Source organism: Aedes albopictus, chromosome 3, assembly GCF_035046485.1.
Source record: "Aedes albopictus strain Foshan chromosome 3, AalbF5, whole genome shotgun sequence".
Taxonomy (NCBI): Eukaryota; Metazoa; Arthropoda; class Insecta; order Diptera; family Culicidae; genus Aedes; species Aedes albopictus.
Genome location: NC_085138.1, coordinates 91,556,486 through 91,700,664, shown reverse-complemented (window position 1 = coordinate 91,700,664; position 144,179 = coordinate 91,556,486). Strand labels below are relative to the sequence as shown.

Genomic DNA, 144,179 nt, shown 5'->3' with positions numbered 1-144,179 from the left:
ATTATCCATCATAAACTAATGCTATATGCTTCATTGTTCCTGAAAAACTGCACTGCGAATCACGTGCGAGTGCTTGCACCTTCGTTTACTCACGAATAAAGAAGTGCGAGTATTCTCGGGCCCCTGTTGTTCAAGAGTAGGTTTGTTTGCTCAGCTGCAATCTTCATCATTTTCCATGACTGGCGGTCACGCATTGTGCGAAAACGCGGGCACATGAACAAAACGTGTTCCACCGTTTTTTTTCCAAATCATGACCGAAACAATGCACAATGGTCGTAAAAAGATAAAGTTCGGCCAAAACTCTTTTTATGTGTTTAATCGAAGTTATAGGTTGTCTAGATATGTTATATAGTATTTTTAGTGTTTAAAAAGGGTTATTCAAAAATTATGTAACTTCAATAATATCAAAAACGGTAAAAATCAGTAAGCCCCACATTTTTTGCGTTTTTTGTTAGAAAATCAATTAGAATTTAATTAAATGATCATCTTTCGATCAAATCCAATCAAGTTTGTTCAAAACGTGTGAAAAATGTGGGAAAATAAATTTTATTTTAGTAAAAAATGGGAAAAAAAACGTAAAATATATGATAAAATATGACTTTTTTAAATAGCTCTAATTTAAAAAACTGCAAATTTCTGCAAAACATTTAAACGTTTTTATGCAGCCCCAAGCATGATGTTTAAGATGTACTATTCGAAATTGCGGCGACACGTGACGACACGAACCGTTTTTTAACTTAAAAATTACCAAAATTGCTAAGGTACAATATATGAAAATTTGAAAAGTTTTGTGACATATTAACTTTGCACCATACGTGCATTCAGACAGTCCAATAACAAGCTTCCATATGCTGGATAACATTAAACATATATTCCATTCTCATAATATTATTATTTCATTTTTTTTCGAAATATCATTTTTCAATTTTATGACTTAGGCCACTTTGGCAGTGAAAATGTCATTGAAATACAAAAGCTGGTATACTTTTAATTAAGAATCATAAAACCACAATACATTATCTTTGTTATAAGGTGAAATAAAGTTTAAAAATATCAATTTCGTTTTTTGAGTTTTGGCCGCCCCTTTGTATGGAGCCCGACCAATGTGCAATGTCGGAAGCATCCATGGCCCTGGAAGGACCTGAGTCAGGTGGAATATTACTTACCCAAGGCGCCTGTTAACCTAACTATCTACCCTCGGGATCAACCTATGAGTCCACCTTCCTTTGGTGGATATAGATACCAATAGGCACCATTACCAGTTATGATAAAGAGCGCATCGTGTGACACGGTACGGTAAGCCTATCGGCCAGGCTCTGCCGCTTCCAATACTCTGGGAAAACTCCCTCGTCCAAGCATTTCTCCATAGCAGACCTGAACATCTCGGGAGCCTCTACAAAAGCTACTTTTAGGGCCAGGTTCGGAGCTCCGTCCGTACCTGGGGCCTACCTATGCTAAGGGACTTGCTATCCCCGCAAGTTCCACATCGATGTACCTCTTCTCAGCACCAGCCCCAGTCCTCAGCTGTCCCAAAAAAGTACGGAAAAAGCTCCTCAATAACCCCGTTCGAAATGTCTGGAGATTGCTCTGTAGGAGCCATTAGGTATACCTCTCGTCTTGGCTATTACGAACCTGTAGGCATTATTCCACGGATTCGTATTGGCACTCTGACGGAGACCCTCAAAGCAGGCCTTTTTGTTTGTTTTTATCTCGATCTTCAGTGCGACTTTGGCAGCGGTAAACGTCACCCACCGTTCATTTCGCTCTTCCTCAGTTCGTGCTCGCTGTATTCGCCGCCTAGTCCGTAGGCAGGCGCGGTCTAGGTCCGCAATCGCTAGAGTTCACCAAGTAGGTTCGCTCACGGCGGAGTGCCTCCCTCAATACCCCTTCTTCGAAGTATGATGCCCAAGTAACCACGAAGCACTTTAATTCACCTGGAGGCGAATATAATGCTATTCAGGAGCTGACATGCTTAATATTGGCCGCTTAATAGCCCTGTGAGCCAAAAGTGGCGAAATATAGTGCTAATGGTTACTAGGGTGTCTTCCACCTGCGAGGGCTTGGCCTAGCCGCCTCTTTCTCTGCCCGCTGCCTATCGTTGTTGTTGTAGTCGCTCCATACTGTAGCGAATCGCCAGGTGATCGCTGTGAGTGTACCGTCTACCCCCGTTGGTTTGACCACATCTAATCGGAACACTTTTTAATTTGACCCCCGCTGATCTGCACATCGTTCAAGCTAAAAATGGTTCAAACGTCATTCTGGTCATGGAACGGGGTGAAACGGAACGCAGAATCAAAACAAAACAGAAAAAAGGGTTACCATCAGTGTTTTTCGATGCCAACAGAGTTACTAGAAGTTCAAATTAACCCCGGTAGTTTGCATAAGGTGTCGTTCAAACTAACGGGGGTAGACGGTAGATATCGTCTTCTCTCAAGTTCGAACTACTCGTTACGCAAGGACTACAAAAAGTAACGTCAATTATCGACTCCGCATCCGCACCGTTTCAACTAAAGGTACTCTCGGTACCAACATTAGCCAGGCCGACATCTAGCATGGCCAGTGTCTCTAGCAGGATCTGACCCTGCTGATTGGTGAAACGGTTCCCCCATTCCATGGCCCAGGCATTGAAGTCACCTGCTATTACAACCGGCCTTCGCCCAGTCAGCACGGTCGTCATACAGTCCAGCATCTGCGTGAACTGCTCGATCGGCTACCGTGGATGCGCATAACGGCTACAGAAGAAAGCCCGATTACTTTGACGACCACGAAGCCCTCATAGGTAGTAGACACCAACTCCTGGACGCGGTATTTACCCGTAGTCCCATCGCCCATCGCCCGCCATGAAAATACCCAATAGAAAACTACAAGAGTTCAAAAACATGTTTGAAATACTCAAATCCCTTTGAAGAAAAATAGGACAAATTTCCATTTGCTCCTAGAGATTTGAAGTAGGAAGAGCTTTTTAGGGCCCACTAAGTCGATTATATAGCTCTAATTCTCGGGTGGAAGCTAGAGATTCGTAAATATACAACCACAAAGAACAAACATTCAGGCTAGAACAAATTTCAAGAATTTGTGCAAAGTTGTGCAAGAATTTGAATCTTTACTTGAGTAAGGTTGCAAACCAATACACGATGACAACAGTAACGCCACCAAACAGCATATTGCCACAGTCAGTGGTGAATTGAAACATTTGAATTGGCGAATTAAACTATAGTATGGGAAATTAACCGTTTGCAGCGCCACGCTATTGCCACTTGTGTTGCCGATTTCAAATGGCTGTTAAATTCCTTACACAGTTTCGGAACTGGACTCTGTGATACAACAGAATGGTTTATCCGAAGATATTTTGACCTAACAGATCAGAGTTCCATTCAGGAATACCTCTTGTGATCCGCACAGACCGCAGAGGACAAGCTTCTTTGAAAGCAATAGTTATGGCATACCACAATGGAGGGCGTTGTAATAACAAAACCACAATGAAACTCTCTTGGAGTAGCAATGGAAGCGAATTATCCATAAAATGTAATCGCAACCAATTAGTACAGGTTCCTCTATTTTTGAGCAGGGACGCCTTAATACGCAAAGTTTACGAATGGACACTCAAAAGTGCAAAGAAGATCAAATGGAGACTCCTCATCTGACACATGCCAATCAGTCAACTCATGACAAATTTTGCTCATGCAGGGTTGGGTTAGGTGCTATTTAATGTAAAGTTATCCATGAACTGTACTACCTAAGTAATCCATCAAACTGAAGCATCTCAAATTAATGTTTGAGCTACTTCAGATGATGTAATCATCGTAGCAATACTGCCAAAATATCAGCGAAAAGATGCTGAACACAAGAGCTTGCTTGAAGGCATCCATAAGGAAAGGTTGGAACATACTGTTAACGTAATTCTAAAATATAGTATGCTCGAGGCACGACACTTCATTTATAATGAAAGAAGCAAAACTGGGTTCACAAGGTAAACTATACAGAAGTTACCCTACGAAAATGAACCTTTTGAAGTAGAGCCGCTTGGGCTACGCACGCTTTTTACGCTGAAAATTGATCTGAGGTTTCCTAGCCGTAGCCACTACCCAAACTAGGCAGGATTACACTCTTCACAATCACAGCACAAAAAGGAAACATCAACGACAAACCAATTCGGTCTCAATGAAAAACGCCAATGGCGAAAACGCTATTTATCAATGAAAACAGTGAAAGTTTGAAGAATGGCATCTTACCCCACTTTCCCCTACATAGTTTAGTTAACTGCCCAGTTTGAGCTCGATAAGAAGAAACTGATAAAATCCAAAGCATGATTTTGGTGATCACAACAGGCATACACTTGGTAGTCATGAAATGCAAAATGTAAAATATCAAAAATGAATACTGTTCAGTCCGCAACGCTGCGAACTGAAGATGGAGCACGTATCGTTCACGTGAAGAAAGAGCAAGCAAACCAAGGTAGAAGCACGCAATCTTCGCATGAAGGAAACCCCCCAAAAAGGAGCCAATCGCCACGCTGAGAAGGAGGAAAAAACCATCGTCGTCGTCGACGACGGCCGTCGAGGACGAGAGCCAAAGAAGTGCTACTTGGTGGCGCGAGCATCAGTTTCAATACGCATCTCGAAGTGATTGGATCGCAGCAACCGAAGCAAAAGAGAAGCCAAGCCGGCGAGGAAAAGTGTGGGCCGATGACGGCCATAGTAAAAGTTATGTACATAGTGTAATTAGGAAATTAAAATGAATTAGAACAAATTCAGTGTGTGTGTCGTTTGTCTCTGAGCCGGAAATTCCCTTGGTCCGCCAGTCGCCTGCGTGTGCGGTTGAGTCCTTTTCAGGGCTAGAGTTATTTGGAGATAGTTTTCCCACCCTATGGAGTTCGCCGCTGGTCCGTCGGTCGCTGCATGGCAGTTTCCATACACCGAATCCACTTTGGGAATCGGTGAGACCAGCGGGCGCGCTGCAATCAAGGCAGCCTGGAGAAGAAAAGCAGTTTTACAGTCCACTGCAACACGCCGCAACATGTTTTGGTCCGATCGAACCGGATGGTTTGGTTCATCATCGCTGCTGGCTGGAACGCATCGCGACTGGGCGTGATTGAGTGGAGTGGCTGGCTTGGAGACAAAAACACACACCGCACAAAAGTTGGAAAAAGTTAAGCAAAGCGAAGACTGGACAATCGAATAAGAGTGAAGTGATTAACTGCTAATGAACATTGGACAAAAGTGCTAGTGCAAGTGATTAATTAAGAATCATGCCGCCGAAGCGTACACCTGTGAAGAATATGGAAGGTGGTGGTAGCAATTCCGCCGCCGGCAGCTACGACGACGCAGTGGAAGAGTTCGACGCGCTGGTGCACATGCGTGGCTCAGCAAAGGCAAAGCTGACACGCGTCAAGCACATGATGGATCAAATCGTAGAGGAGGAGATCACGCTGCCGCAGGTCAAGGTGCACCAGAAGAAAGTGGAAGCTGCCTACAAGGAGTATTCGGACTACCATGAACGCATCATGGTGATCTGCCCACCGAGTAAGAGACAGGATCAAGACTGTAAGTACGTTGAATTTGAAACATTGTACGACGAAATTTCCCTCGCTCTCGAAACATGGATCGAGATGCTGAGTCAAACGAATCGTAACCAACAACCGATTGTGGTTCAACCGTCGCTTCCTCGTGCCATTCCGCATTTCGATGGCAAATACGAGCAGTGGGAAAAATTCAAAGTCATGTTTAGGGACGTGGTCGACAGATCGAATGATCCGCCACGGATTAAGCTCTACCATTTGGAAAAGGCTCTAATTGGGGACGCAGCTGGCATAATTGATGCAAAAACCATCGCTGATGGCAATTATGACCATGCATGGGAAATTTTAGCAGAAAGGTTTGAAGACAAGCGACGAATGGTTGATCATCACATCTCTGGGCTACTCAACATGAGAAAAATGTCACAAGAAAGCCACTCTGAGTTGAGAGAGTTGGTCGATTCATGTGTTGGTCATGTCGAAAATTTGAAACATTTGGGTCTAGATTTTACTGGGGTATCAGATACAATCGTAACGCACATCCTATCCAATGCGTTGGACGATGAGACAAAGAAGTTGTGGGAATCCTCGGTCGCCCATGGGGAATTGCCTGAATACGGGGACACTGTCAAATTTCTGAAAGGTCGCATTTCCGTACTTGAACGTTGTCAAAAGTCCACTAGTGATAGTAAGGTCAAACAATCCGCGCGTGGTGCAACCAAAGGACACGTGTCCGGCAAGCAGTCGTCGAAGGTGAAGGTGAACGTGGTGTCATCAAGCAGCTGTGAGTTCTGTGCAGGAGATCATCTGGCGTTCAAGTGCTCTACGTTCAACGGATTGTCGGCGGAGGATCGATTGAGGATGGTGCGTGATAAACAGGTGTGCTTCAATTGCTTGCGACGTGGTCACCGAAGTGGAGAATGTAAATCGAACAAGACGTGTTCGAAGTGCAAGCGGAAGCATCACACGTTGCTCCATGTTGAAGGTGGTTCAGAGCAAAGTTCAGGTTCCAGCAATGCCAGTACAACGGATCAGCAACAGTCTCCGAAGCAAGCGGCGCAGCCGGACAACGCAAATGTTCCTGGTAGCAGTACGCCCAACACCGTGGCTTCGAATGTGGTCGAGAAGCCAATTTCGCAAGTGCTGTTGCTGACTGCAATGGTCAACGTTTTGGACAAACATGGAAAACCGCAATCATGTCGCGCTCTTTTGGATAGTGGGTCCCAGGTCAACTTCATCTCGGAGGCGATGTTGGAAAAGCTGCAAGTGGATCGAGAAGAAATCGACATTCCCATCACCGGAATCAACAGCGTCAGATCCAGCGTTCGACAACGTGCGAGGGTGGAGGTTTGTTCGAAGCAGAATGGTTTCAAGATGGAGTTGGATTGCTTGGTCTCGCCGAAGGTAACAGGAAACCTGCCGACCTTCAAGGTTGACGCAGCTACATGGAACATTCCCGCTGGAATCCAGTTGGCAGACCCTACGTTCTTCCGTCCAGGACAAGTGGATTTGCTGATTGGAATGGAATGGTACGACGATATACTCAAGGCCGGTCGTCTAAAGCTATCAGAAGATCTGCCTACGCTCCGAGATTCGCAATTTGGCTGGTTGGTTGGTGGAAAATATGCTAGTGCTTTTTGTGGAACAATTGTGAACTCTAATGTGGCAACACCATCAAGTGACTCTTTAAACGAACTGATGCAAAAGTTTTGGGAAGTTGAAAGTGTTTCCAGTGAGAAGTGCGTGATGACTGAAGCTGAACAGTGTGAGCAGCATTTCCAGTCTACGGTTCGTCGAAATGAAGATGGTCGATACGTAGTACAGTTTCCACTTCGGGAATCAATCAGCCAGCTTGGAGATTCGAGACCAATGGCGCTGAGGAGATTCTACGCACTGGAGGCAAAATTGCAGAAGAACCCGGACATTAAGAAGCAGTACGACGAATTCGTGGATGAATACGAGCAGCTTGAACATTGCAAGGAAGTGCATGAAGTGGAAGATCCTGTTGGTTTGCAGAGATGGTATCTAGCGCACCACGCGGTACTCAAGCCGTCGAATACGACTACCAAGTGTCGTGTCGTGTTTGACGCATCGGCAAAGGTTGGTGGAATGGCATTGAATGATGTGATGATGGTTGGCCCTACAATTCAACCTGATTTTCTGACGATCATTTTGAAGTTTCGTATGTATCGGTATGTGCTAAGCGCTGACATCGCTAAGATGTATCGGCAAGTGTTGAAGGACAATTGTCATACTCCGCTACAACGCATTTTCTACAGGAAGAAGCCCATCGAGCCACTGCGAGTCTGGGAGCTTCAAACTGTGACGTACGGTACAGCTGCAGCACCATTTCTGGCCATTCGTGCGCTGTATCAATTGGCAATCGACGAGGAAGCAGAATATCCTTTGGCAGCGGAGCTGGTGAAGAAGATGTTCTACGTGGACAACGTACTTTTTGGTGGAAACAATTTGGTAGAAGTGAGAGGCCTCCAACGAGAGTTGATTTCGCTACTGCAACGCGGAGGTTTTCATCTACACAAGTGGGCCGCAAACGATGAACGACTCCTGGACTCTATTCCTGAGGAGGATCGAGATAAACTGGTGAAGATTGAAGACTCTAGTGCCAATGAGGTAATTAAGACCCTTGGGCTTATGTGGGATCCGGTCGGAGATGATTTTCTGTTCCGGGCACAATCTGACTGCAACAATCCAGCACCGACAAAACGGCAAGTTCTGTCAGTTATAGCAAGGCTTTTCGATCCCCTCGGCCTGTTGTCACCAGTAATCGTTCTCGCAAAGGTTTTGATGCAGAAGCTGTGGAAGAACAAAATGGATTGGGACGATCGGCTGGATGAAGAGCTACTCGACGACTGGAGATATTTTTTGAACGCGCTGCCACTTGCAGAGGACTTCCGAGTTCCTCGGCGGGTAATTTCTGAGGAAGTGGCAAGGATTGACATCCATGGATTTGCAGACGCGTCAAATACAGCCTACGGAGCATGCGTGTACCTTCGGTCGGTACATTCCGATGGTACTACGAGTTCGAGCTTAGTTACAAGCAAATCAAAAGTCTGTTCCATAACGCCTATGTCCATCCCGCGCAAGGAATTGATGGCAGCTCTACTCCTGCATCGATTGGTTAAGAAAGTGGTTGACGCAATGGAATTGGAACACGTTCCGGTTACTCTCTGGTCCGACAGCCAGGTGGTTATTGCGTGGCTAAACAAGCCGTTGGACTGCCTGCAAGTATTCGTGAGGAATCGTGTAGCCGAGATTACAAGCGAAAGTGAACATGTTTGGAAGTATGTCCGCTCTGCAGACAACCCAGCAGACATTGTATCACGAGGCATGCCATCGAAAGCGCTCGCGACGAGCAACCTATGGTGGAATGGACCGTTTTTCCTGTGCAGTGCAGCATATGACGAAGTGGTTCCTGCAGCTCTGGAAGATGGAGAGATTCCTGAACTGAAGCCGGCTGTATCTGTCAACGTAGCAGCTGTATACGAGGAGCTTCCGATATTGACAAAGTTTGAATCATTTCGGAAGACACAAAGGATTATCGCCTACGTTTTAAGGTTCATCAACAACTGCCGTAAGATTGGTGAACGAAGCACTGCAACGACGCCCACGATTTCTGAACTGAAGGAGGCAAACAAGCGGATCATCCAAGCGATCCAGAGGAGCGAACTTCAGGATGAAATCGATCGCCTGCAAGCGGGGGAGCCATGCAAGAGAATCGGCAATCTGAACCCTTTCTTGGACGACGGATTACTACGAGTTGGAGGTAGAATTCGTCACAGCAAACTAGCATACGAGGTAAAGCATCAATGGATCGTTCCGGACAAGCACCCCGTAACGAGAAGACTCATCGCAGCGGTACATAGAGAAAACTTGCATGCTGGTCCGAGTAGCGTGATCACAGCCCTAAGAGAGCGCTACTGGATACTGAACACCAGATCGACGGTACGAAGGGTGACGAGAAGTTGCATCACTTGCTTCAAATCAAGCCCGAAGCTTGCTGAGCAGTTCATGGGAGACTTGCCGTCGTATCGCATCACCGTTGCACCTACGTTTTTGAAAGTTGGAGTAGACTTCGCTGGACCTATCTACATAAAGCAAACCGCCAGGAAAGCAGCTCCAGTGAAAGGCTACATATGCGTATTTGTCTGTATGGTTTCGAAGGCAATGCACTTGGAAGTGGTGGAGAACCTATCCACTGAAGCGTTTTTGGCAGCACTACAAAGATTCGTATCCAGAAGAGGAGTACCCGAGGAAGTGTATAGCGACAACGGAACGAATTTCATCGGCGCGCGATCAGAGCTTCGTGAGTTGTACGAGCTCTTCAAGTCCGACCTAACCAACGGTAAGCTATCACAGTTCTGTCAAGTCAAGGAGATTAAGTGGACCACGATTCCCCCAAATGCGCCTCATTTTGGAGGGCTATGGGAGGCGGGCGTTAAAAGCGTGAAGTCTGTTCTGAAGAAAGTCTATCAGTCCGCCTCTCTGACAATAATGGAATTTGCGACCTTGCTGTGTCAAATCGAGGCTATTCTAAACTCTAGACCTCTTTTTGCACATTCCTCTGACCCTAATGACCCAACCGTTTTGACTCCTGGCCATTTAATGATCAATAGACCTTTAACTGCTATCCCTGAGCCAAGTCTTGATGACATTCCCCTCAACCGCCTGTCAAAATGGCAGCACATTCAGCTTCTTCGACAGCATTTTTGGCAACGCTGGTCGAAAGAATATTTGGTAGAGCTTCAATGTCGTTCAAAGTGGACGAAGAAGCACGTCAATGTAGTCCCTAACATGATCGTCCTGTTGAAGGAAGATAACGTACCACCTCAACAGTGGAAAATGGGTAGAATCGTCAAAACCTATCCAGGTCCCGATAATCTCACTCGTGTCGTCGACGTTCGTGTGGGCACCAGCGTTTTCAAGCGGCCAATCCACAAGTTGGCACCCCTGCCCATCCTCGAAGAAGAACCAGTACGTTCCACACATCAGGATGAAGATTCCAAGGAGCCACCAGTGTCACTCTTTTCCCGGGTGCAGCATGTTCAGTCCGCAACGCTGCGAACTGAAGATGGAGCACGTATCGTTCACGTGAAGAAAGAGCAAGCAAACCAAGGTAGAAGCACGCAATCTTCGCATGAAGGAAACCCCCCAAAAAGGAGCCAATCGCCACGCTGAGAAGGAGGAAAAAACCATCGTCGTCGTCGACGACGGCCGTCGAGGACGAGAGCCAAAGAAGCGCTACTTGGTGGCGCGAGCATCAGTTTCAATACGCATCTCGAAGTGATTGGATCGCAGCAACCGAAGCAAAAGAGAAGCCAAGCCGGCGAGGAAAAGTGTGGGCCGATGACGGCCATAGTAAAAGTTATGTACATAGTGTAATTAGGAAATTAAAATGAATTAGAACAAATTCAGTGTGTGTGTCGTTTGTCTCTGAGCCGGAAATTCCCTTGGTCCGCCAGTCGCCTGCGTGTGCGGTTGAGTCCTTTTCAGGGCTAGAGTTATTTGGAGATAGTTTTCCCACCCTATGGAGTTCGCCGCTGGTCCGTCGGTCGCTGCATGGCAGTTTCCATACACCGAATCCACTTGGGGAATCGGTGAGACCGGCGGGCGCGCTGCAATCAAGGCAGCCTGGAGAAGAAAAGCAGTTTTACAGTCCACTGCAACACGCCGCAACAAATACCAACAATGTATTTGACAAATTTTCAACTCAAAGCAAATCCGATAGCTTCGATACCGAAGCAATTACAAACTTGATGTTAACTGAACTATTGAATATGCTTTTGTCCAGGTGTCCACCTCAGATCGTAATCATAATAGGGTCGGCTTCATAAACAAGCAGAAGCTTCCAATCTGCATTCTAATCCTTGAATGTAAGACTAGTTCACATTACTTCAATTATTGCACCTGCTCTCAGGAAAACTCTTCAATAATATTATTATGTATAACATGCACATATACAGCACATCAACAGTGGCCCACTGATAGCGAATAACCAAGAAACTCGACTGGTAGTGGGTATTCCATTTTTGGATACAACTCCGACCGAACCTGCACCATCTCAATCACAATAAGACTCTTTCACCTCAACCGGCAACATGACATGATGGCAGTTCGGCAAACCAGTATAGTGAACAGTGCTTCTAGGCACTTGTTCCATCTCTTTACCTGCTGAACTACCTATGTTGTAGGAATGATAAACACTGTGGCGACCACACACACACATCAGTGCAGTGGCAAAAGTACTTGTCTCCATCACCGGTAATAACAGGACAATTTCGCTGCAAACTGTTTAACTATTTTATGGCCGAGTTGGATCATGTTGTACCAGGTGGTACCTACATAAACGATGCAACGCCGCCACCACCGGTCGGCCGAGCTGAGAAATGACCGGATACCTATCAGCAAAAGGGCATCTCTAATTAGAGTTGTGCTTGATGAGCGAGCGGCTTACAGTACAATATGGCTTTTGTGGGGTACACAGGAGGGCATGCGACTATAATGCTGTACATTGAGAGAGTCGATGATTTGGTGATGTGTCCAGTAGATAAAGTTTAAATGCGAACAATGTACCTTCGTAAAATCATCGCTCGCTGCCCAAAGTAAAATGAGTTTAGCGAAGCACAATCTGGTTGTGAATTCTACTACACTCCACTATCCACGTTACATCTACCGTAATTTCTCGATCGAGTTTTAACCAAGTAAAAAGATTTTATGCAATTAACTAGCCAAAGTAACGTACTAACGACAACAACAAAAATCAATTAGATCAAAAGAAAACCAAGAAATTGTGGTGGACGCTATGTGAAATTAGCACGTACCTAAGCTCTAAATATTACATAGCTTATGGTTCAAACTACCATGCGTCTCCATTCTTCCACTTGAAGAGAGTTTATGCTCGTGAAGTGACGAACCTGAAACGGGGAACCAAATGCCAGTAAAACAAATCAATCAAATTACGTACAGTTGTGTGCATCGTCCATTGCTGCAAAAAAATACTTCTTATTTTCTTCGATAATGATTTTTTTTATTCCTGTTCGGGTTTGTCACTGCGACCAGTTTTTAGATCTATTGTGACATTACCCGTATCCTTAGTGTAGTGCATGTCGCATTACTCAATTGCCATTGAGGGGCAATAAAGTATCGATTTTGATACAGTTTTTGTTTTGTTTTCTTAGAAAACAAAACAAGAGTACTGGTATTGGCCATGCATCGGAAACCTAGCATCACCCTTGTTTTACTGCTAAATTCTCCCCAGTAGGAAGTTTAGGACCCGGGTTTTAACATTAGCAGCAATATCATTCCAATAAAGGAACATGTGTTCAGTGATAAGGATTCTAGTATGTTCCTTGCGTACTAGCACTTTCCAGTCTTCGAAGAGTTAGTATATACATGGATCCCTAACCCAATTTGATTTTGTTTGCATTGAGTTTTGGTGAGGTTTTTAACTATAAGCAAAGTAAAGTTGGTAAACTCAGTTTTGTTCAAAAACTGGAAGCCGCCAAAACACCAGTAGTAAGGACTAAATACTATAATTCCTTGAATTACCAGAACACATATTCCAAAATTGAAAAATAGGACGACGCTAGATTTCGTTTTGGTAGATCTATCACCGCAACGCAACCCAAAAAGGCGATCTACCCACGCTACGGGTTCCGTTAAAGATCGAGCATATTTTAAACCCCCTCAACCATTCATCCCTCAGCACGGGTTACCTGACACCTTGGATTGGGGTTACCTGTTTGGTGGACTTTTACCCCCGGAACAGGTGGTCCGTAGTGCTATTCTAAGCCGGCATCTACACGGGCAATAATGAAAATTACTTTACTACTTAATTTAATATTGATCATACAAAAGGCTAAATTACTAGATCTATTGTACGTGTGCATTGACAGTGGTTGGACATTTCTACAACTTCCTAAATACACTGGAACCTCTTTTTGTGTCATTGACTGGGAGTATATAAACTTAAGCCCAAAAAAGGGGATTTCCGAAGCGTTCCAATATTGCGCAATAAGCACTAAATTGGTGTCGGATGTAACTTCATTTACTTGCGCTGCCTTTTCTATGCGTTGGAAGTAGTGCACTTAAACATACGTAAATGTGATGCTCTAGACGTTATGTTTAATGAATAGGAAAGGCAGCGGAAGTCAATGAATTTACTTCCGACACCAGCTTATTGCGACATCCACAATATTATTAAGGGCCTTCAGGAATGTGTCTTGAGACTTTAAGAGCAATCAGGAGAGTGACAGGAGGAGGACGTTACAAAGAGTTTCAAGGGCATTTCAAAGCATTCCAGATGCATTTCAGAAAGTTTCAGTGGGTTTCAGATACGTTTTAAGGACAATCCTAGAGTATTTAGGAACGTTTGATAGCATTTCAAGGGGGTTTTCGTGAGCCTCATGTGTAGCCCTTTAAAGGCGTTTCAAGGGGTTTTCGGGGAATTTCATATAGATTATGATAATTTCAAGGGCGTTTCAATGGGATTACAGAGGTTTCAGGGGCGTTTCGAGGCATTTCAGGTCAATGTCACATCAGGGGGTTTCAGGAACATCCTTATCCCTAGTGAGCTGTTGGGGTAAATAATAAGGCCCTCTTTCCAATGTACATGCAAATTAGGGTAGTCCATATTTTCAAAGAAATTCGAACCCAAACTTTTTTATTTGCAAGAATTTTTATATACATTCTTAGGAAAAGTTGTAGATCTATCAATTTTGAGCAAGTTTGCTGAAGACAGTTTTTATGTAGCTTTAGAATTGACCGAGCTAGAGATATTTTTCTGAATCAGCTTAGGGTGGCTCAATAACAGGGTTGTTACGAGAAGCGTGGAAAAAAATCCGCGCCAAATCCGCGCAAGAAAAAATTGAATCCGCGCCAAATCCGCGAGTGCTAAAGTAAAGTTTCATTACGTATATATTAAACATAGAATTTTAACAATCTACAATGCTACAATAGTGTATGAAGAAAAGGCACTTTCAACTTGAATAGACTATTTGAGTGCTGGATGGGAGCTGAACTGTTGATTCGTAAATTAACGCAGCTCATCTTAAATGTTCTAAGCTTTCCACAGTTTGAAGGCGTTTTGCCACAACTCTATTGCATTTTTTTTTCAGCAATATTCCTTCAAGAATTTTTAGTAAAATCGCTGTAGCAATCTACAGTGCATTCTTGGAGAAATCTGTCAGAATCCGTCATTCAGGAAATATACCACCAGATTTGTGAAAAAATTGTGTGAAATTGTGTGGCAAAGAAAACATTGGAAAATTAAGAAAAATCTTGGAGGTATTTATAAAAAATCCTTAAAAAACTCTGAATGAAATGGAAAGAATTTCTGAAGTTTTCGTTTGCAGAACCTTATTCAAATTTTTCCAAGAATTCTTAAAATAATGAGCTTGAATTTGGGTAGGATATTGTGAGGGTAATGCTTAGAAATTAACTCTAAGATTTTTTAGTAATGTGTGGAGAATCCCAGTGGGACTTCCTAGAAAGAAACTTAAACTTTACAAAAAAAAAATAAATAAATAAAAGACAAAAAAATTTCTCCAGTTATTTATCCATGAATTCCTTCAAAAATTCCCCTTGGATATTTTCAAACTTTTCAACATTAATTCTCACAGGGATTTATATTCATTTTTTTTTAATTTATGGTGCCTTGACAGTTTTTTTTTTCTAAAATGATCTAACAATTTCTACTAGAAATGGCTCTAGAAATATGCGGTGGATCACTCTGAAAATTTCAACGTTAAATCTATTCTAGTGGCTTCTGATGGAAGGATTACTCCAGCCATGGATTCCTAATATTTGTAATGAATTTTCTAGAATCAAATTTTAATTTTTAATTGAGAAACCTGTATTAAAAAGATTAATCGTACCATATCCATGCGCGTAACTACAGCGCGGTCCTCTCAGTTCCAATGCCATGTGCGCTTGTTATACACTACAGCCAGCGTCCACGACTTTGGAACTAAAAATTATTATAGTTTTGTCGGAAACTCTTTCGAGAATTTTCTTTTTCTTTCGATATTTTTGCAGTATGTTTTTATAGAAAATTTCCAGGCATTACAAAACAAATCAAGAGAACTTTTTAGATGAAAGCATTCTCCAAAAAAAGAAAACAAGATAATAGTTCATTCACAAAGATCTTAAGAACAATATCAGAAAAGATCCTTAGAGGAATTCCGGAGATACACCCTGAAGAAGATCCTTGATGATTTCCTGGATTTTGTTATAGAATTTCTAAGAAGTATTCAGGGTAGAGCTCGGAGTTTAGTTCATCCCTGTAAATCCAATAGATATCACAGCGTAACAAAAATTAGCTTTTGGTCTGTCTCAAGAGCAAACTTATGTGTCTCTGACTGATTTTGAGCCGCTGAATCTGAATCCGGACTCAGATTTGCCCCAGCACGTCACAATTATGATCAATACCTCAATTTATAGGGCAAAATATGCGATTTTGGAAACATCGTTTTGAGCAATCAAAATGTAAATTGGTCAATTAACATCTTAATTAACGGCTAATGCAAAATATTTCGTTTTGCCAAATCGAATTTGATAGTTTTAACCCTCTACTGCCCATGGTTGCTCTAGAGCACCATCGATTTTCGACGAATTCGAGACAAACGGAATTAGATGAATATGATGCAATAGTTTTTAGAATATGATTGTAATCTCATTAGGTAAACCCAACTGCCAACTACTTGTTTCAATAGTGGAACTATTGATAAACAATCAAAATACTATTGATTTACAACTAATTTTTTTTTTCGTTGATTTCGAAGAATCTGACCAATATGCAATAACTTTTTTCGGAAACGCTTTCTTGGCATAGAAATAGTCGTTCAAAGTCGTGGGAAGCAAAGGGTTAAGTAATTTATTTTAGGTACGATATTTCTCATACAAATCACCCTCCAAAAGTTGCATGCAAGTTTACATACTAACATAAAATGCTTAAATTTATCAATTTTAATTTGGTAAAACGAAATGTTTCGCGCGAGTCGTTAATTTAGATGTTAATTGACCAATTTACCTTTTGATTGCTTCAAAACAATATTTCCATGCTTAATGACTTGCAGTCAAAGAAGACCCAAAATCACATATTTTGCCCTATAAATTGAGGTATTGCTCAAAACTGTAACGTGCTGGGGCAAATCTGAGCCCGGATTCAGATTCAGCGGCCCAAAATCTGTCAAAGACACATAAGTTCGCTCTTGAGACAAAAAATGTTGCGCTGTGTATTATATGTTATTGTAATATGATCATTTATAAAGGTAAGAAAGTGCTAGCGCGTTTTTTTGTAAAAACTAAGTATGAAAAATAATGTTTATTGCTACGACAATAAACTACATAGACGTTATGTAACTAAGCTGGTTCAGTTCAAAGCTTTCTAGATCAAGTTTGTATTAAATTATTAAGGGAACATATTTCCTCTAGGTTCTAGGATTCATATCAACGGGAATAAAAGTTATTTCAAGCACCAACATGGCTGAACTCTTAGTATTTTCATATGTCAAACGCTGGTTGGTCGATAAAAAGAAGGCAATCTCATACGAAAAATCTATGATGCAAATCAGATTAAAATCATGTTCAAAATTCAACCAAATTTGCACAACGGAACAGCAAAACCAATTCCGCGCCAAATCCGCGCGAGGGCCGAATTCTAGGGGTAAATCCGCGCCAAATCCGCGAAATTCGCAAAATCCACGTTGTTGTAACAACCCTGCAATAAAAACCGGTTTTCTGGCTTTAACTTTTCAGTTTCAATTTCTCATCAAAGTCGTTTAAACACCACTTTCTGAGCTTCCAACAACGCACATTTTCGTGCGCTGAAAATGTTGCTACGTCATTCCATTCAAAAGATATTGATAATTTTCTAGAAAAAAATAGGCAGTTTCCACTATTTTTTTCTCGAGTTACAAAAATAACACACCTCTAATTTTTTGATATGTTTTACAACTATATTTCATCATTTGAATTCTGGCGAAGTATATTTTTTATGTTTGCCCCAACCCGTAATAAAAGCCTTTCAAAAAACTATGATTTAAAAAAAAAACGTCTGTAACTATTGAACCAAAAGAGATAATTACCGTCTCCGCGCACGAAACGACGCGTTTTCAAATACTCTACAAATGTTTCTTGGGCGCACAGAAAAAAATATTCATGTAAAATTCAGCGAGAAATAATGCACATAAAGGGAATGCTAGAGTTAGTGCATATTTACATGAGATATCATGTAAAATTACGTTACAATAGTGTAAATTTCCGCTAATAGTCACGTAACCGGTTGGAGTCCATGATGGTTTACGTGATGGTTGGCGGAAATTTACACGATAGTAATGTAATTTTACATTATATCTCATGTAAAAATGCGCTAACTCTAGCATTCCCTTTATGTGCATGATTTCTAGCTGAATTTTAATTACATATTTTTTTCTGTGCGGCTTTGATAAGAAATTGAAACTGAAAAAGTTAAAGCCAGAAAACCGGATTTTCTTGAACCACCCTGAGCTAATTCAGAAAAATATCTCTAGCTCGGTCAATTTTAAAGCTACATAAAAACTGTGTACAGCAAACTTGCTCAAAATTGATAGATCTACAACTTTTCCAAAGAATGTATATTGTTATTCTTGCAAATAAAAAAGTTTGGGTTCGAATTTATTTGAAAATATGGGCCACCCTAATTTGCATGTACATTGGAAGGAGGGCCTTATTATTAGGAATAACTATGTAGAAGGCAAATCATTACAAAAACCATACACCAATTGTACCTATTCAAAATAGGTATAACTGGTGCATGACATTGACGCGTCCCGAACAAACCCTATAGCTTGTGTAAATATGCTTTCGGGAGTTACTGTTACAAGTTGCAACCGAATTCAAGCTGAAAGCTTTACATGAGTCCTACATGGTGTTTATGTTACCCAATTCGAACCGGCTTGAATGAGCTGCATGTTTCATTTCCAAAATAAGAACATGCGCAGTTGAGAAAGTGCTGACAGCAAGTTAGTAGCAGACAGTAAGTATTCCCATGTAGCAGCAGAATGAAACTTTTCGATGTTTTCGAAATCAGTATGAAATTGATACGACCGTTGTGTTTTCAGATATATGCTGTCCTACTTTTTCATAACTTAACTAAACAACTACGCCCTAGAAGTTTCATATCGTTTGATTTGAGGGCCTTTGATAGTACTACTGGAAACAATACACTGCATTTTTTGCTGGGAATCACCTCACTATGCTGATTTTATTTTGTGCTGAATGCATTCACCAATACGGATTGTTGAGTATCATTTTTATTTTCAGTTTGTTGAACAATTAAGGAGAAAAAGAATCCCTGGAGGAATTCATCCGGAATCCATGGATGGATGTTTACGGAATCCTTGGAGGTATTCGTCCAAAATCCCTGGAGGGATTCGTCCGGAATTCCTGGAGAGATTCGTCCGGAATCCCTGAACATATTCGTCTGGAATCCCTGAATAGATTCGCCCGGAATCCCTGGATAGATACGTCTGGAATTCCGGAAGGAATTCGTCCGGACTCCGTAAAGGGATTTGTGCGAAATTCCTGGAGGGATTCGTCCGGAATCCCTGGAGAAATTCGTCCGGAATCCGTAAAGAGATTTGTGCGGAATTCCTGTTTGGGTTCTTTCGGAGTCCCTGGAGGGATTCGTCCGGAATCCTTGAACAGATTCGATCGGTAACCCTGGAGGGATTCTTCCAGAATCCCTGGAGAGATTAGTCCGGAATTCCTGGAGAAATTCGCCCGGAATCCCTGAAAAGTTTCGTCCAGCGTCCCTGAACGGATTCGTCCGGAATCCCTGATGAGATTCGAGTGGAACCCCTGAACATATTCGTTCGAAATCCCTGGAGGGTTTCGTGCGGAATCCCTAGAGGGAGTCGTCCGGAATCCCTCGAAGGATTCGTTCGGAATTTCTGGAGGAATTCAACTGGAATCCGTAAAGGGATTTGTGCGAAATTCCTGTATGGGTTCGTTCAGAATTCCTGGAGGAATTCGTCCGGATCCTTGAATGGATTCGATCGGAAACCCTGGAGGGATTCGTCCGGAATCCCTGGAGGGATTCGTCTGGGATCCCTGAAGGAATTCGTCCGAAATCCGTAAAGGGATTTGTGCGGAATTCCTATATGGGTTCGTTCGGAATCCCTAGAGGGATTCGTCCGGAACCCTTAAAGGGATTCAACCGATAACCCTGGAGGGATTCTTCCGGAATCCCTGGAGAGAGTAGTCCGGAATCCATGGCGAGATTCGTTTGGAATCCCTGTAAAGTTTCATTCGGAGTCCCTGAACGGATTCGTCCGGAATCCCTGATGAGATTCGAGCGGAATCCCTGAGCATATTCGTCAGAAATCCCTGGATGGATTTGTGCGGAATCCCTGGAGGGTTTCGTGCGGAATCCCTGGAGGATTCGTTAGGAATTCCTGCAGGAAATCGTCCGGAATGACTGGAAGGATTCGTCCGGAATCCCTGGACGGATTCGACCGGAAAGCCTGGAGGGATTCGTCCGGAATCCCTGGAGAGATTAGTCCGGAATCCCTGGAGTAATTTGTCCGGAATCCCTGAAAAGTTTCGTCCGGAGTCCCTGGACGGATTCGTCCGAAATCCCTGAAGAGATTCGTGCGGAATCCTTGAACAGATTCATCAAACATCCCTGAACGGATTCGCCTGGAATCTCTGAAGAAATTCGTCCGAAACCCGAAAAGGGATTTGTGTGGAATTCCTGAAGAGATTCATCCGGAATACCTGAAGGGACTCGTCCGGAATACCTGAAGGGGTTTCATCCGAAGTCCCTGGACGGATTCGTCCAGAATCCCTGGAGAGATTCGTGCGGAATCCCTGAAGAAATTCGTCCGAAATCCCTGGAGGGATTCGTCTGGAGTCTCTGAAGTAATTCATCCGGAATCCCTGGAGGGATTCGTCCGGAATCCCTGGAGGGACTCGTGCGGAATCCCTGGACTATACGTTCAGTATCACTGCAGGGATTCGTCCGGAATCACTGGAAGGATTCGTCCGGAATCCCTGGAGAGATTGTTTGTTAGGTTTTCATGAGATTTGTGCATTTTAAATCGTGAGTTGGCCATTGTAGCGATCATCTAGGGATTCTAACGAGCCTTTCCTTAAACGTGGCCCATCTAGCTTCGTGCCAAAAATCCGAGGCAGAAATTATCGCTTTTGAAATTTGAACGACTTTAAGGCACTTTATTTTGCACGTTTTTGACGGAACTCAGAATGTGCACATGTGCATCTGGGACGACCTAGGAATGGGCAAAAATTGTATAGTATTACTATTTATATGGTATAAGTTCACAATTTTCACCACAAATTCTGCGTCACGGCTTTATATTTCTCAATGAATTGAGTGCAAAAATTCCTAATTTCCCGAGAGCATCATTGACGTTGAATCGTCGCAGTCTGGTTGTGCGGTTGTGACTTGTGGTTGTTATTTTCTCCTATACTTTAAATGATGAAGTCACGTCTGAGCTGAATGAATGGGGAGCTTCCCAATATGGCGTACCGTTTTTCGACAATTTGTGACACCATCCTCCACGGCATAAACTATGTTAGAATATCTTTTTAGTACATGTGGACTGTCGGCGAATCCTCCTCCATCATTTATGGATGGTCTTCTACTAGAAAAAAAAAACTATTGCAAAACTGTAGGTATGTACAAGTATCCCCATGAGAGGCCCTGGCATAAAAACAAACTCAATGCCGCAGTACACGACAGTTGATAACTTTTCATTTTCGGTAAACTGCGATATAGGTGCCAACCACGAGCTATGTTTTCTCCTTTCCGCGCTGTAATTCCCCAGGAGCAAAACCAAACATTTGTCAAGTTGTCACGGTGAATGATGTTTTATCCATTATACGAATTTGGAATTCTTCTTTCCCATGCTGGACATTTGCGCACAACGGCTATTTGTCAAACCGGCGGTGACACTCGGAAGAGCCAGCACAGTCACTACAGGTTTGAGCTTCGAATGGCTATAGGCTATTTTACCTTGCCATTGAAAAAATAACTCAACGCATGCAAGGTAGAGTTGAGGTAGGACTACCACTTGTCCACAGATAGCTTTTCTTTTCTTACCATTGTTGTATTAGTATATCGAAGGTTGTGGAACGGACCTGGTGTGATGGTTAGAACACTTGACTATCACGCCGAGGACCTGGGAGCGAATCCCACTCCCGACAAACTCGCAAAATGTGAGTTCTTCCTTCGGAAGGGAAGTAAAGCGTGGGTCCCGAGATGAAGTAGCCTACACGCAGAAAAATGGCGCTTGTTTAAAACAATAAAACGCATGGTTGATTTTCAAACTGAGAATTTACTTATTCCAAAGTTATATTTAATTGTTTTCATTTAGAGTTTATCGATAAAAACAACCGGTTACCATAATTTCATATAATGTCAAAAATTTGTTTCAACAAAATATAAACCATAAACATGGTCCGAAAGCACTCACACATCTAAAAAATGCTTACCCCAACATCGCCACAACGAAGAAGGTGCAGCAAATCCATCACGCCAACTTCCAAGTGCAGCTTTGGCCGTGATGTATAACGCGCAGGTACTCACGACAGCATCCACAAAAAGTTGATCGGTTTCGCCTTTTTTGTCTTTTTTAGTCGTTCTCCCCATCCGCGATCAGAATCGCGCTACAATATTCGTTGGTCAGTCGGTTTTCTCGGTAGGGCGATGGAAGTGCGAGTGAAAAATCCGGGTTCAGAATCGCGCGACAATATTCGTTGGTCAGTCGGTTTTCTCGATAGGGCGATGGAAGTGCGAGTGAAAAATCCGGGTTCAGAATCGCGCTACAATATTCGTTGGTCAGTCGGTTTTCTCGGTAGAGCCATGCAAGCGCGAGTGTGGAATGCGGAATCATATTAGCTTGAGAATTTTCGAATGGCAGACAATTTTCAGGTAAGAGTGATGGGGGTGCGAGTGAAAAATCCGGGATCAGAATCGCGCTACAATATTCGTTGGTCAGTCGGTTTTCTCGATAGGGCAATGGAAGTGCGAGTGAAAAATCCGGGTTCAGAATCGCGCTACAATAATCGTAGATCAGTCGGTTTCCACGGTAGGGCGATGGAAACGCGAGCACGAAATCCGGGATCAGTGGTCATCGTGATCAAATAAATCATAATCGTGATGAAGACCGCGACGTGTATTTCCATATAACTAGTGGATCATATCACCTAACAGAGGTGGCTCCTAGATCCACACCTTACCCTACCCTACTTGTCGGGTCGAGCCTAACTCCGACCCTGGTAGAGATAAGAATAAATATGTGGGATAGTTGGCTGCCCTGACATGTAAGATGACAGCTCGGGGATTTCCGGGAACAGAAGAGTAGAGAATTACACGCGGGCAAGAGTAGTGCGTTCGAGGGAGAATAAATACCTTTTATATCGGAATACGTGCGTAGTGAGTTAATGTTTTATTTCCGAAATACGACATAATTGGCGACGCAGGATTAAATAAAAGTAACGGCCGGTTTGTTCGGTTAATTTTTGCTGCGAAGGTGGAAGTTTTTGCGTTGTGGAAGGAAGAAATAGCGGAGCGTTTTTTCGAAGCTGGACAGTGAGGTTGGGTGCTGCAAAGTGTGACGTAAGTAGCGATATAAAAAAGTGAGAGCTCTGTGACGTGTCTGAAAAAAATAAACGCATTCCTACACCGCTTTCCCAAAATTTGATGAGCTGTTTGAAAAAAGAAAGAAACTTAGTGAAAAGTGATGGTCGAGAAGAAATCAAGAGAGAAAAAAATGGCGAAGCGCGGGGAAAAAACGAAGTGTATATGTATTGGTTGGATGACTGAGATGTGCCATCCAAGATAGTGGTAATCGCGTTCAAATGGTCGCTGTTGGTTAGTGGTCGCTGTGTATACGTGGGTATGTGTGCACCAAACATCACTCATCTCTAAGGGCGAAATCGATGACGATGATCGATGATGATTGGAGTCAAATGTTGTAGTGGTGATTATCCGAGAGTGAAGACAAAACGGAAAGTGCAAAGGAAACGTTTTGCAGTTTATCGGGGTATGTACTTTTGACGAAGAGATTTTTCGAAGACGGTGAATAACAATAATGATGAAGAAAATATGTCTGTGTGCCACCGAGAGAATATTTATGTAGCGAAGCAAAACAAGAAAAGAAAAAGATAAAACGTATATTTTGAAGGTGTTGGTTATGTACCAAGTGGTCGGTTATGCTGAACGGATAGTGTATGTAAACATGAATGCATTGGATGTTGGTTTTGGGGTGAGATAGTGCAATTATTTGGTTAGGTACCAAGTTTTCAAGCATGTGACGGATCGAAAAAGGAGCAAAGAATGGTTACGTACCACAATGCGGAAAAATTTTATAAGGAGAAGAGGAAAGTTTCGGATGTGTCCCACAGTAGAGAAAAAAACCTTTATTTTACTAACAGGCGTAAGGTAGGTGGGGTTGTGTACCCAAGTATGCATGTGTTAATAAATTGAAGAACGATTGATCAACCGACGTGTAAAGTGAAGAAGGGTTGTGTGCTTGGTTGTGTACCAATATCAAACGGCAGCGCAGGGGTTTCGAAGGAAGAATAGGGTTGTGTACCCATATAAGCAAAAAAAAAAAAAAAATTGAGAAAGGTTGTGTACCCATACAAGCAGAGTCTTAAATTTGTGTGTATAATTTAAACATTTCAAGTACGGTGAAGGTGAGTTTTCGATCATAGACGTCGACTAAGGTAAGTGAATATTTTTTAAATTTCTGAAAGGATATGGGATGCACGAAGAACAATCGGGAATTTTGAAGGACTGATAGTGAACAAGAAAATATATGTATTTTGTTTGAGCATATGCAGACACGTCAACAAAGTTCTTTCTTTGTAATTGAAGTTTTGGTAAAACAGTAAAATCACAGTATTTGTTTTGTTCTTGATTCTTACTTTTTAAATAGAATGAACAGCTCAAGTCGAATCAAACCTTTTGACGTGACGATTGACGCAAGCCTTCTACCAACTGAATGGGAAACATGGAAATATGATCTGGAGTCGTTTTTTGTGGCTCAAAGGATCGAAAAACAATTTGAAAAGCGTGCCCAATTGGCCTATCTTGGTGGCCCTGGGCTCCAAGGTCTACTGAGACACCTTCCTGGAGTAGATAATGTACCACACGTTACTGTTGACCCTCCATATTACGACGTGGCAGTTAAGTGCCTCGATGATTATTTTGAACCGTTTCGTCGTAAGACGTTCGAGCGCCATTTGTTCCACCAAATCAAACAAAGTCCAGGAGAAAGATTCACTGATTTTGTGATGCGCCTTAGGAAACAGATCTCTAGGTGTTGTTATGACCCCTCGGTGGTAGAAGAGCTCATTACTGATCGTATCACACAAGGATGTACCTCTGAGGAATTACGTCTGAAACTTCTTCAGAAGGACAGAACCTTGGAAGAAGCTATTGCACTGGGAACAAGCTTGGCAGAGTCCTCGCAGAGAGCCACGGACCTGAGCAAACAACCATCATGGAAGAAAGACCACCAAGAGATCAACGCAATACGGCAATCTCGTCCAGGAAGATATACAGAAGGACAACGGAACATTCGGTCTGATGCGCGATTCAAAAGTGGATCTGAACAACGTTTCCAACGAGGTCCACCAAATGACCGATTCATCTGCTACAGTTGTGGCAAACGTGGCCATATCCAAGGAAGTAATGAATGTCCAGCTAGGAATACGAAATGCGCTTGCTGCGGCAGAGTTGGACACTGGGCTAAACGATGCTACAGTCGAGGACAAACAAGCGGGGGCATGAAGTGGTTTCAACGGTAGATGAGCCCAAACCCAAACGTATCCGTGCAGTTGTCGAACAATCGGAAAATGATCAGGAGCAGTACATCTTTTACGCAATGGGGCGCAACGTATTCGTATTCAAGGTCGGTGGAGTGGAGGTACCGATGACCATCGACTCGGGCGCGGACGCCAATATCATTAATCGTGAGGTATGGGACCAGATGAAGGAAGCCGGCGTGCGTGTGGAAAACATGTCCACGAAGATTGATCGAAGCCTGGTTGCGTACGCAACAGCAGAGCCCATGAATGTTGCGGGAATGTTTATGGCAGAAATCGAGGCAGGGGGCAACAAGGATTTCGCAAAGTTCTACATCGTTGAAAACGGTCAGCAGTGCCTACTCGGTGACAACACGGCCAAAAGCCTTAAGGTTTTGAAAGTTGGGTTCGACGTGGGATCCGTGCAGGATCAACAGCTGACGCCTTTCCCGAAGTTTCGGAATGTAGTGGTTGAAATACCCATCGACGTAGATGTGCAACCTGTCCAGCAGCCGTATAGGCGGCCCCCGATCGCTCTGGAACAACAAATCGAAGATAAGCTGCGCTGTCTTCTCCAACAGGACATAATTGAACGCGTTAATGGCCCATCTCCTTGGGTTTCTCCAATGGTCCCAGTTACCAAAGATTCTGGGGAGATTCGACTCTGCATCGATATGCGTCAGGCGAACAGGGCGGTTTTGAGGGAGACTCACCCGTTTCCACTAGTTGATGAATTATTAAGCTCGATGACTGGTGCGGTACGTTTTTCGAAGATCGACGTAAAGGATGCTTACCACCAAGTGGAAATCTCCGAAAAGTCACGGCCGATTACTACTTTCATTACGAAGCGTGGCCTATTCAGGTAGATTCAGTTGAGATGATTCATTATTAACCACAAATAAACTTGCTCATTTCTTATAAATAAATTAACAACATTTATTGTATTTTCGCTTCCTTTCTACTTTGGCTTGTGTACAAAACTATAAAACAGGTACAAACGGTTAATGTTTGGTGTAAGTTGTGCACCTGAATTGTTTCAGAAGGTGATGGAATCGGTACTTGCTGGACTGGACGGTGTGATTGTCTACCTTGACGACGCTGTTGTTCATGGAAAAACCCAGAAGGAACATGATGAGAGGTTGAATGCGGTTTTACAAAGGTTGTCTGAATATGGAGTACTCCTGAACGACCAGAAAAGTGTGTATAACGTTAGCTCTCTGGAATTCCTTGGTCATGTAATTTCCGTCGATGGTGTCCGCCCAACGGAAAGCAGAATTGACGCAATCCAGAGATTTAGAGAGCCACAAAATGTGACCGAATTAAGAAGCTTTCTGGGTCTAGTTTGTTACGTTGGGCGTTTCATCCCTGATCTTGCAACCAGGACAGATTCTTTAAGGCAGCTTCTTCGAACGGGAGTTCGATTCAAATGGACAGAGAAAGAAATGATGGACTTCGAAACAATCAAAACCGCTATTTGTAATATTGAGTACCTGGGATTCTTCAACCCTCAAGACTGCACAAAACTCATCGCCGATGCCAGCCCAACTGGAGTTGGTGCCGTTCTTCTGCAGGAGGATTGTAACGGAAAAACCAGAGTGATTTCCTACGCCAGCAAGGCCCTCACGGAGGTAGAAAAGAAATATTTTCAAACGGAGAGGGAGGCTCTGTCACTGGTATGGAGCGTGGAGAAATTCAAACTGTACCTTCAGGGGATAAAGTTTAAATTGCTGACTGATTGTAAGGCACTTGAGTTTTTGTTCAGTCCAAGATCACGTCCATGCGCTCGTATAGAACGATGGGTCTTACGTTTGCAAGCGTACAACTACGAAATTGAACACATACCTGGATCGGCGAACATCGCGGATGCTCTTTCTCGGCTAACCACATTCCCCGCAGAACAGTTCGATACAGCCACTCAGGAATATGTTCGCAGTGTAGTGGAACAGGCTGTACCAGTTGCACTGACTTTTGAAGAAATCGTGAAGGAGACTGAGACGGACGAAACTATCCAAGCAGTGATTGAGGCGCTGGATGTAGGACAGTATGAAGCATATCCAAAGGAATATAAGCCCTACGAGACTGAACTATGTAGTATCGACGGAATACTTCTCAGAGGAACACGTATAGTCATTCCAACGAAATTGAGAGATCGCGTTTTAAAGCTGGCCCACGAAGCACATCCAGGAATTTCAGCAATGAAGCGTCGCTTACGGCAAAAGGTATGGTGGCCGCAAATAGATAAAGCCGTGGAAAACTTGGTGAAACGATGTAAAGAGTGCATAATGGTTTCTGCGTTGGGAGTTCCAGAACCACTACAACGAACTAAAATGCCAGCACATCCGTGGGTCGACATTGCTGTAGACTTCATGGGCCCGTTGCCGTCTGGTCACAATCTTCTGGTCATTGTCGACTATTTTAGCAGGTTCACTGAAGTTGTAGTGATGAAGCAAATTACTGCTAAATACACTATCCAGGCTCTCCATGAAACTTTCTGTAGGTTCGGTGTACCTGAAACAATGAGGGCAGACAACGGTCCACAATTTGTCAGCGAAGAACTTGCAGCCTACTGCAAGGAATATGGCATCAAGCTTCGTCGAACAACGCCGTATTGGCCCCAGGCAAATGGGGAAGTCGAACGAGCTAATAAAACGATTCTCAAACACCTGAAGATAAGTCAGGAATCAGGTAGCGCGGACTGGGTTTGGGATCTACGAACGTTTCTACTAATGTACAACTCTACTCCGCATTCTACAACTGGTGTCGCACCATCCGTTCTTATGTTTGGACGAGTCTTACGCGATAAGCTACCAAGTATCGATCACAGACGAACTCGAATGGATGAGGAGGAGATTCGGGATAAAGATTGGACGAACAAAATCAAGGATGCAGAGTACAGCGATGGCCGTCGTCGTGCAAAACCATCAATACTCAAAGAAGGCGACATCGTGGTTGCTAAGCGAATGTCTAAGACGAATAAGCTGTCAACGACATTTTCTCCGGAAGAGTTTGAGATCACCAAATTGACCGGCTCGGACGCAACGTTACGCTCTACAGATTCAGATCGCACGATTCACCGCAACGTTGCTCACCTGAAGCCCCTGATGAAGAACGCGGAAGTTGAGGAACAAAACACAAATACAACAGAAGCTGAAGATGGTACGGAGACGTCACAGCAACCTAGGGATATTGATCTTTCAGAACCATCCCGAGCCGGGCTCTCAGAACAACGTCCAACAAGATCGCTACGGGTACCTGCATATTTAAATGATTATCAAACTAACGCTGTATACGACGATTGTGTAGAGGAGGGATGTCGGGTCGAGCCTAACTCCGACCCTGGTAGAGATAAGAATAAATATGTGGGATAGTTGGCTGCCCTGACATGTAAGATGACAGCTCGGGGATTTCCGGGAACAGAAGAGTAGAGAATTACACGCGGGCAAGAGTAGTGCGTTCGAGGGAGAATAAATACCTTTTATATCGGAATACGTGCGTAGTGAGTTAATGTTTTATTTCCGAAATACGACACTACTAACCACCATTCCTTCCCGTGACAACTGTGGGGATGCTGTGGATTCCACGGTTTCTAGTAGCAACGGTTGTCGAACTAACATTCCTTCCCTTTCCTGATGACCGTAAGGACGTGGCCAGCGCCGTTATTGACTTTAAATAGCTGAACTCTCGAATTGTGCACATTGAGAATGGTTAGCTAGTCCCAAGCTTTCACATTCATTGGCTCTCTGTGCAACTTCGATTGTTCTGGTCAATCACGGAGTAGCAACTACGATGTGTACGGTTATCTTTGCTTTGCTTTGCTTTGCTTTGCTTTTTAGTCGTTCTCCCCATCCGCTTACCGACGGTCTAAAAATAGATTTCCGAGCTGCCGCAGCTGCTGCCGCCACCAACACAATCACATTCCGAGTTTGTTAGTGGCAAAAGTGCAGTCGTTTGAATCAATCCATTATTTCATGTTGAAAATACCATATCTCTGTTTGTTTCAACAAACTGTCAAAAATTTCGACAAATGAATCAATTTGTCGCTATAGTAAGCTGAAAAATCGGTTGATTTGAACTAGAATTTAATTGTGTTTACAATTTATTTTTCTGCGTGTAGGGCTAAAAATCTCGTTAATACAGATAAAAAAAAGTATACCGTGAATGTTGGAGTTGCAGTAACATAAAATAATTAATGCACCTCAAAATGGTGGATAATACACTAAATTAAACAGTTTGTTCTTATAAAACAGTTTCAAAATGATTTAAATTCATGTTTTGCCCAATATTATCGTTAAGTACTCTAACTGTTCTGAGCACAATCAAGTTCTATTTAGGTAACGTTACCTAAATGAAGGTACCAGTGTACTATATGGATATAGGCTTTCTCGGTCTAGGGTCAATTTTAACGGCTAATCGCTATCCAAACCTAACCCTAGACCGAGAAGGCCAATATTCATACAATTCTAGTTGATGATCCAAGGTTGCCTTGACATATGGATACCATACAAATCAACACGTAGTCCTACGTCAACAGTACGGACAAAAAATCTAGGAGTTTATGTCCAGAAAATTGAAAAGCGGAACTCAAATCGAACGTGAATGGGAATGCGTTTGTCCTTTGCCATTGCCGTCACTTGATACCCGACATACCCACAGTTTTTTTTGCGAGCCATTGATACGTGATTGTGATCGTCCCAGTGTTGGTTGGGACGTTAAACAGAACTGGCACGATGGCCCTCCGGCAAGACAGGAGTGTTGGCGTAGGCCCAATAAGCCACCCGTAAAAATCCCCATTGCGAATAACATAGGAGAAAATACGACTCGATACAATCGGCAAAGACCCAGGCGACGAAATAAGGACTACAATTGGAAACTTGGAACATGGAATTGCAAGTCACTAGGTTTCGCAGGATGTGACAGGATAATCTACGACGAACTACATCCCCGCAACTTCGACATCGTGGCGTTGCAGGAACTTTGTTGGACTGGACAGAAAGTGTGGAAAAGCGGGCATCGAGCGGCTACCTTCTACCAAAGCTGTGGCACCACTAATGAACTGGGAACAGGATTTATAGTGTTGGGCAAGATGCGACAACGTGTGATCGGGTGGCAGCCGATCAACGCAAGGATGTGCATGTTGAGAGTTAAGGGCCGTTTCTTCAACTACAGCATCATCAACGTCCACTGCCCACACGAAGGGAGACCCGATGACGAGAAAGAAGTGTTCTACGCGCAGTTAGAGCAAACATACGATGGTTGCTCGCCGCGTGACGTGAAAATCGTTGTCGGCGACATGAACGCGCAGGTAGGAAGGGAGGAAATGTACAGACCGGTAATCGGGCGAAACAGCCTGCACGCCGTATCGAATGATAACGGCCAGCGATGCGTAAACTTTGCAGCCTCCCGTGGGATGGTAGTCCGAAGCACCTTCTTCCCCCGCAAAGATATCCACAAAGCCACCTGGAGATCACCCGACCATCAAACAGAAAACCAAATCGACCACGTTCTAATCGACGGTAAATTCTTCTCAGATATAACCAACGTCCGCACATACCGCAGTGCGAATATAGATTCGGATCACTACTTAAAGCATTGTCCAGTTAGAATCCGGACGCAAAGGACAATTTATTGTGACGCTCTCAATGATCATAATCATATTTTTTTACAGCAGTCTGATCATAAACAAGTCCTCTATTGATGGTGAAAATTTTATCGATTTTCTTGCTACGAGTGAAAAGTTATTTCAGATTGAAGATAAGTGAAGGAAAAAAATCTTGCACAAACACGCTGAAAATTAAGCGTGGTCAGGTACGACAGTCGCGAAAAATGTTAATGTCTCCATAACCATTATGTGTGATGTGCACAGATGTTGTTAACCATGCCATGAGGAAGAGCCCAAGGAACATTGAAGTTTATGTTCATAAATAAATCTGCTTGGAATTCCAAGATTTGCCAGGAAGTTCGAGCTCTGGACATCGTTTTCTCACATCACGATTTTGACACCAAATGTGTACAAAGATGATAACCTCAGGAATCGCGTGCTGCTTTTCAAAAATGCACACAAGGGGTCTGTAGAGGTTTGAGCTAATTTGGTGAGCTATCACGACAGCCTGAGATGTGTAGTGGTGTCATCACTGTTGGATAGTGTTTATTAACGAAAAAACACTCAAATTTCGCCTCTTTGGAATTCATTGAATAGCCCTTAATTTCGCAAAAAGAGAAATATTTGGCAAAGTTTCTTTGGAATCCTGATCAGATTGGTAGAGGGTCTCAGGACACTACAGAGATGACCTGATTGTTAAACAAATCCGCCGAAGGGGTTGATGTTAAAATTTACTACCATTGTGCAGATTTTTAAGGAAGTAATCACGGAAAAAATGAGAAAATGTATTAAAAATTGAATTAAATAATTTTAATGATATTTTTCCATGAAACTACAGTAAATTATCTTTGTTTTGAGGGCTTCACCTTTTCTGTTTGTTATTCCGACTCTGAGATATAAGTGATTATCTGCGTCCGGATTCTAACTGGACAATGCTTTAGTTGCTGTATGCATGCGCTCAAAACTTTCGACAGTTATCACCACGCGTCGAAGTCGAACGCCGCGGCTCAACATCGAGCAACTTCGTAACGTAGAAGTGGCTCAAGACTACGCGCAGCAGTTAGCAGTGGCCCTACCAACGGAAGAGCAGCTTGGCGCAGCTACACTTGAAGATGGCTGGAGGGACATCCGATCCGCCATAGGTAGTACCTCGGCTACAGCACTAGGCTTCGCGACTCCGAATCACAGAAACGACTGGTACGACGGCGAATGTGAACAGTTGAAAAACGAGAAGAATGCAGCATGGGCGAGAATGCTGCAACACCGTACGAGAGCGAATGAGGCACGTTACAAACAGGCGTGGAACAGGCAGAACTCAGTCTTCCGGATGAAGAAGCGCCAGCAGGAAGAACGAGATCGCGAAGCGATGGAAGAGCTGTACCGCGCTAGGGACACACGAAAGTTCTACGAGAAGCTGAACCGCTCGCGCAGAGGCTTTGTGCCACAAGCCGACATGTGCCGAGATAATCACGGGAATATTCTCACGAGCGGGCGTGAGGTGGTCGAGAGGTGGCGGCAGCATTACGATGAGCACCTCAATGGCGACGTTGCAAGTACCGAAGGTGGCGTGGTAACAGATCTAGGAGTATGTGCACAGGACGAAAGACTTCCGGCCCCTGACCTTCAAGAGACTGAGGAGGAGGTTGGCCGGTTGAAAAACAACAAAGCCGCTGGAGCAGATCAACTACCAAGCGAGCTTCTAAAATACGGTGGAGAAGCACTGGTGAGAGCACTACACTGGGTCATTACCAAGATTTGGGAGGAGGAAGTATTACCGGAGGAATGGATGGAAGGTATCGTTTGTCCTATCTACAAAAAGGGCGACAAGTTGGATTGCGGGAACTACCGCGCGATCACACTACTGAGCGCTGCCTACAAGATACTCTCTCAAATTTTATGCCGCCGTCTATCACCGATTGCAAGAGAGTTCGTGGGGCAATATTATCGTCGCACCACCAAATCGAAGTCGTCGCTAGAAGCACATGCGAAGTTGCAGCTGCGAAGTTAATTTGAATCTATTTTTTCTGTTGCGCATCATTAAGCTAATTAAGAGCAACAATATGCACTAATCCAAATTGAGTTGCGACATTTCTAAGTAGGTTAAAAATCAATTTTCGCACGTTCGATCACTTTGTATTTCGACCAAAAGCATAATATCAGGCTGGATTCATGGGTGAACGCGCTACAACGGACCAGATGTTCGCCATCCGCCAGGTGTTGCAGAAATGCCGCGAATACAACGTGCCCACACATCACTTGTTCATCGATTTCAAATCGGCGTATGATACAATCGATCGAGAACAGCTATGGCAGATTATGCACGAATACGGATTCCCGGATAAACTGATACGGTTGATCAAGGCGACGATGGATCGAGTGATGTGCGTAGTTCGAGTATCAGGGACACTCTCGAGTCCCTTCGAATCTCGCAGAGGGCTACGGCAAGGTGATGGTCTTTCGTGCTTGCTGTTCAACATTGCTTTGGAGGGTGTAATAAGAAGAGCGGGGATAAACACAAGTGGGACGATTTTCACGAAGTCCGTTCAGCTGCTTGGTTTCGCCGATGATATTGATATTATTGCTCGTAAATTTGAGACGATGGCGGAAACGTACATCCGACTAAAAAGTGAAGCCAGGCGAATCGGATTAGTCATTAATGTGTCGAAGACAAAGTACATGATGGCAAAGGGCTCCAGGGAGGAATCACCGCGCCCGCCCCCCCGAATTCATATCGACGGTGATGAAATCGAGGCGGTTGAAGAATTCGTGTACTTGGGCTCACTGGTGACCGACGACAACGACACCAGCAGAGAAATTCAGAGGCGCATTGTGGCAGGAAATCGTGCCTACTTTGGACTCCGCAGAACTCTACGATCGAATAAAGTTCGCCGTAACACGAAGTTAACCATCTACAAAACGTTGATTAGACCGGTCGTCCTCTATGGGCACGAAACATGGACCCTACGTGCAGAGGACCAACGCGCCCTTGGAGTTTTCGAACGGAAGGTGTTGCGTACCATCTACGGCGGAGTGCAGATGGAAGACGGGACTTAGAGAAGGCGAATGAACCACGAGCTGCATCAGCTGCTGGGAGAACCAACCATCGTCCATACCGCGAAAATCGGGAGGCTACGGTGGGCGGGTCACGTCATCAGGATGTCGGATAGCAACCCGACTAAAATGGTTCTCGAGAGTCATCCGACCGGTACAAGAAGACGTGGAGCGCAGCGAGCTAGGTGGGTCGACCAAGTAGAGGACGATCTGCGGACCCTACGCAGAGTGCGGAACTGGAGACAAACAGCCATGGACCGAGTGGCATGGAGGCGGCTACTATGTACAGCAGAGGCCACCCCGGCCTTAGCCTGACCGGTAAGGTAAGTATGATACGTGATTGAATTCGAGCTGACGGTGTGACACCGGTGTTTGTCGGACAAACTACGAACACCACAGGTTGGGTGACACAATATTACAAAGCAAGATAGACATTTGCTTTGATGATCGAATCAATTGAAATCCTTTGGCAATTTCTGGTCTAAAATCATGCACTTGAATCTGGAAGGATAAGACAGATTTGCAAGACGCTGCAAGATATTGTCTCTTCGCATATACTCTATGAGCTTGGCCGAATTATTGATTGTATGTCAAAGTCCTCAAAACGTACGAGATTCACATATAATACAAGTTTTCTAGACCTCAAACCCTCTGTGCTCAAACTATGGTTTTCAATTCACGTATTTCAAAGTGAATTGGTCCGGAAACGCTTACATGAACTTTTAAATTATAGAATTTTATCACAAACTGGTATAATTCATTTACGATTAACTGATAGGAATTACCCAAAGAAAAATTTGAAACAAATCTCTGAAAAAAGGAGGGGAAACTTCTGCAGTTGCGTGTCCGAATTAAAAAAGGAACCAATTGACAAAAAAATCTCTTGGTTAGTAACTGTAGAAATGCTAACACTAAACACTAACCTGAGGAACCAGCTTTGTCTCAGTTGAAAAAAAAATACGCCATGAAGACATCGTTTGTAGCAACCTACGAACGGAAGCATATTTGAGCACATAGATTAATTCATAACCTGCAACTGTCACTATAATTCATATTGCATATTCATTTTGCTGCTGCAATTTGCACAACACTGTCACACACCTGATGCATATTTGAACAATATTTTACCGTCCAAAAATCCAACCAACGAACAGCAGGGTTTGTTCTGATGGTCATCCATCCCCTCTTGGAGCATAGATCCATTTCTGGTGGGAGTGAGATACTCGGCAGATCCTGCAATGTTCCAACGACGAATGTCGAGACAAAGTTGAACAAACAAGCTTTTGGAGCGGGGTTTGAAAAGTATAAATTCCAAAGTCATAAACATGCACCACTGCACTCGCAGGGACCAACCGGTACAATTGTGGGAAACGAAGCAGTACAGAAATAAGCATGGTCCCCGTTTACACGTGGCAGTAGCTGTAGCAACAGTAGCCCATCGTAAGCGTAGCTAAACGTATGGATTAAGCTACACAGATAAAAATAATAAGGGGATTCACTAAACAGTTTAAATGGCTGCGTAAGCCATGATTTCCTGTTATTTGAAATGTTTCATGGAATTGCGAATGAAATAATCAAAGATTGCCTTGGGGATCGCGACGTTTAATCAGAATAAACTTCAATAAGCAGTTTACGCTGTTAAGTGAATCCCCTTAATGAGATTTAAACGTCTTGTAAAGTTCATTTTAGACATGTAAACTTATTGTTATGATGGTTTACATGATATATCATGTAAATTTGTGTTATATGTCATGTAAATACTCAGAGTCATGCTGAATTACATGACATATAAATGGAAGTTTACATGATATTTTATGACTTTTACACGATATGTCATGTAAACTTTTGTGATATCCCACGCTCCAATCATGTGCATCATATGTCACATAATATTACTCTTTTTTCGATCTGTGTACAAAGAGAGAACCGAATTTGGGATGCTGGTAAGGCAACGGATGTTTGTCAAATATGCCAAATACAATATGATAAAAAAGTGTAATCGTGTCGTTATCAATGCTGTCCAATAGGGTAAGGGTGTATTTTGGACCGCTTTAGGAAGTGGATGAACATTTCAGTGAAAAAAAGAAGGTTCCTACTTCTAAATATGGAAAATTTCAGTAGGCATTACGTAGAGCAACATGTTTTCTGACGAAAAAGGCCAAACAGAACACAAAATTGTTGTAGTAAATACAAGAAATATCAAAACTCCTGTAGGATCTCGGGCTTCTATTTTGGACCACCTGACTTTATTTTGGACCACCAAGTGCACATATTGTGGCCCACCAAACCAAATTAAACTTCATTGATTGATGAAATGAAAGCCACCTCAGCAAAAATTTAAACATAATTAAAACTACGTGAAGTTTACATCTTTTCTATTCATTTTTGAGGCAGGGAACGTTTAAAAATTACGTAACGGTAAAAAAAGATGAAATTTGGTTGCTATTGCCAGTTTTTACGCATTGTAGTATGATGTTTCATAAAAAAAATGTTACGCAAAACGAGTATTTATTAACTATTGCATGACGTAAGTCACCATGTACAAATTACGTAACGCTTCATAGGAAGTGTGAAAGTCTAGTGATTTTGCTAAATATAAGGCGTTCCACACATATTGTAATGAGTGGAAAGGCCATCAAAAATAAAGTAATTTGAATGATACGTAATTTGTCAAACATACATTAAATAACACATTATCTCAGTCATCAACTAATTGCCGAGAAGGACAACTTTTCTAAACTGGATGACTGAACACCTGAAAACTTCAACTTGTCGAAAAATTGTTAGGGCACAAATCGAATCGAAACGAAATAACTTGGCGAAAAGTTGTTAGAACAAATCAAACCCACAACAATCTTATTGTGAAATAAACGTATAACAACCCAGATCACGGGAGGTCCCAACTTGTCCTATTTATTTGTTTTCAGAGTACATTACATTGACATGAATGTTTTCTCCCTTTAGAAGGAACTGCAGAGATGGATCTGACAGGTGGTCCAAAATATGTCCACATCTGATTATGTTGAACATATTTTGGCCATAACTCAAACGCCCATTTTAGTAAATATTATCGCTCCACCGAGGTTAAGAACAGTTTATTTTGAGTTTTTACAAGGCCCTAACTACATTCACATGAAATAAATATTTATTTGTAAAATTTAATACCTCTTCGAAGCCGACTACAAATTTGTCACCTTCTTTGTTTCTGGTGCTTTTCCGTGCGTTTCATTAGAAGTAAAAATTGTTTTCTCTATTTTTGATACTGAACATCATGTTTAACTGACATCCAAAATAAAGGTCATCACATAGTTGAATACTTTTCGTGTTCCAATAAAAATTTACCAAGATTTAGAAGAGATTATGTGATAAATATCATAAAACTCCCTAGGTGGGCCAAAATACCTGCCCGGTCCAAAATAACCTCCCTTACCCTAGTTCACCAGATGACCAAAATATATTTACAGTAGAAAACTAGTAATGTATTTTGGACACCACCTATTTTAGTCGTTCTAGATAAATATTAAGAGATTGGCTGGCCAATGCTTCTTTATTGAACAGTTTTCATTGCAATAAGGCTTTTAAATTTCTTACAATTATCAATTCAACTATTTTGAGGTGAATATTGTATGTGGCCGTGAAGTGTGTGTCGTCTTGCATACCTGTGCATTTGTGGGGTTTTAGCGAAACATTTTACATTTTCGATATTTTTGAAGTGTATTCTTAATTGTTAAGCGTATTTTCAACGTAAGTCATCAGAATAGGGTCTGTTTGATCTAATAATCGTTATTCAGAAGTATCTACTTTTATTAGCTCTCCGGAACAAGACATACATCGCAGTGCATGTCCAAATTATATTGTTTACCCTAAGTGGAGCGTAACCTGACGAGCGTTGGGCGTGACCGACGTTGGGGAGCTGCAGCCAGGGTGCAAAATGTTCATAGTCATTGACTGAAAACAGCACGAATTTGAATGATTCTGCACTGAATATTCAAACCAAACAAATTCATTTCCGCTCTCCCTCTTCACACCGTCAGTCAGTTCGTAGTCACTGAATATGAAGCCGATCGAGAAACATCTTCCTAATTACCTACGTTTATGGCTACGATTCCTTCCAAAAACACTCCACAACAATCAAATGGGAAAAGATCTGTGTAAAGCACCGTTAAATGTAATCGAAACGTCTATATTTTATCAGCAATTTAACACTTTGTAAGATGTTTACAAATATTCATTTACTTTCATTCAGTTGACAAACGAGTATCGAGCAGCTGAATATGAATATGCAGGCAAGTGAATGAAAATTGCCGCACGGTGAACTTCAGCTCGCCTGCTCAAAAATTTTGCGCCCTGGCTGCAGCTGCATATCGAGTATTATGGCGGCAAGTTTTTGATTCAGTGTATCATGAATTTTATGTTGAGGGACCATTCATAAACCACGTAGACTTTTTGGGGGGAGGGGGGGTCTGGCCAAAGTCTACGCTGCATACAAATTTCAAAATTTTTGTATGGACGAAAGTCTACGAGGGGGGAGGGGGTTGGCCAAAATTTGGTCTACGTGGTTTATGAACAGCCCCTGAACTGAATAAACAAATTACCACTTTTAGTACCACATGTTCGTCATAGGCAAATATGATATGAAAAATTATGAAATTATGAGGATAGAAACGTTGCATGCCTAGTTTTGGCGCTATGGTCAAATCGTTCTCAAAGCAGGCTTCTCCAGGGCACATTCTAGTGGCCATGGGTTGACCAGGGAGGCCATTTGACCTTTTTACGGTAACCAAGATGATGGATATGAAAAATCATGAAGATAGGACCGTTGCATGCCTAGTTTTGGCACTATGGCCTCTGAATGTCCTCGAAACAGGTTTTTGCAGGTCACATCCGACAGACCGTCGCATGCCTGGTTTTGGCGTTTCCAAGGAAGGCACTTTCAGAACACATTCCGATTGCCGTTATGTTCATCTGGCTAACGTACCTCTTCATGTGAACCAACATGGCTACCAATCTAGTAAATCCACTGTGACTTTTTTACACAAGATTGTTTACGATCAAGTTTACGATATTCAGAAAGTATTGACTCAAAAGCAATCTTATTTGAGTGTTTTCTTAGGTATCGAGGGTGGTTTTGACAACCTTTCGATAAATCAGAGTAAAACACACACCCCTGGATCCAGGGTATACTTATGAACGCTTCAGCTGATACCGTATTACCCCGCTAATACGACACCGACTGTTGTCGTATAACCGGGGTAAACTTTCAATTCGACAAACTGGTCACTCTACACCACCATGCTCATTGAAATTTGGCAACTCTATTTTTGTTTTTGTTTTGATTTCCGGATTTGTTATGAAACATAATTTTATCAAATATTGCGGTGGCGCGAATGAAAAGCTCGTTCTTTCTACGATTGTTGCCATCCTCAGTTCATTCCGGTTGGTCTCCAGGTGGTTTGGGTGTTGAATAGCACCAACTCAGAACTTCCGAAATTTGCGGCTGCAAGAGGAGTTGCTGTGGGTGCGAGTATAAGCGCAATATCAAACTGTTTTGCATTTACAGTGTACATCGCTGTGACATTTGAACACTTTTTAATTCGACATGTGTCGTATAAGCGGGGTACGAATTAAAAAGTGTCGTATTAAAACGAGTCGAACCAGAGGGGTAAGACGGTACCGTGTTCACGTGGATCCCTGGACACTGCGGTGTTCCGGGAAATGAAAAAGCCGATCATCTCGCTGGCTCCGGTCACGTCCGTGAACGACACACTGACAGCATCCCGCTCATGGATCTTAAACGATGGATCAAATCCAGCTGCCGTCAGTACATGGGTAACCTATGAAGCCAATCAAGAACTGCTTTCCTGCGGAAAATAAAAGACACGGTTGAACCATGGACTGATTACATAGTGAGTACAACTTACCAAAGTTTCGTCAAGTGTCGTCGGTGCTTAACAAATTCCTTTGTGTTCAACTGTCACCCCAATCATCGTATGTCAAAAATACATGGTAAACAAAAGAAATCAGCTGATCTCATCTGTCTCATGGATAGCCTTATTGCGAACCGGGTACACACTTCTATCACACAACATGGGAGGTGGTCCGTTCCGCAAGGAGTGTGAAGTATGCCACATCCCAGCCACAGTAGAACATGTCCTTTGCGTGTGTCCCATCTACGAAGGCCAACGTCGACTCCACAACATCGCTGGTAATATTGGAGAAGTTCTACGGGACGATCCGGATACCATCACAACACTGTTCAAGTTTCTCCACGATTGTAACCTGTATGAATTAATTTAACAGCTCTCTCATTCGTTCATTAATTTAGTGTGTCGAACTAACATTAAGTTAAAAAACACAATAATAAAGAATAAAAAAAAAAGTGAAACATCTATTGTTCTTTTCATGGAAAGACGATACCGTGATGGGGTTCAACCTTTGCGTCTCTTTGATTCTGCAATCAATGTTACTGATCAGGTAAAGTACGTTGGAGTTATTCTTGATTCCAAGCTTTCCTAGGCACCTCACATTGAATTCAGAATCAAGAAAGCTTGCATGGCCTTCGGGGCAATGCCGACGAACCTTTGGTAATATTTGGGGTCTAATACCCAAGTACATATATCAAATGGATTATCGCTTTATGCGTTATCACAGTGCCCTTTTCAGAGCGCTGTTTGAACCCATTGCATTGTGGTACGCTTATGCGTGTATGACGTTCCTATTCCTTTACCTGTCCCATCTTTTTTTTCCTTTCCTTCCCAAATGGATGAGAACGTGCCTCTGGAGCCGACCTACTGATACCTGATACCAGAAACATTGCACGAATAAGCAGGGCTTTGAATTGGGTTATTGACCTGCAATCAGTGATGGAATTGTTCTCATCGTGATACATTTCGCGAGTGAAAAGCCAACACAAGGTTTACTCATGATTCCGAGAGTAAACAGTGTGTGAGTTTATTCGCACTCGCCTGCTTCGTGAGTAAGAAGCAAAACGAAAACAACAACACTCATGAGTTTTTATTCGTGTAGATTTAGTGGAGGTACGGGAAGTGCATTTTAATGTGGTTATAATAGCAAATCCAGTAATTATCCATCATAAACTAAAGCTTTATGCTACATTGTTCCTGAAAAGCAGCACTGCCAGTCGTAAAAATGCATTTATCATCAAAATAAATGCAAAAAAAAAAACTCAGAGAAGCTTCACGAATCACAGGCGAGTGCTTGCCAGCTTCGTTTACTCACGAGTAAAAGAACGCGAGTATTCTCGGATCCCTGTTGTTCACGAATAGGTTTGATTTGGTTTGTGTCTGCTCAGCTGCAATCCAGCAATCTTCATAATTTTCCATCCCCGCCTGCAATCTGACGTGACTGGCGTTTATCGCATAACAATAGAAAGAATATCACCAACACTCACACGCTGAAGATGGCTGACCCATACAAAAGATTGAACCAGTCTGATTGATTCCTTGTTTCAGTGTCGCTGACGCTGACCTAGCGATACTTGAATAGTAAATTATGGGTCAATCATGCTTTAGAAGGATGTCTTCAAAACCATCAGAGAAGAAAAATTAAAACCCTTCACGTTATAATCAATATGCCTTTTATTAGTTTTTTTTGTTTGCTTCAACTCTTTCATCATTAGATTTTCGTCGTTTTCTTCATGTTTAATTATGTTTCTTACCCTATGTACACATCCTTTTTTTTTTCTCAGCAATCAACACGTCTTGCTCATCTTAGTTTAGGTTCAGCTTTCCCATTCTGTCTACAAATCTTTGCAATCGATTAGCATAACTTTCATTACTTTTCATTGTTTTTTTTTTTTATAATTGTCAATCATCTCTCGTACTTTGCAGTTTCGTTTTGCTTTCTTGCTTCATGTCATCAGTTTTATTTGTTTGTTTCAATCATCACGTGTAGTTAATATTACTTGAAAACGATAATAATAATAAGGATCAAACATTGTGTGATAAACTTTTACTTTTCTTTCATTCGAATCTTTTCCCACGCTTCGCAACAAATCCTAGCTTAGTCATCTTCGTTTTTTTATCATTTTTGGATCTATGCTTAATTAGAGCTGAGCCACCGGGGGCGCAAATTCATTACCGTATAGTTCCTTTTCGGGGGCAGACTTATTACTTTGTTATCAGTTCTAGAGCTAGAAAATTTGATTTTATCTTTATCATCATCAATAGAAACGATAAAAGAGAATCGTTCGTTATCGAAGGGAATTGAACGGTAAAGTAAATGAATTGTTTTATTTATGTTTTATCAAAAATGATCAATGCATTGATGATAGTGGAACAAATCCTTTTATGCTATGTAATAATTAAGATTTGTGTAGGTGTGTTTGTGTGGTGTTGCTTCTTTTCTTCACTAAAAAACATTATTTTTTCAGCAATATTTGATTTATCAGTTTCTATTTGATTCCCTAAACTCGTTATGTCTAACATTGATAGTTAATGTTGATGCATTTTGTATCTATTTTTTTTTTTGTTGCACGAATAATGATTTTTGTTTTGTTTCATTTTTGCTAGATTAAGATCTAAATCTTGCGTGTTCTCAATTTGTTACCGTAAGTTTTGTTCACACTGCTCTAGACACAGTTTATTTTTTAGATGCATTTGTAGGGTTGTTTTTTGTTTTAAGTTATTTTGAACTTAGAGTCTCACTTTTTATACTACGCATTCCATAATGTTTCCGTTAATCTTAATATTATATGCGAGAAAAAAAAACATTAGAAATGTTTTTCCTAAAACAGCTTTGAACCGATGCATTTGAACAGTGATTTCCTTGGTTAAATGTCAATTTTAGTTGAAATTATGCGCACTCGAAATCCAGAACTGGAAATTTTGTGTATTCAAACTGCTGAATCATATTTTGACAAACAAGAAATTGCAGTTTTTCAATGGCAATATCATTTGCTTAGAGTTTTTGTAGTTTTAGTTATTTTAAATTCGAAATATCAAAAGATCATCATCATCCAAGACGACCATGTTCATTAAATGGAGATAAATGTAAACACAAATAATGATGAAAATGTTAAATTCAAGCAAAAATAAATAAATGAAAGGATAACAACTGTTTGAATATTCAAAATGTCCAGGAACAGACCCAAGGTGCGCAAAGTTTAATTTAAGTTTGTTTTCGTTAGTTATATCATTAAGTTGTAGGATATTTGAGAATTCATAGCACAATTTTTGCTTACTCTTGACTTTTTTCGTTATCGAGGAAAAAAACTAGAGAAAAAAAAATGAAACATAAAACACCATCATGTACGTCACCTGCGCTGGCATCCATTCACATACAGGCTCCAAGTTCCCCGCTGATGGCCGCAGACTCGGATCGATGATGGGGCACTGAGTTTTCTCGTATGTCTTCGTCTTCTTCTTCATCTTCTGCTATCCACCTGTTTTCGCCACGTGTACTCGCACTTTCGATATTTCGGATTTCTCACGCTCTAACACTCGCACAGTAAACTAGTAATCAACATGTGTATCACAAATAGGTTTCCACTTGTTAAAAAGTGTCCATTTTTTTCGTTTCGTAGAAAACTTGTCCATTAAACTGTTTTTTGGATCGCTTGACGGAATTCTATTAAGTGTCCATTTTTGTTGCACGCACATTTCGCTTCAACGGGAAACCGGGGTTCCCTTGTTTATTTATTCTCTACACGAGCCAGCTTGTTCAGAAAAAATGAACTAAACTGTCGTTTGACTATACCTTGCAATTACGATGAATTTTTCAACTGTTTGAGGAATACTTTTTGTTCGTTTTGCTTAAAAGTCGGGCAAACACTAAGTTATGTTTTTAAGAAAATTAAAATATCAACAAAACAAATTCGCTTCTTTACAAAAGAAATGGAAAGTCTTTGCTTGAACTACACTTAATACTTGGCAATTTGTTCACGTGTCTTTCTGTAGATTTATCATTTTTTTATAACGATTCAAGGGTAGTTTTTCTTCGTTCAGTCGACGTTAACGGTGCATCCATCATTTGTTTGCGATTCTTTGAAACTTTTACACACATTCCGGTTTAGTCCTTCTTCGGCAGTCTTCTGTGGGCACGCAATGGCCTCAGAGCTCGTTGAGTATCTCGTTAAATTCACTTTCGAAAGCACTAACATAGGTCTTAGTCTCTTTTCATCATCATCATCATCATCATCACCACCGTCCAGCAGCGGAGATACAATTGGGATAAGCGGCAAAATCGGGAACATCATCTGCAGCCATTTAACCTATAAAAAAGGAGTCGAAAACCCTCTGCCCCGGTCGTCCCTGTTTCCAGGACTAGGATCGGCCAGTCTTACGGAGAAATACGCATTGTAAAAATTAGGGAAAATCGAAAACAAAAACTGTGCTTTAACAACTTCTGTTTCATCATACTCTTCAAGATTCATTGTTTTAATCACTGTGGATCTGTGTTTGTTATTCGTGTTGTTGTAACTAACGGCAGCACTTTGTTGAATGTTTTCTTACCTTGTTCGGTGATTACTCTTGAAAGTAGAAAAGTAAAGCATTTCAATAGGAATATTATAACGTTCGTGTTAACATTTTCAAACTAAGTCACGCTTGTATTATTGCGGCAATAAAAAAATGTTATGTCATCATTTCTTTGATTACCGTTTTTGTTTGTGTTGTTTTATTTTTAAGGGGGATTATACCATATTTTCTGATTCTGCGTAATTATTCAACAAGTCGTACTAATTTCTTGTCGTGCTTTTCTTGTGTATTAAGAGCAATTGTTTCTTAACGTTTATTAAATATTTGTTTTTTCCCTTTGTTAGCATCGATATATATTAGTGTTCAGCTTTTTCTCTTCCTATCCTTAAATCTTCCGTTCTCGCACTTAACTTTTCATCTTAGATATTTATGTGTTGTATTTAGCTTACTTTATTCTCTCCATATTACGTGTCTCTGTATATGTTCGTGTCTGTCGCTATCTATTACATAGTATAAATCAATCAAGTTTTTAAAAATGTATGTGTGTGTGTTTGTTTAGTGTCTCAGTGTGTGTCATATGCAACATCTTCATTATCATTTGCTCGCTGGTTGTTAACTTGAGCGATTAGAAGCACCTCTCTGCTGTGATGGAAAACGGGACCTGCCTGCTGTTGCCGTTGTTGCAGTGGGAGAGCGCCACTCCGAATCCCGCGACCGCTTTTCTGCTGCAGCTGTTGGTCATTGCGGTCCTGTGAACGAGATGCACCGAAATTTTATTTCTGGGAAATAAAATAAACGATCCACGTAGGGCAGAAATTAGAATGAGACCACTGGCAAGTTTAACAATAGGTGTTGTTGGTATCAAACTTTTCGGAAGACAGAACATTATAAATTACGATAATTAATTGCTAAAACTAAACAGTAAACTTTATTCGTGTCTTGCCGAATTATCGACAATTACGACTGAGGTATCTCTTCTGTATGTATCACAGAGTCCCCTCCAATTACCCCAGGAATCTGATGTAGTGATCAGATGGATTAACTACTGTTGTCTTCTCTTCTGATACTTCTTTCTGTGTGACGAACGAATGCTAGTTTGATTTAGTCAATTGTAACTCGTTGTTTCTTGCCTTTATCAACTTCTCACTGCGATCCAGTAGATACTTTGTAAGGTTCCTCATACGGTCGATGTAGTACTGGTGGTGACTAAATCATATCGATTCGCACGTACGTACTAGCAAACATTGTGCTGTTGCTAATCAAAAATGTTGGTAATCATCCATTGTTTTGTTATTTTTGTCAGAAGTAAGCGCGCATGAAAACAAAAAGAACGGCACAATCGGCGCCGTAGTCGCTTGTTTTCGAATTGGATGAATTTGGGATAGAGAGATTATATAAGTGATGTAAAACAATAGATTCCTTGTTGCAGTAATACCCAGCAAAATAAAAACAATGATCATAATATTAAGAATTCAAAAAAATACTAACCCTTGCTCGACACCTTAGTTACCAACCCGGTAGTGGTCCCTCGAATCGCCTCGATAGCCACCACCACCACCGCCGCCTGCGCCATTGTTGTCCACTCCTCCATCCCGGGAGCCACCATCGGCATCCATTCGACTGCCACCACGATCCATACCGTCGCGTGACCTGAATCCACCGCTGTCCCGATCGCGATAGTCGCTCCGGCCACGGTTGTCGTAATAGTCACGATTCGGACGGTTATAGCTTCGCTGGTAGCCACCACCATCATGACCATCCCGCGAGTAGTTACTGCCACCGTCGCGGTCATCACCACTGTTGCTACCATTCCCGCTAGGGTTATTGTTTCGCCTATCGTAGCTTTGATAGCCGCCACTTCGGCCTCCGTCCTGATTGTACTGATTACGGTTGTATCCACCTGAAACGAACGGAATATTGCGTTTGCGTTTACGTTTTTAGCATTACTGACCAATTCAATCTCTGGGTAAATCCTAAAGATGTAACTGAAGAAATACTAAAGGAATCCCTGGGGAATTTCCGAAGAAATCTCTGAAACTAATTTTATATAAAACTGAAGGTTTTCTTTGGGAAATCCATGAAAAAGTCCTCATGGAATCTCTGAAATCACTGGAGGAATTCTTAAGGAAATTCCTAGTGAACGTTTTTAAGCCTGAAGCCAGAATAAACCAACAAAACCTCACTCACCATAGCCCTTGTTGTAGCCGCTTTGGTAGTCTCTACCGTATCCTCCCCGACCGTAGCTATCGCCGCCGCCACCATCCCGATCGTTATACTTGTTGTAGTTGTTGTGGTACTTGCTGGGAGCATCGTAACCCCCGCCATACTGTTGCGGCCTGTAAGACGGCTGCGGGTCATGCTTCTTAGTGTTCTCCTCCAGCTGGCGTTGCTCGTAGTGAATGAAGTCATCGAATATCGACATGGTGTGCTTGAAGGTGTGGATGATCTTCAGCGCCTGGATTCCCTTCGCGTTGGGCACCTCCTGGGTGTCGCGCGAGTTTGTGATGGGTTTGTTTTCGTTATTCTCCAGCCGTACCTGCCGAAGTTGTGCATTCGGCACATCCTTCACGTAGATCCAACGCACCTTGAAAGTGCCCTTCCACTTGTCCTGGGACCACACGTTCGAAACGGAGTTGTAATCGACGGCCGTCATCATCTGCGCGATACCGCAGAAGTGGCCCGATCCGTTCACCGAGAAGAACAGATACACCATACCACCTTTCTCTTCGCGTTCGCGATACGCCTGATCCAACCGCTGGTTGCCGTGTTCGGTCGAGCACCAGATCTCGTACTTGATGCTTCGGTGGATGTCATCCTCCGAGTAGGATTTGATAACGAAGAACCTGGAAATAGGGGGAAAATGAGAAATATAATAACATCCAAGGCACTTGACAGATAACAACATAGGTATTAGATATGCTTCCATTTTTTTTTTTTTTTTGAAGTGTGATTTAAACCAAGTCTAACCCATACCTGCGGCCAGCGTTCTATTTGTAGGACAGTCCTTTGGCATGGTACACAAATTACGTAACGCTGAAATTGGCCATTTCAGACTCCCTCCCCCCCCTTCGTAACGCTTTTTGTATGGAAGCGCGAAAATTTTTGTATGGGTCGTAACGCTACGCTGGACTCCCCCCCTCCCCCTATAGCGTTACGTAATTTGTGTACGATGCCTTTTGCCGTGAATATCTCCAGAATTACGCAAAATTTTTAGAGTACCATCAGGGTACCAGATTCCGCTCATCTAAGGCCAGTTTCACAGAAAAACATCATCTGTTGAATGACTGTTAAACCAATTTGTAATGTTTTTCCATTTTATGTTAGTTCAATCTAAGTACAAACAGATACAAATCAAGACTTATGTAAAACTTTTCATAAAAGTATGATTTTATTACATTTGGTGTGAGACCAAAGTGGTCCTAATTCCGCTCACGAACAAATTTATGCCATCTTTTAAATAGACTTTTGCGGAAAAGTGCATTATTTTTGCAACTCTATGTTTTTACAATTATTTTTTCCTGTTCCGTAGGAGTGTATAATAGGGGTTAAACAAACTGTGTACTAAAATCGGCAGATTTTACGATTTTGATGTATTTTCTTGCGTGAGCGGTTATTGGAACACATGAAATTAGCTACAGATTTTTTGGGCCCAATAGCCGCTCAAAACAATTCATTGTTTTGTTTTTAAAATTTATGTTATCCGGTAAATATTTCATAAAATGGCTTTGCTCTCGTCTAATTGATATTGTCCAAGAATATCAGCACCGAAAAGAGTGTATTTAGGCGTGTAAACTTGATTTTTGCAACAGTGAGCGGCTATTGGGTCATGAGCGGCTACTGGTACACTGACGGTACTGTCTTTTGAGAAGTTTTTCATTACATCAATTGAAGGGTAGGGTATAGGGTTAGATTAGAGGCTAGAGTAGAGTGTTAGGTAGGTAGACGGTAGGGCAGAGGGTAGAGTAGAGGGTTGGGATAAAGGGTAGGATAGATGATTAGGGTAGAAGGTAGGGTAGAAAGTGGAGAAAAGGTGGGGCAGAGAATAGAATGGAAGGTAGGGTACAGGGTAAAGTTAAGGGTTAAGAAAGAAGGTTAGTGTAGAAGGTAGGATGCAGGGAACGGTAGAGGGTAGGGTACAGAGTAGAGTAGAGATTAGGATAGGGGGTAAGATGCAGGGTAGACGGCAGGATGCGGGGTTAGGGTGAAGGGTAGGGTTAGGTAGACGGACAGCGAGTAGGGTAGAGGGAAGGAATATAGGGTAGAGTGAAGGGTTATGATATACGGTAGGGTAGAGGGTATGGTAGATAGTTAGGGAAGAGAATAGGTAGATTTCTCCTGGAAACCCTTCATGGCATTACTCAGGTATTGATTTTGAAAATACTGAAAGGATTCTTTTAGGTAGTGTAGTCGATATTCCTTCAGAGACTCCTGCTGGAATTCCTTCAGAGATTCCTTCCGGGTTTTCGTAGAGGAATCCTTTAGAAATTGCTTCAGGGATTCCTTCCGAAAAGGAAGATGAAAGAATATAGATTACTGGTGAGAAGTAATCCTGGAGGGATTCTTTAACCCTTTGGGGATGGCATTTTCACCTCTCTGGATGCAACCTCGCTAGTCCAGAACACGTTTATGATGGTCGATTTTTTCGGCTGGGCAAATAAGACCCATCCGTCCCCAAATGGTTAAAGTATTCATGTTGGAATTTCTGGTGAGATTCCTTCAATTATTATTACCGAGTTTTTCAGGGATTTCATCTAGATTTCTTCTATGATTCTTTCACAGATTCCTGCTCATCGGCTTCCACCCGGCGTTTCAGTCTACGGGATTCCGAGGATATAATTCAGAAATTTCTGGCAGCATTGCTTTAGAAAATCCTGAAAGGAATCTTTCAAATATTCTAGCCGGCATTCCTTCAGCGATTTATGCTGGGATTATGAAGAGAATTGACTCGAGCTGCACTTGATGATGTCCCTATTGATGTAGTCAAGGATGTTCTTTCCTAGTTTTGACGAAGATGATATCATTTATGCTATCAACAAACTGAAACCATAAACTACCGCTGGTCAAGATGGAAGTCCACCAATCATCCTTAAGAGATGTGCAAGTTCGCTGTGGTATCCTTTGCAAATCATTTGTAATGAATTCATAGCGCTGAGAAAATTCCCAGAAAGCTGTAAGCTAGCAGTAATGTTCCCTGCTTTCAAGAAGGGTGATAAGCGGGAGATTCTGAATTACAGAGGAGTAACATCGTTATGCGCTGGATCAAAACTTTTAGAGACATTGGTGAGCCGCGTACTCTTTTTTGCCATGAAGAATTATATCAGCTCCTGCGTCCACAAGATCGTTAAATTTGCAATTATTTTTGTATGGCAATCTAGAAAGGTTTCCTAGTAACCTTGGCGAACCAAAAAAAAATATAGACATTTCGCATCTACAATAGTGTACGAGAAGATTTTGTTACACATTTTATGAGTGGTCTGGAAATTCTGTTCTGTTTCTGTTTCTGTTCTGTTATAATCAACGCACCCCCGGGCCGTGGCCAATCTGCGTTGAATCGCTGGGCGATACGTCTACCAGTAGACTTGTATCTGCCCTATGCTAAACCGATTAGCATAGCAAGTCCTTTCCACTGATGAGTAGGCTCGAATGTCCCGCCCTCCCTATAACCCATAGGGGGAAATAAGGAGTTTTCAGTTTCAAGTTTTGCATGGATCATGACACTAACTCTTTCTACCATAATGCTTTAAAAATTCTGAAATAAAAGAAAACTAATATGATAAAAAGAATTGAGATACAAGTTTTTATACAAAATTTAAAGATCAGTTATTTAAAGGTGAATTGAAGAAATGTTAAGTAGGGTACCTATATTATAAAATGTTCCGCACCGCCACGAATGTCATGAATAAGCAAACACATAAATATTCCATTTGCCTAGTAGTAGAAAGAGTTGCGTGCCTGTTTATAAAAGTTTTTACTTATCTTGATTGCTCCGGACAATTTCCGTTTGTGTTGGGGAACTTCGTGAGTGTACCAGGATAGGTTTTCTTCAAAAATATGGCGTTTTCTGGAATTAAAAAATAAATGGAAATACTGGGCCGCACAGCTCCGCGGCCCACTTATATTAGTATAATAATGTTTATAACAAGTGATAAATTTTGAAGAATACAATTCTTAATCAGTATAAATAATAATTACTGGGTTCTACTTTATATGCTACAAGATATGCTACAAGATAGATTTTTTGCCTTCCACCATGTTTACTATTAAAGTGTACGAACTTATTGACATATTAAATCACCAGTGATTCAAATACAATGTAGTGAAAATCTTGAGTCGATAGCATTCAACATCCGAGTTTTTTTTATGCATATAATAACGTTACAGTGATTAATTTAAATATAGCTCAACAAAAAATACTATTTAATTTTTAAATAGATACGCCTACCAAATTACTGTTTATTAAATAATTATCCTTAGCCATGCAAAATAATAGCGTGAAACGTGATACATGAATTCTCATTTTATATCAATATTGTCATGCTATCCGCTCCTGAGTTCAATTTCATTTGAATTAAAGGAAACGTTTAAAAAGAAGATTATCTAAATTACATTAATCTGCTTGTTTACACTACTCTTGCTACTTACTATTACGTCTGCAAATGAATAATGTTAGTAGAGACTGGTACTAAGCCATGTCGGTTTCTCCAGCACTAGTTATAGTCAACTGTTGTTAGGTCATTTCTTCAGAGACACACAATCCGGGCAAATTGGATTGTCAGATAATCAGTGCCCTTTCAGCACCAGGTGTCACATCACGATCATTAATATACAGGAGTATAAAAATTACAAGATGTGATGACCGAAAGAATACAGTGTCGAACAAAACTACTGCTTTGTCCGACACTGCAGGTAAGCTAACTCCCCCTTATGAGTGGTCTGGAAATTAATAATTATTATTATTTCACGGATTTCTCCTTTTAAATGTTTCTGCCGAAATATGTTCAGAGAATCCTAGTGGAATTTCTTTAGGTATACGTGCCGGGATTCCTGCTGATATTTCTTGAAATATTCTTCCAAGGATTTCTCCAGTAGTTTCTCTGTTGAGCTTCCAGGAAAGATTCCTCTCTAGATTCTTCCACATGATCCTCCCAGAATTGCTTTGTGGAATTCTGTCAGGACTGCTTTAAAAAATCTTGAAAGGATTCTTTTAAAAATTTTAGTCAGCATTACTTCAGGAATTACTACTGGAATTCCTCCAAAGATCTATTCCAGGGTTTCGTAAATATTTGTTTTACGAGTTCCTACTAGGATTTATTCAGGGATTCTTTCAAAGAATCCTTGAGGGAATCCTGAAGGGATTCTTTTAAGTATTCGTGCTAGGATTCCAGCTGAGGTAAATTCAAAGATTTTTCCCGTTTTGAATTTTTGCAATAATTTCTTCCAGAATTTCTTCAATTATTCAGAGATTCCTGTTGAGCTTCCAGCCGGATTTCTTTCAGTGATTTTTGAGAACCTATCAGATATATTGTACGGGATTTCTTCCAGGATTACTGCAGGGATTTCGTCTACGATTTCCAGGGATTCCTCCCGGAATTTCTACGGGAAATCTTCCACCAGCACGAGCTAGAGCTTGAGTGTGGGAGAGTAAAAGAATACAGAGAAACAGAGAGAAGTAAGCTTTTTGATGCAAGTAGATATTAGAGTGGATCATCGTTAATATGGAAAAGTGAAAAATTCAATGGTATCCCATCAGATCAAAGCTATTTTGATACCATTTCAGGACCCAAATAAGTGTGCAAAATTTGAGCACGATCGGTTATGTCTACGTTTTGCGCATCGCGATTGAAGTTTATATGGGATTTTACATGGGAAAACACAATTTTTTGTATTTCTCTCATAACAAGCTCGAATTTTTCTAAAACCATGTAACCGTTAAAGTGAAAACATAGCCTAGGGTGTCCTGAAAAGCTTTGTCGAAGACCGCGAAGTGATCTGATGCTTATGAAAAAAGTTATAGCGTTGCCATTGCTTGCTGAAACATCATGATTTTTTTGCTATTGTTATTCCTTTACATGTTAAAACATAAACACATGCATGCGGTTCGCTGATTATAACTATTTTCACAAGCATCGGATCGCTTTGCGGTCTTCAACAAAGTTCTTCAGAACATCCTAGGCTATCAATTTACAGTATCGGTTAAAAAGTTTCAGACAAACTTTTTCAACTTATGACTAAAATGCAAAAAAGTATGTTTTCCCATATAAAATCCCATACAAATTTCAATTGCAATGCGCAAAGTGTAGACGCAACCGATCGTGCTCAAATTTTGCACAGATACTCAGGACCCGAAACGGAACTAAAAAAGCTTTGATCTGAGAAAACGCTTCTGATGATCCACACTAGTAGATATCTCTAGTAAACCATCTGCCTATGATCGCATATCAGTCGCTGAATCCCTGAATCAGGCACTGAATGACACTGAAATCTCTAAACAAGATTTTGGGTAGAAACAGGCAGTCCTTCTACAAAGATGAACAAAATTCTTATTGTGCATTTCAATACAACAACTGAGTACGATTGGCCGACTCACCATCTGTTCAAATAAAGCAACGTACGATTCAGTCAACAGAAATGAGCTTAGGTAGATAATTTTAAAAACATGGTTTTTCGGTGAAACTAATTGGGTCGAAACGCGCAACGCTGGATGGATCAAAATCAAGTATTCGGATTGCCGACGAAGCGTCTTCCTCTTTTGTGTCCTTAGATGTATTGAATATAGGTGATACTCTTCCAAATTTACTGTTCAACATTGCATTCGAAGGAGCGATTAGGATGTCTGACGTGCAGAGGAAAGGAACTACATACCATCCCACGGTCGCACATGCTCTCGGCTTTACGGACGATATTGATCTCGTCGGTAAAGTTCGTAGAGCAGTGGAGAAAGTTTATACTCTTCTAAAAAGTGGAATCGAGGTAGATGATCGCTGGTAGAGACAAATGCAGACCAAATGGTGTTAGAGAGACATTTGGAGCATGCGGCAATGAGGTTTCAAGATTTCTTGATGAAATTCCATTAGATGGTTTGTCACAGGCGCATGAATCACGAGTTAAGGGTACAAAGAAGCGATTAGTGGAACTGATAAAATGGGCAGACTTCAGTATTGCTGTGTGCATTCAAAACGCAAATATCAAATGCGAGAAAACTAAATGCGGTAAGATTTTCTAACATTTAACCTGATGTCAGCGGGAGCTTATGAATGCTAGGCTGCCGGTGATATAGGACATGCAGCATGCCGCAGTTGCTATTTAAGATATTTGTTCTAATTCTTTAAGGGAGCATCCATCAAGTACGCCACGCTAAAATTGAGAATTTTTGACCCCCCCCCCCCCCCTCTCCCCTTCGTACAGGGTTTTCCTATACTTAATACATTAGGGGTCGTGCACAAATTACGTCACGCTTTTAGGGGGGAGGGGGGGTTTGTCTAAACGTGACAACCCATACAAAACATATTGAGGTCCCATACAAAAAGTGTGACATAGGGGGGAGGGGGGTCGAAAAAGGTCGATTTTTGCGTGACATAATTTGTGCATCACCCCTTACTTATCACACTTTCACGAACCCCCTCCCCCAGTGGAGGACCTGGTTTGATGGTTAAAACACTTGACCATCACGCCGAGGACCTGGGATCGAATCCCACTCCCGACAAACTCACAAAATGTGAGTTCTTCCTTCGGAAGGGAAGTAAAGGGTCCCGAGATGAACTAGCCTAGGGCTGAAAATCTCGTTAATACAGATAATAAAAAAACCCCTCCCCCTCTAAGTGTGACGTAGTTTATGGATCACCCCTAACGTGTGCGTTGGGAAGTGTGCTGATTTATGACTTGATGACGTCATGGTGGCACCCTTCCTGGTGGCCCTTCTGGATTCTGGAATTCCATCCGGGAATCCTCCAAGAAATTCTTCGCGGTGTCTCCACAAATTTGTTACCAGACTCCTCCAAAAGTTTCTTGTGAGATTCCCAGGTAGTTTTTAATGAAATTCCTCCGGGGGTTTATTTGGGATTCCTTCAGAATCCTTTTCTACGATTCCTAATTTCTTCTGAGATTTCTAAAAGGTTCCATATGAGGTTCCTCTGGAAACACCTGTTGGTTGGAGGAAAACCAGAAGGAACTTGCTTGAGGATTTCCTCAAAGAAGTCCTGTAGGAACGCCATGAAGAATGCCATAAATAAAAACTGCAGGAGAAATTGCTCAAAATACTCGGAGGATGTCCATTAGGAACATCTGAAAGAATTCTAAAATGAACTTCTGGAAGAATGCCAAACGAAACTCTTGGAGGAAACCAAAAAAGAGTTCTTAGATGAATCCTGGAAAGAGTTCCTGAAGAAATTCCCGAAGGAGTTTCAGAAATAATTCCAGAAGAACTTCCCGGGAAATTGCCGGCAAGGGTTCACAAAGGAATCCCGTAGGAAGTTTCCGAAGGAATTCACGAAAGAATTCTGAATCAGAATCCCAGAAGGATTTTCCGGAATTCTTGAAGCAATAACAGCAGTATAGTTACTGAAAGCATCCCGGAAGGAGCTCTTGGAAGAATCTCAGCGAAGTTTTTTATAGGAATACTGGAAGAAGTTCTTGTAGGTTTCCTGGAAGGATCTAGAATTCCTAAAAAAATACTCCGGGATAAATTTCACATGAAATAATTCCTGGAAGGAACCCCGGACGAAATTTCGGAAAGAGTTTCTGTAGGAATCTTGGAAAGAATTCCTGAAGCAATCCCCGAGAGAACTCCTGGATGAATCCCGGAAAAAAATCCCGGATGAAATTGCTAGCATTCCCAGGCATGTTTTCCAGGAATAGCTTCTGGAAGTAAAAACGAAACTTCTGAAGAAATCCCAAAACAAACTATTGAGAAACTAGGATGGAATTCCTAAAGGACTCCCGGCACTCCTGTAGAAATCCCGGAAGAAATCCGTTAAAGCCCCAGAATGAATATTTGAAAGAATCCTGAAAGAAGTTGCTGGAGGAACCTTTTAGGAATCTTTGAAAGGATCCCAGAAGGAAACTTTGTCTTTGGTATCACTGGGTTGACGTATTTGAAGGGCTTTTGAGCTCCGTTTGCTTTTTGAACGCGCACATCAATACGACAGTTACGCATTTACATGCGGTGAAGGCCTGATTACCGTTCGGGAAAACTGGAGGAACATCGAGTAAGACGACAACGATGCTGCTCTACTGTACGCTTGACGTTACCCGACGTCTCCACTAGACAGAAATGTCTTGCCATTTTGCTGGACAGATGTGTCATGACAGAAATGTTATCTCGCTGTTTGCATGGAAAGCAGCGGTGTTGATCATTTCTGTTACGTTTTCTCTTTCTGGCAGCAAAATGGCAAGACATTTCAGACTAGTGGAGACGTCGGGTAAGGTAGTGACAGAAAAGTAATGATTATAATGTTAGTTTCCCATAAGTCATTCCCACACTTACCTAGCTAGGTGCGCCGTATCCAGCATATCCAGATTGGTCGGATTGTAGTTCTTGTTCGGCAACTGAGTGAGGATTGCCGTCGGTGAAGTGGCCGTGGCCGTTTCGCCGGCACTTGGCGTTGGAGATAGTGGCGGCAATGGCTGCTGTTGCGGTTGTTGTACAACTTGTGCCGGAGGCTGCTGTACTGGTGGCTGTGGTTGTTGTTGTGGCTGCTGCTGTGGCGGTTGCTGCTGTTGTTGTTGGGGTGGTGCCACTGATGCTGGTGGTTGAGATGTCTGGCTATCTTGATTATAACTGGCGGGGCCGTTGCTTGGGCCTCTTCTGTTGTCTTCTTGTGGCATGCGATGCTGTGGAGGTGGTGGTTGCTGATAGCTACCACGTTCGTTCGACTGCTGATGTTGATGCTGATGAGCAGGTGGTGGTTCATGATGATTTTGATTCTGTCGCGAATGGTGATGCTGCATTGCTGGGGGCTGATGATGGTACGGAGGTGGCTGATGGTAGCCTTGGCCGCCGCCCTGTTGGTTCATGGATGGGGGCGGTCCGGAATAGTTACCGCGGTTGTTATGCTGCGGTCTATCTTGATGATACTGGCGATGATCTGGTCGCTGGCCATGGTGCTGCTGAGGCATCATAGCTCCGCCGGACTGGTTCTGCGGTTGCTGCTGGGGAGGTGGATTCTGAGCTTGGCCGGGCGTCGGCCAACGTGAGTTCTGAACTCCTGGTGGTGGTCCCATGTTCTGTTGTTGCTGCTGTTGATACTGTTGCTGATGATGCGGATGGTGTCTTCCGCTGCCGCCGTCGTGGCCACCTCCGCCCATTGTAGAGGCATTGTTGGGGCCACCCTTGCCACCGGCCGGTGGTTCAGCGAGCGGCGATGGTTCGATTACCGGCGGAGGTACAATCGGAGGCGGAGTCGGCGTCGGGACCATCGCATTAGGTCCGTTCTTGGACGGCGAGTCCCAGGTGCCGATATCCATATTGTGCTTGCCGGGAACCATCGGTGGTGGGGGCATACCGGGGCCCTTCTTCTTCACCGTGGTACTCGTGGTGTTCACTTGCGGTTTTGCCGGTTGGGATGCAATCGACGCCCAGGTCATCTTTTTGGGAGCTTCCTTCTGCTGCTGGTGATGTTGGTCTGACTTGGATAGTGAACTGTTGCCGTGCGAGGAGTGATGGTTGCCGTCTCTGTTGTGGCGCATCGAGCCGAGGCCGAGTCCCTGCATTGATGACTCAACATTCTACGAGGTGGGGGAAGAAAAGAGAAAGTTGTAAGAATGTGTTATCAAATGAGCCGTCTGTGTACTCCTACCTTAATTCCATCGTGGTAAGCTCCCTGATTCCGGTGGTAGTAATCATCGTACGACTTTCTTTGCGATTGTCCTCCGGCACCAGCACCAGCGTGACCGTGGCTCACTTGTTGCGTTCCCCATGAGTTATTGTAATCATTTCCTGTGCAATGAAGAAGAAAAAATCGGAAAACAAGTGTCTAATTAGTGGTGCTTGGTAATCAATTGCTGATTTGATGGAAAGTGCATGGCACGGGTATGTTTGCAGAACACGTTGTAAACTGTTGTGTAAATGTGTGTAGTTTATGACGGTAGATTAGTTAACTAAAGTAAAAATCCACATAAAATCAATATTGTTGAACGCATTGTAATGATTAAATGCACTTATTTTAACAGGCTAAATAACACAAAATCAATAACAAAATATTGTAATTTTTATTGCTTTTCAATAGTACCACTGTCATTGGCTTAGCTAGCTTTTTTGTCACTCCTTTTCCTTAAAAAACACGAGAAAGGATAGGTTGGAAGAGGAAGCACTGGCCCGTTTTTCTATTCCGCACTTTTTCGTTTGATTAACACTGAGCGAGAAAAAAAGAAAAAGCTGGCTACGCCAATGACCACTGTTAAATCAATAAGCCAATATTAGGGTTCACCTTATACTTATGACACACATGTGATTATTACTGTACCCTTGCCTTTGAAATTAGTTCAAATATGATTGAGTTAATCAAAACCGAACCAGCAGGGACTGTAACATTCTAGCAAAGACTTCACATTTTTGGCAGTAGAACAGCTTTAAGAGATCGATGTTATTCTTGCATCTCACCTAACGCCTAATGACCAATTTGATGTCAATTACTAATTTATTAATTAGCTTCTATTTATATTATGGAGAAAAATATAGAAAAAAAAACTAAATTTCCTTGAAAAAATAAGATTGAATAAGTGTTTCTTGACGTTTATTTCCGTCAAGCTCACATTTCCGGCATAGCCTGAATTCGATTCCCGGCACACCTTCTATGTAGCACTATGGTACATAGGATAGTCAAAAATTATGTATAATTTTTGGCTATTTTCCTTTCGATATGGCGAGAATTAACGACGAAGTAGATTTCATAGTGTAGAATTCATTTCCACGGTAGCAACTGTTTCAATTTTAGAAACATGGGGTCTCCATTTTAATGATAGCTTTAATAAAATAATATGAAAAAAAAAACTAAAGAAGCATGACATTGTTTTGATCGACATATGTAACACTAATCACATCATCGCATCATATGGATCAGCTATAGAACTGCGAATACGACTCGTCAGGTGTTGAATGTGTGTCTTGTGTGTGTCTGATGTAAATGGCGCGATTGAAAGCAAGCGCTGATCGGATACCCACCACCTATTATAGCGATACTTTCAGTCCCATTCGACCAGGCCGCCGTAGTCGTTTCGCCTACACCGCTGAACGGAGGATATTGGAACTGTGCACCCGATGTCGTCTGCTGCGAGCCATAACCATAACCTGCGGTGCACGACAGAAGCAAGAACAAGAATCGAGAACAAGAAACGGGAAGAGGGAAAAGAAGAAAACTGTACTTCTGACTGCCATTGTTGTTGGTGTTGCTTTTGCTGTGATTTAAGTGGGATGATTTTTTTTTGTTCGGTTTAAATATAGGTACATCGACTCGGTTGCATTTTAGGTGGGGGTGGTGCGAGGGATATACGACGAGGCACAAATAGGAATCAAAACAACGGAAGTACACAACTACTCAGTCAGGCTACTGGTTCAGTTCAAAACAATGAAAGTAATAAAAGAAAAACATGTGAGAAAGTGATGAAATTGGACGGACATCCGTCAGGGTACCGAACGAGGAACAACGACTACAACCAACTGACCGGCTTCGATGAAGACGGTAAATGGAATCTAAAAATAAAGTTCTTAAGGTGTTGAGTTGTTACTAAATCTGTACACAACGATTGCAATAATTTTCAATTCCAGACTTCTGAGGGATTGTACCATCAATCCCTCAAAAGTCTGGAACAAACCTTGATTGATTCATATGCCTTGTTCTCAGTAACTATGAAATGGCAGCTGTTTGAATTCATTTTATGATTTCATTTTTTTTTTTTTTGAAATGCAACTTGAGTGGACCACACCTGAATGTCTTTTGGCGATGTTGACAACTTTTTAGGATTTTTCGGGAACCTGGTTCTCCCGTGGAAATGGAAATTAGCTTACAACACATGAAACTTAATGATTTGTAAAACAACTTCCTTAAAGTGCAATGGTGCCGTGGACCTTGTGTTTCTCCGAGACACATTAGGGATTATGAAGATGTTGTTAATTAGTTTAAATTTTCACCTATATGGTTTCGCATTATGCGATTTACACACAGTGTATTCTGTGTATCTTCGCCTTTGGCGTTTTCCAATCGATACCGATCTGGTTTTATTGCTGTTGTGCTTTGTTGTGCTGTTATTGCGAAGAATTTAATCTTACCTAGTTTGGGTAGTGGCTACGGTTAGGATAGCTCAGATCAATCTTCAGCATAAAAGAACAGCAACGATCAATCTTTGCAGCTTTATGCAAAATGGTATAGCCCAAGTGGCCTTAGTACAAGAACCTTACTTTTGTAAGGAGAATTTCTATCTAGGAAACCTTGTGAACCTGGTGTTTGCTACTTTCAATAAACATGAAGTGGCAAACTCGCGTGTCATGCCTCGAGCCTGTGTGCTTGTCAACAACGCAATCGTTGCTACACTCATCTCTGAACTAACTACTAGAGATGTACATATGTGCTATCACAATTGATGTATCTGTTGGAAACCTCAACAGGAAATACGTCTATTGTTCGGTGTATTTACCGCATGATGAACTATCCCCTACGGATGCTTTCAAACAAGTCATCGCATACTGCACTTTAAAAGGCCTTCCGCTAATTGTTGGCAGTGATGCTAATGCTCACCATATCATCTGGGGCAGCACAAACATTAACTTGATGGAGTACTTAAGTATTACAGCTCTTGCATTACTTAACATAGACAACCGCCCAACCTTCATGGTATCTGCTAGAGAGGAAGTGTTAGATATAACTTTTTGCTCAAGTAGAATTAGTCACGAGCTGACCAATTGACATGCGTCAGATGAAGTATTTTTATCTGACCATCGCTACATCTTTTTTGAACATTTAAATGTTACTTCGCAAACATTGCGTTTCAGGAATCCTCGGTCAACAAACTGAGATCTTTTTACTGATTTGGTTGCGGCCAAATTTCATGGATGCTCACCATCCATTGACACTCCAAGTGATTTAGATGGTGTCGTTGATACTACAACGACCTTCATCATGGAAGCTTTTGAAGAAGCATGCCCTCTACGGTCTGTGAAGATCACAAGAGGAACCCCTTGATGGAACTCTGATCTGGCGAAACTCAGCAAACATTGTAGAAAGAGTTGGAACAGACGACGTTCGGCTGGTTCGGAGGTTTTCAGGTCGACTCGCAAGGCCTACAGAAAAGCTCTCCGGTCTGATGAACCATCCGGCTGGGAAAACCTTTGTACAAATGTTTCCAGTTTGAGTGAAGTCAGTCGGTTAAACGAAATCCTTGCGAAATTTAAGGATTTCCGAGGAACAAACTTCGTTTGCCAAATGGCGATCTGACTTCCTCTGATGAGGAAGTTCTGTAATGCTTATTCCGCACACACTTCCCTGGATGTGTGGATATTACATCTTCGGATAAACCTGATGTCTTTTCTTGTAGTTACGATTCCCTGGCTTCGGCTCGGAGTATTGTAACTATAGAATCGATTGAGTGGGCACTTAATAGCTTTGCTCTTTTCAAATCTCCTGGGGCAGATGGGCTTTATCCTATTTTGCTTCAGAAGGGATTTGATAATTTCAAACATGTTTTGAAAAAAAACTACTTGTTTGCAGTTTTGCTACATGGTATATTCCCAAATCTTGGCTGGATATTACTGTGAAAATCATTCCGAAACTGGGTCGTTATTACAAGTTTTATTTTTGTGTTAAATGTTGTATTTTAATTTGTAAATATTCCCCTAGTATTAATGTACATTTATAGGGCTCTCGTATGAAGAAGCAAAGAGTTTCAGACCTATCAGTTTGACCTCTTTTCTTCTGAAATGCTTAGAACGCATTGTGGATCATCACATCTGTGATGTTCATGTGGCCAACGTGCCTCTTCATGTGAACCAACATGCTTACCAATCTGGTAAATCCACTGTGACTCTTTTACACAGGGTTGTTTACGATATCGAGAAAGCATTTGCTCAAAAGCAATCTTGTTTGGATGTTTTCTTAGATATCGAGGGTGCCTTTCGAAGCCATATTGGAAGCTGCACGGAGTCATGGTATATCTCCAATGATTTTCAATGGATTCATCAAATGCTCAAAAACCGATATATCTTTTCGACATTGCGTCTAGCAGGGATTAGGAAATTGAGCGATTGTGGATGCCCCCAAGGGGGCGTCTTCTCTTCGCTTTTGTGGAATCTCGTAGCAGATACGCTATTGAGGCAACTCAATAATAGCGGTTTTCCTACATATGGTTTTGCCGACGACTACCTAACATTGTTAGTTGGGATGTGTGTCACTACCCTTTGCGACCTGATGCAAAGCGCCCTTCAGGTAGTTGAGGATTGGTGTCGCAAATATGGCCTTTCTGTAAATCCGAATAAAACATCTACTGTTTTTTTAGGGGTGATACACAAATTATGTCACGCAAAAATCGGCCCTTGCTAGGGGCAACTAGTTTCTTTGATAATTGATCATTATAATTAATTTTAATTTAGATTCGTACAGATTTAAGGCATCCCAACACCTGCATATTTTCGGAGCGCTAGCTAGTAGCTATACCAGCTCTCTGATGCAGAACAGCGACCCAGCGAACAGCAAAACATCGGCTCCCATTAGTCGTCCAATTTATCAACCGTGTGTCACCGCCGTCGCTGTACGGCGATCAAAACAAGGATAACTGCCGGTCGCTGCCCTAAGTCGGCATAACGAAGAGTTTTCGAATCTGGGAAATATGATACCCTGGTTTCCTGCCGTTGCTGCTGGCTGCCGCATTATTGCAGTTGGACATGTGCAGATTTTTGCATAACGACCCCAACAGCAACAACAACAGAATGAATTCTGGAGTGGACATTGAAGGGGACTACAACAGCAACACAAAAGCAAAAAAGGGGTTTTTGCCTTCCTAAGAGGGAACTAACGACGTCGAATACGTGCAAAAACTAGAAAAGGAATACACAATTTACATAACAAAGGCAGAGGCAGTAAGATATTCCTAGATGCGATTTGAAGTTTATGGCCTTGCTTGGAATGATGAAAGCGAACGAATTAGATTGCATTTCTAGTTTGCTGTTTCTTTTACTCAAATCAGACAAGATTCGATTTCCTCGCTAGAACCACCGAATCAAATTAAAGCACTACAAAAGAAACACACAGCGTCATCTGTTTTTGCCCATCATCCTCGGCCTTCTTCCCAGGCAAATAAACCAACAATCGCAAGCTTCCCGAAGCCAACGACAACATCGAACGTAGGCGTCTAGGAGGAAACGATATCGCTTTCTTCCAAACGGAGCACGCCCTCGATTCGAGAGAAACAACTAAAATCAAAACAAATCACGCGACACGTGACCAAACGGTACACTTCGGGACTTGACTGCTGGTACCGTGTTAGGTTGTCTGTCAACGATAGAAACCACTGCTGTCATAGTGAATCTCGTTCAAACGAGAAATCCTCCAAGTTTCTCTATTTCCAGCGATAATCGGAAAAGTTACTGTTCTATCATTTATTGGGTATGTTGATATAAATAAAGTGTAGACACCAAACGCTTTTAGTAATTTTTTGCTGAATTTAGTCGAGATGAAGGGTTCAGCAAAATGTATTGCTGAACTTTTGGTAAAATTAGTTAAATTTCAGCATAACGTTGTTGGTGATCAGAAGAATTTTCTGAACAAATCAGCAAATTTCGCTGAATTTTAGCTAATTGTTTGCTAAAATTTTCAGCTAGAGAAAATTTAGCAAAATTAATTTAGTCCAGACTGAGGGCAGTTTAACGGCCTAAACAGGTGGTGGCCATACTTTTCTTCGATCGTAAATAAACACGCATTTGGGGTCATTATGACCCAGACAGGGCACACTGCGTCGGCGGATTGAGCATCAGCTAATGCACGAAGAAGGTTGAAAGGTAGGAACGCCTCTTCCATGGTTCGAATATGGCGATATCTTCCGCGAAACCCAAGAGCAGCATGTTCGACCTCGTGACAATAGTTTCGCTCCTTTGCACAGCAGCTTTTCCTTCTTATCGTGCTATGTTGAACAGTAGGTTCGAAAGAGCGTCGTCCGGTATCAGTCCGTCTAAGTCCGTCTACGATTAATGACTAGATTTCATCCGCAACCCGTACACTTGATTTCGACTCGTCAAGCGTCACACGAATCAGTCCAATCAGCTTCGCCGGATAACGAGCAGCATGGAGTACAAGTTGGAGTATTTGTCTAAATAAATTTATTATCAAAAATTGAGATTATTCATCGAACCGTCTCTGGAGGAATTTTGGGATTAATTCTTGAGGAAATCCTAAATAAAATCTTTTAAGTGTTCCTGCAGGAATACCTGACGAAAACCCTGAAGGAATCCCTGGAGGAATTCCTGGAGAATTTTCTGGAAGACTCCCTGGAGAAATTATTGGATGAATGCCACGAGCATATTCTGGAAGAAATCTCGAAGGAATCCCTGGATGAACTCCTGGAGGATTCCCGAGAGGAAATCTAAGTGGAATCCCTGGAGAAGAAACATCTTGAAGAATTCCTGGAGGAATCCTTAAAGAATTTTCTAGAGAAATTCTTTGAAGAATTTCTGGAGCACTTTTTGGAGAAATCGCTGGAGAAGTCCCTGAAGAAATTTTTGGAGGTACCTTAGGAGGAATGCCTGGAGTATCTTCTAGACAAATTCCTGACGGAACCCCCAGTAGAATTCCTGGAGAAATCCCTAGAGGAAGTATTTCTTGAAGAAATCCCTGAATGAATCCCTGGAGGAATCTCTGAAGGAATTCTAGGAGGAATCCCTGGAGAAATTTCAGAAGAAATTCCTAGAGGAATTCCCCGAGAACTATTTCTGGAGGAATCGTCGAAAAAAAAATCTGGAAGAATGTCTGGAACAATCCTAAGGGGAATCCCTGGAAAAATTTCTGAAGAAATTCCTGGAGCAGTTCGCAGTGGAATTCTTGGAGGAAACCCTGGCAGAAATCCCGGATGAATCCCTGGAAAAATTCTTAGAGGAATTCCTGAATAAATTCCAGAAAGAATTTCTGAAGGAATCCATGGAGGATTTCCTGGGGAAATTCATGGAGGAATTGCTGTAGGAAATTCCGAAGGAATTCCTGGATCAATTCTTGGAGGAATTCTTGGAGGGATTCCTAAAGAAATACCTGGGGTAATCACTGGAGAAATTCTTGATGGAATTCTCGAAAAAGTTTTAGGAGAAATGCCTGGAGGAATACCTGGAGGAGTACCTGGAATAATTCCTGGATAAATTCCGGGAGGAATTCCTGGAGGAATTTCTGAAGGAACTCCTGGAGGAATCCTCAAGCAATCCTTGAAGGATGCAGGAATCGCTGGAAAAATTCTTGGAATAATTCGTGGATAAACTCCGAAAGGAATTCCTAGGGAAATTTCTGAAGGAATCCATGAAGATTTTTTGGAGAATTATCTGGAGAAATTTCTGTAGGTATTGTGGAGATATTCCTCAAGGATCTCTTGGAGGCTTAGAGCAATCCCAAGAGGAATTCATGAAGGAGTGCCTTGAGGAACCCCTGGAGAAATTCTTAGAGACATGCCTGTAGGAATTCCTGGAGGAATCTCAAGAGAAATTCCTTGAGAAAACTCTAGAGGAATTCTTGGAGGAATCCCTGTTTGGGCCTCTCCACTTTTTCAAAAATCTTCTCTGATTCTCAAGTCCACCCCCATATTTTGATTGGCATCCTAAAAGCAGTAACTGATCAAAAGAACTTTTTGAGGAATCCATGCAGGGTTTCCCAAAAGAATCCTGGAGGAATTTCTGGAGGAATCCTTTATAAAATTTGGGGGAATCCCAGGAAGAATTTTTGAAGAAATCCAAGGATCAATTTCTGAGGGAATTCTAGGAGGAGTTTTTGAAGAAATCCCATAAGGAAGTACTGAAGAAATCGCTGAAATTCCAGAGGAAATCCCAAAAAGACTAAACAGAGGAACTTTTGTAGTAATTCCTGAAGCAGTACCTGAAGAAACCCCAGGAGGAAGTTTGCAAGCAATCCCAAGAAGAATTCTTAAAGGAATCTCTAAACAGTTGCTGGAGGAATTCTTAGATTAATTCCTGGAGAAGTTTCTGGAAGAATTTCAGGAGGAATTCCTGAAGGAATCCCAAGAAGAGCTTTCGGAGGTAGTTTCAAAATAATCCTGGAAGTTGTTCCCGAAAGAATCACAGAAGGAATTCCCAGGTGAATCCCTGGAGGAATCTTGGAGAAATTTGTGAAGAAACCCCATGATGAATCCCGGAAGCAATCTCATGATGAATTCTTAAGGGAATCTCACGAGAGCTTTCTTAGCAAATTCCTGGAAGAATTTCTGTAGGAATCCTAGGATAAAAATTTGAAGAAATCCATGTCTGCAGTAATTTTTGGACGAATTATTGAAGGAATACTTGAATGGGCTCCTAATGGATTTTTTAAAGAAGTTCTTGGATTAATTTTTGAATAATTTTTAGCAAAATTGTCTGAAAGAATTTCTTGCAGATATTCCTGCAGAAAAAGTTCAAATAATTCCAAATGGAATTATTGGAGCAATCTCCAGCGGAATTCTGGATGGAATATATGTAGAAATCTTTGAAGAAATCTCTGAAGGAATACCTGCAGAGGATCTCTGGAGAAATTCCTGAAGGAAACCTCGAAAACAGCACTTGAACCATCACTGGAGGAACCTTTAAAGATATCCCAGGTCAAATTCCTGAAGAAATGCCTGGTGGAACCCCTAGATTATTTCTTAAAGGAATCTCTGGAGGGATTCAAGATAGAATCACTGCAGCAACCTATGGAAAAATTCCTGGAGGAATTGCTCATACTCATATGGTTTACAAAACTAAAAACAAATCTTAAACAATAATTTTGATTCCTCAAAACTACAATGCCTATTTGTATATTCACATATCGGGCGCTCATGTCGCTTAAAAGTCATCTCCAGTCAGATCATTTGGATTTTCTCCTGGGTTATTGAAGAAGTTCCTCCAGGTGTTATCCCCTGAGGTTTTCCTAGAACTGCTTATGGAGTTCCTTACACAATTTCTCCTTTTTTCTATAACTTCTCTTAGACATTTCCAGGGATTTTCCCAAAAGTTTCTCTTAGGGGATCTCTCGGGATTTCGCCACAAGTTTATCCAGCGATTTTGCCTAGAAGTTTCACCAGATCCAGACATTTTTCCAGAAGTTTTTCTCAAATTTCGATTTGTTTCAATGTTTTCTAGACACAGCCATGAACCGAGTAGAGCGGGGGCGATTCCTATTTATGTACAGCAGAGGTCACTCAGCCCTGACCGGTAAGGTAAGGCAAGGCCTTTTTCAGGAGTTCTTTGAAGGATTTCTCTGGGAATGCTATTCATATTATTTTCCATGATTTCTCTTAAGATTTATACTAATTTCTCTCAAGATTGAGCCAGGGACTTCTTCCTGAGATAAAGATTTTTCAAAGTTTTTCCAAGCTACTCCTGGAGTTCCATCTCTGAATTTCAATTAGAAATCTTTCCGAAGTTACTACTAGAATTTTGTCGGCATATTTCCAATAGTTTCTTCCGGAGTTCTTTGCATGAGTTACCTCAGTTTCGTTCTCTTTGGGGAATATGAGAGGATCTGTCCTGTGATTTCTATCGGAATTCCTCTTGGGATTTCCCTGCTTAGAGAAATTATGGCAAGGGACCCGTCGTGAGAAGAAGTTTTCGAATGAGTCCAAGTGGAACCCCGATTACAAATCCATAAAGAATCCGGAACATATTCCGGGGGAAATTGAAAGAAACAATCGTGAGAAATATCTGAGATTCTTTTTGCAAAAGTCTCCCGAGGACTGCCGGAAGAAATTTGTGGAAAACTGAAAACAATATCTCGAGAATCTCAGGATGAATTCCGAGAGAAATTCCAGAACGAATCTCAAAAGAAAATCCTCCGGAAGATGTTCTGAGACGAATTCCAGAATGCGTCCTGAGCGTTCACAGAAATCAGTTGCAGCATTCCATACAGCAGTAATTAGTAAATTGCGTGAATCTTGACTACAAACATAACTGTACTATGTCGTAAAGCGACAATTACATACCGTTCGATAATAAAATCTGTGTTTCGTGTTCAAATAGACATTTTATCTTGTCTGTGTATCCCTGTAGAAGTTACCCAGGGTTCTGTGGCCAACCTGTTCAGTATTCGTGGCATTAACCCTACAGACGTTGGAATGTGCGTCAACATTTTTGGTCCGGACGGAATTCTGGATACAAACAACGAAGAATGCCTCCGGAACTTATTAAGTAAACCTGGAAGAGGTTACAGTAAAAACTACGAGTGCAATTCAGGGAAGAGTTTTTGATAAAATATCTGGAGAAATCATTTTTTTTCGGATTTTTTCAAGTAAGGTTCCTGAACATTTTCAAATTTGCACAAGTAGTTAACGCCTTTTAAAACTAATGTCTATGGCTAAACGGAAATCGAACCTGTTATCTCCGGATCACCAATTCCTAGATCCTAATTAAGAAGAACATCTCATTCACTTTCACCCGGTACTGGAACTGAAATCCAATGAAAGACTGTTGCCAACAGCATCATACTAAAATAAACAAAACAGAACTCGCTATCAAAAAGTCGCGCAAAAAGTATGCTCATCTGTCATTTGCTGGGATTTCACACCTTCCGAATTCGCTCTCAGAAGGTGCGATTTTTTTTCGCCAAATTGGCTTAACATGCTTATTTTAGGAAAACGGAGCCTCTAATGAATGGTGCACCAAATAATGCTAAGTAGAGCAGACGGATTTAAGTTCCGTGTCGTCGTGCTTATCGAACCTGGTCAATGGAAAACAGAAAATTACACCATTCGAAACGGTCTAGTTGTCATTTTAGCAGGGCAGTTCCTATGGCTGCAGAAATTCTTTTAATAGTGCGATCATTTGGGGTAATGATGATGTGTTGGTTTACGGATGAGATTCCGACATTGGGATTGTATTGAATAAAGCTGGGTGATACGCAGTGGGTATCCAGCATGACCATGCGGGGGGTGACGGGTTCAATTCACGGTCGATCCAGGAACATTTTTCGTAAAGTAAATTTCCATGACTTCCTTGGACATGGAGTATCCAAGTAAAAAGATACGCAATGAATTGTCGCATAACAAGCAACAAGTAAGTATAAGACAGGAATATATATTCAATGTAATGCATGCATTTAGGTCATTACCATCACCTGTGTACCAAAGAATAAAATATAAAACTTCCTGTATCATACTAGCATCTAATCTAGTTACAGGCAATACGAACTCTTATTATCTAAGAAGAATGGCTTTGAATTTCGCTCGCCTAATGCAATCTATCTACAACTGCATCCTGGAGCTTAGTCTTAGTCACTGAATCAATGTTTCGTGCGAAACTGCCTTCTACTGCACTGCTCAGCAATACCAACTGCTTAGGTATACATACATCTGCAAGCGCGCTTCGATGCAGACAGCGGGGTCATAAATCGCTTGCCTTACAGCCAACAACGTCTCCGCTGGCAGCCACCTCAACCGCAGCGCACTGTTTGTTTTGCTGTACCCGCGCGCGGCATTTCTTATCTATAAATAATTGTGAATTTAAAAATACCCCCCAAACACGATTCAGCCGATCATTCGGCTCTCCTTGGGTGCAGCAGCGGCAGTGCCAATAGAATAGAGTATGTATTCACTTCAATCGCTACAGCTAGACAAACAGGAAGTATTTATGATCAATTGACTGACGCGTTCTAGCGATATACTGACTAGGCATGTCATGCTTCTTATGAATTTGGTGTCCCCATGGGAAAGATTAACAAAGTTACACTGTACTGATTTTAGGTCACACACGAATCTACGACGGACGGGCGACCTTCTGGCGCATTCAACTCAAAATCACACCACGCATTCACGTAATCATCAACCGACCCGGTAGGTGCGTGTGCGGTGTGTTTGCTAAACTTTCCGTTATCACCCGGTACCGGTACAGTCAAGAGAAAACCCAATGTACCTACCTACCTACCAAAACCACCAAACAGACTTGCGCCGCGCGTGAAACCATCACACGCACAAAGAGAAAGAGGGAATTCCCTTGCCATAGCGATTGGTAGATACGCTTTCTAGCGCAGGGGTTTCCAACCCATGGCCGGAATTTATGCAGCACCTTTTCATTCATAAGAATTTAATTTTATTCATAAGAATGCCAGATGGTACGGTAAATGCTGGGTATGTTGCGCAATTCAGATCCCATTGCGATCCACTAGCCTCTGCCCAGTAACTCCTATGCCTATCTCCGCGTGGTACCGACTGGAAACTATGAGCAACCTTAGCGAAGATCGGGTAACCAACCCCAGTGGGAGCTTTGGTCGTAGGCTAACAGTAGGCTTCTGCAAACCTGAGCATCTGCTCTCCAGGAGGAGCGGCTCACAACAGCGTCTGATCCCCAGTCCTGATCAACGTCCGAGTACCAGGGAAGGACCCTAAGCTCAACTGTGCACTATGGTCCTCCGGAAAGTAAGGGGTTTGTGTCAGGTCCTACGAGCCAGCCGTAAAAAAACATTGCATGTAACGGAAAATCAGCAACAGAATAAAACGAACCGAGACCAACGGCAACGACCTCAGCGAACAAAAAGGACTTGCGATTGGAAACTCGGTACGTGGAACTGCAGATCACTCAACTTCATCGGGAGCACCCGCATACTCGCCGATATACTGAAGGACCTCGGGTTCGGCATCGTAGCGCTGCAGGAGGTGTGTTGGACAGGATTCATGGTGCGAACGTTTAGAGGTAATCATACCATCTACCCGAGCTGCGTCATCACACGCTAGCTGGGAACAACTTTCATCGTGATGGGTGATATGCAGAGGCACGTGATTGGTTGGTGGCTGATCGACGAAAGAATGTGCAGGTTGAGGATCAAGGGCCGATCCTTCAACTTCAGCATGATAAACGTGCACAGCCCACACTCTGGAAGTACTGATGATGACAAGGACGCATTTTACGCGCAGCCCGAACGCGAGTACGATACCGTCTTACCCCGTTTATTCGACACGTTTTCATACGACACTTTTTAATTCGTACCCCGCTTATACGACATATGTCGAATTAAAAAGTGTTCAAACGTCGCAGCCATGTACACTGTAAATGCAAAACAGTTTGATATTGCGCTTATACCCGTACCCACTGCAGCTCCTCTTGCAGCCGCTACTTTCGGAAGTTCCGAGTTGGTGCTATTCGACACCCAAACCACCTGAGGACCAACCGGAATGAACTGCGGAAGGCAACAATTGTAGAAAGAGTGAGCTTTTCATTCGCACCACCACAATATTTGATGAAATTGTAATCCATAACAAAGTCGGAAATCAAAACAAAAACAAAAATAGAGTTGAAAAATTTCAATAACCAAGGTGATGTAGGGTGACCAGTTTGTCGTATTAAAAGTTTACCCCGGTTATACGACAACAGTCGCTGTCGAATTAGCGGGGTAATACGGTAGCTGCCCAAGCCACGACGTCAAGATCATCATAGGAGATTTGAACGCTCAGGTAGGCCAAGAGGAGGAATTCAGACCGACGATTGATAAGTTCAGCGCCCACCAGCAGACGAACGAAAACGGCCTACGATTTCGCCACCTACAAAAATATGGCCATATGTAGCACCTTTTTCCAACACAGCCTACCTTATCTTTACATCTGGAGACCACCAAAGTAGACGAAATCTCAAATTGACCACGTTCTGATTGACGGACGGCACTTCTCCGACATTATCGACGTCAGGACCTATCGTGGCGCCAACATCGACTCCGACCACTATCTGGTGATGGTCAAACTGCGCCCAAAACTCGCCGTCATCAACAATGTACGGTACCGGTGACCGCCACGGTACAACCTAGAGCGACTAAAACAATCGGATGTCGCCTCGGCATACGCGCAGAATCTCGAGGCCGCGTTGCCAGACGAGAGCGAGCTCGATGCGGCCTCTCTAGAGGACTGCTGGAGTAGTGAAAGCAGCCATCAACGACACAACCGAGAGCACCATCGGGTACGTGGAACGGAATCGACGGAACGAATGGATCGACGAAGAGTGCAGAACGGTTTTGAAGGTGAAGAACGCAGCGCGGGCGGTAATGCTGCAGCAAAGAACTCGACAGAACGTTGAACGTTACAAACAGAAGGGGAAACGGCACGCCCGCCTCTTTCAGAAGAAAAAGCGCCACCTGGAAGAAGCGGAGTGCGAAGAAATGGAACTGTGCGTTCCTAAGAAACACGGAAATTCTACCAGAAGCTCAACGCATCCCGCAACGGCTTCGTACCGCAAGCCGAAATATGCAGGGATAAAGACGGAGGCCTCGTGACGGACGGACGTGAGGTGATCGAAAGGTGGAAGCAGCACTTCGATCAGCACCTGAACGGCGTGGAGAACGTAGGCACGGGAGCCCACGGCAACGGAGGAAACGACGACGCCAGTGCAGCGGAGGACGGAAATGAACCAACTCCCACGCTGAGCGAAGTTAAGGATGCCATTCATCAGTTCAAAACCAACAAAGCAGCTGGTAAGGATGGTATCGCAGCTGTACTCATCAAGATGGGCCCAGAAAAGTTGGCCACCTGTCTGCATCGGCTGATAGTCAGGATCTGGGAAACCGAACAGCTACCGGAGGAGTGGAAGGAAGGGGTAATCTGCCCCATATACAAGAAAGGCGACCTTTTGGAATGTGAGAACTTCAGGGCGATCACTATTTTGAATGCTGCCTACAAAGTGATATCCCAGATCATCTTCCGTCGTCTGTCACCTAAAACGAATGAGTTCGAGGGAAGTTATCAAGCCGGTTTCATCGACGGCCGGTCGACAACGGACCAGATCTTCACCGTACGGCAAATCCTTCAGAAATGCCGTGCCGTGAATAAGAGCTATGGAGAATCATGGACGAAACCGGCTTTCCTGGGAAGCTGACTAGACTGATTAAAGCACCCAAGTAACCACGAGGCACTATAATCCACCTGGAAGCGAATATAATGCTATTAAGGAGCTGACACGCTTTATAGTCCTGTGTGCCAAAAAAGGCGAAATATAGTGCTAATGGTTACTAGGGCAATGATGGACGGTGTGCAAAACTGTGTAAGGGTTTCTGGTAAACTATCCAGTTCATTTGAATCTCGCCGGGAACTGCGACAAGGTGACGAACTCTCATGTCTATTCTTTAACATAGCTCTGGAAGGTGTGATGCGACGAGCTGGGCTCAACAGCCGGGGCACGATTTTTACAAAATTCGGTCAATTTGTGTGCTTTGCGGACGACATGGACATTATCACGAGAACGTTTGGAACGGTGGCAGAGTTGCACCCGCCTGGAACGCGAAGCAGCAAAGGTCGGACTTGTGGTGAATGTTTCAAAAACAAAGAACATGCTGGTAGGCGGAACCGAACACGACCGGATCCGTCTGGGTAGTAATGTTACGATAGACGGGGATACCTTCGAGCTGGTGGAGGAATTCGTCTACCTCGGATCCTTACTGACGGCTGACAACAACGTGAGTCGTGAAATTCGAAGGCGCATCATCAGCGGAAGTCGGTCCTACTACGGGCTTCAGAAGAAACTGCCGTAAAAAAGATTCCCCCGCACCAAATGTACCATGTACAAGACGCTAATAAAATCGGTGGTCCTCTACGGATACAAGACATGGACTATGCTCGAGGAGGAACTGCAAGCATTCGGAGTTTTCGACCGACGCGTGCTAAGGACGATCTTCGGCGGTGTGCAGGAGAACGGTGTGTGACGAAAAAAGATGAATCACGAGCTTGCTGCACTTTACGGCGAACCCAGCATCCAGAAGGTGGCCAAAGCCGGAAGGATACGGTGGGCAGGGCATGTTGCAAGAATGCTGGAATACAGCATTCAGCTTGAATTGATCCATGAATTCTTTCTGGGATTCACCAAGAAATCCCTGCTCATGCTGGGATCCCTACTAACCAAAGTTGCTGCTTAATAGCTTTTGGAGCAAATGTCTTTGGAAGAAAGCTTTAATGCGGCACAAATTTTGGTAGGGATTCCAGGAGATTTCGATGAAGGATTCATTCTGTGATACCTGCACAAATTTCTGTTGAATTTCTGCCAATTCATTGGCCAAGGACTCCTTCTTCTTAGAATTTCTCTAGATATCCTGAATGAAATTTTTCCAGGGCTTTCTTCGACGATTCTTTACGGAATTTCTACAGAGATTTTTTTTTCCAGAATTCTTTGATTTCAGAAATTTCTATTGGAAACTATCCAGTTATTTCTGCTAGGATTCCTAAAGAAAAATATTCCAGGAATTCACTCTGAGATGCCCTCTTTCATCCAGAACTTTTTGATGAGTTTTCTGCAGAAATCCATCCTTAAATTCTTAGATTTCTCCAGAGGGTTCAGCTAGGATTCCTGGAAGCATTTCTCCAGCTTTTTCTAGGGATTCTTCTAGTAATTTCTACGGTGGTTCCTCCGAAAATATCAGCTAGGATTTCTCCAGGAGTTTCTGTTGGGAATCTTATAGAAAATCCTGCTAGGATTCTGCTTAGATTTTCCCAGCGATTCAGCAAATTCATACAATAACTACTCTTGCCATTTTTCCAGGAATATCTCGAAGGAATCTTCCCGGAAATCCTCCAAAGATTTTTTCCGTAGATTCTTCATGTAATCGTTTTAGACATGCCGCCTGGGGTTCCTCCAGTGATATTTGAAATAATTCCTCCTGGAATTCTCGCTACCTTCTACAGGGTAGCGGATAAGGCCAAGTTAGTGGCGATCTGTACAACCGGTCGTTTGCCGGTCCAGGTAATAATTTCCACGTAGCACGAGGGCTTCGCAATAGCGAAAATCAACGGGGTGTACTACTGCAGTTGTTATGCTCCCCCCGGTGGCCGATATATCAGTTCTCGTCTATGCTGGATTCGCTATTATGCTCACTTGTGAGATTGAACCCCGTGGTCATCGGTGGAGACTTCATCGCCTGGGCGATTGAGTGGAATAGCCGCTCGGGCTCGACTAACGCAAGAGGCTGGGCTCTACTCGAAGCTATGGCTAGACTGAACGTGGATGTCGCGAACGTAGGCGACAGAAGGAACGGTGCAGAGTCCATCATTGATGTGACCTTCTGAAGCCCGGGTCTAAACCCTAGCTCGGACTGGAGGGTCGACGATGCACGCTATGTCTGAACTAACAGATTATAAAAAATGAATGTACATCGGGTTTCTTTCCACAGAATGTCAGAATTCATGCTATATTATCATATGCAGAAAGTTTTAAAATATTTCATCGGGGAAATTTTGATTTTTTCGCCTTTTTACCTGTTTTTCATACAAATTTGCATGAAATTATCATTTTCGGCCAATTTTTCCCCCATACAAAATGTATGGAAAATTTTTCACCGATAGAATATTTTAAAACCTTCTGCAAATGAAAATATAGCTTGAATGTTGATGTTTGATGGAAAGAAACCCGATGTACATTCATTTTTTTATAATCTGCTGATTCAGACATAGCGTGCGATGAATACACGCACAGTGATCATCTGGCGATTCGATGCAAGGTGGAACACGGAGGAAGACGACTACAGCCGAAGATCATCGCCCGTTATCGTGGATGGCCGACCTCGCAGGCAATTCCTGCCCAACAATTGACGCAAACCGGTACACTGGTGGTGTCCAGAAGCTAGAAGGAGAATGCAAAGAGGTCTACAGGGCGGCCAAACTGGCTGAACAAAGACATTAGGGTGCGTAGCGTGCTTCGAGAATTTCTTCCAGGCAGCCCAGAACGCTCCCCCGAAATGCTGCAGAAGATCGTGGAAACGTTGTTCCCGCACCACGATACAAGACCATGGGCCCCGTCTTCTATGGCCAAATCGGCCAAAGCGTGGTTGCTCCCAGATGACAAACGACGAACTCATCGCAATAGCGAAGTCGCTTAAGGCTCCGGGTCTGGACGGTATCCCGACAGTAGCCATCAAGATGGCCATCGAGGTTGGCTCTAACAGAATAGCTATGCAGATGTCCCTAGACAGAGGCGAATTTCCAAAAAGGTGGAAAAGGCAAATATAACTAATATTCAAACCCTGGCGACCCGTCGGCATACAGACTATCTGCCTTCTGGACACCGCCAGGAAACTGTTGGAACGGATCATTCTGTCGAGGCTGATGATAAGACGCGAGAGAAGGATCGCCAAAACATCGTCTATATTGAAGCGGCAGATGGAATGAGATTCCTCCAGTAAGTGCAGATGAGCCTATATGATACCGAGCGTTTCTAAATGGACGAGCAGGCCTCATGTGCTCTTTGAATGCCCACGTAGCAAAGGTCGAGTATGTAGGAGATAGGCGGTAGAGATATCACTCCGGACAACATTGTTGAAAGAATACGTACGGGGCTGGATAAGTGGGATTTCGTTACTTCCACGGTCTTCCAAATCGTACTAGAACTACAGAGAAAATGGCGGGCCGACCAACAGCAAGTTGAACTGCCCCCCCTTCCTCATACTGGATCATGAGTCCAACGGGTAATCAACAGTACTTGCTAGGACCCAAGCTCCTATGTCAAAAAGGACAACTTAAGACGGTAGCTGGTCGAATGCTAACCATTATTTCCTGCGATCATTTTTTTTCTTCAATTAATTCTTCTAAAGCAAACATTGGTTAACGATCGACAAAAACAGTTTGGACACCACTGCTCCATCACAGCAACGATGCGACGAAAGTCGTCTGGACGAAGAAACCAACGACCTACGGACGGTATGCTTTGTTTGTGCTGGTATGTCGACAGGAATACCTATACCCAACCCACCACACAGATGGTCCACGCTAATGATGATCAGCGCGCGATCATCATCGCGTTCAGCGACGACCATCGCATCGCATCGCCGCCGCAGGGAACGCCACGGACTTGACCGCGGCGGTACACCTACCACTACATCGGCAGCAAGCATCAGTCGCGCGCGGGCAGACTATCCCCGTACCTTCACCGCTGCGCGCTGCTCTGCGGTACCGGTACGCCCGCAGGCAGGCTGTTGGGTTTGATTTGGTAATTTGCCACATTTGAGTTGCATGCAACGACCGACCGACGCTGCTGCTGGTCTGGTGGATGAACGGACCGCGACGACGGACTGCGCGGCGGCGACGCGCGAAGACGGCACAAGAAGAAACAAGAGTACATTGAACTTGAAACCGAACTAGTTTGAGTGGTCGGCACTGCGGTCTGGCAAGGTTTAGTGTCGTCGTCGATCGGCCGCGTATGAAATGGAATTTAGTATGGGCGCCGCGGCGTTGGAGTTGTACTAATAAACGTCAATTATGAAATAAATTTGGGATGGAAAAGCACGTTCCCCGGGGGGTAAGCGCAGAGAAATTAATTACGATTGCGATGACGCGGTCTACCGCGCGTGCAGTTCATCGAAACAACAACGACGGCGTGTAGCTCGCTCGATGGCAACAAGTTCAAGGTCGTGGATTGACCGCACCGCGAAGTGATGGGTAACGGAAAATTCGCGATAAACGAGTATTTCGTCTGTTGCTCTCCGTCCGTGCTGCCTCCGTGTACTGTACACGTGTAGTGCCTCCATTCGCGCTGGTGGTAGTTCATTAATACTTTCCTCGAATTATGTGCCTACTGCCGATAGTAGGGGAAGCCATCCCCCGTGTGTCTCACAACGCTACGCTGCTGTTATGGTGGATGACCTCTTCGCTGTCGCCAAATTGATTCTCAACCGGCATGAATGGTGACATTTTGATGGATAATAGGCGCGTTGCTGAGAAGATTACACAAGGGTCATTGCTCGGTCATTACATGAATGTTATAGGTCAAATACAGAGAGTAAAGCCGGAGTAAGCACAAAGAATCAGTTGTTGGGAGATCAAATTCAAGGCTCTGGTACAAAATGTATTAGATTCAAGAAAATTTAGGCTTAAGAGCTGTTTTTTTTTGTCAGACGCCAGTTGGACATCCCCAAGTTTCTCGGCGCTGCTAATACGTGACAAAGAAATCGGTGCTGCAATACGCCAGTGAAACCTGGTGTGTATCAGTGGAGAACACACAACGACTGCAGGTCTTCATCAATAGACGCCTGCGGTATATATTTATTTCTTGCATGGTGGCCTCAAAATTGGATCTCCAACATAGAGCTCTATCGTCGATGTCATCAAAAGCCGATAGCGACAGAAATTCGAGAGCGAAAGTGGAGGTAGGTCTGTCACACTCTACGCAGGGGCGGAAACGAAATCTTCAAGGAAGCGTTAGATTGGAACCCAACAGGACATCGCAGCAGAGGCAGACCCAGAGGCTCATGGCGGCGCAGCCTGAATAACGAAGTCAAGCAAGTCGACAGAAATTTGACCTGGCCACAGGTTCGTTAAAGCGATGGCTGGCAATCGCCCAGGATGGAAATCTTTCAATTCGGCCCTCTGCACCACCGTGGGCGCCCAGGACTGAAAGTAAGTAAGTAAGCTTCTTACGAAGAAGGTTAGTAAAAGCTATCAGTCACCATGAGCCGCGGGGTCTGGCCTCTGTTGTGGTGACCTGCTAGGTATAAGACTAGCTCATGCATGGAGATTGCGTTTCAGCCCCTGCATAGAGGGCGGCCGCTACGCACGGACGCTCATGATTTTCTGTCACTATTGGCTTCTGGTGACATATAGACGATGGAGCAGAAGCAGCCTTCGTCGTCACGTCATCGACCCTCTTTGGGTAACCAAAGTGTCCCACGAATTCAATTACCGTCTAATTCACGTCTATTTCAGGCACAACCTGAATTCAATTCCCGGCACACTTTCTACGTGACACCATGGTACATAGGCAGAAGTGCCACAGATCTTTGGTGGGGTGTGAATTGAAGGTGGACTCAACAAGTGAATCTGACGAAGTGAAAAATGAACGGCGATGAAGAACAATTCGGCTAGCTACTGCTTTGGAGCGGTTGCCATCGTCGTATGCACAACAAGACAAATTGAAACGTGAAATTGCGCATAATTATTAGATTTCCAGAGCAATAGGGGCTGGTTATTGATAGTTTACACCTTTTCAGCTTCCTTCTGATGAGCCATTGGCAAAGGAAAGTTGGAATATCTGCACTTATTGGCAATTTTCCGTCTGATATGACGGGACTTAGCGCATATGCCCAAACAGATGTCTATCCTAGTATGCATCCTTGCCTAACTTCAGCGACGATCCGGAAAGGATCGGATCGGAAGACACCGTTGAGCAGTGAGTACACTGCGCGAAAATACATCGTACTGTGTCAGAAAATGACACAGTAAATTATTCAGTTTCTCTTCAGAAATTAACCACACAATTACCTTCAATTTGGTGACGATTACAGTTAGATTCACTTTAACTCCTAAATCTTCAAACAGTCGGAATATCAATTTTAGCTCCTTGCAGCTTTAGGCAACTTGGGGTCTCCAGTTAGCCTTATGGATAAGGCTTTGGATCGCCCATCCGGAGACGGCGGATTCGATTCGATGAAGACATTCCTTCAGGAATTCTTCACATGATTCCTCCAGGAATTTCAGTAGGTATTCATTCTGGCATCCATTTGGAACTTTCTTCCGGAATTCATAAACATGTTCCTTCCAGGATTAATCCAGGAGATCCTTCCGGGAGGGATTCCTCCAGGAGTTCCTTCCGGAATTCCTCGAGGAGTTCCTTTTGGGAATTCTTCAGGATTTTGCTCTTCCGGGATTCCTCCAGGGGCTCCTTCCGGGATTCCTCCAGGAGTTCGTCTAGGGAATTCTTCAGGATTTCCTTCTGGGATTACTCCAGGAGATCTTTCCGATATTCCTCCAGGAGTTCCTCTTGTGAATTTTTCAGGATTTCCATCCGGAATGCCTTCCGGGATTCATTCAGAAGTTCCTTCCGAGCTTCCTCCAGAAGCTCCTTCCTGGATTCCTCCAGGAGTTCCTCTTGGGAATTCTTCAGGTTTTCCATCTGGGATTACTCCAGGAGTTCTTTCCGATATTCCTCCAGGAGTTCCTGTTGGGAATTCTTCAGGATTTTCATCCAAAATGCCTTCCGGGATTACTTCAGAAGTTACTTCCGAGCTTCCTCCAGGAGTTCCTTCCGGAATTCCTCCAGGAGTTCCTTCCGGATTTCCTCCAGGAGTTCCTTCCGACAAAGACACTTTCACTCACCTGGCAAACGTTTGACTCATTTATATATAATTCAGTTCTGAAACTTCTTACTACAATATGATGTTCGGCAAACTTAAAGGATACTGTTACTAAACAATTGGATTTTTCGATCATTTAGTATCATTTAGTATGAGTATTGTATTTAGGATCATTTAGTATGAGTATTGAGTAATACTAGCGTACTCACGCCGTAAATATGAGAGTTAGCTCATGGTGTCCTTATTGACAGGCTTGACAGAAACTCCCTCGCGAGAAAATGAGGAAGCGATTTCGGCGATTTTCTGAGGAGTGAAAATAAAACTCAAAAATCACAACGCAAATCCTCAACAGCAGCGAGCGCGAGCTTGCTGCGCTGCGAGGAGTTCGTCCAACACTCACAATTTCTTGTTGTGTTTCTCACGTCCACTCACACTCAAAAAGCTCTCGCGAGTTCCACTCCCATACAAAGAAAGACTCTCGAGGCGAAAATCGCACTCAAAAACCCGAAATAATCATCGGCTCTTTTTTCGTTCCCCTCTTCCTCGCTCAGTTTTTATTGCCTCTCTGTTTGGGGTTCGTTCGCTCCCTCGCGACGAGGCAAAAGCAAAACACCGCTCTAGAGCATGTTGCAAAACTCTTTTGATTTCGAGGAGGATTATCAAGCCTGCTTATTGATAATCGATTGCCAGGTGAGTGAAAGTAACCTTGCCTTCCGGGATTGCTTCAAGAGATCCTTCCTGGATTTCTCCAGCAATTCCTCCAGAAAATCGTTCCGTGATTCTACCAGGAAATCCTCCCGGGACTCCTCTACGATTTTTTTTTTCGGATTTCTTCAAGAAATTAGTGAATGGACCCTGGAAGAATGGTCTAAAGCAATCCTAGAAGGAGCTTCTGAAACAAACCCGGGATGAATTCAGAATTTTAAGAGAAATCCGAGAAAGAACTCCTCACAAGGTCTCCTCATTAGTTGGATAGGCGTTTAAGAAACATGCATCTCGACTAATGGTGATCTGATTCGGTTTCGTATTGATGAACCGCCATGTTTTGTACTGCTGCGCACGAAAATCAGCTTCTCGACCTCCGCATTAAGCTTCGTTCGCTTGGCATCTGGCACGAACGTGTCCATATCCAGTCCAAATGCATACAATATTTTACTGTTCGATTTGACTCCATGCCGAAAGGCGTTCACTCAGCTGCCTAGGTCAGCAATACATTTTTTCAAGAAATTCGCAGTGTTGATGGCTTTTCTCCAAAAGCATCCAAGAATAAACGCCTGACCATTTCAACGAAAGATATTTGCACCCCGCAATTTCATTTTGTTGTAGTGTGTAGGCCGTGACTCCTACTGAATCTTTTCACGCAACGAGCACTTGATGAACTCACCGCCAAGCATGGGAAAACTCATTCGCTCACCCGAATGCCGGCGATGCAAACTAGCAAAAAGAACGCCAACAACCCAATACTGAGTGAGAGCACGGCGCACTAAGAACGAACGCAGCACGAACGGCTCGCCACCGACGCCAACGAAGCGAATCAGGAGAGAAACAAATAGAGAGCGAATTGAATCAGCTTGCATCGGTGTATACGAAAAGAACGTTCGCTCTCTCAACTACCGAGTGGCATTCAGCTGATTGAATCAAAACGCACTCACTGATTCAATTCCCAGTACTGAATGCTTCCACTGAACGCTAAATGAACGTTCCAAAACGAATGCTCTCGCACCCGACTCAGAACGCAAACATTCGTTCAATATTGGTTCGTTCGCCTTCGGCACTCAGATTCGGTAGCGATTCATTCGGCCGCCGTTGCTTGCGTCGCCCGGTGCTCGGCGATTAGAAAGAATGGGCAATGAAAGTGGAAAGATTCTGCTTGGCTGGGGGAGAAGCACACTCGCATCAGATTGTGCATGGATGTGAGTGAGGGATACGCAATATTTTAATGATTTTTTCCCATCCTTGCTCACCGCTACGATATTCACAACCTTTATCCTATCTCAGCTTCTTCGGTGGACTGCCATATAACGTTCTCATTTTCAGCGCATAATCTTCGGCAATTTTTGATTTCTCGTACGTAGAACCAGTACAGCAATCGATGGCCCTATTGCTGTCTGTAGGTACAGGTCGATGCACACCAAGTCCGTCACCGCTATTGATTTCTTCATCCCTTCCGTCGGAATTGGAAAACGAGCAAATTTTCCAGCAAGACAAGTTTAACAGATGATCTTGCTGCTACAGATCATTAGGTACGTGTCATAATACCAGTCGTTTGTTGTCGGTGTTCCAAATCTTGTATTGCTTTAATGTCACGATTTCCGAGCTTCTTACGCCAACTCTGAATACATTCCTTTTCACAGCAATCAACTTTTATTGCATTCGACCGCTCCAGCATTCGCAAGTCGGGAACATACAGCAAGTGACTTCATCTTGTCCGGCTGACAATTTCTGAAACCTTTCACAATAGCTTTTTCATCATCCGCAACGGTCACGAAATTTAGTGTACCTGCGTTCGGTTCGGTTCTTGAACTTCCTAAAAGTATTCACAATAAGCGCAACTTGCTCAATACTAAATACGAAGGCTTTTTGCTGAGATGTCGCAACGCTTGCTTTCGGTGTACTTTTGAAGGTTCTCCTGCTTTCATGACTTCCAATCTTCTGGTTTCGAGTATCAAGATCTTTGTCCGGCTTCGCCAGGAGCATACAATCATGCTTCTTGTGACCAGCTTTTTTGACAAGGCTGGCACACGATTTACCATGAAAACCGATAATCGACCGGAACAATTTCTTTCCGCTTCTGCGCACCTAATTGATGATGACATTGTAGTCCTTCACTTACGCCATCGTCAGTTCATCATAGGAGCTCAAACGAACTCGGAAAGCTTAAAAAAAACAAGGACTACTTGAAGATCGTTATCCATTTCGTTCCAGCATTTGATAGCTTTTCGAAAAAGTCTCATGGTGCCCGTGTCAGGTTTGACCGATCTTTATTCGCTATCTTGGTATTCCAGATGAGACCGTGCTAACTCCGATTGAGCATAGTCCAATGCTCGCACGCGCCTTTAGATCTCCTTCTTTCCAAGCCACCAGCGCCGCAGCATTCGAACCATCAACAGCTGCTGCCGGCTTCACTCACAGTTCGACGAACCTCAACAAGCCCTCTCTCCTAAGCTGCAATTCAATGCGCTGCAGTTTTCGTTAAGTTTGATAATTCCAGTGCGTTCCATGTTCGAAATTAAATCCACAGGTCCATGAGCTTTTGAACTATATTGAGACCGTTGATCGATAGACCAATGAAATAGCAGGTCTTACCTGTCTTCAGAAATTTATCCTGGATCTGCAAAGAATTTGCTGAGGCATCGCACAGAAGAAAAAAAAAAGTTTGTGTCGCGACGTCATAATCTGTGCTGAATCTGCAACAAATCGACAATGACTCAAATACTTTTTCAAAACGACGTATCAACATAGGATTTGCGTGTATTATACGTCGTTTTGAAAAAGTATCCTAGATGATTTTTCATAAGGGCCTAACTGACTTGATCGATTTCTCTTCGTCGACTCTCTCTTTCGTTAATAACTTGATCAAAACAAACAAAATCATTATTCTTTTTGTTTCTTTAGCAACATGTAGTCGTCTTCTTCGCATTGCAACCAAAAAATCTTTGGAAAACTCAATACACATTCTGTGATAGCACAAAGAGAGGATCGATGAAGAGAACTCGAAAATGTCAGTTAGGCAAAATGAAAAATCAGTGTCGAAATGTTTCCATTAGTCCGCCAGAAATTCTACAGGAATTTCACTTACCAGCTGCCTCAAGCATTCTTTTGAGTGATTGTGTTTTGACTTCAATTAGGAACTTCCCTAAATATCTTAGACGATCGTCAACATCTCTTGTCCTTTTTTGCTACAACTCATCATAGGATTTTCATAAACAATGTATGCAAGTTTTTACCGGAAGTTTCTTTTGCTGCTTAAGGGCAGGTCTTCGAGAACTTCTTCAGACGTTCTATTACCCAAAGTTTTTCAAACGTTCCTTCAGACATTTTACAAGATCAACTAGAAATCACAAAAATTCATCAAGAAGAGCTAGAAAGGCTAAAAGAAAACATTCCGGATCATCGACCAGAGACTTCCTTCAAGGATCTGATGGATTCGACTCCAGGAATTTAAGAAACATCTCCAAGAACTCCTTGTTTTTTTTTTTCTATGTCTATCATTACTTTTTTTTTCGTTCGGACTTTCAACTAATTTGTGTTAGCGACATCGTTTGCACAATGAATGTGAAGACAATTTCGTAAGAAATTCCTTAACACGAATAGATCCCCTCAATGAACTACAGAGGTCTATTGTATGATTTTTAAGAATAGAATGAAATTGTCGCATGATTTCAGGTATTTCAATTTGTTCAAGTAGTAGATATCCTTCATGTATATGTAAGTACCTGAATGGTTTGAAAAGTGAACGCTGTGGATCTTCACCATAAAACCAAATACCGAAAACTGCTCTGCAAGCTTTAAACAAAACCAACACTGCCCCCACTCGCATAACAGTCCCATTTGCAAAAAGTAGGAATTGGGAAAACAGCGTTTGAAGTTTGACGACTCGTTCCCATACAAAACTTTTAAAAATCGTCATAACTTGAAAAATATTTGGATCATCTCGAAACTTTCACAGATTGCTTTGCACCTGAATACATAACTGTGAAAAATATTAGGATCACTAAAAAAATTTTCAGTTTTGTGTTACATGATACAAAAATCCATGATGGGACTGTTATGTGGGTACTTTCAATATGGGACGCTCATGATTTGGTATTTTTTTCGCACATTGACATAAAAATCCGCAATTTTTATTAAGAGTTTTGAAAGTACGTTGAAAATGATGATGATTCCTTACGTTAACTCAAAGGTGATGAAAAGTCAAATGGGACTGATATGCGAGTAGGGGCAGAACACCCCGCAGATAAGTAGGTCGCCCACAATGGCAATGATTCACCGAACGGTGACGAAACAGCACTTTTGAAGCGCAAAACCAGAATGGAATAATCCCACACAAACGAGACTCTTCCCCGCGGCTGGCGAGAGCGCGAACCGCATGTGTCCTTCGTTAAATTGATAAACGAAAAATTAGGTATAGGTACGGAGTCAATGCTGCGATGATGCGTGGTGAAATACGAGAACGATAATATTTGGGACATAAATAGCAGAGCAGCAGAGTGAACCTGTCAAAGTATGGATGAATGAATGAAGCCGAAAACTAAAACTGCGAAAGATGATTGATAACAACAGCAACAACAACAACACTACCAATATATCAACAGATATTTACAGACAGACAACGCAACAACGAGAGAGGGAACGTGAAGGAAAGTAAACATTGAATCGCGAAAATGTAAATCGACTTAAAGTGGCGGAAGGAAAAATATACAATCGCTTAGTAGGTGGTCAATGGTAATGTAACTAACGGCGGTGGTGAACCATTCGCTGAATGGTTGATTCGTCGTTCGTTATGGGATAGATGATACGCATAATGAGCATAGGAAAATGTCACAAACACATAAAAAGACGTACGTGCTACGGAATGTTTTGAACCTGGGTAGAGTGCAAAAAACATTAAATAACACACTAAATGAAACTGAAAAACGCTTAAGAATTGCATCTTTGAGCAGGGGCCTTAGGGTTTATCGTTGGATAAAGTATAACAGAGGACAAAGCGACAATGATTTTTCATTAAGACCTAACTGACTTGATCGATTTATTTTCGTCGGTTCTCTCTACGGATTGTATCCAAGTTATTCCACGTCAAATCAACAAATTAGTAGTTACAATATTCAAAAAGCCTGTAAAGCTTAATAATTATTTCTTCATTTCAATTCTGCTAGGCAAGATTTTGTTTGACGACATGACTCCTGACTATTCCAGTATTGTTTGTGCTGAGTGGCAGCTCAGGTGTCAATCTGAAGCTTTACCCAGCACTTCGATATCGGAGTAGCTGGCTCAGGGCCAATGAAATCATGTGATGCTCCAGTGCGAGCTAACTTATCAGCCAATTCTTTTCCAGCAATGGAAGAATGGCCTGGTACCCACACAAGGTGAACAGCGATTGCTGAATTCTTCTCCTCGATTTGAGTTCGACAAGCGATAACTAACTTCGATCTAGAGTTGGCCGAAGCAAGTGCTTCAATAGCGGCTTGACTATCTGAACAGAAGTATATGAACTTGCCCATTACGTGCAGCTGAAGTGCTGATTGCTCTCAGCACATAAGAGCAAAGATTTCAACCTGAAAAACGGTGCAGTATCTACCAAGTGAGTAAGACTGATGTAGCCTTACAGTGTATCAAACAATTGTCCGTACAGCAATTTTTTGGTCAAAATAATTTTTCATTCAAATGTTTATAACTTTTTTATACGTCAATCAAAAACGCTGAAACTTTGACCAATCATAAACCATATATTGAAGCTCCATTGGTAAAATTTTGAGCAAGATCGAATAAGTTTTCTGAAAGTTATAGAACTTTTAGTAAAACTTATAAGATTTTTGAACACATTTTTAAAACATTATATCTCAATATGTACTTATTGAAACTTTTTCAATCTTTTTTGTGTTCCAGCTTATACCTAAGGCTTTCATATGCAGCTTCGTTTGAGGTTTTATATTCACTACAAAAAATATGAAAAATCTGTATATGTTCAGAGTATTATTTGGAAATTTATCATATTTTGATCAATAAAAGTGCCAAGTGTTTTTAACTTTTTTAAACTCTCCTAATGTAATATTTTTATACAGGACCTACTAAACTACATATGGAGAGTAGGTCCTATGCATTTTTCATTCAGTTAATGCACTTTTATTGGGGAAAAACGTTTGGCAGATTATATGTGCAAAATATGGTATTTTTTTAAATATCGTCAACTACATAAGAACATTTTTCATATTTTTTGTAGTGAATATAAAACCTCAAATGAAGCTGCATATGAAAGCCTTAGGTTTAACCTGTAACACAAAAAAAATGAAAATGGTTTATCGAGTACATTTTGAGATATAATGTTTTAAAAATGTGTTCAAAAATATTATAAGTATCACTAAAAGTTCTATAACTTTCAGAAAACTTATTCGATCTTGCTCAAAATTTTACCAATGGAGCATTAATATATGATTCATGATTGGTCAAAATTTCAGCGTTTTTGATTGGCGTATAAAAAAGTTGTAAACATTTGAATGAAAAATTATTTTGACCAAAAATTTGCTGTACGGACAATTGTTTGATACACTGTAGCTCAAGACAGTGGACACCAGCACCGGCTTGATCTTCGAGAAGGGAGCCATCAAAATAACATTCAATGCTGTCTGAAATACTTCTCTCCAGATAACCAGATGTCCACTCTTCCCGGGAAGAGAATTTCATGGGAAATGTCCTATATGGAGAATTACAAGCAATTGTAAGATCACTTGGAGCAAGAACAACTTTTCCCCAATTCATCAAAAGTGGAATTAGCGAGGTATGTGTTGATCTGCTGTTCACAGAAGTTTCCTCTAGTAAAACAAGTACCCGTGGACGGTGAGTGCAAGGAAGTGCTTCTTGTCAAAGAGAACTTCGAGCGCTGCCGTGAGAGTTGAACAGAACGCTCCAGACATCGCCATTAAGCACATCCTTTGGAGATGGCCTAATTTTGATTGGATCATTCTCACTTCGTCCTATTCGCCCCCAAAACGACGATTCGACCGCTTGGGAGTGTTGTCGTCGTCGTGATGATGCTTCCCGAAAGCAATGTCAAATTCGTTCGGGGTTTCAAAACATTGGAAAGAAATTCATTATTTTTACAGACAGATTGAGATTTACGAGTAAATGAATGTGATCCGAAGGTTAACTGTTTATTCTGAGCATGACAGTATTTTTTACGGCAGTGAAAACTAATTAGAAGTACGATATTTCTGGATCTGAAAACCGTTCAGGCGAAGTGGATAGCAAATCTAACCTAGAATATCCTACAATTCTAACCTCAACTCCTCACTTGCACAAGCCGGATCTCATTTTTCACGGAAATGGTGGAACAAATGGCAAAACTAATGTACGTGCGACCGAGGGAATTGAAAGTTCTACCATTCCCACTTAAAAAAATTGTCGGATGTGGGTTGTAAGTAGGAAAAATAAAATAATTCCCCCAACAGATTATGTTGATAGGTATGTAAAAAAAGGTAAACATCATCAGTTCGGTAGTTGCGCTACCGAAAGAAAGATGGGTAACAGTAGAGACTGTATATATAGAGACACGCAAAGACAACTTCTTTTGAGTGTTGTTCTTCTTCTTCGCCCGACTTTGTTTTCACAATTTTGCTGGCGTGCTCGATAGGTAGCCGATTTGACAGCTCGATAGGTAGATTTGGTTTCACTCTTTGCGGGACTGTGTTATAAACAGACTGTAGGTAACAGTATGTTTTGTTTTCCCCTTGAAAGCCAATTGTCACCACACAAGACACACATAGGCCAATATTGGTCGAATAACAGTTGTGTTAATCCATTCGATATACTTGGGTTTTAGACACCAAGTTGTACCAAAGGTTCGCCGACATTGCCAGAAGGCTATACAAGTTTTCTTGATTCGGAACTCAATGTGCGGTATCAAGGAAAGCTTGGAATCAAGAATAACTCCAACGTACTTTACCTGTTCAGTCACAACGATTTCAGAATCAAAGAGACGCAAAGGTCGAACGTCATTACGGTTTCACCTTTCCGTGAAAAGAACAGTAGATGTTTACTCGGGTTAACTGAAAGGCCATATTGGCAACACCAACCCTCAACTACCTGAAGGGCGGTTTGCATCAGGTCGAAAAGGGTGCTGATGCACATACCGACTAACAACGTTAGGTAGTCGTCGGTAAACCCATAAGAAGGAAAACCGCTATTATTGAGTTGCCTCAATAGCGTATCTGCTACGAGATTCCACAAAAGTGGTGATAAGACTCCCCCTTAGGGGCATCCACAAACACGCAATTTCCTAATCGCCGCTTGACGCATTGTCGAGAAGAGATGTCGGTTTTTGAGCATTTGGTGAATCCGATTGGAAATCATTGGAAATATACCATGACCCCGTGCGGCTTCCAATATGGCATCGAAAGGCACGTTGTTAAAGGCACCCTCGATATCTAAGAAAACACCCAAGCAGGATTGCTTTTAGCGAATGCTTTCTCGATATCGTAAACAACCTTGTGTAAAAGAGTCACAGTGGACTTACCAGATTGGTAGGCATGTTGGTTTACATGAAGAGGCACGTTGGCCAGATAAACATCACGGATGTGATGATCCACAATGCGTTCTAAGCATTTCAGAAGAAAAGAGGTCAAACTGATAGATCTGAAACTCTTTGCTTCTTCATACGACGCACGACCCAGTTTCGGAATGAACTTCACAGTAATATCGCGCCAAGATTTAGGAATATACCCTGTAGCAAAACTGCAAATAAGTTTTTTTTTTTCAAAACATGTTTGAAATAATCAAATCCCTTCTGAAGTAAAATAGGACAAATTCCATCTGCTCCAGGAGATTTGAAAGGAGCAAAGCTATTAAGTCCCCACTCCATCAATTTTACAGTTACAATACTCCGAGCCGAAGCTAAAGAATCATAACTACAAGAAAAGACATCAGGTTCATCCGAAGATGTAATATCCACACATCCAGGGAAGTGTTTGCTGAATAAGCATTCCAGAACTTCTTCATCAGAGGAAGTCAGATCGCCATTTGGCAAACGAAGTTCGTTCACTCGGAAATCCTTAGATTTCGCAAGGATTTTGTTCAACCGACTGACATCATTCAAACTGGAAACATTTGTACAAAGGTTTTTCCAGCCGGATCGTTCAGCAAACCGGAGAGCTTTCCTGTAGGCCTTGCGAGCTGTCCTGAAAGCCTCCGAACCAGCCGAACGTCGTCTGTTCCAACTCTTTCTACACTGCTTCCTGAGCTTCGCCAGAACAGAGTTCCACCAAGGGGTTTTCCTCTTGTGGTCTTCACAAACCGCAGAGGGCTAGCTTCCTCAAAAGTGTCCATGATGAAGGTCGTTGTAGTATCAACGGCATCATATAAATCACTTGGAGTGTCAATGGATGGTGAGTATCCATGAAATTTGGCCGCAACCAAATCAGTAAAAAGATCCCAGTTTGTTGATCGGGGATTCCTGAAACGCAATGTTTGCGAAGTAACATTTAAATGTTCAAAACAGATGTAGCGATGGCCAGATAAAAATTCGTCATCTGACACATGTCAATTGGTCAGCTCGTGACTAATTCTACTAGAGCAAAGCGGTATATCTAACACTTCCTCTCTAGCAGATACCATGAAGGTTGGGCGGTTGCCTATGTTAAGTAATCTTAGATCTGTACTACTTAAGTATTCCATCAAGCTGGAGCCTCTCAAGTTAATGTCTGAGCTGCCCCAGATGATATGGTGAACATTAGCATCACTGCCAACAATTAGCGGAAGGCCTTTTGAAGTACAGTATGCGATGACTTATTTGAAAGCATCCATAGGGGATGATTCATCATGCGGTAAATAAACCGAACTATAAACGTATTTTCTGTTGAGGTTTCCAACAGATACATCAATTGTGATAGCACATACATCTCTGGTGGTTAGTTCAGCGATGAGTGTAGCAACTATTGCGTTGTTGACAAGCACACAGGCTCGAGGCATGACACGCGAGTTTGCCATTTCATGTTTACTGAAAGTATCAAACACCGGGTTCACAAGGTTTCCTAAATAGAAATTCCCCTTACGGAAGTAAGGTTTGCGGTGCGCAGCAAAACTGGCTACACTGCCCTGCAGCATCGACACACGACCCGCTTCCGAGCTACGCTCAGTTTGTATCGCATTGTCAACACGTTCAGATTAAAGAATAAAGTACTCCGTTTTATAGTTGTTCTAATCGCGGCGTTTTATTACCAAGCACCTCATTGGTGACCCCGATTTTCGCCGGCTCAAATATAGGAACGTGCAAAAAAGTAAGGAAACACACAAATCAATACACTTGAGCGCAACTGGCTGTGTGTCGATTTTTTGCTTTCGTTTGCAGACCGCCATTGTAGCTGCCTACACGTTGGAATTTCGCCAAGGCGCCCACCAGCAGCACCCAAAATAAGATGGCGGACGAACAACGTTTGAAAGACGAAATCGCTCATCTACAGGACCAGCTGCGAGTAGCCCGAGCAGCCGCTGCAAACAACCCGCCCGTCGTGAACAGCGGTACCGATGTCAACAACGCTGCCGGCGGTACTGTAAACAAAGTTGCAATAAAAATCGGGCCATTCTGGAAGCGTGACCCAACTCTTTGGTTTGCTCAGCTAGAGGCGCAATTCACGCTGAATCAAGTAACTCGCGAGGACACGCGCTACTTCCACGTCCTCGCTGCCATCGATTCGGAGATATTGGCATGCTGCTCGGACATCATCCGAGATCCACCGGCGAATGGCAAGTACTCAGCGTTAAAGGACAGAATTATCAGCGAGTACAGCACCAGCGAGCAGAATCGTATGCAGCAGCTACTACGTGGGTGCGAACTCGGCGATCGCAAACCTTCGCAACTACTACGCGAAATGAGGGATCTCGCCAGGGATGTCATCACCGACGAGAAAATCATTAAAGTCGTTGTGGATGCAGCAGCTCCCTGAAACGACACAAGCTGTTCTAAAGGTCTCGGAAGCCACTCTCCAATTGGCGCAGCTAGCTGAACAAGCGGATAAACTTGCGGACATCACCAAAACGCGATCAATATCCTCCGCTGGAACGACGTGGGAGGACAACAAGGACATCGGATTCGAGGAACTACGCAAACAAATTTCTGTTCTTTCCGACGAAATTGCCGCTTTTCGTCAAGAGCGTGGCAGACCCCGCAGCAGGAGTTTCAGCAGATTTCTTGGTGGTACCCGAAGTGGCTCACGAGGAAATCATCCGTATTGTTTCTACCACAGAAAATTTGGCGCCAACGCGAGAAGCTGCCGATCACCCTGCCAATTTAAGCAAAAAAACTAGAGCAGCTGCATTCGACGACGGGCGAGGGCAGTAAGTTTCAACAATCCCGTCTTATCATCCAGGACCCAGCAACCAACTATAAATTTCTCGTCGATACCGGTGCTGACCTTTCAGTACTGCCGTGTGCTCCAAGCAATAAGTCAAGGCCGACTCCAGGGATGAACCTATATGCCGCCAACGGCACCCGAATTGCTACCTACGGCACCGAGATATACAAACCAACTTTCGGTCTACGCAGATGTTTTCCGTGGCGTTTCATAATAGCGGATGTGACTTCCCCGATCCTGGGTGCAGATTTCCTGAAACATTACGGTTTGCTGGTTGATCTGCAAGGAAAGTGCTTGATCGATAAAATGACCAATATCAAAGCACATGGCCAAATCAGCATGGTCGCAGAAGGATTATTCGGTTTGAAAACATATTCTCGCAACGGTGATTACGGCGGCCTGCTGAGCGAATTCTCGGATGTTACTAGACCACGTTTTCCTCGACAGGAAGTAAAGCATGGCGTAAAGCACACTATCAAGGTCGATGGGCCTCCGTGCCATTCTAAATTTCGCAGACTTCCACCACACAAACTCGAAGCACTTCGGAAGGAATTGAAGCTGTTTCTAGAGCTTGGATACATCCGATCCTCGAAAAGCCCGTATTCAAGCCCGGTGCACCTAGCTACAAAAACACTGCAGAACGGTGATGTGAAATTCAGGCTCGTAGGTGATTACAAACGGCTCAACGATTCTACCGTCGCGGATCGGTATCCTTTGCCGCACATTTACGACATTTGTCAAACAATGCAAGGTAAGACTGTCTTTTCTGTAATAGATTTAGAACGGGCCTACTATCAAATCCCCATGCATGAGGCAGATATCGAGAAGACTGCAATAATCACTCCACTCGGTTTGTACGAGTTTCTCGTGATGCCGCCAGGTTTAAAAAATTCTGGTCAGACATTTCAAAGATTTATCAATAACATATTCTTTAATATGCCATTCGTCGTCGGTTATCTAGACGACTTGCTCATCGCTTCGTCATCCGAAGAGGAGCATAAAGTTCACCTACGCATGGTTTTCGAGAGGTTGAGAGCAAACGGACTTCAAATCAACGCCGACAAGTGCCAGCTGGGAAAACAGGAAGTACGGTTCGTGGGACAATTGATAACTACCGGAGGTTGCAAACCGATTCCGGAGAAGGTGCAAGCAGTCGCAAATTTCCCGAAACCAGACACGGTACAGAAACTGAGACGTTTCCTTGCCCTAGTCAATTACTATCGCCGCTTTCTCTCACATGCTGCTGAGGCCGAAATTCAATTGCGCAAACTGATACCCTCAAACAGGAAGAACGATAACACACCAATCGTGTGGACAGCTGAAGCTGAAGCAGCCTTCCAAAAGTGCAAGAGGTGTTTAGTTGAAGCTACAGAACTGGATTACTACGATCCAGAAGCCCAATTGTCCCTGATGGTCGACGCGTCCGATTTGGCTGCCGGAGCCGTGTTGCAGCAGCGATCCAGAGGTGCATGGAAGCCATTGGGATATTTTTCCGTGAAGTTCAACGACCGCGAAAGACGTTACTCTACTTACGATAGAGAGCTGCTTGCTGTGTATCTTGGCGTCAAACATTTCAAGGATGTGATCGAGGGTCGTAATCCGGTGATATTTACCGATCACAAACCACTCACATTTGCATTCAAGCAGGATGCGAACAAACCAACTCCACGACAGCAGCGAATGTTGAGTTTCATAAGCGAGTATACAACAGATCTCGTTCACATCGCCGGTGTGGACAATATCCCAGCGGACGTGCTTTCACGAGTAGAGGCTACAGGTATGTTCCGTTTTTATCAACACGGTCCGCGATTTTCAGTTGATAAAAACGGAATAGTGATAAAAACGGAATAATTTTCTTTGACAAAATATTTTGCAACATTTTTATATAAATAGGAACATTTACTGTAGAACACATTCCAAAAGTATAAATATGTAGTTTTTTATGAAATTTAATTGTTTTTGATATCTTTTAGCACATCTTGGTATCACAGTTCAAATTACAGTTTTCTGACTGACGACAAGAGGTTTTTACCACATTTGTGACCACAGTTTTGGAAATTTATTTTCGTTGAACGCAATAATGGCACATATTACAGTTCCAGTATCCCGATAGACGTTTTAGAATATGACATACTTCCAGGAATGATTAATCTATAAGAACGTAATTTCGATATCCTAACAAAAAAGGATATGTTTACTTCCTTCCGGAACGCATTTCTCCACGATTTTCATCTTAACAGATTCCTAAAGAAGTTTCAACTAGGATACTACTTGATACTTGATGGGCTACAACTCGTAGCGGTGAGTCTACGCCGAATGAAACATTCGCCTCCACTGGTCTCGGTCCTGGGCCAATCACTTCCAGTCACCCTCAACATTCAGAGCCCTTAGGTCCTGCTCAACTGCAAAAAGCCACCGTTTGCGCGGCCTACCACGAAGCCGACGAACCCTTTCTGGTTCTCTGCTGAATATGGTTTTAGCTTGTCGTTCCTCCGGCATACGAGCTACGTGCCCAGCCCACCGCAGCCTGCCGTGTTTTTTTCGCTTCACTAGGATACTTTAAGGATTCACTAGGATACTTTTTGAAAATCTTCAGGAATTTTTCTAAGCAATCACTTGCATTTTCTCCAGAACAATGGATTCTCCAAGAAGTTCCTCCAGAATGCTTGTAGGTTACCTTATACCAATTCGCTTGTTTATCTTTTGGAATCCGATAGGGGTCGTCCATAAACGACGTAGCATTTTTTAGACGATTTTTGATACCTCCTCCCCCTCGTAGCCTTTTTTGCCATACATAAAACATGGTTCGTAGCATAATTAGAGACTCCCCCCTCGCTCACCTAAAATGCTACGTCATTTATGGACTGCACCTAAAGAATTTTTAGAGAAAAGAGGTTCTGCCCCTTATGATTTCTTCAGAAATTTCTTCTCGGATCAACCTAGATGTCTCTTTTTAATTTTTTCCTGGAGTTTCTTTGGAGATCCCTTCAAATATTCCACCAGGAATTGGAATTTATTAACCCTACTTATGCATTATATTGGGAACAGCTCGCTGACGTTGTGTACGGTTTGGGGCTAGAATGGCCCTAATGCACAAGGTGGGCTAAGAAAATAATGCTGGGATTTAGTCCTAGTTCATAAATTCATCCAAGAGTTGCTTTGGAGATCCGCCAAGATTTTACTTTTGAAATATAGGAGTTTCTCCGTTTCTTCAAAATTTCCTACGGGATTTATTCCAAGACTACTTTCTGAAATCCCTCCAGGAGTTTTTTCTGATATTTCTCCAGGGGATCTTTCTGGGATTCCTTCAACAGTTTTTCTAGAATTTCATCAGAAGTTCTTTCTTGGAATGTTTAAAGATTTTCTTATGATATTTTTTGACTTGGTATTTTTTGTTTTGGTATTTATGCGCAATAGAAACATCTACACCTACTGGAACTTTCAGAGATTTTTCCAATGCGGTTCTATCTTTCCTCATGATTACTATAGATGAACCAGCCTTGGGCTGAAAATCTAGTTAATTAAAATAATATTACAATAATAATTATCCCCGATTTCTTACTACATTTCCTGGAAATCTCTCAGAAGTTTAGTCTAGTAACCTTCCAGGAATTCTTTCCAAAAATCTTCCAGAAGTTTCTTCAGGGATGATGTTCTGTATAGAAATCTCCGGGGAGTTATTCATGAGGATCCTCCAGGAGTTTCTTGTGGGAATCCTTAAGAAATTCCTTCTAGGAATCTTGTATAAGTTCTTTCAAGAAATCATCCAATTGTTCCTCGACTTTCAGAATTAATGAGATTTCTGTAGGATTTTTTGGGAATTTTTGTTTCTTCTTGAAACCATTCAGGAGTTGCTGGAGAAATCCCCAGATCGTTTTTCAATATCCTCGACTCCTTCTTTAAGAAACTTATTTCTGAAAGATTTAACGCTGTTTCAGTCTGGAAAATTTCTACAGGCTATCAAGGATGACAATAGAGATCTCTGGTAGAAGTTTGAGACCCGTCGGAAAGAAATAGCGACCAGGAGAGAAGAATTCAGCACATCGCATAATTTCAATAAAACGTGTACAAAATCACGTGAAATTTATTTCACTTAAAAAAGTCTTGTTTAAAAGATTGCAGTGTAAAAATTAAGGCAAGGACAGGCAAAGAAAGCCCTAAACTGTTAAAGTTCTTGAATTACACTTGAAGTGGCAGGCCAATTTCCAGTTGAAACGTAGAGCCGTAATGAAGAATAATAATAATAGGACGAAGAAAAGAGAAGAAGGATCTTCAGAAAGAAGTTCTTGGAGGAATACCCAGATGGACATCCTAAGCAATCGCTGGAAGGGACATCAATTGTGCCCTAACACAATAGGCAAATTAAATAAAAAAAATGTTCGATTATCCATGGTGATTTTTTTCCTATTGCCGGATAATCGAATCCGTCCTTCGATGGTTTAATATGCACATCCCATTTATTATTGATCTATCATGATTAGCAACTTTTGTTACACTTGAAAAATGATTGAGCCATTTAACAAAACGGCAAAATTGTTGATGATGATGATGATATTCACGTGTTACCTCCTGCCACCTCCTGTAAAAAATTCATTAATTAAATTGGCTCGGTTTAATTTTTTTTTTTGGACTATTGGTCTAATTTTTATCATTTTCAAATAAGAAGTTAAATTATGCTTAAGAGAAAGCATGAATTAACATTATTTATAGCTGAATTTGAATTGTGTTGAAAGCTACTGTGACGTATACGTCTTCTATGTCATCTTTGGTAGTTGTTTCAACTTCATTAATGGATGCATTGCCTCAAGATTAATGTTAAGCTATAAAAAACTCTTATTCGAAGGAATAAATTTGACAAAAATTTTAGTGTTGACAAAAACGGAATGGAATGTTGACGAAATCGGATAGTGACAAAAACGGATAGTGATAAAAACGAATAGTGACAAAAACGGAACATACCTGTATTTGGTTGCCATCGACGATTAACCAAAACGATTTCGCCAGGAAACAGGAATGCGACGAACAACTGCAAAATTGGCACAAGGCCAATCCCGATGTAAAAACACTGAAATTCGCTCAGCTCAGTGTTAAGCTACTTTGTCAGCAACAAGGCGATAAAGTGCGAATTTGTGTTCCTCGTTTCTACCAAAAAATCATATTCGACCAGTTCCATCGCATGGCACACTCAGGAGTAAAAGCCACACAAGCACAGATTTTGCAGCACTACGTTTGGCCTGGAGTCAAAAAGGACGTTTCAAATTGGACCCGAGCTTGTCAAGAGTGTCAGAAAAACAAAGTATCCCGATATACCAAGTCGCTTTCTAACCAGATAGTTGTTCCGGACGAACGATTCGAGCACGTTCACATCGACATTGTCGGTCCCTTGCCGATATCCAATGGAAGGCGGTATATTCTGACCATGATTGATCGGTTCAGCAGATGGCCTGAGGCAGTGGCTATCCCGGACATGACTGCGGAAACGGTTGCCAAAACTTTCGTTGAAGTGTGGGTCGCTCGATTTGGAACTCCGTCAAAGCTAACATCGGATCAAGGTCGTCAATTTGAGTCGCAGCTGATGAAGGAACTTGCTGTAATGTTAGGCTTGGAACGGATTCATACTACACCCTACCATCCACAGGCAAATGGGATGATCGAGTGCTGGCATAGACCACTCAAAACGGCCTTGGAATCGTATAAATCAAGTTGGACTGATGCGTTGCCATTGGTTCTGCTCGGTTTACGAACGGCAATTCGTGGAGAAACATCAGCGTCAGACATGCTGTACGGCACGACCATTCGCATACCTGGAGCAATGATGGAGAAACAACCTCTTCGCGGCTCGACGGAATCCTTCGTCACAAATCTACGAGAGAAAATGAATTCAGTGGTGCCTCGTCCTGCATCCAATAACGATACAAAACGACATGTATTCGTTCCGAAAGACCTAGGAACTTGTACGCACGTGTTCTTAAGAACCGACAAAGTTCGAGCCGCTTTAGAACCACCGTTTACAGGACCATACGAAGTTCTCACAAGGACCAGCAAAACGTTGACTATCAAAATTAAAAACAAAGAGGTAACCGTGTCAATGGACAGACTAAAACCAGCCTACTTCGCCAAAGAACCTGATCCATCATCCGACCGTATAACCAAGAGTGGCCACCATGTTCGATTCAGGATTCAGTGATTTTCTAGGAAGGGGGAGTACTGCGGTGCGCAGCAAAACTGGCTACACTGCCCTGCAGCATCGACACACGACCCGCTTCCGAGCTACGCTCAGTTTGTATCGCATTGTCAACACGTTCAGATTAAAGAATAAAGTACTCCGTTTTATAGTTGTTCTAATCGCGGCGTTTTATTACCAAGCACCTCATTACCAAGGCCACTTGGGCTGTACCATTTTGCATAAATCTACAACGATTGATTGTTGCTGTTCTTTTAAGCTGAAGATTGATCTGAGCTATCCTAACCGTAGCCACTACCCAAACTAGGTAAGATTGAACTCTTCGAACAGCACAACAAAGAACAGCACTGCCCCTCTTCGCATGTCAGTCCCATGTTGTTTTTCAAAGCGCCTACGTTTTGTACTATAACTCCAATTATTCTCAAAAAATTTTATTCAATTCTTGCATACCCTTTTCGTGGCACATTTAGCTGTGAAATGAGGCGGGAAAGATATCAAATTTGTTTAAAATGACCGCGTGAGTGACATAAATATGATTTACATTAGAAACGACATGGGACTGACATGCCAAGAGGGGCAGAGCAGCAATAAAACCAAATCGGTATCGATTGGAAAACGCCAAAGGCGAGGATACACAGAATTCACAGTTTTGTACATTTGACATGGAATACCCTTAAAGATAAAAGAAAATATCAATCCGACTCTGCTCAGCGCAACCTGAAAGCCCCTACTCGCAAAGATGGTGTTCTACTTCCAACATACAAACATTTAGTTCTTACCGTGATTTCCTTGTCCTTTCATCCGCTGAAATGAGACAAAGAAAAAGCCCAAACGTTAGCCATTTACTTTAAGAAAACGTTTCATTTCGGAGGATCCGAATCTCACCTGATCTGACACGGTTGACATTGGTGGATTTGCTTCTCGTTCCGGCTCCTGGGTGTCAACAGAAAACAAAATCAGAGTCCTTGTTCGTCGTTACGCAAAAGAGTATAGTCACTCCGCTAGTAGTCCTCCAAGAGGATTCAACTGGGTCCTCTCCGTCGTCTCTACGCTCTTGGGTGTTCCAAGTCGAACAAAAACCCAAAACACAACACTGAAACAATAATCAATTTACTCGCGATACACTCGACGGATAATTTCTGGTTGCTTGGGTTGGGGATCGCACTTCTTCAACACTCGAAGGGGGCGCTTTTTGCTTTTTCTTCTGTCACACACGCAAACACCGACTCTTGATGTTGTTGTTATTCTTCCGGACCGAGCCAGAGAAGAGACGTCTCGACGTGCACTTTTTCCTCTTTCTTCTTCGCTTGTGTTATTCCCGTCTTCGTCCTCAGCGGAATTTTTCCCACTTCGAATCCGAACTTTCCAGCAATACGAAAAAGAAATCAAAACTGAACCAGTCACCAGAAATCGAACAGCCGCAAAGGCCAAACTGCACCAACCAGCCGACTACTAGCTGGACTTCTTCCGGTGGGGGATCTTTTCACTGTACAAACCAGAATTCACCAAAAAAAAACCTACACACACTGAATCCGAACGGGCGACAAAGAGAGCGTCCGCCACCGCAAAAAGCACTATTCACACTTTCCCGTTCCTCAAGAAAGCAATTTTTTTTCTCGGGCACCACTCTTCTCAGCCAGGACAGGGTAAATTCCGGGCAACAAAACACCGTTTTTCACCGACAAAACTCGGAAAATTTCGACCGCCGAAGCGTCACACACAAACCAAAGCGAAACAGTCCGGAAAAAAGGCGTCCAAATTCAGCGAAAGTGTCCCCAATTTTCCACCAAAAAGTTTTTTCCACACCGCGAACAAAAACTTCCGTCGTCCACTCGATCAAGCTGCTAGAGCACGTATACCGAAAACCGAAACGGAACAGAATAGGCGAGCTTCACGACGACCGCAAGCAGAGGGACCGAAACCGAACGACGATTTGTAACGGGAGAGAAAAAGAAGCTATGATGCCTGGTAGCTGCGGCGGCGGCGACGACGACGTTTCACAACATGGCCGTCCGGAGAGAGTTTTGCCTGTTGCTGGTTCGTTCTGGCCTCTGCCGGGGGTCATCAGTAAGACAGAGAAGGAAACATGTTTTGGTCGGAGAAAAACATTTCTTTTCGTCATGTTGGCAATTTGGTGAAATGACACTGACAGTTGCCGATCGGTATGCCCATGCAGTAGCAAACCAGGGTGTTGAACGAAACTCGCCGAAAGCTATTCGAACATTCGCGGTTGAAATACAGAGAACAAACATACACTCAAAAAAAATTACACGTCTGAGCGATGTGTTTTACATATAGATTTGCGCAAATTGTAAAACCAGTGAATGTCACGTGTAAAACATATAGAATTACCAACTTTATGTTAGCCTCGATCTATAAGCAATCCACACGATTCTAATGTGTAGCTCACACGGCAATTGAATTCAATGCGAATGGATTCGCATGGAAGTACCGATAGATGTACCATTTCAATCTTATTGAATTCGATTTGTGTATACACATGGTTATCATGTCACGCTACTCATGTAGTCCTCCAGGAAGAAATAACAATGTAAAATTCTCTTATTTCACGCGAACTCATAGTTTTACCAGCACGATTTTAATTTGGAATTTCAAAAGATGTGTTAAAAGTAAATAAAACGAACATCTTTTGCTATTCAAATTAACATCGTAGAAGCAAAACTAAGAGCTCACGTGAAATAAGAGCTGTTCGCTATATAGGCGTATTCGATACTTTGTATTAATAAAAAAAATCTAAGTTTATTCAATTGTAATAACTGTATATAGCTGTTTTCTTCGAATGTTCATGTCAGGCTGGTGCTCTTGGTGCCGTTCTGGGGAATGTCAATCCGACTACATGCGTTTTCTCCTGGGAATGAATAAAATACTTAATGCTGAATTTAGTCCACAACAATTCATGTATTACCTTTGTGATGATTTCCGTGAATTGGTGATGCTGATGATTCCACACTGAAATAAATTTTGTTGTGGAAACTACCGATTCCATAGTAAAATTACTAACCGTACCTATGATTCTCAACCGACAACAATTTCCAGTTAATTCCACTAAAGCACTGTCAACTTAACTAACAGTGCAGTTAACATAACCAAAAATAATCTTAATTTAACAAATGAGCATTGTATTTTTAATTATACTGTATTGTAAAATGCGTGTCCTGGAAAAATTAACAATGTTTTGTTGTTGCGACGACTATGCTTTTAGTTGAATTTACTACAATACATTGTAGTTTCAAGCATATTTCAGTTACCTTAACAGATTTTGTTGTCGGTTGAGAATCATAGGTACGGTTAGTAATTTTACTATGGAATCGGTAGTTTCCACAACAAAATTTATTTCAGTGCAGGCAAGCGGTGCACTGTCGTACTGGTGCAAAAAGCATAATAAATTAAATTCTGGACATTTATTAGAATTGAGATTTGAGTAGGTCTGTTTGCTTTGAACAAACCACACCTACGACCTAATCAAATCGAACTCCATTACTGGTTAAAACTTTTAGTTTTGTAGATTTAAATAAACTTTGTATTTACCATAAAAACCGAGATAAAAATTAGGTTGAGCTGGCTTCCAAAAATCCTCTACAAGCTGCACGGTCCGCTGTTAGTTTTACAAATGATGACCTCTATCCAACACCGGATTCCTTCAAGGATACGTCCAACCCGTGAGCTGAAAATTAAAATAAGTCTGTATATTGATATATTAAATTTCAATGAAAATGCTTACGGTTTATTAATTCAGCTACAATTTCTCCCGCAAATGTGATGGCAGAGGTTCTGCCGTTGGTTGTCGTTGGCCATGATGAAACACGTTTGACGTGTTTGAGTTTTTTTTTCGTAGGTCATGTGTCGCCATTTATGAAAATCATTTGAAAAAACTAGTAGCGCAAATTAATTTGTAAAATTACTTCCGGTTCAATCGTATTACATATGAGTTTGTGATGTTTTGACTGTTGGATTCAGTTAAAAGAGAAAGCAATTGAATGCCAAGTGCAGCAAATATTATTCTGAAGTGAATTACTTTTGATTCGATGATGTTGGCCTTGCCGTGAAACCCATGTTACAAAACAGTTTATTCTAACGTGTAAGAAACACATAGTACATTAGAAAAACACATCAGACCAACGTTGTTGTTTTCGAATCAGCTCATATGCCAAAACACGTTAATCGATCGTGTCGATTTTTTTCAGTGTAAGCCCAGATTCAAAACTACTGCACTTAGCGAAAAAAACTAGCGAAATTCAACAAAATACCTTATGAAAATTTGCTATAACTAATTCGTATGTCATCCATAAGAATACCTTATGGAAATTGATCGTGCTTGCTATGACAAATTTCATATGATAGACTTATGGAAAGAACAAAAAATCTTAAAATGATGCAGACTGGATTCGATCCATGAACGTCGAGATCACCGCGCCCGTGTTTTATCCACACGGCTACCGGTATTCTCACCATGTTGCTAAACATGAATAAAAGCCAAGCTGTGGGACGATTTTACGTCATAGAGTAACCTTATGAAATTCATCCGAATCATTATGAATTATTTAAAGGCCGTTTCATAAGTTGGGCCTTATGGAAATCTTAAGGTTATTTGGCTGAGTGTGTGTAAGGAACTTGAAATGGCAACACCAGTGGCCAGAGTTGAAAAAAAATCATTTTCATCAATGAAATTCAACGTGAATGTTGAAAATTCTCAACTTGGGGATCAAAATAAAATTCATTTTGGTGAATGAATTTTTTCACCTATTCATTCATTTTTCTGTCACTGACAATTTTCACTGAGAAAAAAAACTGGGCCGTAACTCTCGATTATACTTCCAATCACCTCAAAACTTGTGTATAGTAGTTAATTAGAATAATAATTATTTTCTCTATTTGTTCGTTAAGTCGGATTATGCGGACAGAAATTGGACATTTTACGACGTGCGAAAAAATATTCGTGACAGAGAATTGAATGAAAAAAGAGAAGCATTCAGCTGACAATGTATGTGGTCAAACACGAATGGAAAAAAAGAGAATGTCAATCTTCACTTTCAATCTTCGAATTTTTTACTCTCTGCCAGTGGCAACTTCGTGATGGCATTGCTATCGCAAAGCTCCCATGCTGCTGTCAGTGGTGGATATACAGTCAGGTCTTTTTTAACGCGGTTTTCATTCTACGCATCACAATTTGTCAAAATGTCCACTGTAACATCGTAAATAATAATTGAAAGAGATTCAGAAGAAAGAGAACCTCTCTTTTGCAGATTGGATCTTTAGATATTATTGCGTACGCAAGATTTGCCCACTGTGCGTAACCCGCGCAGCTCACTCAATGTTTTCTTCGCCCATAATGTTTCGCCCATCCACCTCTCCGCACATCAGCTTATGCGCCAAATGAAGAAAAAGGAGAAGGAAAACTACTACAAATGCAGTGCAGAACGCGTATCAGCTGGCGATGGGAAGGAGCTCAATATTTATCGGTCTGGCTCATATCGAAGTGTCTTGACGACTCGAGAGAAGGAGGACACTATTCAACTTGGGAAACTGTTGAAATCGGCGTGTATGTCCTTCGGCACGAAACTGCCACCGGGCATACCGCATAACTATGAACAATATAAGTACTGTATCCCATAGTATCCGCAACAGCTTGCGACAATAGCTGAATCATTTCATATAACATCCAGAGCAACAATAAACCAACACTACCACAAACTGTTTCGACAGTGTGGTGAATGGTAATTGGGTTTTGACGTAGGACTACGTCTCTCTTTTCTATACCGGGTGTCATTCTAAATTTTCAGAAATCGGCCGCGTTACGTTTAAAGTGGAGATTTTGAGCGTTAATAACTCAGTCATTTCTTGTTGAATCTTCAAAATTTTGGCACCAATCGATTGCAAATCTTTACACCAATTATGTCCAATAATAATATTTGCTGTTTTTCAATAACAAACTATTGAAAAATTGGGAAAAGTGAACCCATGTTTATTCCAGCCAATCACGATCGAGCACATTTTGGATGCTCCCGTCGAATATAAAAGCTACTGCTTCTTCGCATCTTCCCTCATTTGCCTTTGTCGTCTCGAGGTGAACGCATCGAACGAGAGCTGCCCACTTTCTTCGTTTTCGCTCATTCTTCTTTGGCGGCGGTGTCGGCTCGGTATCAATGGTTGTCGGCAAGGGTGTGTTGCACATTCACCTTCTAACCGTCTAACGCGGCAGACCAGGGAAGTGTTTCGAAAATTGGATTGATCGACGGTGGTGGCAGAGGCAGCAGCAAAATCCACAGAAAGACCCGCCGTGACGGACGAATTTGCGAGTTGCGTCGCTTTTCTTTCCTCGGGGCCTCGATTTGGATTGAGTGACAGCGGCGCATTGCTGATAGCATCAGGATTCGCATCCACGGCAGCAAGCGGCGGGTCAATTTTCGACGGCGTTCAGCATTCAACAAGGAATAAACCAACACGCATTGCGTGGCATGATGAATTCATGTCATTTTCTGCTCAAAATCGTTCAATATTTAAACGGTTCTTTTCAGGACCATCGAAAATTATTCCTCAAGAGTTGTGAATCAGATAATTATTTCATTGCATCGAACAGGAAAAGTGTGGTGTGACCGAAAAGTGAAAGATTGAATGCTTGATGGCCCCGCAACAATGATGACGCCGGCCACCATTGGTTCCATCCGGAATTTAGCAACGCTTTATCCTACCCGGACCATTTTTAGTGGAACATTGTTTAATTATAGCATTTTCGAGTTAAAATGATCTGAATCTTCCAATATTTTGGTTAGTTTATTCGTTACATGAAACTTTTCTCATTTCTCGGTTGATAAATCGTTTCAAGCGTCTGGTGCATGTGGGGCGGGGCATGCAAACGAAATAAACTGGAAGCCAGCCAAATGGGAGGAGCTTCATCTGCTAATCTAGGGGTATAAAAGCTGTACCCTCTGTTTTCTTTCGTCATTTTCGTTGGATCAGTCAAGGTGGTTGGTGTCACCTCCAGCCCGGCAGCAACACACACGAACACAGCGACGACTCTGCTCGGCCAGGAATTTCATCCACGGCAGCAAGCTGCCGGTTAGTGTTCGAAGGCATTCAGAATTCAACGCGGCGTAAACTAACATGGCAGGATCACATCAAAATCGTCCATAATACAAACGGTCCTTTTCAGGACCACAGAAAGAAGTTATGGAAAGTGAAAGACAGTTCCGCTTCTCAGCAAAAGTGAAGCCGACCATTAATTTTATCCATAGCAGCAAACAGTGGGTCAGTTTTCGGTGGCCCAGCATTCACCGCGCAGAAACCCAACACGCATTGCGTGGAATGGTGAATTCATGTAATTTTCTCCAGATTCCAGGCCTAATATCATCGATAGGGAAAAGCGTGGTGCAACAAAAAAGTGAAATATTGAATGATTGATGGCTCAGCAACAATGATAAAGCCGGCCACTAATGATTCCACCTGGAATTCCACAACGCATTTTCCAAATAAGACCACTCGTATATTTCATTTCTGGGATGATTAATGGTTTGAAGCGTCTGGGTGCATGCGGGCGGGGCATGCAAACAAAATAAACTGGAAAGGCAGCCAAATGGGAGGAGCTTCATCTGCTAATCTAGGGGTATAAAAGCTTTGTCCTCGGTTTTCTTTCGTCATTTTCGTTGGATCCGTCAAGGAGGTTGGTGGCGCCTCCAGTACGACAGCAGCACACACCAACCCAGCGACGGCTCGGCTCCGCTGGAAATCTCATCCAAGGCAGCAAGCGGCGGGTCAGTTTACGACGGCTTCCAGCATTCAGCATGGAGAAAACCAACACGCATTGCGTGGCGTGGTGAATTCATCAAAATCGTCCATAATATAAACGGTCCTTTTCAGGACCAAATAAAATCTTTCCAAAAGAGTTATGAGTTTGACCGGCAGTGGACTTTGGCAACGCATTATCATATCCGGACCATTTTGCGTGAAAAGTTTTTCAATTCTAACATTTTTCAAATTAAAATGATCTAAATCATCTAATATTTTGGTTACATTATCCGTTCAATGGAAATGTTCTCATTTCTCGGTTGATTAATCGTTTGATGCGTCTGGAGCATGAGGGGCGGGTCATGCAAACGAAACTAACTGGAAAGCCAGCCGAATGGGAGGAGCTTCATATGCTAATCTAGGGGTATAATAGCTGTGCCCTCTGTTTTCTGTCTTCATTTTCGTTGGATCGGCCAAGGAGGTAGGATGTCATCTCCAGCAAGCAGCCGCATATCGACTGCGATGACTCTCGGCTGATAGCACCAGAAATCTCATCCACGGCAGCAAGCGGCGGGCCAGTTTTCGACGACGCCTAGTATTGAGCGCGGAGGAATCCAACACGCATTGCGTGGCATGATGAATCCATCAAATTCGTCCATTATTCAAACGGTCCTTTTCAGGACCATCGAAAGTGATTCCTCAAGAGTTAATTGGAGAAATTTCCACCCTCGATCGAGAAAGGTGTACTTCGTTGCCAGCAAGAGTGAAGCCGGTCATTAATCTCATCCACGGCAGCAAGCGTCGGGGCAGTTTCAGGTGGCGTCCATCATTCAGTGGCGTGGTGAATTCATGCCACTTCCTTCCTAAAATCGTCAATTAATCAAACGGTCCTTTACAGGACCACCAAAAATTATTCCTCAAGAGTTGTGAATTAGATAATTTCATTCCATCGAACAAGAAAAGTGTGGTGCAACCATCCAATATTTTGGTACTTCAGCCGAAAATTTTCTCATTTCTTGGTTGATTAATCGTTTGAAGCGTCTAGCATGCGGGACGGGTCATGCAAACGGAATAAACTGTAAAGCCAGCCAAATGGGAGGAGCTTCATCTGCTAATCTAGGAGTATAAAAGCAGTGTTCTCTGTTTTCTTTCGTCATTTTCGTTGGTTCAGTCAAGAAGGTTGGAGGTGGATGTCACCTCCAGCAAGACAGCAGCACACCAACTCAGCGACTACTCTCGGCTATCGTGCTAATGATAGCACCAGGAATCGCATCCATGGCAGCGGAGCGGTGGGCCAATTTTCGACGGCGTCCTGCATTCTCCGCAGAGAAAACCAACACGCAATACGTGGCATGGTGAATGCATCATAATCGTCCATTATTCAAACCGGTTCTTTTCAGGACCATCGAAAATGCCCAAGTAACCAAAAGTTCCGCTTCCCATGACAAAATGCACTTTCAAGTTCCGCGAAGTTCAGATAAAGTTCCAAACGGAACTTTCTGGCTGCTTAAGAGGCTAACGATGAGCCTTGCTGGAACTTCGGTCACAAGTTCCGGCAAGGCTAATTGTTAGCCTCTTAAGCAGCCAGAAAGTTCCATTCGGAACTTTATCTGAACTTCGCGGAACTTTAAAGCTGCTTAAGATGCTATGTCGGAACTTTGTCGGAACTTTCAAGTTCATAGAAGTTCAGTTCAGTAGCGTTGTGTTTCAATGAAGATTAAATTTATTTCTTTTACAGAAAACAACTGTTTAAGCGTACACGAATAAAAAACAAAACGAATATATCAAATCAATGAATACTAGGCTTGATCAAAAAAAAAAAAAAAATTGCCGCCCATCGGATTCGAACCGACAGTCGTTGCGTGAGAGCCCTACGCTCTACCGCAGTACTACAGCTGCGATTGAGTGGACAGCAGGTAAAGTCTGACTTAAATCGATTTTCTGTCGGCAGCTAGTTTTGCACATTTGTACAGTAGTGAAGTTAGCTTGACTTTGTCAAGTGTCTTCAGCAGCGCAGCGGTAAGTCGGCAGGCTATCACGCAGGAGGTTCCAGTTCAAATCTACATAGCAGCATCATATGTGAAACTATAATTATCAGTAGCAATTTCCAGACGTGAATCACAAACCCCCACCAACAGGGTGTGATTCTGAAACACATTTTTGTTTCTGCATGAATTTTGACAAAGTTCTGTCAGAAGCTGCTTAGAAGGCTATCCAGCGTGCTTATGTGAACTTTCAAGTTCCAAAATTACTTAAAAATGAAGCTGCTTAGAAGGCTAATGAGCGACCTCGAACAAGCTGCTTAGCTTATAAAGTACCCTTTTATCTGAACTTTTGGTTACTTGGGTGAATCCTCAAGAGTTAATTAGATAATTTCCAACATCGATCGAGATGTAGTGCAACCAAAAAGCAAAAGACAGAGCATCGTTGCCAGCAATAGTAAAACTGGTCATTATTCTAATTCACGATCGCAATATGATGTTTGGGAAGGTATGGCTTAACGCCTTTCAATATTATAATCATTTTATCCTTTCGACGAAAATTCTTTCAAACAACGGTTGAACATTTATCTTCAAAATGAAATAATGCTCAACCCCCAAGTGATGGCCAACCACGCGAGTTACGGAAGGTTTAACTAATTAACATCTTATGAATGCGTTCAGTGAAATGGATCACATAACAACTTTAATCAACACATCACTCCGCCGATTTGAATTTTGCCAGTATACATTGTATAGGCCTTTTATGTGATAAATTCGTTAGGCATTTATTTACGAAGGTCGGACAACAATGACCCGAAAAATCAGCTGATGTAAGACTTCAAATGAAAGGACCCATTTTAATATATAAAAATCAGAACTTCATTCCAGCCTTTGTCCTACGTCAACATTGCAGTTATGTCTCAGACATTACCCACCCCTAGTTTTTAAATTTCAAAAAATGTACTGATATTTTGATTTTATACGGAAGAGCACCTTTTTCTGAGCCACTATGATTTTTTTCAGATTTTTAAAACTTTATTTTGGTACCTAAAATCAATTCCAAAGAGATTTTTTGAAATCACATTTTGACAGCTGGGCAACTGTTTGACAGCTCCACCCAGTACAAAATGCAACGAGGGGTGATTCATCAAATCGCTCCCATACAAACTTCAAACTGATTTTAAAATAGATTCCCGGGCACCAAAATTCATGAAAATTTGGATTTCGGCTTAGTTTGACATGCAGATTCAGAATATGGAATTATCTCAACACCGCTAAAGAAGCCAATTGGGAAAATTACAGTATGTGGAATAAGCGGTTAAGTTCAGTTACCATAAAAAATCGTCGATTTTATCGAACAAAATTTCATGCCCACAGTTTGTCAAAAGGTGGACATACTATCCATTTTTCTATCCAATCCATTGTAAGACAAACGGTTCAAAAACAGTCTGACAGTAAACTCAAAATGAAAACGAGTAGTGTATGTGTAACTGGAAGCTTATTGTGCTTTATTGTTTTTAAACCCTATAATATACTGTTCCTTCGCATTAAGACCATAAACCATAATAATAAAAACAAGCTGGACTCTGGTTATCCGAAGTCGCATTCTGAAACTGCCCAAGCATATATCTTATGAACGGAATGATGCATGAAGCTGAAACTTTGGCATGTAGTTAAAAAGTTTTATAAGTAATCAATCACAATTTCATCTTTGTACAGCATTCCGTTTGCTATGAATGTTTGAGAAGTTTTAGAACACGGCTCCGGATAATGAGGTCCAGTCTGTAATGTAAAAATAATAAATAAATAAAAATACTGTTTATTGCATTATGTACATAGAACAATCAAGACATCATATATCATCACGCACGACATATTTTTCTGAACTCGAACAACGGAACATTAATGAATAAACACGAAAAAGAATGATAAACTTCTGGATGGTTTCTTGCTCCTGGTAGACATTTGCTGCACCTCGGATGTGCCGATATGGACGATTAGCTAAACAAGTCCCAGAAGCTGATGCTGCTGATCTAGATGTTGTCTCCATCGAGGTCTCCGTCGGAAGCGGTCCGAAAGATTGTAGGGAGTTGCTTAGCTTCCATCTTCCTTCGGTTGTTTCCACTCTGTTGTTGGTTGTAACCGAGGTTGTAATCACCCAGGTGCGCTAGAGAGACTTAAGCGGATCACTTGCTTCAGCAACAGTGCGGAAAATTCCGATGTATTTTTGCACCTGCAATCGAAAGATAATGGACAGAGCTAAAACCAACCTATAAAATCAACCAACAAAATGAAAGCTTGAAACCCTACTCACCTTACAGATTCCTATTTGCCCGGATTGGCATTGAGTTGTTCGTATTCCAATCCTCCAGGGAAGAGTCCTCGGGTTTGCTTTGGCCAACTAGCGAGGCGGAATTTGGAATTTGTTTCCATCATGTTTTGGACCAACTCGTCCAGCCACGGCATAGGAGAAAAACTGCCTTAACTTTTGAAAAGGACCTTTCCCGAAAATATCTCTCTCTCTCTCTTCTTGGCGTAACGTCCTCATTGGGACAAAGCCTGCTTCTCAGCTTAGTGTTCTATGAGCACTTCCACAGTTATTAACTGAGAGCTTCCTCTGCCAATGACCATTTTGCATGCGTATATCGTGTGGCAGGCACGAAGATACTCTATGCCCAAGGAAGTCAAGGAAATTTCCTTTACGAAAAGATCCTGGACCGACCGGGAATCGAACCCGTCACCCTCAGCATGGTCATGCTGAATACTCGTGCGTTAACCGCCTCGGCTATATGGGCCCTATCCCGAAAATATAATAAATTCGAATAAAGAACGATTTTCTTATCAAAAGCAAGCAAATGCGAATTTAATTCTATTAGGGCACTCCGATAAACTATAGTGCCCTATTAACTAGTGTCGACCCCAGGCATATTCAAATAAATTTCATAGTTGATTGTCATGGAGAGATTTTTTTTTTCAGATAAACCTTTATTGATTATAAAGCGAGAAATGAAGAAACACAAGCAAAACAATCCATTTTTCCAAACCTCATCAATACAAATACGGGCAACCATTTGCCAATCTGTTAAACCAATGTTTTGTATAGTAAAATGTATATGTGTGCGTGTGTTGTGCCGATTCAAAAACTAACAGATTGTCATAATGTAACATCATATTACAACCATTACGTGCCAGTTTGCATTCGCATATTATTCAACAATGTCTGGACTCTAAAATATACTGTCACTGCTTAACAAGATGTTCACAAGCGGTTGTTGATGATTTTCGTTATCGGGGTTCATATTGTTCCACTGAAACTTAACTCCTCGAGAAAATGTAACCTTTTCAGTTGGAGGAAGTTTGCTGTTTGAACTTTATGCCAAACTGTATATTTCTATGCGGGATGTCGGTTCTACAGTTTCATACTGCATAAGGATGCTGTATCGAGACTGTGATAATGACTCGCGAGGAAGCAAACATACAACGGCCGTTCGCTCGTTGCAAAATGTTTCCATTGCAATTAGCGAATGCCATACGCTAATCACTTTGATATTGCTGACTGCACCCCAAATTGGACTGACACAATAGTGTGCACACACCTTCAAAGTGTGATTACAGCGCAAGGATACGTCGGATCGAATTGAGGTCTTCGGTGCACTTATTCCTTGTAAATGGAGGAATAAGTGCCCCGAAGACGTCGAGACGATCCGAGGCAAATGTGCACTTTTATCACACTTTTTGGGCGTACCATAAAAAGTGTGATAGTCCAATTTGGGATGTAGTCTGCAATACTAGAGTGCATCGAAATGCACTGAAAGCATAACTGACATCACAAATTTGACACTTGATTGTTTTTTAATTTCCAAAACGTATCACATATTAACTTAAAGTGCCCCATACAATTCATACGTTTACGTGTGCGTAGTTTTACACATTTCTCCTGGGAAAACTGTAAAAAAAACGCAAACCTCGACGGAACGGACGCTATATGCTCCAGGCTTAAAAGCGTTGCGAACGGCTGTAATCTCTGTGGACTGCTCAATCCGGCGGCTGTTATCGAGCCCAACATTGCACACCTGGGAATGGTCATAGTTCATCCGAGGGTTCATCTGCCGGTGGTGAAAGCTTTTCTAACGACCGCTAAAACGGGAGATTTGATACTGTCAGATCTGGATAGCTACAAACCGCAAACCGATCAGCCATTTGCAGGTATGCTAAGAAGATCGCTTATTGTCCGTGGATTACGATGACTACAACAATCGAGATGCCTGCAGTAGAACTTCACACAAGAAAAATTGGCTTCTTTAAGGCCCCTTAGCGTGTCAGCTCAAATTTTACTCTTCTTATTTGATTCTTATTCCAAACAATCATCAAGCACGATAGTAGTTGTGTAGCCTTTCTATACCAATTCCATAAACAAACAAACAAAAATAGCACCTCTTTGTCTCGGTGCCTCCAATGTAAACATTTCGAGAATATGAAGCATTTGAAAGCAACTCAAGCAGTAAACTACTCTACTTCAATGAATAACAAGGAAACATATCCAAATGTCACGAAAAATGTTAGATTTCTTATGTAACAAGCTAGAAATGATCGAATTATTTTGGTACGCTCTCCCACTGTTTATGTTTGCTGCAACAGCAGTGCTGGCGGACCGCTTGTTGAAGATTTCGTAAATGTTAATGCTTTGCTTATTTCACTAACAATTGTGGTAAAAAAGTTAAAAAATTATCACCCCACAAATTATTTTTGATTTTATGACGCATAACCAATGTGTTTGACTGGATTTTTTAATTGATTTCGATCAATTTCATTGATGCTTTGGCCAGCAGGATCGACATCACTGCGTGCAATGATCGATGATTGTGCGCGCCAAAAGACATCACCGCACTGCTGTCGTCGTCGTTGGTACTGCGGTGGGTGGTAAACACCGCCGACCACATTTTGAGTGCGTTCGAAACAAATCGTTAAAAATTTCTACTTTCTAGTGAAATAATGCTTAGTAATCGTCATTACTTGGAAAGAGGCTTGTATTTGAAGTAGTGTGAATACATTTTTATGCTGAATATCTCGTGTGAAATTGATTATTTTATAGAATAAGATAAGCGTCGATTTTTTACAAATATGTATTGGTGCAATGTTGTGTAAAGTTGATTTCGGTCAATGATTTTGAAGAAGCCATTTTGCGATGACACGCTAAGAGGCCTTAATACTTATGACACACATGTGATACAAGAATCACTGTACAATTGCGCTTGAAATGAGTGCCATACTGAAAATTCTCTCAGTTCAAGTCAGTCTTGTTAAAATTTTCTTGACACTGCGTACCGTTGTACAGGAATCACACTCGTATCACATGTCTGTCTGGGGTATAACGTTGAAGCCTCGTTGGATTGTACGACTCGTGCTGAAAAAAATATTATGTTTCCAGTTCAAAACCGAATTAGCGACATTTTTTCTTTGACTTCCGCTGCTTTTGCCTTGCGTTAAACACAATGTCGGAAGTGGGGCGCTGTATAGAGCACCAGGTGTACGATACAGCGCCCCACTTCCGACATTGTGTTTAACGCAAGGCAAAAGCAGCGGAAGTCGAAGAAAAAATGTCGCTAATTCGGTTTTGAACTGGAAACATAATATTATGTTTCCAGTTCAAAACCGAATTAGCGACATTTTTTCTTTGACTTCCGCTGCTTTTGCCTTGCGTTAAACACAATGTCGGAAGTGGGGCGCTGTATAGAGCACCAGGTGTACGATACAGCGCCCCACTTCCGACATTGTGTTTAACGCAAGGCAAAAGCAGCGGAAGTCGAAGAAAAAATGTCGCTAATTCGGTTTTGAACTGGAAACATAATATCATCTTGCAACTTGCTGCAAAAATATTTTCTGACATGTTTCGGCGAGTTTTTATGACTCCAACCCCCCATACTGAATCGATATTTTCGATACTTTGTGCTGCAAAGGCAAAATCATCGATATTTTTGACAACTCACACTTGACAGCTTGCATTTGCGTCAAGTTGGTACTCGACACACGAGCGACCGATCTCTTTATCATCCGGTCCTTGTCAAGTTCAGACGTAAGTGGAATTCGTCCGCAATAAAAATTGCAATTTTCCCAGATTTTGTGCAAAAAAATTCTAATTGTGATTCATTTTACTACACTTCCAGTTGCTGTCTAACGTTTAAAGCAGTGCTTTCAAAATGGTTACCGCCAAGAAGCAGGTAAATAGTGATTTTGTTTTACATTGTAAATCCCACGTGGGACTAACATTGGTTTCCTTCCCGCTTTGTTCCACAGAAAAAGGCTTTGGAGAGCATCAACGCTCGTCTGGCTCTGGTCATGAAATCCGGCAAGTACTGCCTGGGCTACAAGCAGACCCTGAAGACCCTCCGCCAGGGTAAGGCCAAGCTGATCATCATCGCCAACAACACTCCCCACCTCAGGTAATGATCCGATTACAGAGAAGTAGTATTTCCCACATCCCCCGCGGAGGAACGCCGAATCCGATTTTGGAACCATATGGAGTTTGCCTTGACACGGGTCGAACTGAGAAGTATGTTTCCAAATAACTTCTTTAACGTTGGGAAATCTATGGAGTAATCTCAGGCTGCGGACGGACGGGGCACTCGGAATATGGTTCTAAGGTTGCGATCGGTAGGCCGCCGGAAAGGGTTTGCGGACAAGACTACTGGTAAGTACGTGTCTTTTATTTACTCTGCGATGTTTGCCCCCCTAAACAGGAAGTCCGAGATCGAGTACTACGCCATGTTGGCCAAGACCGGAGTCCACCACTACAACGGCAACAACATCGAGCTGGGAACCGCCTGCGGAAAGTACTTCCGTGTGTGCACCCTGTCGATCACCGATGCCGGAGATTCCGATATCATCCGTACCCTGCCGGAAGCTCAGGCCGCTCAGCAGTAAGATGTCTGATTTTTGGTTAAGGCAATATGGGAAGTTGATTTTTATTGATATTCAATAAAAAAAAGAATGTTTGCTGTATATGTCTAAAAACAACTGTTCAAGAACACCTGGAATAAAGCGATTGATCTTCTGACGGAGGTCTCATAACTTACAGAATAAACAAAAGTAGATTGTGCCGAAACATCCGTTTAGTTTTAGTTTCAAATAGAGCAATTATTCGCCAGTTGCAGGGTTAAGCTGCCTTACTTACTCTTACCAGTCTTCCTAAGGTCGGAGGGTTTTTGTTGTACTCTGCTGTATTGCAGAGATTTCACCTGTTTAAGACTCCTGCGCGGAAATTAGTTGCGTGGATTTTTCTTGCGTGAGTTCACAGATATAAAATCAGACCGCGTCCTGGTGAATATCTTACGCTACGTTGTTAAGTACACCTTTGCCAATAATTTTGTATAGTAAACAAATATTTATAATGAAATTACGCTGACAATGAGCCTAATCAGCGGCGGAGTCTATAAATCTCACCGATGGGCAATACCCAAAAGTCGTCTACTGGACTCTGTCCATGGCAGTGCGTCTTTAGACACACACTGCAAAGTGTCCGCAGATCGTCCTCAATTTAATCGATCCATATCGTTCGCTGCGTCTTGAACCGGTCGGATAGCCTTCGAGAACCAATGATCACAAGCAGATGGGCTGACAGTTGTCGGCCTGGGGGTGGATTGAGCAATTACAATTACTTCTGCAAGAATGATACATCGATGAATTCCTTCAGGAATTTTCCATAGCTTCCTTAAGTGATTCTAGCATGGATTGCTCCAGAGAGCTCTTCCAGAATTCCTCTATGAGTTTAACCATACATTCCTCCGGGAATTTCTCCTAAAGATATCTTAGAAGTTCCTCCAGTGATTGTTCCAGTGCTTTTTTCGATGATACCTCCAGGAATTTCCAGAAGTTCCTTAAATCATTGTACAAAACATTCTTCAGGGAGTCCATCCAAAGATTCCAACAATAATTCGTCCAAAATTCCAGGAATTTGTTAAGAAAGCTTTCCTGGGATTTCCTTAGGAATAATTGAATTGAATTATTCATCATGGGATTGCTTCCGGGATTCCTCCAGGTTTTCCTTCAAGCATTGCTCCAAGGATTAACCCGGGAATATCTTCTGTGTTTCTTTCAGAAACAACTCCAGGAATTATTTAAAAAATCCTCCAGTGTTTCCCCAGGAACACTTTTTAGAATTCCTTCAGGAGTTCTTCTTGGAATTCTTTCAGGAACTCCTCCAAAAAATAATCCATTACTTCCTCCAGGAACTGTTCAGGAATTCCCTTAGGAATGCTTCTAGGAATTGCTTCCAGGATTTCTCCTGGGGTTTCTTCAGAAACTACTACAGGGATTCCTCAAGGAGTTCTTCCACAAACTCTTCTTAGAATTCCTTCAGGATTTCTCCAAGGATTCCATCTGCAATTTCTTCAGAAATTTGTACTGGGATTCCTCCATGAATTTCTTCAGAGATACCTTTAAGGATTATTCCAGGGATCCTCTGGAAACTGTTGCAGTGATTCCCCCAAAAATTCATCTAATGATTGATTCAGAAATGCGAATAGATATTTCTCCAGGAATTCCTCCAGGAATTCTTCTAGAGATTCCCACAGGAGTATTTCTAGAGATTCCTCCGTTAATCTCTACGGGTATTCTTCTAGGATATCCTCCAAGAATTTATACAAGGCTTAACTTGGGACTTCCTTCTATAGCAATTAGCTTATACCGATACCGTTTATAGCAAAGAGAAACGCCAAACCATGTGTCAAACTGTCTTGTTTATTATAAAGAGAATCTAAATTTCTTGCAGATGAGGTGTAGGTGATTCCAATTTCCGCTGAGCGAAGCGATAGTCAGTCAGGTTTCAAGCGTTAATAAATGCACATGCTGCGGAACTGAACTCGAAGTGTTTTTCTAAAGATTCAGAAGCGGGATCGACAAAAAAAGTTAAGATGGGACGAAGGAATCGGAAATCTATTAGTCAAACTCCTTTGACAACGAAGGTGGAAGGATCGGTAAAGGACGAGGATGATATTGCGGACGAAGATTTGGAATCGCTGCAGAATGAGGTTATACGAAGACGGCAACCAGAAGTTTTGCTGAACATGGATCTCATCAAGGCTTTGATTGCACCATATGATGGACGGGGCGACTGCGAGGAATGGATTGGAAGACTGGAAAACTTCCAGAACATGTACACTTGGTCTGGTCTGGCAACAATGACGTATGCAATCAGCCGACTGGAAGGAACGGCGAAGGTTTGGTATGACGCGCACCGCGGAGACATCTGGAGCTGGGACGATTTGAAGGTTGCCTTGGCAAACGCATTTCCTAACCACGTTAATGAAGCAAAAATTCATTTCGAGATGCAGAAGTTTGTTCGACCGAAGGAAATGCAATACGAAGTGTACGTGTACCGTATGATGGAGATAGCCAAGCCGGCGAAATTGTCAACCACTGCAATTGGCTTCTTTAGTGGTGTTGAGATAATTCCATATTCTGAATCTGCATGCCAAACTGAGCCGAAATCCAAATTTTCACCAATTTTGGTGTCCGGGAACCTATTTAAAAATCAATTTTGAAATTTGTATGGGAGCGATTTGTCGAATCACCCCTCGTCGCATTTTGTACTGAGCGGAGCTGTCAAGCAGTTGCCCAGCTGTCAAAAGGTGATTTAAAAAAATCTCTTTGAAATTGATTTTAGATACCAAAATAAAGTTCTAAAAATCTGAAAAAAATCATAGCGGCTCAGAAAAAGGTGCTCTTTCATTTAGAAATAAAAAATCATTAAATTTTTCCTAATTTAAAAACCCAATTGTGACATACATCGTACGTGGATTGAACAACACAGCTATGCAGACACGATTGAAAGGAGAATATTTCGAAGACTGTCAGGACCTCATCAACTTTATCAAGCGATACGAAGCAGCTACAATGGAAGATGAAGCTACCGAGAGGAAGCCGCTGGATTGGCGCGTGGCGGAAGGGGACATCCGATGCAACTACTGCAACAACAGAGGACATTTCGCTCGAGATTGTCGGCTGCGTGCGGCAGTCAATACAAGGAAAGCCGATACGGGAGCGGCTGCACGCCAACCGATGGTGCAAGGCCCGCTCGCTGGACCATCCAAAGAGATTGGTGTTGCTGTAATCGATGAAGGTAGGGACCAAAGCGAGTTTAAAATCGTTGTAAATAATATCGAGATACGAACAGTAGGGTTGATAGACACAGGCTCACCTATCACACTGATTCACATTTCAATTGTCAGGAATGCAGGAGTAGCTATTGAGGCGGTTAATTTTACCGAAAAATACGTTGGGATCAATAATTCGGAAATATCGTTCAAAGGCGCTGTTAGGGGGGAGTTATTCGTAGACGATGATCGATTTCCATGCTACTTTCGGGTTGTATTAGATGACACTATGAAGGCTCCTTTGCTCGTGGGTCGAGATTTTGTTGTCAACAATGGTCTGAAGGCAATTTATGATGGTAAAATGTGGCTCGAGCGGTCCTCCCAGTCCGCCCTCGAAAATAGAAAGGCTGAAGAAGGAGCTTGGTTGAAGTCAGTAATGAGTATCGGTGATTTTGATGACAATGCTGGATTGGATGCAAACTGCTTTGACATTGGAGATGCAAACATTGCTGCCGATGTGATTGATGAAGTGAAACATGCTGTGAAGGAATGCTACTTGGATGCACAACGACCACAATATCCGAAGGTGTGCTTCAAAATGAAAATCGATTTGCTTAAGGAAGAACCATCCAGTTTCACTCCTCGGAGGTTATCATACAGTGAGCGTTCGGATGTTGAAAAAATCGTCACGGATCTCTTATCAAAAGGAATCATAAATAAGAGTTCATCACCATACGCGAGTCGGATTTTGTTAGTGAAAAAGAAGAATGGGGAAAACAGAATGTGCGTTGATTTTCGTTCCTTGAACAAGTTAATCGTAAAAGACAGGTTCCCTATGCCGGTGATAGAAGACCACATCGACAAGCTACAAGGGAAGAAATACTTCTCAACTCTCGACCTCAAAAGTGGATTTTTCCATATTCCTATTGACGAAAACTGTACACATTATACTTCTTTCGTCACCCATATGGGGCAATTTGAGTTCACGCGTGTTCCGTTCGGGTTGTGTAACTCTCCTGCGGTTTTTATGCGTTTCATCAATATGGTCTTCAAAGATCTTATTCGTGATGGCAAAATTGTGGTGTACATGGACGACGTAATGAGCTACAATTGAGGAACACATCCAGATCCTTCGGGAAGTTTTGTCGATAATGAACGAAAATAAACTGGAGCTGCAAATTTCGAAATGTGAGATTCTCAAGACCAACGTGTCGTATTTGGGGTACGAAGTTGACCAGCACGGTGTGAGTCCAAGTAAACGTCATGTACAAGCGCTTGAGGATTTTCCAGTACCAAGGAGTGTCGTTGAGGTGCAAAGGTTCATTGGCTTGACTTCATATTTCCGAAAATTTATTCAAAGCTTTTCTTCTATTGCACATCCACTCTATGAACTTGTAAGACAAAACACCTTCTGTTTTGATGAGGCCTGCTTGAAGTCATTCCAAGAATTGAAGGATAAACTTGTTTGTCAACCAGTGCTTGCCATCTATTCACCGTCTGCGAAAACCGAGTTGCATACTGATGCCAGTGCATTGGGCTTTGGTGGCATCCTTATGCAAGAGGGAGTTGATGGGAACATGCACCCTGTTATGTACTTCAGTAAAAGGGCATCTGATGCTGAATCCAGACTTCATAGTTTCGAGCTAGAAACTCTGGCGGTGGTTTATTGTTTGCAGAGGTTCCACGTTTATTTGTATGGTCTCCCAAGTTTCGATCTTATCACTGATTGCAATTCTCTGGTGCAAACACTCAACAAAAAGGATATCAACCCCAAAATTGCGAGGTGGTCTCTATTTCTGTCGAATTACAACTTCACTATGAAGCATCGTGAAAGCCATAAGATGCATCATGTAGATGCCTTGAGTAGATGTTACATGGTGGGAGTTGTGGAAGAGTGTGATTCATTGTCAACAGCGTTGATTGCCTGTCAGCTTCGAGATAGTAACATAGAGAAGATTCGTACTGATCTGGAGAAGCAAGAACATAAACTGTTTAAGCTGAGGGATGGCCTGGTGTATAGAAAAGACGGACCAAAATTACTTTTCTATGTACCGGATGAAATGGAATCCAGCCTCCTGTTTGAAGCACACGAGAAAATGGGTCACTTTGGTAACACCAAAATGTTGGAATACCTCAGACGTCAATACTGGTTTCCAAAAATGAGCGAAAAGGCTAAGAAACATGTGGAAAATTGCATCAAGTGCATATTTTTTACTAAAAAGCAGACTAAACACGAGAATTACGTAAAAAACATCGACAAAGAGTAGAACCATTTGACACAATACACGTCGATCACATGGGCCCTCTACAGGTAACACCTAGAAGAAACAAGCATATTTTTGCCGTAGTAGATGCATTTACGAGGTTCATCAAACTATATGCTACAAAAAGTACTGGGTCCAAGGAGGTAATAAAATGTCTGGAAAATTATTTCGTTCAGTATTCTGTGCCACGTAGGATTGTGTCCGACAGGGGAACATGCTTCACAAGTGATGAGTTTCGATATTTCGTTGATTCGCGTAGAGTTAAGCACGTTTTGACTGGTACCGCTAATCCACAGGCAAACGGAGCTATTGAACGGTTCAATCGGGTCATTGCACCAGTGTTGTCTAAAATTCGACAAGAGGGGGACGAACAAAATTGGGATAACTATTTGAACGAAGTTGAATTTTATTTAAATAACACTTTCTGTCGATCAGTTGACAATACACCAAGTATGGTTTTGTTCGGAGTGAATCAGCGTAGGGGCCAAGAGACAAGCATTCTGGGCGAGTTGCATGTGGAATCGAATAACGACAGGGGATTGGAACAAATAAGAGAAGCAGCATCTAAAAAGTCTGTTAAAGTACAGGACATAAACAAGAAATATTTCGATGCAAAAGTGCGTACAAATACCACGTTTAAACAAGGGGACTTCGTCATGCTGAAAAACAATCCAGTTCCTGGTGTCAACTTTAAGTTGCAGCCGAAGAACAGGGGACCGTAGGGGTAGGCGGGGCATAATGAGCAGGTGGGGCATAATGAGCACCTTGTATTTTCACTGTAAATCTTCAAATTTACAAAACAAATTGCTTGATTGTAGCTTTATTAACTAAAATCCAATGAATTGATGACGAAACATTAGTCAAAAAAGCCGTTTACCTTGAAAAAATTAATCAAAATGCGTAAAGTGGTCATGCACCGGGAAAATATTATAAGAATCAGGTGACCTAAAATAAGGTATGGGAATCGAAATAACAATTTTGTGGGTATCTATCAAGTTTCTTGATATTCCCTGGGCCAATGAAATGTATTCGTGACAATTTTCAACTAATTGTTAAATTATTTTGTTGAAAAAATATGCTTCAAAGAGTTGGTAGTAGGGTGGGGCAAAATGAGCAACTGGTGAAAAAATGATGAAAATGGTAAACATCTTCAACCAACGAATTTTTATTTTGGTTTTCTTTGTTTTGATGCATATAGTAAGGTTTTGCCATTAACTTTCAATTTATTAGCTTGAAAATGTCAGTATCTGTATATTATCACCGTTTCAAAATTCCTCAACAGTAGACTCTTTGGAACCCCACAGTTCCCTACAAATTAAACCCCGTAATCCCTTCAAACTCTCATTGATTGTTGCCGGTATGCTTTATCATTGACAAGAATAGTCAATTAGCATTTGATTGTGTACAAAACTGGGATTGATCATCCTGCCCCACCTAGGGTGCTCATTATGCCCCACCCCCAAAACGCAACTCGCGATTTTATGCGTTTTTAAAAACATAAAATTTTACAACATTTATAACTTTATTCGGAATTTCAACGATTAGCTTTTGTCAGTTATGGTTCAAATGAGTATTGAACGTTAACATTACACATTGATTGCACTTAATTTACTGGATTTGGTGGTAAAATGCTTAAGCTGCTCATTATGCCCCGCCTACCCCTACATGGTGAAAGAATGTCTCGACAACGACCGCTATGTAGTTACAGATATTCCAGGTATGCAGATCTCACAAAGGCCATTTCAGGGAATCTTGGGACCCAACACGATGAGCAAATGGAAGCCTTCAGTCGTTAATAAGGACCTAGATTTATCTGAAGAGATTGATCCCAGTGTATCAGAGGTTGATTCCGAAAATGAAGAGTTCTTAGGATTCGATGAGGATGAGATATTTCAAGGGTTCTAGGTCGAGGACGACTAGCGTCAGGTTGGCCGACTATAGCAATTAGCTTATACCGATACCGTTTATAGCAAAGAGAAACGCCAAACCATGTGTCAAACTGTCTTGTTTATTATAAAGAGAATCTAAATTTCTTGCAGATGAGGTGTAGGTGATTCCAACTTCCGCTGAGCGAAGCGATAGTCAGTCAGGTTTCAAGCGTTAATAAATGCACATGCTGCGGAACTGAACTCGAAGTGTTTTTCTAAACTTCTGTGATTCTTTCTGGAACAACTTATTTAAAAACATCCTCCAAAGATTCTCCCACGAACTCTTTTTAGGGTTCCTCCAGCAATTCCTGCTTGTATTTTTAAGGAACTTTTCTGGGAATTGATTCACTACTTCCTGCAGGAACTGCTTAGGGATTCCCTTAGTAATTCCTCTTGAAATTTCTTCCGGAATTCCTTCTGGAGTTTCTTCAGAAACTCTTCTAAGCATTCCTCTCGAATTTGTTCAAGAACTCCATCTGTGATTTCTTCAGGAATTATTTCCGGTATTCCTGTACGAATTCCCTAAGAGATTCATCCACGAATTTCTTCTACATGAATTCCCCCAGGATTTTTTCTAGGAATTGTTCCTGAACATCTAGCAGAAATTATGTCAGCAATTCCTCTAGGTATTCCTCCAGGAATTTCTCCCGAGATTCCATCAGGTATTGCTTAAGGTATTCCTCCAGAGATTTCTCTATGGAATCTTTTCAGTAAATTCTTTGAAATTTCCTCCAAGAAATCCTGTAGAAGTGTCTCCAAGGATTCTTCCAAAAAATCCTCTAGGGATTTCTTCAGAAATTCTTCCAGAATTTTCTCCAGGAATACCTACATGAATTTTTCAGGGATTCCTCCAGGAATTAATCAAGGAACTCCATCATAAATTGTGTCAACAATTCATCCAAGAGTTACTCCAAGAAATCCTTCAAGGATTGCTTCAGAAATTCTTCCTGGATTTTTTCTAGGAATACCTTCTGGAATTTTTCCAGAAATTCCACCAAGAAATCTTCCAGTTTTCCCTTAAGTCCAGTTTTCCCTGAATTCAGGCATCGCTAAAGATATTTCTCTTGATATTCCACTAAAACTCGTCCAGGATCTTTTTCAGGGATTTCTTCAAAAATTCGTTCGAGGATTTCTCCAGGAATTCCTCCAGAGATTTCTCTTGAAATCCCTCCGGGAATTTCTCAGGGGATTTTTTCAGAAATTTCTCCCAGAGCTCCTCTATGGTGGGGCTGGCTCACCAACACTTCCGGTCCGCTTTAGTGCTTCATGCATCATTGTGGCCAGGTGTTGTTCTAGTTTTTCCAACTGTATTGTAAAGCATGAGCGGTGATCCTTGGCATTCTTGTGTAAATTGGGGTACTCGAAATGTTGATCGATCACCGATTATTGCTGGCAGATGCAGTGAAAAGTTTGTCTTAATACGTATCAATCGTCTCTGACAAACGAGAAAAACTGACCTCACTGATTACCTGTCTCTGAGCCAAATTTGGTATTGAGTCTTCAGTCTCCGATTAATCGCTTCATGTTTGATGGAGGTTTTTAATCCAATGGGTTACATAGCTGCTATCAGAATGAAGAGAGTACCCAAGTAACCACAAGCATTATAATAACATTGCACGAATTAGACTGAATATCAACCTTTGCAATGCGAAATGCAGTAATTCCACACTTGTCATGCAATAATCCTTTAGATTGGCATTATCAATGTGATGATGCATTGCATTTTTCTTTACATTCGGGTTTATTAAAAGGTGATATAAGATAATTCAATAACTCAACACTGCAAAAACTCAATAAATGCAATGTACAAACTAGCAAAGTTTGCTCTAACAATACAATTATAAAAGCTAGACTCTAATGGTAAACAAATGAAATCAAGAAGATTGAACAACTTTACAATCAATTCTAGCGGTCTTCAACATTTCTGGTTCAACTCCCGACCAACTTAATCCCCGTTTGAGCCACCGATCGACGATAGCAAAACCTATTTAGAGATGAACTTTTCTCTTTTCTGTAGGCTGCTATCACATGCCAATAACGATGGAAATCACAATTAGCATATGAGCAGTGTGCGAAGGATGTTTTAATCGAGGTTTTAATTTTCTTATGTTGATTAAATATCTTCTAAAATGCATTATGTATTTTTCAGTAATTTATCGGAATGTGCTAGTTTACTGTATTCTACTACATATGACATAGTCGTTTTACCCTCTACTACAATGATTGAGACAAAAGAACAGTTTCCTTTTAGTTAATGAAATACTGTTGTTATCACTGCAGCAGAAACGGTCCAAGGCGCCAGCGAGTATGGAACTCATCTAGCGGTCTTCAACACTTCTGGTTCGACTCCCGATCCGACGACAAAAAAATAATGGTTAAAACATTCATGTGTGAGGGCATCAGTACCGTCGATAACGAAACGGTGCTAAAAATAGATTTTTGTTTTGGTTTTTCGTGTTGCACGTATCAAGCATGTCAAATGCAAATGTACAGCACATGCATTTATATTACTTTAGCAATGGCTGCTATATGTGGCACTAATTTGATTTTAGTGGGGCCCTTTTCGACTTTAATATTGCTTCAATGAGGTGTTTAAAGTAATGCAGCATTATATTCATAATTTTAATTATCAATATATGGCAAAATTGATGCACTTATATACGGCTTCGTGGTTACTTGGGTAATGTTCCGCGTAATATATCACAAACCAAAAGAGGTACGATACATTACGTGGAGCGGATATACTGAATTGGGTACCAGACCAAGTCCCTGCTGGGTGGCGCTAAATAGGTGAGCCATAGACAATAGAATCGTCAATGTCGTAGGGCATAGTATGTGACTATTGTCGAAACAACACTATTTTTGGTCATTGTCCAACCAAAATCATAAGCGGCGTCCACTTACACGCATAACTATGTTAGGGTCAAGATGAGGATGAAATCATTGGTAAAATATAATAACACTTTTTAGTTTGTGTAGTTAGTTGAACTAGAGTTAACTTTTTATTGAGACATTTTCTGTAGGTTTATTCTGAATTACAATACATTAGCTTTCCTTTAACTGAATTATTTTATAACAGTAAACAACGTTATTCCTTCTTTATAAAAGATGTATTAACAAAAGCATTTCAATGTGGACATAGAATTGCCAAACTATACATCTGATCAGATATTTTTCCGGTATTAAATTTGGGGTGGAGAGTTAAACACTTACGGAAAATAGTTTTTCAATGTCAAACATCACATGAACACAGCTACTAATGAACCAAACCTTCTCTACTCTCTTCTCATTTTGCCGCTTCCTATCCTCAATTGAACTTATCTGACATTAGTTAGGACTGTCTGTGGAAGATCCGGGTTTCTAATTCTGTGTAGGATTTGTTAAAACGGGATGCCTGATATGTTCTGCGGACAAATGGGCTGGAAGTACTGAGCAATCACAATTACTGTCGTACTAATCATATTACAGTATGCGGCAGGAAAAAATGCGAAAGTGTTTTTCAACGTCAAACCTTATTTTCGTCCATTTGACATTAACCAATCTATGTTTCAACGTTCCATGATCTATAATAGGCTAGTTTTCTGAAAAGTTAATTAAGAAAATTCCCATTTTGGTCACTAACCTTTACAGGGCGGCGCCTGAAGATGAAGACAACCAGAATTTTCAAACCGCAGAAAATCGCACAGGTCGCTAAATTTCGCATCTGATAAAACAAAATTTTTGATTTTCTTTACAATATCATCAAATATATGTACTTATTTCATCTGCTATGTGAAACTACATGGCTCTGGATCAGTGTGGTCTGGTTGTTCATCGAATTTGAGCTAATTTTGTTACTGTTATAGTCATTTTGTTTAATGACCATTGGGCGCGCAGTTTATTGATATCCACTAATTAGGCCTACATTATCACATGTTAAACATCAAATGTGTTCATTTTTATTTTTCAGTGCTAGAATAAAGACATTGACTGATACACTGCCATGAAAAAATAGTCATATATATCCCATATTTAGCGTGTAATAGTGCTTTGAACTTTTCGCATTTTTTCCTGCCGCACCCTGTAATGCATGCTTTTCTACTTACATCCCGAACGTCGCCAACCGGCAAAGAGGACATGAAAAAACGCGAGATGGCCCTAACAAAAACTAGAAAGGCGATGAAAATGGTCACCGATGCAACGATATGGAAACAAAATAGATGAGAAATTATCGACTAAATCCAAATCTGTGAACATATCGCTAATGTTCTTTATCATTCTTTCTTTTTGTCGTTTCAGCAAGAAAATCGAAACCTCTCTACTATCTCTTCATGTCTGCCTCTTCCCATCCTATTCCCACATCTTCTTATATCCTCTACCCCATCTATTTAATGTATCTGACACTTGTTGGGACTGGTAACGCCAGCGCCTGCCTGTGGAAGATCCCGGTGTGCTAATTCGGTGTAGGACATGTTAACGGGGGAGGCTTAGTAGGTCCACATCTGCCTACAAGCAGATGGGCTGACAGTTGTCGGCCTGGGTGTGGACTGAGCAATTACAATTTCTCCCAGAGCTCCTCTATAGATTCCCCCAGAAATTCATTCAAAAGTTGTCAAAGGAATTCCTCCCGTGATTCCTCCAAGGATTCCGCCAGCAATTCCTTCAGTCATTCCCACAGGGATTTTATCCAGGTAAATCTCCAAGAACTATTCCAGGAATTACCCCAAGAATTTCTTCAGGAATTCCTCCAGCTATTTCTCTAGGAATTGATTCTGGACATCCTTCAGAAATTATGTCAACAATTTATTCAGAAATTTTTCCAGAAATTCTTCTGGAGATTTTTTCAAAAATTCTTCCAGGAAATTTTCCAGGAATACCCTCAGGAATTTTTCAGGAATTCCTCCAGGAAATCCTCCGAAGATTCCTCCAGGAAATCTCCCAGAAGTTCCTCTAGGGATTCTTCTTGGAAATCCTCTAGGGATTTCTTCATAAATTCTCCCAGGAAAGTCCTGGAGGAATACCATCAGTAATTTTTCAGGCATTCCCCCAGGGACTTCTTTACAAACTTCTTCTAGGATTCCCCCAGAGATTCCTTTATGCATTCCTTCGAGGATTTATCCAAGAATTCCTCCAGAAACTCCTCCAGGATATTCTCAATGGATTTTTTCAGAAATAGAAAAGAAATAGAAATCTCCCAGAATTTCTCTGGAAATTCGTCCAGTAATTCTTCCGAGAGATTTCTCCAGAAATTCCCAAAGAAATACCTCTAGTAATTCCTCTAGGTATTCCTCCATTAATAATCCCAGGAATTTCTTCAGGAACTCCCCCAGGAATTGCTCCTGGACATCTTTCAGAAATTATGTCAGCGATTCCTCTAGGTATTTCTCTAGGAGTTGCTCTCGAGATTCCATCGGGAATTGTTCAAGGGATTCCTCTAGAGAGTTCTCCATGAAAAATCTCTTCAGGAAATTCTTTGAAGATTCCTTCAGGAAATCCTCCAGAAGTTTCTCCAAAGATTCTTCCAGGAAATCCTCTAGGCATTTCTTTAGAAATTTTTCTAGAATATTCTCCAGGAATTCTTTCAGCAATTTTTCAGGGATTCCTCCAGGTATTCCAACAAAGATTGCTCCAGAGATTCCTCCAGGGATTTGTTCACAAATTTCTTCAAAGATATTCAGGGATTCCTTAAGGAATTCTTTCGAGAATTTCTCCAGGAGCTCTACCATCAATTTCGCTAGAAATTCCTCCAGGAATATCTCAATGGATTCCTTTAGAAATAGAAAAATAACAGAAATAGAACGAGAAATCTCTCAGAATGCTTCTGGAGATTTCTCTAGATATTCATCCAGCAACTCTTTAAAGAATTCCTCTAGAGATTCCTCCAGAAATTCCAACAGGAATACCACTAGGAACTCCTCCATTTATTCCTCCGGGATTTTTTCTAGGAATTTCCCCAGGAACTTCTCCAGGAATACCTCCAGGAAATACCCCAGGAATTTCTTCCGGAATACTCCTGGCATCCTTCAGGAATTTTGCCAGCAAATCGTCCAGGAATTTCTCCTGGAAATCCTCTAGGGATTTCTTCAGAGATTCTTCCAGGAAATTCCCCAGGAATACTTTGAGGAAATTTTCAGGGATTCCTCCAGACATTCCTCCAGGAATTTTTCGAGAGATATTTCCAGAGATTCCACCAGGGAATCCTTCAGAAATTCCTCCAAGGGTTCTTTCAGGAAATCCGCCTGGAATTTCTCAAAGTATTTTTTTCAGAAATTTCTCCACCAATTCCTTCCAGAATTCCTCTGGAGATTTCTTCAGGAATTTCTCCTGGAATTCTACCAGGAATTGCTCCAATAATTCACCCAAAGAGTGGCTCAAGGAAATTCTCCTGGAATACCTGCTGGGTTGCATCCAAGAATTCCTCCAGGAATTTGCTCAGAAGTTTCTACAGACATTCCTTCACAAATTTCTCTAAGATTTCCTCTAGTAATTTTTAAAGAGTTTTCCTATGAAATTTTAGTAGGGATTCCGCCCGGAATTCCTCCAGGAATTTCTCCAGAATTTCCTCCAAGGAATCCTCCAGAAATTTATATAGAATTTCCTCATGAGATCTCTTCAAAAATTTCAATAGGTAGTCCTCCCATAATTTGTCCAGAAACTCGTACAGGTTTATTTTCTGAAATTCTCACAAGGAACTCCTTCTGGAATTCAAAAATTCAAAAAAAAATCTGGAGGAATTTCTCCAGCGAATAGTATTGGAAGATAATTTAAAATGGACGCATACAGGAGCCAGGAAATTCTAGGTTAATCCTCAAAAGAGTTCGTAATTTCCAAAAGAGTTCAGCCATGATTTCTGATGAATGTTTTGTAGACATTGACAAACAAATCAGAGCGAAATAATGTACGAGTAAATAAAAATCCTTAATCTTCCAGAAATAGGTCACCGCTACCAGCATCGCGTTGATTTGTGTAGATCAGGCGAGCTTTTTTTAACGTATTGTATTTACAAAACTCAACAGGGTTAAGAGTTAAATAAATAGAGCAGCGGGGTAGCGCGGACGTCAACCACGAATAGATGTGCCGTAGTCCACATGAATTTGACATGTTTGGGAAATTGACACTTTTGGGCACTCTTTTTTTTTTTTTTTTTTCCTTCTAAACCATAGGGGGATAAATCTGCTCATCAGACACCCTAACAGGAAGGTTAGGGTAGTGTGGGGATGAGGCCGTCTTCTACAATGCCGGTAGAAGCCAGGACTACTCTCTCCTCGACCCACTAAAACACATTCCTATGGTCGCCAAACCCTACGTCTCTCCGGAACCACCAAGAAGGTATTGCTTCAGAGAGGGGCTAGTGCATATCGCACCCTCAAGGTTAGCTGCCGTAGCCTAGCAGCAACGAACATCGATGACTCGCTCTGGAGAGTCCATCACGATAGCATGCTGGCGCTTAGCCAGTTTCCCGAGTGGTCCTCGCCACTCCCTTTGTCCTCGGAAGGCGGGCAGGGTCAACCCCGCCCGCGCCCTACTGCTGAGCGGACATCAAGAACTGATGCCCACGTGCAACCCGATCTGACCTGCCCGCAAAGGAAGGGTATCACTACCCTTCAGGCCCTATCAGATGCACCCGTAGGTTGCAGACAGCAGGGTCTCACCTACCCCGACCCTTGCCGGGGACCCCTTTCCAACCGCGGGCTCAGATCCAACCCAGTAGACTGACGCCACGACAGCACCGCTACCGGGACTTCCTCTCCGCGGCCACTTAATCGCTGTAAGGGTCGATCTCGACCGCAGGGCACCGGTATGACCTACGAAGCCGACTTCGAACCCCTGGACCACCTCTTGTACTGCATCTGGACTAGCCATTCTCCGAGTCCACGCGCCACCTCCTTTGTAGCTCCCAGACGATATGGGTGATAGCCGTTGAAACGGCATTCCAGCTAATCTCATCCCTACACATTCTCTGGACCAAGTTGTCCGGAGTTGTGTCCTCCCCGCATGTGGCAAGCATGCGGTCACGCATTGTGCGAAAACGCGGGCACACGAACAAAACGTGTTCCGCCGTTTCCTCTAAACCATTGCACACTGGGCATTCGGGAGAATCCGCATGCCCGAAACGGTGTAGATACTGTCGGAAGCAACCATGACCTGTAAGGACCTGTGTCAGGTGGAATGAAACTTCCCCATGGCGCCTATTAATCCAACTATCTACCCTCGGTATCAACCTATGGGTCCACCTTCCTTTGGTGGAACTGTCCCACGCGCGCTGCCATTTGACCATAGAGGCCATCCTGACAGTCTTGCGTATGCCTCTTGTGCCGCGCATTTCGAAGCACTCCATATCCTCACTGATAAGAATGCTGATGGGCACCATACCAGTAATGACACAGAGAGCGTCGTGTGACACGGTACGGTACGCGCTTGCAACCCTCAGACACATAAGCCTGTAAGTACTTTCCAGCTTCCGTCGGTAGCATTCAGTACTTAGCGCGGTACCCCACGCCGGGCCGCCATACCTAAGTATGGACGTAGCAACACTAGCCAGAAGCTTGCGCTTACTGGCGTACACCGCTGAGCTATTGGACATCATCCGGGACAGTGCCGCAATAGCTGTGGAGGCTCTTTTACAGGCATAATCGACGTGGCTACCGAAGGTAAGCTTATCGTCGATCATCACGCCCAAGTGCTTGACAGAGCGCTTCGACAGGATAGTGCACTCTCCTACACTGATCTCCGTCTGCTGCGCCGACTGCATGTTGTTCACAACCGTCACCTCTGTCTTGTGGTGAGCCAGCTCCAGTTTTCTGGACCGCATCCACGCCTCCACAACTTTGATCGAGTGGTCGGTAGTCAACTTCACCTCCTCGATCGTTTCACCGTAGACTTCGAGCGTAATATCGTCGGCAAATCCAACAATCACCACTCCCACTGGGTACTCTAACCTCAACACCTCGTCGTACATGACATTCCATAACACCGGACCCAGGATGGAACCTTGCGGGACTCCTGAGGTTATGTGAAAGCACTTCCGACCCACCTCCGTGTCGTAAACTAGTACGCGATTCTGGAAGTAGCTTCCGAGAATCTTGTACAAGTACTCCGGTATCCCCAGACGCAGGAGCGCATCGGCAATAGCAGCCCAACTGGCGCTATTAAATGCATTCCTTACATCCAGAGTCACTACCCCACAGAAGCGAATTCCCCTCCTCTTAGGCTCGAGTGCTTTCTCGGCGGTTTTTGTAACCGACAAGATAGCGTCTACGGTGGACCTCCCCTTCCGGAAGCCATACTGGTTGCTCGAGAGACCATTTACGCCCTCAGTGAACTTCAACATTCTATTGAGGATGATCTTTTCGAGCACCTTCCCCGCCGTGTCAATCAAGCATATTGGTCCAGGGGCGTACAATTTCGTTTCAATGATACACTTTCATGCAACATTTGAATGAGTCACTTCAAGTGTTTCATACATTTTTCTAATGACTCGGTCGTTAAAAAAAACTTTTCCACTCATCGTAGCACTCGGTAGTCTCCCACCCGGTCGCATTGCTTGTGCTTCACCCGTCAGAGCATTAGTGTCTCACTGGTGCGCGCTAGTCTCTCAATGGTAACGGGCGCCGGTTAATTGGATTTAAGTGGTCGAATTTGTTATCCTCTTTCATAAAACATAATTATCATTCTATTGGCGTGTACCACTATTTAAAAATGTGGTTTAAATAGTGTTTTTAGCATGTTGAAGTATTTCAATGACTCATAAATGAAACGAAAATCCAAGTGTATCATCCCATGTTTCATACACACTTGTTTCTGTAGCAGCAACGAACGAGTGTGTTGCTGGGTGAGAGATGAAGCATCACAGCAGTCCGTTCGCATGGGAAACGATTTGCTACAGTCGTCGTACGTCATGTTTTCCTTTCGAAATTGCACGACCCTGTATTGGTCTATATGCCGACGGGTCTCCGGGTGGTTTCCCCGCCTTTGGCAATAGTACCAGGCTCTGCCTCTTCCAAGCTTCTGGGAAAACTCCCTCGTCCAGGCATTTCTGCATAGCAGACCTGAACATCTCGGGAGCTTCTGCAATAGCTACTTTTAAGGCCAGGTTCGGAACTCCGTCCGGACCTGGGGCCTTACCTACGCTAAGGGACTTAGCTATCCCCGCAAGTTCCACATCGGTGACCCTTTCCTCATCGCCAGCCCCAGTCCCCGGCTGTCCTACGAAAGGAGGCCAAGGACTAGGATCATGACGCGGAAAAAGTCCTCCAATGATCCCCTCCAACATCTCTGGAGATTGCTCTGTAGGAGCCATCACACCTCTCGTCTTGGCCATAACGATCCTGTAGGCATCACCCCACGGGTTCGTATTGGCACTCTGACAGAGACCCTCAAAGCAGGCCTTCTTGCTTGCTCTTATCTCGGTCTTGAGCGCGGCTTTTGCAGCGGCGAACACCACCCGCCGTTCGTTTCGCTCTTCCTCTGATCGTGCTCGCTGCATCCGCCGCCTAGCCCGTAGGCAGGCGCGGCGCAGGTCCGCAATCGCGTCGGTCCACCAGTAAGCCGGTGGCCTCCCATTTCTAGGGTGGACTCGCCTAGGCATGGTCGCATCACACGCACGTGAGAGCACCGCTACCAGCTCGTCGCCGTCTAAACCGAGTAAGTTTCGCTCACGGCGGAGCGCTTCCCTAAATACCTCTTCGTCGAAGTATGATGTCTTCCACCTACGAGGGCTTGGCCTTGGCCTAGCCGCCTCTTCTTCTATCCGCTGTCTGCTGTTGTTGTAGTCGATACTGTAGCGAACCGCCAGGTGGTCGCTGTGAGTGTAGCCATCATCTACTCTCCAGTTCGGACTACTTGTTAGGCCAGGACTATAAAAGGTCACGTCAATAATTGACTCCGCTCCATTTCGACTATAGGTACTCTTGGTACCGACGTTAGCCAAGTCGACATCTAAGATGGCCAGTGTTTCTAGCAGGATCTGACCCCGCTGGTTCGTGAAACGGCTTCCCCATTCCACAGCCCAGGCATTAAAGTCACCCGCTATTACCACCGGCCTTCGCCCTGTTAGCACGGTCGTTAAGCGGTCCAGCATTTGCGTGAACCGCTCGATCGGCCACCGCGGAGGCGCATAACAGCTACAGAAGAAGACCCCGTTTACTTTGGCGACCACGAAGCCCTCATAGGTAGTAGACACCAACTCCTGCACGGGGTATTTACCCGTCGTCCATATCGCCGCCATTTTCCTGGTCCCATCCGAGGCCCAGTTGCCGTTGCCGGCGGGTACTCGGTATGGGTCCGAAATGATGGCGATATCCGTCTCCCACTCAGAAACCGCCTGACAAAGCAGTTGCTGAGCCGCATCACAGTGGTTCAGGTTCAGCTGCGTTACCTGCACTGTGATTTGTTGCTCACTGCGGCTTTCTTAAAGGCCGGGCACCCTGGACTACCCATCGCATGTCTGTTTTTCGAGGTTTTCCCGGTACAGATCATGCATATGGGCGGACTCGTGCAGCTTTGGGCCTTATGACCTTCAGCGCCGCATCGCCTACACAGTTTGCGCCTGTCGGGGCCTTTGCAGTCCCACGACTTGTGTCCTGGTTCCAGACACCTGAAGCAAACCTCGGGTGGCTCGTGGAATGTCAGGTGACAAACACACCAGCCCACCTTAATACTCCCTACTTTAACGGACTTTTTAACATCCGCCACAGGTAGCTGAACCAAAGCTATCTGTGTCCCTGCTGGCCCTCTCCGTAGCTTAACGGCTGCGGCGGCCACCTGCACATCGCACTGTTGCCGCAGTGCCGTGACGAGCTCTTCCACTTCGGTGATCTCGTCAATGTCTTTGACCTTCAGAGTCGCCTCATGTGTCAGAGCCCTCACCTGCACACCTTCGCCAAGGACCTCTTCTGCCAGCCTTTTGTAGGCGGCGCCCTTGTGCTCCTTCTGGCGCTTCAGCTCCAGGATCATCTCGCCCGTACGAGTACGTCTAATACTGCGTACGTCGGCTCCAAGACCCTCGAGCTTGGCGTCGCTTCGCATCGTCTTCAAGACGTCCGAGTACTTGGACTGTTCCGTCTTGATGACGATAGCGTCGCCTTTCTCACGCCTGGCACCTGCCTTCCTACGCCTTGGTTTGGCGTCCTGTACTTCTACCTGCGGATTCACCTTCTTCTTCTTCTTCCGCTCTACCTTTGTCCAAGGAGGGTCTTCTCCTTGGATCGCCCTGCTCTGTGGCTGCTGAGGGCCCACCATTGGTCGCAATCCCTTGTTCCCATCATTCCGGGACGGGCCGGCCTTTTCAGGCCCACCCTTCCCAGCTTTCCGGGAACCCTGGCTGGGGTCCGACTTTCCAGCGTTACCACCGGCTTTCGGGGTTATTATACGCCTGGCCTTGCGGGCGCCGTCAGACAGCTCCTCACCTGACGGCTGCCTCGTCCGCTTCTGCGAATGCTTGTCGCTTTTGTCGCGAGCATTCGCTTCCACTCTCTTCGGACTACCCGCGAAGGAGAAGGCCTCCGTTTGTGTAAACTTAGACGCTTTCTCCTTTGCGGGTTCCGCCGCTGCTGCAGCCAGCAACGCAACCGCGTGCTCCTGCTTGGCATTATCGACAGACGCCCTAAGCCGAAGCAAGGCCGTTTTCAGGTCCTTGCTTATATTCGACTTAGTTGTCGCAAAGTCGATAATTTTGCCGAGCTGCTGCTCAGCTACCTCAAATGCGGGCCGTCCTTTTTCTGCAACTTGGCTGATGGCCCTCAGCAACCATGCTCCGTCCATGACCTCCGCCGGCTGGCTTGCCGTGGAGTGGACAGGAGCTCCCACGCTTGAGCTGCGTAAGCAGCTTCCAGCACCTGACTCCTCGCTTCTCCTTGTAGGAGACCTCATCAACCCGCTTCTTGCGAAGGGGTTGATCGCACCGCTACTTCCACCTGTATTTTGATTTTTAAGATTTTTACTCATATTTGATTCCCACGAGTCGCACGAGAAAGAATGTCCACCACGCCAGAGCTCTGCATTAACGCGGTAAGGGACAGCTTACTGTGGGGGGTGCCCAGGTGCCCCACAGGCTCCGTTAAAGATCGAGCATCTTTTTCACCCCCTCGATCACTCATTCCTCGGCACGGGTCGCTTGACACCTTGAATTGGGGTTAGTAGTCCTATTCTTAGCCGGCAACTACGCGGCTGACTCGCAAGCGGGGGGGTGCGTCAGGCCCCAGGACATCCGTCCCTGCTGCCCCAACTTTTGGGCACTCTGACAGATCTGGGATGTGCACGACATTTGCGGCACGGTAAAGGCTGGGTATGCTGCGCAATTCAGATCCCATTGTGATCCACTAGCCTCTGCCCAGCAACTCCTATCCCTACCTCCACGCGGTACCGGCCGGAAACTATGAGCAACCTTAGGGAAGATCGGGTAACCAACCCCGGTGGGAACTTTGGTCGTAGGCTGACAGGGAAGGGGGGGTTTGCTTCGGCAAACCTGAGCGTCTGTTCTCCAGTAGGAGCGGCTCACAACAGCGTCTGATCCCCATGTTAGGGGCGGCTGATCTACGTCCGAGTGCCAGGGAAGGACTCTAAGCTCAACTGTGCACTATGGTCCTCCGGAAAGTAGGGGGTTGGTGTCAGGCCCTACGAGCCAGCCGTAAAAAGCCATTGTAACGGAAAATCAGCAACAGAATAATACGAACCGAGACCAACGGCAACGACCCCAGCGAACAAAAAGGACTTGCGATTGGAAACTCGGTACGTGGAACTGCCGATCTCTCAACTTCATTGGGAGCACCCGCATACTCGCCGATCTACTGAAGGACCGCGGGTTCGGCATCGTAGCGCTGCAGGAGGTGTGTTGGACAGGATCCATGATGCGAACGTTTAGAGGTAATCATAACATCTACCAGAGCTGCGGCAACACACGCGAGCTGGGAACAGCTTTCATCGTGATGGGTGATATGCAGAGGCGCGTGATCGGTTGGTGGCCGATCGACGAAAGCATGTGCAGGTTGAGGATCAAGGGCCGATTCTTCAACTTCAGCATAATAAACGTGCACAGCCCACACTCCGGAAGTACTGATGATGACAAGGACGCATTTTACGCGCAGCTCGAACGCGAGTACGACCGCTGCCCAAGCCACGACGTCAAGATCATCATAGGAGATTTGAACGCTCAGGTAGGCCAGGAGGAGGAATTCAGACCGACGATTGGTAAGTTCAGCGCCCACCAGCAAACGAACGAAAGCGGCCTACGACTCATTGATTTCGCCGCCTCCAAAAATATGGCCATACGTAGCACCTTTTTCCAACACAGCCTCCCTTATCGTTACACCTGGAGATCATCACAGCAGACGGAATCTCAAATCGACCACGTTCTGATTGACGGACGGCACTTCTCCGACATTATCGACCTCAGGACCTATCGTGGCGCCAACATCGACTCCGACCACTATCTGGTGATGGTCAAACTGCGCCCAAAACTCTCCGTCATCAACAATGTACGGTACCGGCGACCGCCACGGTATAACCTAGAGCGACTGAAGCAACCGGATGGCGTCTCAGCATACGCGCAGAATCTCGAAGCCGCGTTGCCAGACGAGGGCGAGCTCGATGAGGCCCCTCTAGAGGACTGCTGGAGTACAGTGAAAGCAACCATCAACGACGCAGCCGAGAGCACCATCGGGTACGTGGAACGGAATCGACGGAACGAATGGTTCGACGAAGAGTGCAGAACGGTTTTGGAGGAGAAGAATGCAGCGAGGGCGGTAATGCTGCAGCAAGGGACTCGACAGAACGTGGAACGTTATAAACAGAAGCGGAAACAGCAGACCCGCCTCTTTCGGGAGAAAAAGCGCCGCCTGGAAGAAGCAGAGCGTGAAGAAATGGAACTGCTGTGCCGTTCCCAAGAAACACGGAAGTTCTATCAGAAGCTCAACGCATCCCGCAACGGCTTCGTACCACGAGCCGAAATATGCAGGGATAAAGACGGAGGCCTCTTGACGGACGGACGTGAGGTGATCGAAAGGTGGAAGCAGCACTTCGATCAGCACCTGAACGGCGTAGAGAACGTAGGCACGGGAGCCCAAGGCAACGGAAGGAACGACGACGCCAGTGCAGCGGAGGACGGAAATGAACCAACTCCCACGCTGAGGGAAGTTAAGGATGCCATTCACCAGCTCAAAACCAACAAAGCAGCTGGTAAGGATGGTATCGCAGCGGAACTCATCAAGATGGGCCTAGAAAAGTTGGCCACCTGTCTGCATCGGCTGATAGTCAGGATCTGGGAAACCGAACAGCTACCGGAGGAGTGGAAGGAAGGGGTAATCTGCCCCATTCACAAGAAAGGCGACCATTTGGAATGTGAGAACTTCAGGGCGATCACTATTTTGAATGCTGCCTACAAAGTGCTATCCCAGATCATCTTCCGTCGTCTGTCACCTAAAACAAATGAGTTCGTGGGAAGTTATCAAGCCGGCTTCATCGACGGCCGGTCGACAACGGACCAGTTGTTTACCGTACGGCAAATCCTCCAGAAATGCCGTGAATACCAGGTCCCAACGCACCACCTGTTCATCGACTGCAAAGTGGCATACGATAGTATCGACCGCGCAGAGCTATGGAGAATCATGGACGAAAACGGCTTTCCTGGGAAGTTGACTAGACTGATTAAAGCAACGATGGACGGTGTGCAAAACTGCGTAAGGGTTTCGGGTGAACTATCCAGTTCATTCGTATCTCGCCGGGGACTGCGACAAGGTGACTCTCATGTCTACTCTTCAACATCGCGCTGGAAGGTGTAATGCGACGAGCCGGGCTCAACAGCCGGGGAACGATTTTCACAAAATCCGGTCAATTTGTGTGCTTTGCGGACGACATGGACATTATCGCTAGAACATTTGGAACGGTGGCAGAACTGTACACCCGCCTGAAACGCGAAGCAGCAAAGGTCGGACTGGTGGTGAATGCCTCAAAAACAAAGTACATGCTGGTAGGCGGAACCGAACACGACCGGATCCGTCTGGGTAGTAATGTTACGATAGACGGGGATACTTTCGAGGTGGTGGAGGAATTCGTCTACCTCGGATCCTTACTGACGGCTGACAACAACGTGAGCCGTGAAATTCGGAGGCGCATCATCAGCGGAAGTCGGGCCTACTACGGGCTCCAGAAGAAACTGCGGTCGAAAAAGATTCACCCACGCACCAAATGCACCATGTACAAAACGCTAATAAGACCGGTGATCCTCTACGGGCACGAGACATGGACCATGCTCGAGGAGGACCTACAAGCACTCGGAGTTTTCGAGCGACGCGTGCTAAGAACGATCTTCGGCGGTGTGCAGGAGAACGGTGTGTGGCGGAGAAGGATGAACCACGAGCTCGCTGAACTTAACGGCGAACCCAGCATCCAGAAGGTGGCCAAAGCCGGAAGGATACGGTGGGCAGGGCATGCTGCAAGAATGCCGGACAACAACCCTGCAAAGCTGGTGTTTGCAACGGATCCGGTTGGCACAAGAAGGCGTGGAGCGCAGAGAGCACGATGGGCGGACCAGGTGGAGCGTGACTTGGCGAGCATTGGGCGCGACCGAGGATGGAGAGCGGCAGCCACAAACCGAGTATTGTGGCGTACTATTGTTGATTATGTCTTGTCTTAATGATGTTGAACAAATAAATGTATGTATGTATTAACGAGCCTGGATAAAACAAAGAGGAGAAACGTCAAAATTGGAACAGTCGATTAAGTGTCATCCCCATAGTTCCAATCGAGCAGGAGACCTGTCAAAACGACAAGGATTCGCCACTTTGGTATACTCTAGACACTTTAGTATGTATGTACGACATTTGCGAATTAGTCATTACCATAAGTTATTACTTAAGTAAAACGTGTAAAACTAGCAAAAGGTTACCAAAATTTTGGCGTGCAATCGTTTGAAATTACACGACAACGCGTAGATAGCAAATAAATCAGTAAGAAATTGTGTAATGCATCAATTTTCAGCACAAACCATTTTGAACGTGTTTTTGTTGTGAGCTACGGGAATTCTGCCTTTTGCTGGCCCCCTGAAATAAAGCTTTTAGAATATAATGTTATTACCCAAGTAACCACGAAGCCGTATATAAGTGCATCAATTTTGCCATATATTGATAATTAAAATTGTGAATATAATGCTGCATTGCTTTAAACCCCTCATTGAAGCAATACTAAAGTCGAAAAGGGCCCCACTAAAATCAAATTAGTGCCACATATTGCAGCACGCTGACAGCCATTGCTAAAGTAACTTAAATGCATGTGCTGTACATTTGCATTTGCACATGGTCGGTGGGAGCTTAAGATGGCGTTTCTTAGGCGAAGCATGTTCTAACATCAGTGAGGACTCACCACCTTTGGCATCGCAAGGTGACCGAGCATCATGTGCGCTGCACACGAACTGTTCAAGCGGGGTTTGCCTAGGCGTGGCGGGGGTTCAGCAGTGGGCTCTGCTGGGCCTCTTCAGAAATACCACACATCCGGAAGCATCAACTCTGTTCAAGCGAACCGGCACCGCTTCCAAAGTGCCACAGCCTAGTCAGGGGTGCCTCGGGCACATCAGGAGCGATGTCAGTAAGCTCCTGATTACGATATACTGGCGCGCGACGTTACTGGTCAATGAGATGGTACACTCTAAGAGGACCGCGGAGTAGAGGAGTGCTGGTGGTGACGGCATTCTATCCTCTTAGTAGGGCCGGGTGACACTGACCTGAAACGACGGATGGGCTAATGTCGGAGCCGCCTTCCGTCCCATAAAACCTTGGCAAGGCCTTAGAGTACGTTCCCGAACTGTATCCAGCTTAGGAAACTAACTGGGTGGAGGTAGGTTCAGTTGAAGTATCCTGATTTACGCTGATCCTGGCTCTGAGCTCAGGTCCCATAAGGGCCTGTGCCAACCCGTGGGTGGCCTCCCTGCTTGCATAGATAACCACCGGGATCCTTGGGCGACTACTTCAGTGGCAGTGAGGGATAGCGGCTCTAAGGGGGACCCTTACAGCAGTGATGGAAACGTATTTGATTAGGGAATCTGAGAACGTGGAGGGTGAGGTGATCAACCCGTTCGCGAAAAGCGGACTGGTCAGATCACCAACGCAGGCGTCGAGGGTAGAATCCCCGCAAGTGTCGGAGTACGGCACTCCGAGGGTCGGGTCGGCAATAGAGGACACGCAGATGAGTGGAGCAGAGCTCACGCGTGCGCTGACTCGCAACAGGGATGGACTTCCGAAGCTGCTGGTGGTCTCCGAACAGCTCGACGAGCTGATCGGATACACCAGTGGGCGGAACAACATCAGTAAAGACCTTAAAAAAGGTCTGCTGAGGCTCCGCGATTCGGTCGCCCAGGCCCGGAGGGAGTACGATCTCCTGTTTGATCGTAGTGCAGGTAGAGAGGAGAGGTCCACGCAAACGGACCGCTCCTCCACAGAGAGTGTGTGCAAGGTGCAGCCAGGTGGGGCTGCAGAGAGTGGAAAAATCTCGGCCCAAACCAAACGGCCGAGATCGATGGATGTGGAGCGGCCGGTGAGTGGCAAACGCCCGCGTAGTGCGAGTAACGCCAAGCCGGTCGCGAAACGGGCTCGGGGCAAAGAGCCGAAACCCCGAGGCGAGACTGCTAAGAGCGGTAGCAGTGACCAACCGGTCCAAGGGAAGGTGAACCCTTGGATCACGGTTGGCAAGAGAGGGCGCGTAGAAAGAGAGAAGGTTTTGAGCAAAACCAAGGCGAAGCCGGCGCGTAAGCGTACGAAAGGCGACGCACTGGTGCTCAAAGCAGAGGGCAATAGCTACGCAGATGTGCTGCGGGCTATGCGGAGCGAGGATCGTCTCTCGGGACTAGGTGCGGATGTTAAAAGCATCCGGCGCACTAGGACTGGAGAGATGATGCTAGAGCTGAAGAAGAATGCCGTTAACAAGGGCTCTTCCTACACGGCTCTAGCACAAGAAGTGCTTGGTGAAAAAGTGCGGGTGAGGGCTCTGACGCCGGAGATGACCATCCAGTGTAAGAACTTGGATGAGATCACCACCGCGGAGGAGCTCTCTGCTGTTCTTAAACAGCAGTGTAATGTGGACGCGCCATGCGCATCGATCCGCATGAGGCGAGGCCCAGCAGGTATGCAGATCGCGACGATCAAGCTTCCAGTCGGGGAAGCGAAGAAAGCGACTGCTAAGGGCATGGTCGAAGTCGGATGGTCGGAGTGCCCGCTCAGTGTATGTGAGCCGCCGGAAGTGTGCTTCAGGTGTTTCGGACGAGGCCACAAGTCGTGGGCATGCAAAGGCCCGGATAGGAGCAAGCTCTGCAGGAGATGCGGAGTAGAAGGCCACTTCGTCAGGGAGTGTAAATCGGCGCCAAAGTGTCTGATTTGCACGAAGAACAAGGGCCATGTGACGGGTGGGCCTAAGTGCCCAAGCATAAGTGGACGTAACGGCCGAAAATGACGCAAGTCACACAGTTGAACCTGAATCACTGTGAAGCCGCGCAGCAGCTGTTGTGGCAATCCGCCTCGGAGTCGAGTATAGACATCGCGCTTCTTTCGGACCCATACCGCATCCCCCCCAATAACGGGAACTGGGTTGCGGATAAGGCCAAGAAAGCGGCGATCTGTACGACCGGTCGGTACCCGGTCCAGGAGATAATCTCCACGACGTGCGAGGGCTTCGCGATTGCGAAGATCGGCGGAGTCTACTACTGCAGCTGCTATGCCCCACCTAGGTGGCCGATAGGTCAGTTCTCGTCCATGCTAGATTCGCTGTCAAGCGCTCTAGCTGGACTGAGCCCCTTGGTCATCGGTGGGGACTTTAACGCGTGGGCGGTCGAGTGGGGCAGTCGCTCTACGAACGAGAGAGGTTGGGCTCTACTCGAAGCTATGGCGGGATTGAACGTTGAGATCGCGAATGTCGGCAGTGTAAGCACTTTTAGCAGAAACGGTGCGGAGTCCATCATTGATGTGACCTTCTGGAGCCCAGGGCTTAACCCTAGCTCAGACTGGAGAGTTGATAACGGGTACACGCATAGTGATCACCTGGCGATTCGATACAGTATCGAACAGGGCGGTAGACGGCAGCAGTCGAGGATAACCGACACTCACCGTGGATGGCTAACCTCGAGTTTCGATAAGCCGGCATTTGTGGAGCGGATGCTCATGGAGCAGAATACAGACTACTTGTCTAGCGACGGTCTAGTTGGTACCTTGAGACGAGCGTGTGATGCGGCAATGCCGAGGCGATCCATACCCAGGAATGGACGAAGACCGGTGTACTGGTGGTGTCAAGAAATCGCGGAGCTCCGTGCATCTTGCCACAGGGCAAGGAGAAGGATGCAGAGAGCCCGGACCGATGAGTCGAGAGCGGAGCGAGAGGTGGCATACAGGGCGGCAAAGTTGGCACTGAACAAAGAGATCAAGGCGCGTAAGCGGGCGTGCTTCAACGATCTCTGTCAGACGGCCAACACAACCCCCTGGGGTGATGCGTACCGCGTAGTCATGTGCAAAACGAAAGGCACATCTGCACCACCGGAACGCTCTCCCGCGATGCTGCAGAGGATCGTGGAAACGTTGTTCCCGCACCACGAGGTGAGACCATGGGCACCCACACCACAAGACCATCCTGGTCCGAGTGAGGTTCCCCCAGTGACGAATGAGGAGTTAGCCGCAATTGCGAAATCACTTAAGCTGAACAAGGCCCCGGGCCCGGATGGCATTCCGACGGTGGCTATCAAAGCGGCCATCGAGGCTAGCCCTGACATGATCAGATCGGCTATGCAGAGATGCTTGGATAGAGGCGAGTTTCCGGAGAGGTGGAAAAGGCAAAAGTTGGTTCTACTGCCCAAGCACGGGAAGCCACCAGGCGACCCGTCGGCTTATAGACCAATTTGCCTCCTGGACACGGCCGGGAAACTCCTAGAGCGGATCATTCTGTCAAGGTTATTGGTCTATACCGAGAGGTCGGACAACGCGGGGCTATCAGACAGCCAGTACGGGTTTCGCAAAGGTAGATCGACAGTGGATGCCATTAGGTCGGTGACTGGATTGGCCGAAATTGCGCTGCAGAAAAAGAGGAGAGGCATACGGTACTGCGCGATCGTAACGCTAGACGTTAGAAACGCCTTCAATAGTGTAAGCTGGGCCGCCATAGAGAGCGCCATATCTCGCTTAGGTGTCCCGGCTGGCCTAAGGCGTATTCTGGGTAGTTACTTCCAGAACAGGGTGCTGATTTACGACACCGAGGAAGGCCAAAAACAGTACAATGTCACTGCAGGTGTACCGCAAGGATCCATCTTGGGTCCGGTACTGTGGAACGCGGCATATGATGGAGTACTGAGGCTAGCACTACCACCGGGAGTAAAGTTGGTTGGCTTCGCCGACGACATTACCCTGGTGGTATACGGTGAGTCGCTCGAAGAGGTGGAATTGACGGCAGCGCATGCGATTGACATAGTGGAGGGCTGGATGAGGTCGAGGCAACTGACACTCGCACACCACAAGACAGAGGTGGTGGTGGTGAACAACCGCCAGTCTGCACAGCAAGCAGTGGTCACCACGGGCGGGTGCTCGATCGAGTCCTGTCGCTCACTGAAGCTCCTTGGAGTCATGGTCGACGACAAGTTGAGCTTCAGTAGTCATGTCGAGTATGCTTGTAAGAGGGCGAGTGTAGCGGTTATGGCATTGTCTAGGATGATGTCAAACAGTTCGGCAGTTGTCTCGAGTAAGCGGAAGCTGCTCGCGTCAGTCGCGGTGTCCATACTACGGTATGGCGCCGCCGCATGGTCGAACGTGCTCAAGCTGCAGAGGAATGTTGACCGACTAGAGAGTGTACATAGGCTGATGTGCCTCAGGGTGGCCAGTGCATACCGGACTGTCTCGAAAGACGCGGTATGCGTGTTAGCGGGCATGATGCCGATAGCACTGGTGTTGGCCGAGGATGTTGAGTGCTACGATGAAAGAGGTACGAGAGGTGCGCGACGAAACGCCAGAACTTCGTCTATGGTGAAATGGCAAAGAGTCTGGGACTCTTCAACAAAGGGTAGGTGGACACACAGGCTCATACCGAGCGTGTCCCGGTGGACGTGTAGACCCCATGGCGAAGTGAACTTTCACCTGACACAATTTCTGTCGGGCCATGGGTGCTTTAGGTGGTACCTGCACAGGTTCGGGCATGCAAACTCACCCTCATGCCCGGAGTGTGCAAACAGGGCGGAGACGGCGGAACATGTACTCTTCGAGTGCCCGCGTTTTGCGGAGCAGAGGTCGAGCATGTTAGAGGTATGCGGCAGGGATACTACTCCCGATAACATTATTGAGAGGATGTGTACGGGGGTGGACGAGTGGAATGTCGTGTCGAACACGGTATCCACAA

The 144,179-nt window shown here is 43.3% G+C and overlaps 3 protein-coding genes and 1 pseudogene across 4 annotated transcripts; 3 read left to right on the top strand and 1 right to left on the bottom strand.

Moving 5' to 3' along the window:
- Positions 1–5,248: 5,248 nt before the first annotated feature.
- LOC134290280 (uncharacterized) lies at positions 5,249–25,334 on the top strand. Its single transcript, XM_062857380.1, has 4 exons — positions 5,249–9,979; positions 10,346–10,624; positions 10,693–10,902; positions 25,095–25,334. The coding sequence occupies exons 1-4, from the start codon at positions 5,249–5,251 to the stop codon at positions 25,332–25,334; spliced, it is 5,460 nt and encodes a 1,819-aa protein (XP_062713364.1).
- Positions 25,335–41,578: 16,244 nt separating this feature from the next.
- On the bottom strand, positions 41,579–99,696 carry LOC109423625 (YTH domain-containing family protein 3). 2 transcript variants are annotated; one of them, XM_029873466.2, is made up of 8 exons: positions 98,728–99,696; positions 98,622–98,646; positions 58,593–58,718; positions 57,229–57,368; positions 55,917–57,157; positions 46,622–47,277; positions 45,923–46,334; positions 41,579–45,183 (listed from the first exon to the last, which is right to left on the bottom strand). In XM_029873466.2, the coding sequence occupies exons 1-7, from the start codon at positions 98,746–98,748 to the stop codon at positions 45,937–45,939; spliced, it is 2,607 nt and encodes an 868-aa protein (XP_029729326.1). In that variant the 5' UTR covers positions 98,749–99,696; the 3' UTR covers positions 41,579–45,183; positions 45,923–45,936. The 2 variants fall into 2 exon arrangements, with proteins under 2 accessions (XP_029729326.1, XP_062698354.1); XM_062842370.1 differs by lacking the exon at positions 58,593–58,718 and having other exon boundaries at positions 98,728–99,695.
- LOC134284088 (uncharacterized) lies at positions 88,011–93,426 on the top strand (annotated as a pseudogene).
- Positions 99,697–113,546: 13,850 nt separating the features above from the next.
- On the top strand, positions 113,547–114,635 carry LOC109423643 (large ribosomal subunit protein eL30). The gene is made up of 4 exons (XM_019698640.3): positions 113,547–113,640; positions 113,732–113,785; positions 113,862–114,007; positions 114,305–114,635. Exons 2-4 carry the CDS (start codon positions 113,765–113,767, stop codon positions 114,486–114,488), a joined length of 351 nt encoding a protein of 116 aa, XP_019554185.1. The 5' UTR covers positions 113,547–113,640; positions 113,732–113,764; the 3' UTR covers positions 114,489–114,635.
- Positions 114,636–144,179: the final 29,544 nt, after the last annotated feature.

Coding starts and splice junctions, on each gene's coding strand:
- LOC109423625 (XM_029873466.2), bottom strand. CDS start 98,748: ATGTCAACCGTGTCAGATCAG. Junction 47,278..55,916: donor GATACGGCGCACCTAGCTAG/GTAAGTGTGGGA, acceptor CCCTATTTCCAG/GTTCTTCGTTATCAAATCCT. Junction 46,335..46,621: donor CGGCTACAACAAGGGCTATG/GTGAGTGAGGTT, acceptor CGTTCGTTTCAG/GTGGATACAACCGTAATCAG.
- LOC134290280 (XM_062857380.1), top strand. CDS start 5,249: ATGCCGCCGAAGCGTACACCTGTGAAGAATATGGAAGGTGGTGGTAGC. Junction 9,980..10,345: donor GGGAGGCGGGCGTTAAAAGC/GTGAAGTCTGTT, acceptor GTCCTGTTGAAG/GAAGATAACGTACCACCTCA. Junction 10,625..10,692: donor ATGGAGCACGTATCGTTCAC/GTGAAGAAAGAG, acceptor CCCCCCAAAAAG/GAGCCAATCGCCACGCTGAG.
- LOC109423643 (XM_019698640.3), top strand. CDS start 113,765: ATGGTTACCGCCAAGAAGCAG. Junction 113,786..113,861: donor TGGTTACCGCCAAGAAGCAG/GTAAATAGTGAT, acceptor TTTGTTCCACAG/AAAAAGGCTTTGGAGAGCAT. Junction 114,008..114,304: donor AACAACACTCCCCACCTCAG/GTAATGATCCGA, acceptor CCCCCTAAACAG/GAAGTCCGAGATCGAGTACT.